The sequence below is a fragment of the Dromiciops gliroides genome, chromosome 1, assembly GCF_019393635.1.
Source record: "Dromiciops gliroides isolate mDroGli1 chromosome 1, mDroGli1.pri, whole genome shotgun sequence".
Lineage (NCBI taxonomy): Eukaryota > Metazoa > Chordata > Mammalia > Microbiotheria > Microbiotheriidae > Dromiciops > Dromiciops gliroides.
The window spans coordinates 68,026,975-68,171,153 of NC_057861.1; the positions used below are offsets into that span (position 1 = coordinate 68,026,975).

General features: G+C 40.6%; 1 protein-coding gene across 7 annotated transcripts; it reads right to left on the reverse strand.

The window, feature by feature from the left end:
* Positions 1-3,391: 3,391 nt before the first annotated feature.
* On the reverse strand, positions 3,392-103,674 carry MLLT1 (MLLT1 super elongation complex subunit). 7 transcript variants are annotated; one of them, XM_044003302.1, is made up of 13 exons: positions 103,534-103,674; positions 97,220-97,400; positions 83,870-83,952; positions 31,799-31,942; positions 31,247-31,255; positions 27,366-27,491; positions 22,094-22,639; positions 14,204-14,291; positions 11,413-11,521; positions 9,487-9,586; positions 8,178-8,249; positions 7,541-7,612; positions 3,392-6,847 (listed from the first exon to the last, which is right to left on the reverse strand). In XM_044003302.1, exons 1-13 carry the CDS (start codon positions 103,543-103,545, stop codon positions 6,719-6,721), a joined length of 1,671 nt encoding a protein of 556 aa, XP_043859237.1. In that variant the 5' UTR covers positions 103,546-103,674; the 3' UTR covers positions 3,392-6,718. The 7 variants fall into 7 exon arrangements, 6 of the variants coding, with proteins under 6 accessions (XP_043859237.1, XP_043859226.1, XP_043859240.1 ...); XM_044003291.1 differs by having other exon boundaries at positions 14,204-14,300; XM_044003305.1 differs by lacking the exon at positions 31,247-31,255.
* Positions 103,675-144,179: the final 40,505 nt, after the last annotated feature.

Here is a 144,179-nt window from a genome sequence, read left to right on the forward strand (position 1 = left end):
CTTGGTGTATATCTTTCCAAAAATCCCATTTAGAGGATCTGCCCTGCTATACTGTATACTTTTCTCTGGGGCTTCAGATATTTGGTGGATTCTAGTGCCTGTTAGCACCTCTCTCCAGACGATCTCCTTTTAGTCATACCTGCCACTTGTCGATGTTTTTGGTGAAAGCATTTTTCCCTGACCTGCTGATCCATTTCACAGATGCAAGACAACATATGAAAACAAACAAAAAGCTGGAGTGAATACCCCCATAGAGCTGACTTTCAAGTGTGGAGACCAAATTCATAAATTCAGGATATTGACAAACCTGAATGACATCTTAATTTTCTTTGTTGCTACCCTCAGCTCTGGGAATAAGCAGGTTTTTTTTGTGGGGCAATGGGGGTTAAGTGACCTGCCCAGGGTCACACAGCTAGTAAGTGTCAAATGTCTGAGGCTGGATTTGAACTCAGGTCTTCCTGAATCCAGGGCTAGTGCTTTAAGCACTGCGCTATCTAGCTGCCCTATAAGTAGGTTTTTTAAAGTCTCACAAACCATAGCCCCCAGACCATGAGAGCAGATGCTCATTTCTGTGCATTTTAATGATAAATTTGCCACAGGGCAATGACTCAGCCATTAAAACTCTTGAGGATGGTCTACCATGTGCTCAAATTAAAGAATTACACAATCCCAGAACCCAAGAGGCCTTCCAGCCCAACCCAAACTTGAATGAGATCCCCTCCACAAATGCCAACAAACGGTCATTCAGCCTATGCCTGAAGACCCCAAGTGAGGGTGAAACCAGGCCCACTTCTCATTAGGAAGTTGTTCCTTAATCTGTAAAGCCAAAATCTACCTCCTTGCAAATTCCAATCACTGTGATGTTTATGGAGAATATTCACACTGACAAAATGACACATCTTGCACGTAAAACATGATTTTAACGCCTTTCCCAGAAGGATCCCCATGAATTAGCAATCTGGGACCCTTCACCTGAGCTGGCATTTCCAAAAATAAAAAACATTTAAAAGGGGGGGGGGGGACACAGAACACCCAAAGGGGCGGACTAAGACAATGGCTAAGAGCTCAAAGCATTAATAATTGACCTCAGCACTCCTCTGCTCAGGTCTGAGACTGGGGTCAGGCCACATGGATAGATTAAACCCAAGGAACTGAGCTCAAATCTCACTGGCTTCCAAACCTCATGGTCTCTGTAAGGGCTTAAGAGTTAGCTCCCATTCTTGGGAATGAAATCAGTATAGAGTAAGTCCCTACTTGTCTCTAGGCCCCAGTTTCCTCATCCGTAAAATAAAGGGGCTGGACTCACATGACCTCTAAGATACCTCCCAATTCCAAATCCATGATGATTTAAGGCACTTATTAGATCTGGTGAGTGATGGGAAAGTTTGGTTTCTTCCAAAGCCGATGAAATTCTCTTAACCCTCATCTCATTATCTTCTTCCTGGGGCTGGATCAGCAGCCCATCCAGGATATTTTAACAGGGTCAGAAGACAGGTAGGTCAGGAAAATTCTGCACAGAACACCTGAGTTTTCCTCAAGCACCTGTCAAAAGTTTCTTATGCTATTCTTTGTGAATGGGATGAAGAGATTTGAGTTAGATGAGACTACAGGGACAGCTAGGTGGTGCAGTGGATAAAGCACTGGCCCTGGAATCAGGAGAACCTGAGTTCAAATCTGGCCTCAGACACTTGACACTTACTAGCTGTGTGACCCTGGGCAAGTCACTTAACCCCAATTACCTCACCAAAAAAAAAAAAAAAAAAAAAAAAAGAGAGAGACTACAGCTAGGTGCACTCAAAAAGTGATAGAGGGGCGGCTAGGTGGCGCAGTGGATAAAGCACCGGCCCTGGATTCAGGAGTACCTGAGTTCAAATCCGGCCTCAGACACTTGACACTTACTAGCTGTGTGACCCTAGGCAAGTCACTTAACCCCCATTGCCCCCCCTCCCCCCAAAAAAGTGATAGAATACCTAGTCCCCAAGAGCAGGAGCTACAGTTGGAAGGCCTACCCACACTAACAAAATCCTAGATCTTTTAAAGTAATGCCATGGGATATGAAGAAAGAACCATATTTCAATATTACACTCAGGTGAAGGTAGAGGGAGTCCATCTCGTCTTTATGGAATCAAGTGATCCTGAGGTTGGTGAGAGCTGGGCTTAGCAAATAGTAGCAACACATTTACACAACACCCTCAATGCTTACCAACATCTTTTTTTCTTTATGGAGAGTGAACAAATGGATGGCCACTGACTGTTAAATTGTAGAGACAGATTTTGCTTGAATGTAAGGAAAAAAATCCCTAACCATGGGAGCTGTGCAAGAGTGCACTGAGAGGTAGTCAAGTCTGCAAGCAGAGGCCAGGTGACAACTTGTCGGGCAGTTTCTTGAGAGGTTTCCCCACTGGGTAGGGAATGGGACTAGTTGCCTTCTGTGCCTTCATCCTGCTGACCTTCCCAATTCCTCGTTACAGCTCTTTTGCTCTTCCTAGTAGTCTGCTCCAGAGTCTCTTTTTAAAGATTGTGAGGGAAAGAGAAGCAAAGTTCGATCCTTCTTCCCAAGGGAAGGTCTGGCTTATGAGCTAAGGTCAGGCCAAACTTCTTGCTCCTTGTCCTGACTGATGACTCTCACACCAGTAACCCAAGATTTGCCTTCTTGCCTTTGGACATTTCCCCAGGTACCCTTTGTTTTTCTCAGAGCTCCTTTGCTGTCTCTTTCAGCCTTGAGTTTTCAATACCAGCAGCTTTCAGTGTTAATGATCTCTTTAGGGAGAGAATTTTCCAATTCAGCCTTCTGTATCTCAGCACAACAGAAATCAGAATCAAACCCCTAGAGATGAAGGCTGACTGACCTAAACACCAGAGGCCAGGAGAACCACAGGAGATCAAATGTCCTTAGGAGTGGGCCAGGCTGGGGCTAATAGCATTTACTTACATTTTATACCCACAGCATTCGGGTTTACTAAGCATCTTCCTTACAAGCACTGTGTGAAGCAGCCAGGGCACTCGGTACATCTTGCATATATATGATGAAACTCAAGCTTAGGGATGTGTAGTGACTTGTCACACGGTTAGAACAGAACGTAGACCAGTTCTATTCAAGGCACTGTCTGTGTGCCCCAGCTCTTTAAGCAGAGAGTGAGTAGCAAGGGAGACAAGCCCCATTCGATCCTGACAGATTTAAAGGGTTTGAGACCCTGGGAGCTTCTGCAATAGTCCTGCAATCATGATGCTATGGAATCTATCCCCACGGGTATGAATTGGTTCCTTTTGTAAAGCACTGAGACTGTTCCTTAAGGGGAATCCCCACCCCATGGCCGTGGTCAACCTCAAGAGTCCAGATGATGAGCCATAATATTTAAACAAAACAAAACTATCAGTCTACAAACTTTTCCCATCTTACTTTATTTCACTGTTTTCTATAAAACTCCTCTGGAATTTCACAATTTAACAAAAAAAGTTTAAAATCCAGGACAGAAACAATCCTGTAACTTATTACAAACATGATTCTCCTCATTTCTTTGATCCAGGAGTCTGTCTCCAGCCAGAAGAACATATTAATTAGTTCAGTGCCAGAGATGTTCTGTTAAAAACCCTCCTGTGATAAGAAGGTATTTAATACCTTTGCTTTCGGCATTTTTTGTTCATTCAAAGACACAGCAGAATACAAGGAATTAACACTCAGTTTGAGGCTTATGTACTTACATACTGTTTGTAAGGAGTGCAAAGGCAAGTCCCTCTCTCCTACTCAAGTCTTGCAGAGTCCTCGCCAATAGGGGCGGGGCCCACAGCAGGTGTGGTGTGTGTGTGTGTGGGGGATGCTCCTGAAACACTTCCAGGGCTTCTGTAGAAACACGAGTGCATGGGGAGGCCCCCACAGCCTGCTGACATCCAAAGGGACACCTGACAAACCTTAACAAGCACAGGGACTTTTTTTTTTCCTTAGGGGGTTGGGGTGGGGTAAGGGAAAAGAATCCAGGACATTATCCAGCAGAGTGAATTAGAACAATCTGGCAGGCATTCCCCTGGCAAGAACAAAGGGGCTGAGGGCTGGGTCCCTGCCCTCACCTCCCTCATTCCTTGTGTCCAAGCCTCCTGGAGGGAAGCCAACTTTTCTGACTAACCAGTGCTTAAGGAATCTGCTTCTGATTCAGGGAATAAACACAGGCTGGGGTCAATGGCCCTTGAACCCCCAAAGGGCCCTTAAAAAAAAAACACGAAATCCTGATGCCACAGATACCTCAGGCCTGTGGCAGTTATAAGGTTGCCACTGGCAACTCAGCTGTTGGCTATGACTGGGCTCCCTGCCTGCACACTTCAGGCCAGCTTATTTTGTCCACTTTTTGGGGGGGAAAGGAAAGGGGGGGGGCAAGTTTCAAGGCAATTGCCAATTAGGGGAATGCTAGGAAATCGGCCTCTCAGACATGTCTACCATGAGTGTGGAGTACAAGAGATGTAGTGTGTCTTTTCTAATACTCCAAAGATATGGCTGTCCCCACCAATCAGGCCAGAGAGTGGGGGTAGGAAACGAGAAGCTTCTCTTTTGAGGTCTGATGCACACAATTGGTGGTTGTGGGGTGATCAGATTGTGAAAAACACCCATTAGAATTCTCCTTGGGAGCCTCCAATGATGGGACTTTCCTACTGAAAGATGCCATCTGGAAGCGCCAGAGGCCACCAAGGAAGGAGAGACGCGAGTGCTGCCCCGAGGGGGCTCCCCGGGGAAGTCCTCTCCCCAGAGGACACGGCTGCGGCTGGATGGAGTGAGGTATGTGGGGAGAGTGGTATCTCAGGTGCTACTGCAGGAAGGGCACCACCATGGGACCCAAATGCTCTGCAACTTCTCCCCAACTGTTCCCAGTACAGAAATTCTAATGCTCTCACAGTTCAAACACAAGTGCAAGGACTGGGGCAGAGCAGGATGAGCTTTGTTCTAAAGCAAGAAGGAAAGGTGTGCATGCGTTCAGGAGAGCTGGGCCAGGGGGCTAATGCTGAGTTGGTAGGGAGATCTGTTGTTCTTATGGGGCTTCTATCTAACCTTGTGCCAGAGCCAGGGGAAGAAATGACCTGGCCAGACCTTGGTATTAAAGAAACAAAGAGGGTTGGGAGCTGGGGCAAGGGAAGGTGGTACACAATGGGACCCTAGTGAACAAGAAGTGGATCCAGGTGGCCCCACGCTAACATGCTCATTATCTATCACCACAGAATAAACAGCTGCGCCAGAGCTGACAGACAAATGGGAGGGCATGGAGAGGGAAGAAACCAGGATGGGCTAGAAGACAAAGAGTCCGGCTACCAGGAGCCCGAGTGTTACCTGGAGCAGAGGAAAGCGCTGAGAAGTGCCCCGACCATCCTGGGGCTCGGTCTGATCCAATCTTTTGCTTTTCTCCCACCTTATTTGGCAAAAGCTCCATTTTCAAAGTTCAAAGAGTACTAAACAAAAGGGAAGAAGAGCTGAATCCAGGAGACAGCTTTAAGCCGTGCTGCATCCTGGCTATCAGAGAGAGTCAGCGCTCAGAAGTCACTGCTAGTTTCACTAGGCAGGCAAGTGTGTGCTTGGGTGTCAGAACGCTCCCTCCCTCAGGTAGAGACCACTGCTTCTTAGTGTTCACCGGGGCTGAGCCGAGAGGCCTTGAGCACGGCTCGAGCAGGGGTGGCGTCCACACCCCAAGGTTCCCTCGTTCTGGTTTCCTAGGGCAGAGCCAAAAAGCTGGTACAGGAAAGGGCCTGGAGGAGTGAGGCAGTGGTGACAGGAAGAAATGGCCCAGGCACCAATGCCCATTTTGGCCAAAGGAGTCTCACCCTGACTGACTTCTGCATACGGCAACTAAAGCAACCCTCCCCACATCATTCCAAAATCCTTTTCCATTTTTAGAGTCAAACCTTAGTAACTGCCTTCTTCCTCCCATGTGCCATTGCGATTCAGAACAAGGACCAGGAACGTACACCCTGAAATCGGAAGCCCGACTTGGCGCTCATACATACATACATACATACATATATAGAATATATAGAGAATATATACAGCATACAGAGGCTTGGAATCCTAGGACAGTTAAAGCAGACTGGAAGGAGGGAGGCTCAGAGCTTGGCCACCCTGCTCATGGCTGAGACACAATGCGTCTTTGCCATAGAGCCTGACTGATGCCTTCCCAAGATCTGGGTGGGCATTTTACTTGTACCAAACTGTTCAGGGAAGGAAAATAGGGCAGGCCCAAAGGGTGGGGGAGGGGATCAGGGTTTCTATTCCACAGGAGCCGGCCCAGACGGCTCAGGAAGTCCCAACTGTCAAATCATGGGCCCCCACCATGAACAACCCCGCCCAGAGCTGGGAAAAGGCAGCTGCTGCTTGGAGGGGCTAGTCACGACGTCAGGTGAAGAAACCGTTTTCTGTGGTGCCAGTCAAGTTCTTCCTGTCTCAAAGGAGAGAGCTGATGTGTTTCTTGACACAAAAGCAGTTTTCAAAGTAAAACCGAATACAACGACTCTCTGTGGGGGAGGGATGCTCGGCTCCTCTTGCTCTGCTCAGACCTGTGCCCAGGCCTTTCCCCGTAGCTAAGGGGAGAGGCCTGTTGAGCTGTGCGTTCAGAGAGCATGGCTGTTCGCTAAGGCAGTGCTGCGGGTGAATTGAGAGAGTAAGGTCTACTTGTGGGGACTGATTTGCTGGGACTGGGAGACTGGCCTGACGGTTTCCCAAGGTGCCTGTCATCTGGACCCAGTGTCATGTGGCCCCGGCCTCGAGGTAACTCTGCAGCTTGCGGACGGTGGTCTCATCCAGAGAGAAAAGGTCAAAGTCAAAGGTGGTGTTGGTGACATTAAAGTGTCCAGTCTCCTCGATGAGGTTGACAATCTAAAAAAGAAGAGGTGGGGGGAGCTTACTTAAGGAAAGCTGGGTGGAGAAGGAAACTAAGGTCACAAGAGGACATTCATTTCTCCAGAGGCATCACCAGAACCAGGAGGGAGGTTTGACACAGGGAGGGAATGGGCAGCCAGGCTTAATGCCAAGAGCCCTCAGGGCTAGGTGACCATTAAGATCCAGCCCAAGAACACAAGGACACAGATCTCGTTCCCACAACGAAGCACATAAATGAGGAAGACCAAGCAGCCAAGGGCAACCCAAGTATGGGGTCATCTTTGGGTCCTAGTTTGGGAACATGGAGAAATCCTCGTTGGCAAGGGCTTCCCCACATTAAGCTCCAGTTCTTCAGGTGCCTCTGGCAGGGTGTAGACCCAGTAGTCTCCTCTATAACTGTCATAAAAACCTACCCTCTGCACATGTACCTGAGGCACCAATATGTGGTGCATAAACCGAGCCTTCAGGGGACTGCTGAAGTTACCCTAAACCTACAGGGCAGAGGAGGGCCCCAGCCTCCTCCTCCTGTGGCACCTAGAAGGCTCTGGTGTCATCCCAGGACCCAACCGTCACTCATAGGAACACTGTCTACCTCTTCTTGATGGCCAGACTCTGGTCCTGCAGGTGAAGTCTCACTGTGCCTAAGGGACCTGGACCAAAGGGACCATAGAGAAAGGTAACGACCAATACCTGCTGCAGCACATTGCGTTCTCGGAGGGCCATGAGTCGCCTGTGAAGCTCCACCAACTCATCCGTGTAGGCCTGCAGTGGGAGACTTGGGTGAACTTGGGCCCTTAGCCAGGCTATCTCCCCTTCTACCATGCAGCTGAATCCCCTACTCCTTCCTTTGGTGAGATGGCTGAGGGGCAGGAGGGATGAAACTAAGGGGAAACTATCTGTAGGACTGTCTCAAGGCAGGAGGTAATTTAGGGTTGGTTTCTGACTCACACCTGAGTATTTCAGGCACAGAGACTATGCTCACTACTCAGCAAGTTCAAATGGAGCCCAGGAGGGGTAGCTTCAACACTACAGAAGCCCAAAGGTTCCAATTATCCAAGGCTTCCCTTCTGGAAATCTGTGAAAGAGTGAATGGGTCAGCTCCATTGGTGACTCTGCTGGTAAAGGAAAGTGAGAAGGCTGGAAGATCCTGGCCCTAACACTAACATCACCTGGGACAGACATTTAAAGCCCAGGGAAATGGAAGGAAAGCCAGAACACTAAATCCTTCTACCATCCTTGCAACCTTCGGATGGAAGATGTCCTTGACCTCTCTGAGTGGCCCTTTTCATGACGTTTTCCCTGTGACCCAGCCCCAATCCCAGGTCACCTTGTCATATGTTCCCTTCTTTAGAATTTTTTCTGGTTTACTGCAGGATTCTGGACTCTTCCTTCCAGATGCCTAGAGGATTTAAAAAAGAAAATTTTGGCTTTATTAAAAGTTTCAGGAAATATATCCAAATATTGGAGAATGCCTTAACACAATTATATTAATGCATTATTAACGTTTTTTGGGAGGAGGTAGCTGGGGGGTTAAATGACTTGTCCACGGTCACATAGCTAGTAAGAGTCTGAGGCCAGATCTGAACCTGAATTCTCCTGACTCCAGAGGCCATTATTAATGTTAATGCATCATAATGACACATATGAAAGCTACAAAGAAATGCTGGGAAGACTGCTGTAGAATGAAGCCAGAAGCAGTAGGACACTAACTAAAGGTATGTAAATCAATCCCCTTAGTTTGCCTTCCTCTGTCTGCCTCATTTCAACTGATCCTCCCCATGGTTACTAAAGTGATTTTCTTAAAGCAAAGTTCTAATGAGGTCACTCTGTCCTCCCCCTGTTCCCCACTGAACCTCTCTGATCACATACAGGTCTTCCCAAAGTCTTGGTGCAATTTTAAGCTTATTCAGTAATAGTTTAAACTTCTTTGGCATTTGGAACTCTTTGCGATTTCTGCCCCCCCGCCCCTCTGGTCAGCCAGACTGGACTCTCTCCCACGTCTCTGTGTCTTGGTGTTGGCCATCATTCACGGCCAGGATCCTTGCCCTCATCACTTCTTCCTCAGAGAACCCTTGGCTTCTGTAGGCTCTCGGGTTAAAGCACCTTGGCAGGAGGCCTTTCACTTCTGAGGTAACCATTCTGGAGGTACATATTTATACCTACGTCTTCCTCATTAGAACATAAGCTCCTGCAGAGCAGAGTACATAGAAACTACTGGCTGCTTATCCTAGGTGCTATGTTTCTATCAGTGCAGCATTACCTTTTTTGAACCCTTCACCCATGGGACTCAAGTGGAGCTTGGAGTCCGCTAAAATCTCCCAACCTTTTTCTTATGAACTGTGGATTACTCGCCACCTCCCAAATTCTGTACTTGGTATCAAAACATTTCCTGAGAACAAATCTTGGTAAGGTACGTCTCCAAGAAGTTAAAGAAGTTAAACTCCTTGACCTCATTACAGCCAGGCAAATGAAGTCCACTAAACTGTGACTAAACTCCCCACTAGGGAGAGCCCTGAGAGTCTGCCTGCTCTGATCACAAGCTTATCTTGGTCCCTAGTATTTAGTGGTTTAGAGACATCTCAGTGAGCTTCCTAATGAGCACATCCACCACAGACCTTTTTCCTCAATGTAAATACCTTGCTGTTGGCTGGAGGCACTTTCTGAGCAGGAGGGGGCTCTCGACTGGGCAGGCAAGAGTCTGCACTGTTGTCGCTGTCACTGTCACTGAAACTCAACCTGAAAATCAGAGAGAAGGGGTGTGTGTGTGCGTGGGTGTGTGCAGGTAAGCCATCTATTTGCACACTCTTGCACCCTGGGCAGTGCCCCAATGTGTCCCACATGGCAGTGTTTCCATGCCGACGGGTAGGTCACTTGTGTGGAGGCAGCTTCTGTGAGCAACTGTTGGCTTGGTACTTCCAGTGAGACCCCTTCCAATCCAGCCAGGCTCGCAGGGTCTGAGAATTACCAGATGTGGGGAATTAAATCCTTCCCAACTGCCAGGGGCACAGTAACTATATAAATTGACAGGCCAGAGTCTGTACCATGAAATACAGAAGGACCTGCTGGGGCTCCAGCCTCATCCCATGGCCTGGAAACAAACTAGAAACCTAGAATGCCCTTCCTTTGCTTCGCCCGTTACTTTCTTACCCATTCTTTCAAGATGCCTTTCCTGATTTGTTCTGGTAGTTGATAATCCTGCTCCAAAGAAGCCTGTTTGTTCTCAGACCTGTCTAATGCACTAATTATGCAATATGGTATCTTATCATTATCTGTGTTTCTAGGTTATCCTTCCTCCCTACTAGGTCATGAAATTAGGGACTTGTGGTTAACTGTTGTCTCTCCCTGGTATCTACTATAGGATTCTGCAGGTGGTAGGTACTTCATACATACTAGTTCTCGTTAGGGAAGGAGGGCAGGGTCTGAAAGGGACTTTGCAAACCAGGGTCCTTCTGCAGACCTCTTGACAAAGGTCACGAAGGCTGGGTGAGCTACCCCACATACAGCTGAGCCGAGCCAGAAAGCCACTTCCACCCAAAGCTTCCAGGGGGCAGTTTAGAGACTGAAGCCAACATTAGAGTCAAGTGACATGTGTAAACAGACAAGCAAACCAAACCACTGGTGTCATGGAACACATTCAGCAGCTGTCAGTATGGAGCCAGGATGTTGCTGGCTCATAATAAAGAGATATGGGCAGGCTGCTGTGGTTCTTAACCAAGCTGAGCAGTGTTCAAAAATAACTTCAGAGAGAGCTCAGTTGTCTGCCCTAAGTACAGATATAGCAGACTGAGGACCTGGGGATTTGCTCCCTGACTATTTAGGATCACAGAACTGGGAGGTGAATTACAGATCATTTAATCATTTACCAGATGAGGAAATTAAGAGGTATAGTAAGTAGCAGAGCCAAGATTCAAATTCAAGCCCTTTGATTCCAAAATCCAGGGCTCTTTCCCTGGTTCAAGCTGCCTTTTTCAATGGTAGATAGTAAAGGTCAGGGAGAAATCACTTGAAAATGCTTTGAAATTTGAGAAGGTTATCTCCTGAATCTTGGGGGCCTCACTGGCCAAATCCTCATATCAAATAAAATCTATTCCAGGGCTAGATGTGTCTTATCTTGGCTCTGGTCTCCATAAAGGAAGTTGGATATACATCCCCCTTCTGATCAAGAGAACTGAGAGCCTCTAGTCCTGGCACTGCAGCTGCTTCACTGAGTGAACAGGAAGAGACCCAACCTCCTGCCCGGACCCCCACCATCAGTCAGTTTCCTATCTAGGAAATAGGGTGGGTGACCTCCAAAGTGTTTCTCAGCTCAGCAGCTGGCTTCTAAGCTATGCTACATTCTATGCTATATGGTACCTTCTGGCGGCACGGATAGTCTGCGTCCCCAGGTCCCTTACAATCATGATATTGTATGTTCTAAGTTCCTAGCCTCAGCATTTTATCTTTTAATCTGACCTGTAGTAATTGTGAGACCAAAGGGAAAGAGTCAGCATTGACACCAGAAGCTGGTTCTAACTCTAGACCACGGACAGGAAGAGGACACTCTCTGAACTCTTGTTTATCACCTGGAATCTCTGCCTGGATTCGTTTTGACAGCTGCTTCCTCACCAGAAGAGGAATCGTCTTCATCTGACTCTTCTGATTGCAGGTCTTCCACCATAGAACGCAGCGGGCCTGAGTTTTCAGGGGGAGATGGGAAAAGACAATAGTAACTACATGGGCCTTACCAGAAATCACTATCACATAGACTTAAGAACTGGAAAGAATCTCTGACGCTGCAAGAGATATTCAAAATCCCGCCCCCCAACACATACACAAAAAACAATACCCCACTTCCAAATGCCCTGACAAGGCAGAGCCTCATATTAGAGAAGGAGATCAGAGGAAACTGTATGGATTTTCACATTCTTTTCTTACTGCATGAAAGTTTGGTAAAAAATGAATCTATTTGGTTGTTATAAGCTCATTTTGAAATTCGGGCCTCCTCAACTCTAGCCCTACCCAAGCATCCCTTCCCAGGTCCATGACAACACAGTGTCTCTACAGTTTGGAAGAATAATAACAAAACACCCTCCTCAGCTGAGTCATTCAGGCCAGAGACACCAATGTGTGCCAGGAGGCTGAGAGAAATGGCAAGGCCCCAAGTAGAGGGAACCTGTCCTGCAGTGTCCTCATTCTGATGTCTCTCCTGGTTTGGGTCACTAGTTAAGATCTCTACTCAGTGATCCCATCTACTCCCAGGAGAGCACTGCCTCTTCTGAGAAGCAAACAGCTCCCTATTCCCTACAAACTGCACCAGGTTTATATCCTTGTAACCATAGAAACAGAGGGACATCAAGCCCTCAGTACTTGAGTCACATGGTCCTGCTTCAGTCTATCAAATAAGGGGGGGGGGGGGAGGAGGAGGAGAAGAGATATCAGATGGTCTCCGAGATTGTTTCCATCTTGAAAATTCTATGACCTGATGTCTTCCTGATAGATAGCAACATATAAAGGAAAAAATCTATCAGGATTCTTAACCTAATGACTAAGTGATAGAATGACAAACTCTGAAAGCCAGGGAAGAGAAATCCTTAGCCAAACACATTAGAAAGAAGAGCTTCTCTATTCAGGTCTGACTTATATCCTGCCTAGCAGGTCAGTCAAGAGGCTGACCAGATAAATGGATTAACTCCCAGCTTTGAAACCCTAAGATGAATGGACTTCTAAGCCACTGTGAACTCCCTTCTCATGATGTAAGGGGGACTGGCAATCAAGAAGTGGGGACATCTCAGGAAGGCAACACCCCATGAAGACCCACGCTACAGGCTCTCCCCCATTACACAGATGTTCATCTCAAGAGAATATTCTAGACAACCCGTCACTTTTTGAACAAACTGCCTAGGAAGTCTGTTCAAAGCTTTGGCTTTGTCATGGGTTATAAGGCACACTCCACATGGAAGGTCTGTTAGAGTATTATCATATTTTAAAAAATAATATTTTATTTTCCCCTCATTACATGTAAGAACCAATTTTTATCATTTAAAAAAAGTTTTCAGTTCCAAATTCTATCCTTCCTTCCCTCTTTCCCTCTCCTTGAGACAATAAATAATCTGATATAGGTTATACATGTGCAATCATGTAAAACATATTTCTCTATTAGTCATTTTGTGGAAGTAATAAGAGTTATTTTCAACTAGCACTTTTTAATGAAAAACTTCCCTTTTTTGTGATCTGAATTTAGTGAGCTTTTGGGGGGAAGGTAGAATCACTAGAAAGTAAATGACAACTATGCCAGCATTATTAAGTAAATGTCTCAAGAGAAGTGAACATTTTCTTCCAAATCACCAACCCATTTAAATAGAAATCTAAATTACTTCATGCTTGAACTACTGTGGTGTGTTTTAGGCAAGCAAGTGGGCAAATGGCTAAATAGTAGGCCAGGGGTGAAAACAGACAAGCCCAAAGAATGCCGTTTGGTATTGGTGGCTCAACAGTAGGGGCACATAGCAGAGCTGACCTTGGACAGGAAAGGAGCCTCTCCTCCCCTCCAGTCAGCTGACAATGAAACGGTACTGACAAAGCAACAGAATTCAGGCTCCCATCTAGTACCCAGCTCTGTCACAACCAGAAGTATCAATTCGACTGGCCTCCATGCATGAGTGCGACTACAGCCCAGGCTGGAGAAAGCCAGCCAGCTGTCCTCCACCCCAGGTGGTTCCTCTACCTTGGGCAGTTCCACCACCCTGACTTGGCAAGCACATGAAATACAAAATCATGCATTTTTAAGTGCTCTGCTATACTTACAGTCATCCCCAGACTGCTGCTTTGGGAGCTCCCCTCTTGCATAATTCTTTTTGCAAAGTTTAATGTGGACACATCAAGTAGAGTACAGTTTAGTGACTGGGGCTTGGCCTTCTTTCTTGAAATTTTGCCCACACTTATATCTGGTACACTAAAAACATTCCCCCAAAACCTTATGGTACTCCTTAGTAGGAGTATTTTTTGCCTTTGAACATCAAATCATTTTTTATATTTGCTGGGGGACTTTTAGTTCATTCAAAGAGAACAGCTATTTTAAAATACACACACAGAATGATAGCTGATCCATCTGAGCAATGTGCAAGGCTGGTGCACCCAACACATGTAATGCTCTGGTAATTAACTTTGTAAGGTACTTTCTGAATAACTTTTGTTTGAGTATCAGAACATGCTCTTTCCTGTCCTTTCCCATCTGGTCCTCCACTGTGGCCAGGATGGGAGGAGAGGGTTTCCCAATGCTCTAAGGCCCAACAAGCTAATTTTGGATTTCAAGAACTCTTAACCAAAAAACCCATTCATAATCATGTCTACTAATATTCCTTTCTTGTAACAGACCTTGACTGTGGTTCTGAGATGGCTCAAAATCCGAATCTGAACTGGAATCCGAACTGGAGCTGGAGTTGGAAGGGCTGGACTGGACAGACTTCACCCCCCATAAAAAGGAAAAAAAAAAAGGAAAAAGAATCTTAATCTTTCAATCCATAGCAGATCAGGGAGACAAATGGAGTATATCTAATAGCACAGGCACCTGGGCAAGATTGCAGCACATTTAATATAGCAGACCTACTGCCCTTAAATTTAAGAAAAGGTAAAGAGACTATGCTCCTCAGAAAGGATGGCAACCCACAGTCCCACCCCACCCTTCTGAAAGCAAGCAACCAAAACACTATGAGCCCTCAGCTCAGAAATCTCTATCCTCTGGGCTTTGGGGCAGTGGGAACATTGATACGATAAACTCAAGCCATGGGCAAGCTGTTTGATCCTAGCCAAGTCACTTCCCCATTCTGGGTCCTGGTTTACTCAATTAAAAAACTATTTATGAAGCTTCTGTTATGTACACACATAGCACCATGATGGGGATACTGGAAGACCACGTTAAAATAAGACAATGTGACTCTGGAATAACTTCTCTGAGCCTCAGTCCTCCTCTGTAAAACGGAGATAATAACTGAACTCATATCACAAGGCTGTTGTGATAATCAGATGAGATAAGGTAAATAAAGTGCTATGCTAATCTTAAAATGATATCTGAATGTGAATTTTTGTCAAGACACAGGCCCTGCTATCAAGAAGCCTGTAGAATATACTACCTACACAAAAGCAGAATGTGACCCAGGAAAGACACAGTGTTGTAAGAGCCCTGAGGGGAGACTGAGACAGCTCTCAGCTTTTCAGCTGGCTCAGAGCCAGAATCGACAAATGACTCATAGGACCATAGACTTAAAGTTAGGAGGGATCTTAGAACCTAGATAGCCCCAATAGCCCAATCCCCTTCATCTAGAGATGAAGAAAGTTAAAGTGGATAGAGCACTAGCCCTGCAGTCAGGAGGCCCTGTGTTTAAATCTGGCCTTAGATACTTGACACTTACTAGCTGTGTTACCCTGGGCAAGTCACTTAACCCCCATTGCAGACAGGTGAGCGGGCAGAAGGAAAGTTAAGTGACTTGGCCAAGGTGACACAGAGAGATTTGGGATCTGAACCTAGCTTGGGGCTCCAAACTTTTTCTGGAAGAGGGTGACAACTGAACTGGGGCTTTCAATGAGAGCAGGAAGACCATTCCCAGGCACGGGGAACATTATACATGTAACGGTACATAAATTGGTGGCAGTAAGTGGGGTCAGGGAATAACTAGTTTGGTTGGAATTTAGAATATGCAAAAGGAAGCAGTGTGGCTTCCACAAGCCCAGTCACTGGGATCCATGCTTCACTTTCTTCTGCCAACTGTGACAAAAGCTTTAGCAATAGATGCCAAGTCTACTGACTAGGACACACACTTGACAACCAACTCATGTTCATGTGCCAAACAACTGACATCTAAAGAGGCCTGAGGCTCTGCCTAGAGCTAGGCCTGGGGTACATCCCTTCCCCCTAAAGCCCACAATGCTTATGACCTTTCTTGACCTCTAGGGAACATACACTAACGTTCACTTTTCATCACTCACTATCTTAGAAAGGCACTGTTTTCTATGTTAGTGAAACAAGCATTTTATCCCAGACAAAAACATGACTATAGTTTTTAATCGCTAATGACCACCAGATGTCAGTAAGCATCTTTCAGAGCTCTTCTTCCAAGAGTAAATTCTGGGGCCTAGAGCAAGAGGTCCCCCCCCTTCCCCTTTGTAAACTGAAAAGCATGATGAGGATCTTCAGGTATAAGGGACCTTTTTCAATTTAGTTACTTCAACCCACAGTATCACAAGGTGGCAGAATAAAATTTAAATAACGAATTATCAAATAATGTTGACTTAGCAGCTACTTTGAGAAGAGCACCTGCCTCTCAGAGTTGTTGTGAGGATGAAGGGAAAGAGTATTTGTAAAGCATCTGTAAACCTCAAGGCACTACATAAATGCTAGCTACTTACTATTTTTTTTTTTAAAGAATAAGATGGTAGTTTATTTAGGGGCAAGGGAAAGGAAGGGAAGGGAAGGGAAACCAAGAGAAATTCTTGGACCTCTCTTAGGGAGAAAGGCACAAAGCACATGGCTCTGAGGTACCAATCTCATTTTTTTTTTTTAAAGTTAGAATAAGATGGTAGTTTATTTAGGGGCAAGGGAAGGGAAAACCAAGAAAGAAATCCTTGGACTTCTCATGGGAAGATAGGTATGGAACAAAGCACGTGGCTCTGAGGTACCAATCTCTGCTACTTACTATTAACATGGTAATTCATTCTGCTTTTGAATACCTGTTATTAACAAGCTGCTTCTTCTTTTCTTTTTTTTTTTGAGGGGGAGGAAAGAGAAAGGAAAAAGGAAGCTGAAATCTGCCTCAATGTAACCTCCCTAAGCCAAATTCATTAATTTGGTCCTACTTCAACAAGCTTTTCTTTCTTTCTTTTTTAGTGAGGCAATTGGGTTAAGTGACTTGCCCAGGGTCACACAGCTAGTAAGTGTTAAGTGTCTGAGGCCGCATTTGAACTCAGGTCCTCCTGACTCCAGGGCACCACGGTACTCTATCCATTGTACCACCTAGCTTTTCTTAAATGCTTGCAATTCTCCAGGTCCTGTATCGAAGTGTTGTGGATAAAAAGACAAGAACAAGATAGTGCTCGTCTTCAAAAAGCTTACAGGAAGGAAACAACATGTATAGTATTATCAGGGAACACAAAATATATAGGAATATTAGACCAAATTCAGTAACACTCAGAGCTGTCCTCCTGTGGAAGAGGCTGCCTCAGGAAGAAAGGAAGGTACTTCTTGTTACCAGAGTCATACGAGCAGGGGTTGGCTGAGCCCCTTCTGATCAGGAAAGTTGTTGAGGGGATTCCTGCAAGGGGTGGCAGTGAGTAACAGATGTCCTCTCAGGTTCCTTCCACTTCAAACACTCTAGGATGGCTGAGCTGTTTTCTTGAATGTTAGGGAAATAATGTCCAAGTGGCTCTTCAGCCACTCTGCAGGGGTTTGGCCAGCATTTTGGCATCTCTCACTTGGCTTTCATCTTTACTTTGCCCAGCATGTACAAGAACCCCAAATGGCCAATGACAAAAGCAAAACCACTAGGGAAGGGAGGTCCTTAGAGTGGCCAGATGTCACCCAAACCCTAACAGATAGGACTATAGGACAAGAATTACAAGAGCTGCCCAGTGAGGGATGTCATGGTGGCCTGCATCACTTCCAGCTCCAGCTCTTGCCTGACATGAAACAACAGCCTTTAAATGATCGCCTACCATCTGGAGAAATCTCAGCTGTAAGTATACAAGGATAAAACCCCAGTCAGTTAGCATCTCTCTGACTCCGCTTGGAGTCAATGGCGCCATCATTGTAGTGATACAAAACCACTTGTGAAGTCGAACTTCTGTGTGACCCTAAGATGTTACCTCCTTTCTTTGAGCCTGGTTAAAGTGAGCGATCCCTGCATTGTTGTGCGAGTACTGGGTACTGGTTGTTGTGAGGAAAAGACTCTGTAAATCTAAAAAGGCTACAGAAATGACCACAAACATTATAACCATTACTTCTTCAGAGTGCCATGATTTTGTTGGTGTGGGTAGTAACCATTCCATAGAAGCACTCGGGCAGCTGGGTGGCGCAGTGGATAGAGCACCGGCCCTCGAGTCAGGAGGACCTGAGTTCAAATCTGGCCTCAGACACTTGACTCTTACTACCCTGTGTGACTCTGGGCAAGTCTCTTAACCCCCACTGCCCTGCAAAAAAAAAACGCCAACCAAACAACCAAACACTGCATGACAGCCTCAAAAGTCAATCAATCCAACTCTCCAATTTTAAAGATGAGGGCTCTGAGGCTCAGAGATGTTAGGTGATCTGTCCAGGATCACAGAGCTAGTGTCATGGGTAGCATATGAACCCAGTTGTTTATGGCTCCAGCACTCTATCCACTATACTGCAATGCCATCCACACCTTGGTAGAGATATTGATCCATTATACAAAAAAGATTAGAACCTCTGTGCTAGAAGGTCCCCCTTCCACTTCTTCCAAACAATGTCTAGATAAAGCAATGATTCTTTTCAACTTGGAAAAGGAAATCTCCAGGTGAGGTCCTTCTATCCCCAACAGCATCCTTGGGAAGATGGTAATAGCAACTAGAGTCTGGCTAGCAATTGAATATAATCCATCCAGTTCTGACCTAGAACCCCACCAAATCTTCATGGTAAAAAGGAATGAAAATCAACATGCCAATACCAAGAGCCATTCAAGAAGCAGTTTTATAACTCTATCTTCCCCAAAGCCTGGGGTTGTCCCCATGGGGCCCTAAGTTAGACTGCACATTCAGCCCTGTCCAGTGTGCTTGCCAGTACAACATCTATCTGTAAGTTGCACCACTTTAAGCCTACGCATGGTAGGCAATGCTCCCAGGGTCCCATCACACATCTTCATTACCATGGCCAAAACTACCAACTTGGCACCCAATTGTGGCATGCTGTGTGTGTAAGGAAGTCAAAGGTCAATAGACAATATAAAGTCATATGGCTCCTACTGCTCCCGCTACACTAGACCTTCACAACATAATGACGAGCACTAATCCCTTCAAAACAGTTAACTTGGGACCGTGCATGATTAGTCCAACAAGGATCCCCACTGCTCAGTGCTTGGCAGGCCTCTCTTAGAAAGGGAATTTGGTATCTGTGAGTAATGCTTTTAACAGCCTCTATGCTGGTAAGATCTTTGCCCTTTCAAAACACAAAAAGGGCAAATTAAGACTTTGGAGACCTGGGGTCTAGTTATGGCGCTGCTGCTCACTTCTCAATGTGAATTTGGACAAGTTACTTCTCCTCTGAGCCGCAATTTCCTCATGTTAAAAATAAGGAGATAATCACATCTTCCTCACCAGGATTTTGTGAAAACCCATTGGGGAAATGTATATAAAACCCCTTTGGACTTTACAGAGTACTAGAATGAAAGGTTTATCAGTATCATCAAGGTAGATAATACTGTTTGGTCATAATTAGGTATTAGTACAACATTGAAAATGGCAAGTGATTGGGGGGGGGGGGGCGCCACGCAATGAAGGTTAAGTGACTTGCCCAGGGTCACACAGCTAGTAAGTGTCAAGTGTCTGAGGCTGGGTTTGAACTCAGGTCCTCCTGAATCCAGGGCTGGTGCTTTATCCACTGTGCCACCCAGCTTGCCCCCTATGTATGACCTCTTTTTTTTTTTTTTAAATTGCAAGTGATTTCAAGGAAATTGGTGAAACCCTGGTTGTTAAGGAAGATGCAAGATATTACCAATATAACTACTTGCATACAAAAAGTAGTACAGGGGGGGCAGCTAGGTGGCGCAGTGGATAGAGCACCAGCCCTGGGTTCAGGAGGACCTGAGTTCAAGTCCAGCCTCAGACACTTAACAATTACTAGCTGTGTGACCCCAGGCAAGTCACTTAACCCCAACTGCCTCACCAAAAAAAAAAAAAAAAATAGTACAGGGAATGTATGAATACATACATTCTGATAATACAAAATCTAATGTATAATTGGGAAAAGGAGGTCAGTCAGACAGTCTTGTAGCAGGAGTGAAGATACAATTGTACCAATCTGCACTAGTGTCCAGTAAATGTCAAAAAGACACAGAAAGGATGATTCCATAATACTAGGATGATCCTTTACAAAAGATTTATAGGAAAATGCATGAATTATAGACTAAGACTTACAAGGGCTCCCCAAGATCAAGGGACTTTTAAACTTTTTTCACTTGCAACCCCTTTTTGCTGGAGAAATTTTTCGTGACCCCAGGTATATATGTATATAAAATAGGTATACAAATCAAAACATTTATTGCTAAATGTTTCCGTACCTCCTCCACATTCAGTTACATGAATGATCCCATTTGGGGATGTGGGGTCTTAAACTATGGGTGGCTACTTCACATGGGGTTGTGTAACAACGCGCGGACTGCAAAAAATTTGGCAGTAAATGTTTGATCTGTATACCTATTTTATACACTTGTATACTCAGGGTCGTGTAAAATTTTTTTGGGCAAACAGGGGTCACGAGTAGAAAAAGTGTAAGAAGCCCTGGTCTAAACCAACCCCCTAATTTTATAGATACAGAAACTGAGGCTAGGAATGGGGAAGTGATTTGTCCAAGGTCATACAGTAAGTATCTAAGTAGCTGAGCCAAGTATTTTTATCCCATTTCCAAATTCAGCAAGTGTGCACTTTCCCACACAGGAAGATGTACACATCTCACATGATAAGGGTGTACATGGCTTGCAGTCAACACCATAGGACAAAGTCTAGACACTGAAGACAGCATGGACTGACTGAAACCCCGAGCAAGGCCTGGCTATCCTTCTAGCTCAAAGGTGGTAGCTCCCAGGGAGGTTCAGGGCAACAGGCCCTCAGTGTACCCACCCCCTGGCAGTTACTTCTCTTTGTATGTGTACATTCTGTCTCCCCCACGTGGTTGGGAGAGCCCCTGCCCTACAGGGTAGGGATGTCTTCATCCTCTTTGAAAGCCCCAGTGCCTGGCCCAGGTTGAGTAATGGCAGTCTTGTTTTAAACAATAGGCACATGCCAGCTAAAGTGTCAGCTCTGAAGGCTGTATGAGTTCTGGTGTTAAGCCATTAGTCACATGACTTTATAGTCCCACCTCATCCAAGATGTATCCAACTATAAGAGTGATGGAGACAAGTATTTTAGATCAACTATCAAGTTCACAAAACACCTGAGAATATCTTGGTTTCCTCCCATCATTAGGAAGGAAATAGTCCTTAGAGATAATCTAGTCTAGGGGCTGGCAAACCATGGCTCGCTTCTTGTTTTTGCACTGATCCCAAGGAATGGCTTTTGCACTTTAAAACAGAGTTTTGCTGTATTTAAAAATGCAAAGACCCCTCAATACAGAGCCCCCTGATCTGGCCTGGCTCCTTTCGTTTTGTAGAGGAGGAAACTAAGTCCAGAGGAGGCAGATGAGTTGCCCTTTGTCACACAGGCTCAAGAGATCCAATATTTGAAGCTAGGTCTTCTAGACTCTAAGTCTGGTGCCTTTTCTACTACACTAGAATCTTGGAAATAGAGAACACAATGTGTAGACGAACTGGAGGCTTTTATCTCATGGGAAGAGAACTACAGAAGTGTTTCCAAGGAGAGGCAGTGGTGCAGTGGAAAGAGCTCTGAATTTGGAGTTAAAGGGTCTGGTTTTAATCTTGGCTCTGCTTCCAACTTGAATGAGCTGACTCAAGTCAATTCTCTCTGGATCTCAGTTTCCTTATCTGTGAAATAAGAGGTCTGGGCTTACCAGGTTCCTCCAAGTATTCAATCTTATGGCAGGTAGCTTCAGAGAGGCTTTTCAGAATAGGATAAAAACACTCAATTAACGCTTCTGCTTATTTCCTTTCCCCCAGAATCACACAAGGTATGATTATGATTATTATTATTATTTTTTTGGTGAGGCAATTGGGGTTAAGTGACCTGCCCAGGGTCACACAGCTAGTAAGTGTTAAGTGTCTGAGGGTGGATTTGAACTCAGGTACTCCTGAATCCAGGGCCAGTGCTTTATCCACTGCACCATCTAGCTGCCCCAAGGTATGATTATTTAATTGAGGTTATGATGTGATTTCATTCTCCTAGCTCCCATTTAATTAGCATTAAGAGTATCTGGACACCCAGAAAACAAATTGGAAGGGATCTGCTTTGCCCAAATTGAAAATTGAAGCGTTTACTCTCCCTTATTCTGTGCCTGTACCCAGTGAAAACACTATGCCCATGGCTCTGGTTTACTGGCAGGCTACTCAGGAGATGACTGGCTAAAGGAAGGAAAGAAGCCATCCTCACCTCGGACTTGAAGGAAGCTTCATCTTCAGAATTAGATTCTTCCAGATCCACAGGTTTTTTGATCTCCTTGGGCTCACTCTCTGATTTTACCTTTTCAGCTTTGGCATTCATCTTCTCCTTAGTCTGCTTCTTGTCTGGATAAGAGGAAGACGAAGTCCGGGGAGAGGTTGCCAAGATGTTCTTTGCCCCTTTGGAGCTGCTTTTTTTTTGTTTTTTGGCGCTGGGCTTTGGTGAGTCCACATTGGCAGGCCGTTTGCTGGAAGGCTTAGGCTCAGGCTGAGGCCCACCCTTTGGAGACATATTTTCCAATTTGGTCTCCTTTACTGCCAGTTTTGGTTCCTTGAAAGCTGCTTTTGGAGGTACCTTCTCCTCCTTAGGCAATTTATTCTCAGGGGGTTTCCGGGAACTGTCCTTCGGTGGCTTAGTCTGTTCACGATCCAGGTCTTTGGAGGAGCCTTTGCTCTCAGAGTCTTTTCTTGGCTTCTCTCGGTGTTCCTTGGTCACTTTATGGGGCTTAGAGGCCTTACCACTTTCCTTATTTGCATCCTGAAATATAGTGGGAAAAACAGAGTCAAATGATGTTCCCTGGAAAGACATTGCCTAAGGAGAAGAGTACTTTTTACCTTTATCACCCTTCCTCCTTCCTAACATTCCCAAGAAAATTATAGCCTGCCCAATTCAGGGTTTATTAGAAAACATTGCCCAGAAAGTATAAAAGTCAGCCAGCAAATTAAATTATAAAGAAGTCTTAGCAGCTCTCAGAAGGCATCTGTAGCTAAGACTTTCATATATACAGAAATTACATTTCCTGAAGACGTCAAGGAGTACAAATGTTATGTCAGATATTTTAAAGGCCTGTTCGATAAAGCCACATACATACCAGTATCCCCCCTTGCTCAAAAACTTTCAGCAGCTTCCCACTGTCCAGAGGAAAAAATGTTGGTGACCCTCCGTGATTTGACCCCAACCTACCTTTCCAGCCTTCTCCCCCACAGCTCCTCCTGCCAAGCCCGGTTTAGTCACTGGCTTCATGCCAAATCATGCACATTTGCACCTTAGCTCACTTATGCTGTGTGACCCACCAGATATTATCCTTCCCCCCAACCCCCCCAATTCTCTTGGCTGATCCAAGTCCTACTCTTATCTCAAAACCATCTTCTACTGAAATCTTTCCCACCAGCCCTCAGGGGATGTAACTCTTCTACTCCATTATGCATTCAATCAACAAAACCTTAAGGAATACCTCAATATAGACAAATGTTCTGGACTTGGTAGTGAGACTGAAGTGAGGGATATACAGAAATCTGTCTCAGTCTTTGACCCACAAGTGTTTAGCTAACTTGGCTCTCAGTTCATTCTCCCTCCAATACTGTTACTTGTCATTCATGTGCTGGTGTCCTTGATCCTCAGTCAGGCTGCCAGCCTCTACAGGGCACAGACTATATATCTTAGCCCTCTCTGTACCCTTAGCAACCAGCACAGTGGCCGTATGCAGCAGGTATTTAATGTATGTTTGAGTTGAGCTGAACTGATGATAATGATGACATTTCCTTATTAACTCTGAAAGTTACAGCCAATCAATTATATCCATGATCAGCACTGTCTGTACTAGATGACAAAAAACCAGAGAAGACAGCGAAGGTCAGAATCTCCTCTAATTAACTTGGGCAGGAAGGTTGGAAGTATTGGGGAAATCATTATTACTATTATGCTGGCTCAAAAAAGGACAGGAGATACTTCAATGATGGTGTCATTCACCAGTTGGGGGAGGGGGTCCTCTGATAAAGAGAAGAAAAAGAAAAGCAGGAAGGTTCATCTGAATAATAAAGCAGCATGACCTCTATACTCACTTAGGGGCCTGGTCAAGCTGATCATCCTTGCAATCAGGAGCAGTCTATTTCTCTCTTGAAGGACTTACGCCTAAACACACACGAGATCTTAACAACTTTTAGTCATTCATGTCCAATATTTGGCCTTCTAAGTGAAACTAGTAAGAAAGGAAGTATTGAGTAGAGTATTGGACTCTGAGTCAGGAAATATGAGTTCAAAATCTGGCTATAAGATCATGAGCAGGTAGATAGTTTAATCATTTCTGTACTTATTCTGTAAAATCGGACTATTATAAACTAAATGTACATGATTTTATTACAAATAATAATAATGATTTATTTTTTAAACTAGGCTTTTTCCCCCTTTTTTCAATCCATAGTCTTTAGAGTTAATAAGGATACTTCTACATGGCTGAGGTTTCCCAAGGTATTTCTACTAAGTCAAAGAATCAATGGAAAGGACGACTAATGCTTTCTGACAATGGGTTGACTGGTCCCAATCCCACAAAAGCAGCCCTGATTCTGAAGGGAAGAGAAAGACCAGCATGCAACAGTATAAACAGTACCTCCATCCTTGGCTCAATCTAGATATACTTCATTTCCCCATAATCTTCTGTTGTGCTAATCTCCCAAAACAACCCTGTACAGGTTAACAACTCTTACGTCACTCAATACAATCCACTGGAATCCGATCAACGAGAGTCTTCACTTGAGAATTCTGAAGACTCATCCATTAACAGCTTGGGCTGCAGTCACCAGGTGGAATTCTTGGCCACAAAGAAGTCAACGAAGAGAGGTCCTGTTGTTGGTTTACCAGGAAGGTTACCAAGCCAGTGGCCAGGAACCATTTGTAACCAGACTAGTGTCTACTTTATACCTTCCATAATGAAAAGAAACAATGGACTATAGAAACAAAGAGCTCTCTACTACCATTGTTTCAGTAAACACTATCAATTGAGCTTCTTTCATCATGATAGAAGCGTAGGGGTTTTTTTGAGCAGAAAGGAGCCTTAGAGGTCATCCAGTACAATCCTTTAATTTTAAGAAGGAGAAAACCAAGGCCCAGTGAGTCATGAAGGTCCAGGATTTGCTGGTGGTGACACAGGGTAACTGCTTACTAACTAGATCAGCCTAAGATAATTATGACAAAATCCTGTAGTCCTCATAGGGTTCAAGTTCACCTCTCAGTCTATCCAAATGAATGGACTACATCAAATTCCTACTTGCTGTGCAGCCTTCTCAAGGTCTGCCTGAGATGGATCTTGAGGGAGACAGAAGCTACCAAGCTAAGCAGGAATTCTAGTCACTGGGTTTCTTCTTCCCCTGCCTACTTATAACTAAAAGAGATAAAGGGAGCTCAGCCACTATCTTCCTGTAGTTGTCCACGGGAATGGAAATAGGAAAGATAAGAAGAGCTATAGAAAGGCATCCTCTAAGCCTTCTCACCCATTATCTTCTGCAATGACCCCTCAATCCTGTTGGGCCCCATTTGTAGGAAAAGAATAAGCACTCCAAGAAACCAGAAGAAATTAAGGTTCTTCTCTTATATGAAGCCTATGGGCTCACAAAGAGACAGACAGTTGAGAAAGAGAGTTCGAAGGCCTAATGGTTCTTGACAAGACAGAGATGGCACTTCTTGGGCCAATCTACTTCTGAGACGGTATCATCAGGGCTTGACTTAAAATGCCTTTACTCAAGAAAGGTAGGCACAGAAGTGCCGAAGGTGAACTTGTTTCATTTCTGAATTTTCCTTCTACTGATTGAGACACCTAAATGGATTTGTATCAAGTGGGCAACTGAGAATTCACTTGGCTCAGGGAGGCTGCAGTTGGAAGCTCAAGTACTTCAAGGCCTTGTCCCTCAAGGGCAAGGGACCCCAGAAAGAGGAATATTATGGTGACATGACACATGGTCATTCTCCTGGACAATGCAGCTTTGGCTAAATGATAATCATATATCTGTGTAGCTTGGCTGTTTCTTCCTGGGTTTGTGACCAGACCCCTTCTCAACACTGAAGTCCTGGGTGACCTCAGAATGATCACTGCATATGTTACAGGAATGTGGGAGCAGACTTTGGTCAGAAAACATAAATGACATAGAGAAAATCCTCAAATGACAAGATCCTTGGTGAGAGAAGAATTCCCCCTCTTCTATAGTTAGGCCATGGGGACAAAGATAAATCACTAGAGTTCACAGTAGAGAAAATTCCAGATATATGCATCCATCCTGCCCACTAATGCTCTATCAAAACATCCCTAAAAGTGTTTAATCCAGAGACATATCCTGTTTTCTTTCATATATTCTCCAGATTGGAAGTGACTTCAGTTATTATGTGCACTGATCTTTATCTGAAGGAGAAATTCCCCGTTACGATGAAAAGTTTATTTCAGAGCCATATGACTGGTATCTCAGGGAAGACACCTAAGACGTTCCCAATGACTCAGCTCAGTGTAGCTCTTTGTGCAAATAAGTCTATTCTGTAGGATAAGGGATCATAACCTCTTTTATGTTGGCTCTTTCATTTTTCTTACTACTCAAAAGGTCAAAGACAAAAGATAGCTAGAAAGAAGTTAAGTAAACTAGCTTGTTAGCTATTGTGACCAGGAGAGAAATAGCTGCTTCAAAGACTGAATGTACCTCAGCCACTAAGATAGTTTAAATGAGGAAAAATGGGGGCACGAGACTCTGAATGACAAATGAACATTAAGAAGTTTGTATTTATATAGTAACAGCCAGTGGCATTTCAAAGGATTGATCCCATGAGCTTGCCTTATATACTTATTCAGACAGAGATGATTTGGGAAGATAGAATGGAATTCAAGTGGACCTGGAACAAGACATGGGACTCATCAACTAAACTCTGTATATCCCCAGGGTAAGGAATTAAGTTGGATATATTATATTCCATTCTCTATCCACCCAATCCCAACAGTCTTTTGTGACAAGTTTTCAGTAATTACTGAAAAAGCAATGCTGCAGAAGCATCCCTAACACCACATGTGAAAACTCCTGGGCTTGGCATTAAAGTACTGATCTAACAACTGTGTTTATGTAGTTCAGGAGATTTGAGAAGTCCTGTAGAGATACTCCAGAAGGAAAAAGAACCCCTGTACACTGAGGATGATGAAAGATGCCAGCCCAAAGTCCATCATGCAGGAACGAGCAGCACCACTGAATTTAAGCTGAGCATAGTAAAAGGAGCATTTACTACTCTGTCCAGTCATTTTTCCAAATACAGGAAAGCCTGTTACTCTGGGTAGAGGAACTACTCAAAGATAAGTACAGCCCAAGCCAGGGAGAGAGCAAAGAGGGAAGATGCCAAGGGGAGGGTATTCCAGAAACTCAGAATCAGACTACACCTGAGGGAATTGCACTTAATACAGGAACCCTCCAGCAGCTGGGCCACAACGCTCCCAAATGACTGTGTCTCCAGCCTCACTAACCTTGGAGCCATGGGATGGTTTGGTCTTCTTGGGATCTGAGAAGGCAGAGAGTGGTATTGTGGGCAACATGGGGTAGTCAGGACTGGGCCTGGATACCGTTTCTGCTCCTTCTGGCATTACCATCACCTAGTAATAAAGAAGAGACAGATATTATCAATGAGCAAGGAGAAGAGTGGAAACCCAAATGGGAGGAGATAGGTGCTGTATCAGCTACAGCTAAAAGCACCTGGAAGTCTCCTTTATAGGCAAGTTTATGGGCTACTTTCCCCTAACAAGTCAGATATCTCTGTTAATGTCATTAACTTAATTCTCAGCACTCAAAATGAAGGGTGATGAGGTGAACTGCAACATGCCAGTCCTACCAGGAAAGAGAGAAGGATTGTAGTGACCAGGGAACAGGCAACATGACCTCTGAGACACACTGAAGTACCATGTGCAGCACATTTTGATACAGATGTTCCAGGAAGAGTGCTATGGGGATTTTGAAGAATTAAGGGTTTCCTTTTTGCCCAAATCTGACTTTTGCTTTGTTTTTGCAACTGGAAACACAATTTGGGAAGACAATGAGAAGCTAGATAAATACTAGCAATAAGCAGTCTTATAATGCCTTCTGTTAAATGTGTACAGATGAATAACAATCTATGAAGTCCCACATATCCCTGATCTAACTTAGGTGGCAAGCAACCTGATTTTTCAGGTAGATGGTGATGATTAAGAAACAAAGAAACTGTTAAGTGACTTGGCCAAGATCATACAACAAGCTTGAGAAAGAATCAGGAGAGGAATCAAGATTCTCAGATTTAAGAAGGACACTTAAGCTCTTCTCTTTGCAAATGCAACTCCTCAGTACAATTGTGGGACAGAAGAGCTCTTCAATGCTCTCTTTGTTGGAAAGGTACAAGAAATTAAAAGAGCCAGGGCAACCACACCAGTGTGAGCTCCCAGGGGATCCATCCCATAAAACACTCTCCAACTGAAAGAAAGTTTGCCAAGACAGCTATTATTGGCAAAGAAAGTCGAACACAGAAGGGGCTAGCTACCTGAATGCTAAAAGATAACATCTGCTGCTCACTCCAGAATCTGGGTCACAGCAAGATGCACAATAAAAAGACTGGAATAAGCCTTTTCAGAACTCAATTCAGCCAAAGCAGCATTAATTACACAGTCTATCACCTTTAATTCCATGGTGAACAAAATTAGTAAATTTAACCTAAGAAGCTAAAGTGAAGAACATTCCTTCACAGCACTTATGAGGAGGGCACCTGCCCAGAGGAATGTTTGGAAAGAAGGCGTGTGTGGCCTCTCATACCAACCACTTTGAAACTGTAAAGCATGAGGCCAAAGTAGGTCATCAGGAAATGTCTTACTGTGAAACTCATAATAGTATCACTAAGAAGGTAACTGAAAGAAATTGATCCATGTGCTATTTCTATCAGAATGAAGACAGTTATCTGGGGAAAAAAATGTGGAGTAAAGTCTCCCACACCTGTAGGCTCCCAGTAAAGAGATTTGGTAAGCAAGCACAGGGAGAGGATGCAAAGGGAGCAAGTGATCTCCCAGTTAAACAGCTGTGGCTTTTGCTTCATCCATAGATTTCCTTGAGGTTCCTGAACTCCTGTGGGTTGTCCATCATAAGTCTTTTCCTTCCACTTAGAGTTGGACTCAGTTCTCTCTTCAAATTGATCACTTTACCCCCTATAGTCTAACATCTTACTAAGGTAAATTGTTTTGTTTTGTATTTTTCATTTTTCTTAACAAAGGTAAAAGCCTTAAAAAAAGAAAGTCAATTGAGTTAATTAATGAAATAAACCCCACAGCTTGAGAAAACATCACTAGTCATGTATTTCAGACTCAGTTAACTAAGTGGGACTTAACAGGACTGATAATATCTCCACCAGAATAGTCACTATTCGGTCTACTTCTACTTTGGACTGAGCCTCATAGCAGCAAGGCTAATAACCAGGCCTGGGGGACATGTGCAAGCAAGTCAATTACTGGCTTAATATTTAGCCTTGTTACTTTTGGCAGAGACTTAAGAGGAAGCAACTAGTCCGCTCAATTCTTACAGGTTCCTGAGAAATAAATGGTCACGCACAATGAGAAATTGCTAAAGGCAAAGCTATCCACTAAGGAAAAAATGAAGTCTTCCTAATAGGTTTCAACAGGATAAGTGCCAACTAGGAGTAAGGTAGTGTGGTAGGTCTGAGGACTCATTCCTCCCAGGCTGTAAGTCTTGAAAGAGGATACAGCTAGACACCCTTTGTAGGATGCGTTCTGATGGAGATAGATTTCAAAGCAGGTAGCACAGCCAATGCCATCACTCCTGGGGCACCAGTGGCTACTCAGCTCGCCTGGCTGGCTTTAGATGAAAAGAGCTGTGTGGAAACCACTGGGTTAGAATCCCATGCCATACCCGGCACCCCCCTACCCCCAACACACACACACACAGTCTGTAGGACTTAAGGGCCTTGTTAGAGTTCATTCAAATCAACTCCTAACACCGCCTTCCTCTCTTTCTCAGCAGCACCCAGGACAAAGACCACTAATACGAATACTCTATATTCTACAGCCCAGTCTCCTTCCTTACTGAGGGAATGATCCCCCTTTAAAGAGTTGGCACACAGATCAGCTAGACTATGGCTTGTTTTTTCCCCTCCCATCTTTCTTCTTTCTCTCTCTTTGTGTACCTATTACTACTTCCTACCTCTTTTTCTCCTATGAGAAGGGGTAGCAAATCAGGACCCTGAAGCTCTTTGGAGAAAAGGTTGTAAACATTTACTGTGAAAACACATCCAGACTCAGTCCTAGACTTTGGCTTTCCTTGCAGAGATCCCCACAGCCAGCAGGAGGAGACTTATTAACTAGTAAACTTGTCCCCTTCCCTTTCCTCCCCCTTTTAAGGTAAAAAAAATTGACAGAGTTGGACAACTATGGACAGAGCACTCTTGCTCCCCACCAACAAATGAATGTGAGCAACTCTCATTCACAAGCCCTGGTGTCTTCTTTGGCACCCCCAAATGGGTAGCTCTCCTGACCAGGGAAGCTAGTTTTAGTTTCTCTTGTAGATGTGAATTCTCAGAGGGCATAGGGCTTGGGCATGATACTAGTCTTTTTATGATTCTTGTTTAATATCTTTTTACAAAAGAAAAAATACAGTTCTCTCAACCCTTTTTTTCTCCATCACTCTATTCTCTACTCTCAGTCTCTTTCCCCCTTGCCCCTCTATAATTTTATCCCTCCCTCTCCACTCATTCCCTCCTCCAGTCTCTCCTCTACCAAAGCTTTTAGTATGTTTGAAATATTTTGCATAATACTCTAGAATTAAATCCCTAAGAAAATGATGACTAAAAAAAAAGCCCAGTGCGAGCAATTCTCTCCAAGTCCAGAGGCTTCATTTCATTCCAATTCCTAGACGTTTACTTTGGGCACTGCTTTTCCATTTTGCCCTTCAATGTTCAAACCCCCCAACATCTTCTGAGACTTCGAGCAAGAGCCAAACAAGGCCTCTAAGACTTTCATCCTTTCATGACTTCTAGGTCAAACGTGTAGCCTAAAAGTCCAAACCCCCTGGAAGCACGGAGCTCCTCTCTTTCCACATTTCCCTTCCCCACAGCAGCATCACCAACTCTTCCATGCAGGGCAGGGGCGTGCAAACCAAGAACAAGCCAAAGCAATCATGACACTTCTCACAGCTCACCAATATAATATAAAACACAGCTGTCACTAGAAGCTTTTGACACAGTCTAAGGACATGGATAACTCAGCAAAACACACAGAGAAGCCACTTGGAACATCCTAAGACTGAACACAGACCCAGGAGCCTGCCTCGCCAGGAACCTCTGAACCAATGGACTTAGGAGAGTGACTGACAGGCCTCTCACCTTCTCTCTCTTCATCCATCCCATTCATGGGCAGTAATTTAACAGCAGGCAGCCAGAAAGGTGAGGGGGAGACAAAGAGCATCAATAATCCACCAATGAGACAATCAGCTCCTAAAAAAATCCAGAGTTGACTAGACTAACATTTGGGCCTGACACCTAGGGACTGTCGTAGGAAAGTCCTGTGTTGTCATCAGGATCTGCCATTACCTCACTAGACTGCCTTGGCAAATAACCTGCTCTTCCCTCAGTCTCCCATTCTCTAGCTATAAAATGGGAAGGGGGGGGAAGGGATCCAACAATGTGATTTTTAAGGCTTTTCTAGCTCTGACAATCTAGTGCCAAGGTTCTGAGAGGAGTCAGCTAGCTAAGAGGAATGTGGATGGCACCATCTGCCAGCCAGGAAGGGCAGAGTATGAATACCGACAGAAAACCACCTATATGATGTAGCATGCATACACTTCAGCCTTAAGAGAGCTTCTATTTCACAGAATACCAGATGCTTCCTCCTTGGCAAAATGAAAAAGTCTCAAAGCCAGCCCCTCGGGCACTCACCCCTCCTGCCCTCAGAAGCTTGGATCTGAATTCCTTGGTGGGGTTGTTGAAAGTCAGTTTCTCACAACGAAGATGATTCACAGGCGGATTTCCCTCCAGATTCAGGAACAGGTCATATGTGAAGCAAACCTTCTTCGGCTCCTCCTTAAACCAAGAAAACACAGGGAAGCAGTTTTAGAGGATCAGACGTGAGACTGCAGAGGCATTAGTGATACATGTTGCATACCCCAAAGAATGTGGAAGCGTGGCTTAATAAACACGGAGCGCCATCAACAGAAGCCTTTTGCTACTGATTTTCTCTACATTCTCAATTCATTTACCTTTTTGACCCGCCCCCCCCCCCATCCCCTTTCCTTCTCAGGAACCCAAACTGCCATAAGCACTGCCTGTGCCCAGTTGTACTTCTTGAGCCAGTGGCTGCCTGGAGCCATGCTTGGACTGCCCCCAACTCAAGTTGCTATGGAAAGTTCACAGTCCAGCTTGAATGGGGTATAATGGAAAGAATGCTAGACCTGAAGTCAGGAGACCCAGGTCCTAATCCTAGTTCTGACACTTAAAAACTGTGAGAACACGGACAATTTCCTCTTCTGTAAATGAAGACAGCATTACTATCTACCTCAGCGGTTGTTGTGAGAATCAAATGTGATGGATGTAAAACACTTTACGTAGTGCTGCAGTCAGCAATCATTCTCAGAGTCCCAGAAATGGCCGGCGGTGGGGGAGGAAGAAAGACACCAAATATCAAAAGGGTTGGAAGAAGTGCCAAAGGGAAAAGGGCAGCCAGCGTAGTCAAGCCCTTAGAGGAGTTCAAAGGATCACTCCTCTCATCTTTTCTCTCTGAGTCTCCAGTCCATACTCATAAAGGGGACTGAATGAAGGAGGAAGATGAGTAGAACAGTTGGTGGTTGGACCAGGGAGTCCAGAAGATTCCTTCTGGCAATCGGGGGTAGAAAACAGCATGGTACAGTGGAGAAGAACACTAGATTTGGAGGAGATCCAAGTTAGGAGCCTCACACTTACCAACTATATGACCTTGGGAAAATCCCTTCCCTTGGTGGGTCCTTACCTCATCTGTAAAATGTAAGAGCAGGATGATTTTGGAGGGCTCTTTCAGCTCTACGATCCTATGAACTCTCTCATAGACAAAAAGTAAAATACCAAGCATAGGAAATAGACAGAAATTAACACCAAGAACAAGAGTTAACATTTATATAGTGTTTTCCATGTTCCAGGCACTGGGCTAAGCATTTTGCATATATTATCTTATTTGATCCTCACAACAACTGTGAAAGGGAGGAGCTACTGTTATCTCCCTTTTACAGATGAGGCAACTGAAGCAGAGGTTAAGTGATTTGTTTGGGGTCACATAGCTAGTAAACGTCTGAGGTCAAATTTGAACTCAGGTCTTTCAGACTCCAGGCCTGGGGCTCTATTCACTGTACTACCTAGCCCTGAAACCTTAAGCCTAGTGGCTCAATTTCTCCCCCAAGTTTCTGAGTTTGGGGTAAGAAAATAAACTGAGTCTATTCATGTTAGCTATGTAAACTCGACCTTAGAATATGGACTCAGATCCATGATTCATTTACTTATGAAAAGTACTGGGAAGTCCAAATATGTAGTGCTAACAATAGCAGCTCAGCAGCCATTTCAGAAGCTCTCAGCCCAGAGCTGGTAAGGGGGTCAGATAACCAGTCAGAAAGAGATTATAGGTGGCACTGACTGGCAATTCTATTGCCCATAAGCAATTCTGGCTTGCAGTTCTAGGATGGAGAGCACTGGTGGTTTGTCAGATGGTAGCAGGAGCCCTAGTCACAGTTCCAAGGCAAAGAAAGCACTAGTGCTTGTGGCTGTAGGAGATCAGTGACACTTCTCGGATAAAGACCAGAGTGCAGAACAGGAGAGCAGACGACATCGACCACACACCTCTCTTAGGAGCATGGCATTTTGGAAACACTCAAAACTTGCAGACCCCCAAGAACTAGCTCTGAAAACAGCAGCACAATAAAGTCTGAAGCTTGGGATGGTGTCTCCCCACCCTCAGGTGGTTTACCATAAAATTAAAAGTCAAGAAACAGGCTGAAAAAATGAGCAAACAACAAAAAAGAATTTAACCATAAAAAGCTAGTACAGTGGCAGGGAAGACCAAGACATAAACTCAGAAGAAGACAAGAGGAGAACTGCTACAAACAAAGCCTCGAAGAAACATGATACTGGACCTAAACTGGACCTAAGCCTAACAAGAATTCCTAGAAGAGTTAAAGAAAGAGATGATAGAGGAAAAAATTGGGAAAAGAAATGAGCGTGATGTAAGAAAATTATGAAAAGAGAATAGCTTGATAAAACAGGTATAAAAAAATACTGAAGAAAATAACACTTTAGAAAACAGAATGGGGGGGGCAACTAGGTGGCGCAGTGGATAGAGCACCGGCCCTGGAGTCAGGAGGACCCGAGTTCAAATCCGGCCTCAGACAATTAACACTTACTAGCTGTGTGACCCTCGGCAAGTCACTTAACCCCAATTGCCTCACTAAAAAAACAACAACAACAAAAACCCAGAATGGGCCTAATGGGGAAAAATGGTACAAAAATTCACTGGAGAAAAGAACTCCTTTAAAATGTGACATCAAGAAACAATAAAACAAAGTCAAAAGAATGAAAATTAGAAGAAAATGTGAAATATTTCATTGGAAAAAACAACTGACCTGAAGAAAAAAATCAAGGAATGGGAATTTAAGAATTATTGAACTACCTGAAAACCATGATCAAAAAGAGAGCCTAGACATCATATTTCAAGTAATAATCAAGGAAAACTCCTCCAATATCTTAGATCCAGGGGGTAAAATAATACTGTTTATCCTTCGTTCTCAAAGAGGACCGTGACATTTGGGAGATGTCATGACTTGCAGTGAATTGGACTTAAGGGACGGAGGACTGTGAAGGGTCACCAACCTTACTCTCTCCTCCAGAGCTATCTGGGTCCAGTGGCAAGATATACATCAGAACAATTGGAGTTGGCCCTGAATGTTTAAGGCAATTGGGGTTAGGTGAACTGCCCAGGGTTACACAGCTAGTAAGTGTCTAAAGTGAAATTTGAACTCAGGTCCTCCCAACTTCAGGGCCAATGCTCTATCCACTGTGCCACCTAGCTGCCCCAGAGGGTAAAACAGAAAAGAATCTCCTGAAAGAAATCCCAAATGAAAACTCCCAGGAGTATTACAGCTAATTCCAGAGCTCCCAGGTCAAAAAGAAAATGCTTCAAGCAGCCCAAAAGAAACAATTTAAATACTGTGGAGCCACACAAGCCTTAACAGCCTTCACATTAAAGGAGTGGATATTCCAGAAGGCAAAGGAACTGGATTACAATCAAGAATCACCTATACATAAAAAAATGAGTCTAATCCTTCAAGGGGAAAAATGGATATTTAATGAAACAGATGATTTTTTCAAGCATTCCTGATGAAAAGACCAAAGCTGAATAGAAAATCTGGCTTTCAAACAGAAGCCTCAAGAGAAGTACAAAAAAGGCTAACATGAAAGATCTTGTAATCATAAAGGTCTCAATTTGTATTCCTATATGGGAAGATGATACCTGTAACTCCTAAGAACTTTATCATTATTAGGGCAGTCAAAAGGAGTTTACATAACCAGAGGGCATGGATGTGAATCAGTTATATTAGAATTCTCTCCCCGCAAAAATGAAGGCATGAGAAAAGAGGGATGCCCTGGAAGAAGGGAAAGGTAAAGATAGAATGGGGGAAATTTTCTCACATAAAAGAGGAGTGCAAGGAAGAACTTTTATAGTGAAGGGGAAATGGGAATTGCTTCAAAGAAGGAAGAATACACACACACACACACACACACACACACACACACACACACACACACACACACACACAGAAATGCAACTTACCTAGTAGGGAAATAGATGGGGAAGGGAAGAAAAGGGGGGATGATGATAAAAGGAGGGGAAAATTAAAAGAGGTAATGATTAGAAGCAAAACAGACTTTTCAGGAGGGACAAGATAAAAAGAGAGAGGTAGAAACAGAAGAAAATGGGATGGAGAGAAATACATAATTAGTCATCATAACTGTGAATATGAATGTGATGAGCTCATCCGTAAAATGGAAGCAAATAGCAGAATGGATTAGAATCAGAATCCAACAACACAATGCTTACGAGACAAACTTGAAACAGAAAGGCAAACAGAGTTAATATAAAGGGCTGGAGCAGACTCTAGTATGTTTCAGCTGAACTAAATAACAACAACAAAAAACAGGTAGGAGTCATCATCTCAGACAAAGCAAAAGCTAAAATAGACCTAATTAAAAGGGATAATCAGGGAAACTACATTTTGTTAAAAGGTACCACAGACAATGAAATACAAAATTTTTTCCTTAAGTTTCTTTAATAAAGGCTTTGTTGCTTGAATATATGCTGAGTATAGCTATGAGTCAAATTTTTGAAAAAAAAAAAAGTCATTCCCCAACTGATAAATGGTCAATGGATATAAACAGGCAGTTTTCAGAATATGATATCAAAGCTATCTGTTGTCATATGAAAAAATGCTCTAAATCAGGGTTTCTTAAACTTTTCCATTTGTGACCCCTTTTTGCCTGATAAATTTTTATGCAACTCCAGACATATAGGTATATAAAAACAGGTATACATAACCGTTTACCACTGACAAATTTTTCATGACCCCCACATTCAGTTAAGCGACCCATGGGTTTGCAACCCACAGTTTAAGCTAGGTTCTAAATCACTATTCATTAGAGAAAGGTTAATTAAAGCAATTCTCAGGTACCAACTCACACCTTCCGGAAAAACAGACATACTAATGAACTGCTGGTGGAGTGGTGAACTGGTCCAACCATTCAGGAAAACAAATTGGAGCTATATCCCAAAGGGATATAAAACTGCAAACCCTTGGATCAGCAATGCCACTACTAGTTCTATTTCCCAAGGAAAAGGACCTCTACAGCATTTACAAAAACATATATAGCAGCTCTTTTTTGTGGTGGCAAAGAACTAAAAATCAAGCACATCAATGGCTGAAAAAGTTGTAGTATATGATCACAATGGAGTACCATTGTACTATAAGAAATGATGAAGGTGGTTTCAGAAAAACATGGCAATACCTATATGAACTGTTGCAAAGTGAAGAGATTATTGTGCAGAGTAACAGCAATGTTGTAATGATGATTAACTGTGAATTACTTGGCTAAACTGATCAATACAATTATTTACAACAATTCCAAAGGACTCATGATGAAAAAATGTTATCTATCTCCAGATAGAACACTGATGAGGTTTGAGTGTAAATTAAAATATGATTTTCTCACTTAATTCTTCTTGCTTTTAAAAACAATATAGCTAATATGGAAATGTTTTGCATGCTTTCACAGGTATAACTGATATATCACCTGCCTTCTCAGGGGGTAGGGGAGGGAGTGGAAGAGAGGGACAGAACTTGGAACTCAAAATTTAAAAAGAAAAGAATGTTAAAATAAATAATAAATTAAAAAAATATTTTTAAAACTGGGAAGTTGAATTTCTAGACTCAGATCATAAACAGGGGCATGTATTCCTGTGATCACACAGTTTATAACGTATGAATTTTGAGTTTCTCCCATCTCTACTATTTTCACCTTGCTTACACTGTTAGCTATTCCATGATGGAAGTTCTTTCTGAAGGCTCCTGACAACCCTGTCTCCTTGTATCTGGTATCTAGTATCTAGATCATTAGTTATAGCTGGTCCAACAAAATTTGACATGTAAGTCTCTCTAATCTCCTCTTATAAGCATCTAGCTACTACAACAAAAGCTCACAGGGGTACCCAAATATTTCTAAAGTTCCTAAATAGGTCAGCTAGTCTCAAACTCAAGTATGCTGGGAAAAAAATAGAGGCTGAATCTAATTTTCTCATAGAAGCAATGCCATAAAAGAAGGGTTACATTCTTGATTTAAGAACTTACACATGACTTTGAGTAAAGGACTATGTTTAGTCAGTCTTCACTGAGTAGTATAAAGCTTTCTATATAAATCAACTAAGACAGAATATACAATACAAACCATACAAAGTATTGTCCTATTTAACAGCACCTCAGCAGGGCATTCAGGCCTCAAGGAAATAGCTAAAACACTACTTACAAGGGGCTAAGTCTGACACCAGGAAGAGGCTTACTTATTAAGGTCTACAACTAGAAAGGATATAGTTACTCATGCATATCAAGAAGGAGGCTGTGGACTCTAGGGCTTGTTCTGTGCTATAGGCACCAAAAATAGTAACACAGTTTTAATATAGTAGAGGGCTGAAATTTCAGAATGGCTTGAATGCCTTTCTGATGGGAAAAAATTCAGACACCTAAAAAGTAACTAATATCACAGGATTTGGAGTGAGGCAATATAATAAATCAGGTGTTAAAAAAATCATTTAATTCAATACCTTAATTTTATAGATGAGAAAACTGAGGTCCAGGGGTGAACTGATTTACCTAGCATTATGAAGGTAATAGCTGTAGTAATAATAGCCTGCTTACACTTATTTATACGGAACTTCAAGGGTTGAAAAGTACTTTATATGAATTACCTTATTTAGTCCTTACAACAATCTTATAAGGTAGGTACTATTATTATCCTCATTATGCAGAGGAAGAAACTGAGGCTCAGAAAGGATATGACTTGCCCAGGGTCCTTGAACCAGTGCCTGGAATCAGGAAGATGTAGGTTTAAATCCAAATCTATCTGCTTAGTCAGTTAAGTAGCAAAGCCAGGGTTCCAGCAAGCACAGCCCTTGTTGTTCAGACATTTCACTTGTTTTTGTCATTTTTGACTCTTCATTACTCCATTTGTGGTCTTCTTGGCAAAGACACTGGAGTGGCTTGCCATTTCCTTCTCCAGCCCATTTTAACAGATGAAGCAACGGAGGCAAATAGGGTTAAGGGACTTGCCCAGAGTCACACATCTAGTGTCTGAGGCCAGACTCCAGGCCTGGTCCTCTATCCACTTGGCCACTCAGCTGCCCCAAGCATAGCTTCTCTGATTCTGCCATCCTCTGCTCTTTTCAGTATATCAGACAAGTGAAGATGAAAGAAGCAATCTCCCAGAGTACAATACAGCACTGCCCAATAAAACTATCAGAAAATAAAACATGGGGATTCCTGTACAATTCATTATATCCATTGGATGATATCGGTAAAATAATAGTATCAGTTGGCAGACACAAGTGTAACAATGACTGGACTCAAATTCTTGATTTCATGTTCCCGGTAATATGCACTTAAGGTTATTATGCCTTCAACTCTAGAACTGCAAATGTTCCACAGAGTTCCACAGCCTCATATAGCAATCTACTCCCCATTATTTCTGGCCACAAGCCAGCTTCTCTCTCACTGTTAAGAGACCAAAACCCTGAGGTTACTAAACAAACCAGTTCAAATTCCCAAAACAATATGTATAAGTGCATGCAAAAATCCAGTCTTGCTCTTCGATTTCTTTCCATTGAACTAGCTAGGAGAGAGAGGCTTTAGCAAGGTGTAGCTCCTCCTGGTGAGTGGACCTGCTGAGGATTAGGCCTTGGGCTGCTCCCAAATCAGACTCAGAACCATAACACTGAAGAAGAGACTATCTAACCTGGATGGTTCCATGACCCCTACTTTCCCAGACCGGGAAGTATGTAGAGAGCTACCTTTATCTTAAGTTCCAAGGAAACTAAGCACAGCTCTGGACTGGAACTGGATTAGCACAGTCTTCGAATGTGCATCCTGGGCTCCTGACAACGCTGTCTCCTTATTTGGTTCCTAGATCACTAGTTAGAGCTGGTCTGACAAACTTTGACATGTAAGTCTCTCTAATCTCCTCTTATAAGCATCTAGCTACCAGAACAAAGGCTCACAGGGGTACCCAAATATTCCTGAAGTTCCTAAATTCATCCTTAACCTTGTAACATCTTCTCCACATCCCACTTACACACTATCATTAACATGATCACCTTCTTATAGAAGTTCTTTGTGTTTGCCTATTGGAATCCAAAGCATTCAGTTAATCAAAAACAAAACTCCTTTTGCAAGAAGTTATATAATTGATGAGGGAAAAAAACCTAATTATGTAGGGGAAAGAACAATGGTATTAGAACTGTGACGTGGGGCAACTAGCCCTGGATTCAGGAGGACCTGAGTTCAAATCCGGCCTCAGACACTTGACACTTACTAGCTGTGTGACCCTGGGTAAGTCACTTAACCCTCATTACCCTGCTTCCCCCCCCCCCCCAAGAACTGATGTGGATTCAAATCCTAGTCTTGCTCAGTTTCTGGTAGCAGTGCCTTGCCCACAGGGAATGCTTTAGGAATGTTTGCTGAATCAATTACTACCTATGTTACTAGAAGAATGTTACCAAAGCTTTAGGTGTTACTTTCCTCCTCTACAAAAGGGGGAAATATATGATTTCTAACATACCTTTTAGTTCTGAATGAAATGAAACCTACAGACCCATGAAATATTTTTTTTTCTAAATGTATGATTCTTTCAGGTTCTCTTTTTATTTCTTGGCATTCTTCTAATCTTCTTATCCAAAGGGTACTTTAGCAACTTGGAATTCAGTGGGAATCCAGGAAAAGTAAAAAAGACCATTAAGTAGCTCCAAACAGATGCAACATACATTTAACATGCGCTTATTAAATGCCTAACTTATAATGATTAAGACAATAACAAAGCACTGCTTGCTTCCAAGGAATTTTACATTCTAGTAGGGAAAACAAAATGTATACATGGAAACAAATACAAAACACATAGGGGGAAAGAGGATGGGATTAAGCATTTATTAAGCACCTACTATGTGCCAGGAACATACCAAACATTTTGCCAATATTTTCCTATTTGATAAAGGAATATCAGAATGAACTTAGTAATAATCAGAGCTGTCCTCCTGTGGAAGAGGCTGCCTCAGGAAGAAAGGAAGGTACTTCTTGTTACCAGAGTCATACGAGCAGGGGTTGGCTGAGCCCCTTCTGATCAGGAAAGTTGTTGAGGGGATTCCTGCAAGGGGTGGCAGTGAGTAACAGATGTCCTCTCAGGTTCCTTCCACTTCAAACACTCTAGGATGGCTGAGCTGTTTTCTTGAATGTTAGGGAAATAATGTCCAAGTGGCTCTTCAGCCACTCTGCAGGGGTTTGGCCAGCATTTTGGCATCTCTCACTTGGCTTTCATCTTTACTTTGCCCAGCATGTACAAGAACCCCAAATGGCCAATGACAAAAGCAAAACCACTAGGGAAGGGAGGTCCTTAGAGTGGCCAGATGTCACCCAAACCCTAACAGATAGGACTACAGGACAAGAATTACAAGAGCTGCCCAGTGAGGGATGTCATGGTAGCCTGCATCACTTCCAGCTCCAGCTCTTGCCTGACATGAAACAACAGCCTTTAAATGATCGCCTACCATCTGGAGAAATCTCAGCTGTAAGTATACAAGGATAAAAACCCAAACCAATCAGTTAGCATCTCTCTCACTCCATTCAGTTTTCTGGTGGCCCCACCAAACAATATAAACTGCTACAAAACCACTCGCAAAGTAGGCAAGTACTTTCTAGGCACATTGCTTTCTTATCTGAGCCTCCTATCACTAAAATTAATGCACTTCATTCATAAAACCACTTTAGAACTAGGAAACTCTTAATCAATATGTAAATAAATGTGATCTATAATTATTTAGGCTTTTTTGTCAACATTAAGTATTAAGCTTAATAGTTTAAATAGTAAGAATTAAGCATGTGATTAAAACTACACTTGGTGCTGGAGGTACAAGTGTAAAAGTGAGAGTTCCTGTGCTCAAGAAATTTACATTCTACTAGGTAGGGGAACAGATTAACTTTCATCAATTAAGTAAATACAGAATATATACACAGTGATTAGTTGGTGGTAAAGGAGGGAAGTGACAACTAGGTGAATCAGGAAAGGTCTTTTGAGGGAGGTAGTACTTGAACTGAGCCTTGAAGGAACCAAAGAGTTCTGTGGTGACATGAGAAGGGAGAACACTCCAGGCACAGAGGACAAATAGTACTAAGGCACAGAGGCAGGAAATGGAGTAGTATATACAAGAAACCGCAAGCAGACCAGTCTGTCTGAATTGTAGCATGTGTGAGGGAAAGAAAGTTTAATCAAAGTGAAAAGATAGGCTGAAGCCAGACTGTGAAGGTCTTTAAATACCAAAGAAAGTAAGTTAATTTTATCCCAGAGGGAATGGGGAATATTAAAGATTCTTGAGCTGAGGAACAACAGGGTTAAATCCGTACTTTTTCAGCTGTGTGGAAAACTGATTGGAAAGGGTCAAGGAATGGATGCAAAGAGACCATTTCTACACAAATAGTTTCAACAAGTTCAGTTACCTGACTTAGCTCATGGAAAATTAGGAGAGGGCTGCTTCAGGAAGGCATACTAACAGCAGCAAGTTAACAGCTGGTAACATAGGAAAAATCCTCCCAAAACCCTATTAAAAATAAACCAAGGGGCAGCTAGGTGGTGCAGTGGATAGAGCACCAGTCCTGGAGTCAGGAGGACCTGAGTTCAAATCTGGCCTCAGACACTTAACACTTACTAGCTGTGTGACCCTGGGCAAGTCACTTAACCCCAATTGCCTCACCAAAACCAAAACCACAAATACCTCACAAATAAACCAAAGAATTAAAAAAAAAAATTCAACAGCATAGGGTTACTTAGTAAAGTCTTATGTAACTCAGTATTCCAGATGACATCACTATGTATTCAGGAGGACCTGAGTTCAAATTCAGCCTCAGATACTTGACACTTACTAGCTGTGTGACCCTGGGCAAGTCACTTAACCCTCATTGCCCTGCAAAAAAAAAATGCATTCCAGATGACATCACTACACAGAACAACAACTGATGACAGAATCACAAAAAGGTAGAGCTAGACTTTTTAGGATCACCAATCAACTGAAAACAATCCCAACCACTGGGGAGTTGTTAAATTGCTGTACGTGGGGGAAAAAAAAAAGAGGAAAAAAATTGGTGGCAGGTAAGGTGGCATAGCAGATAAAAGCCCCGGCCCTGGATTCAGGAGAACCTGAATTCAAATCTGACCTCAGACACTTGACACTTACTGGCTGTGTAACCCTGGGCAAGTCACTTAACCTTGATGATGATGATGATGATGAAGGAAAATTGCTGTACATGAACATAATGTAAAGGGATTTTACTGTACTATAAGAAATCATTGGGCAGCTAGATGGCGCAGTGGATAGAGCACCGGCCCTGGAGTCAGGAGTACCTGAGTTCAAATCTGGCCTCAGACACTTAACACTTACTAGCTGTGTGACCCTGGGCAAGTCACTTAACCCCAATTGCCTCACTAAAAAAAAAAAAAAAACACAAAACAAAAACAAATAAAAAAAAAAAGAAATCATTAAAATGAAGAACACAAAGATACTTGGGAGGATGTCTTACAAGAACTGATGCAATGTTAAAGTAAACGGAATCAGGAAAACAATTTAGACAATGATGAGAACAATGCAAACTGAAAGATAAAAACAGCCACAAAATGAAACAAAACATTTGTGTAATTATGATAACCAATCTTGGCTCCAGAAAAGAGAAGCACCTTTTATAAAGGTGGGGGACTAGAGAATATTACATAAACTGCTCAAATCAACTGTGTGGGCTTATGGGGGCTGCTCAGAAGACAAGGCTCAGGGGAATAGAATGGGATTGGGTATATGATTTAATTGGTGTATGGAACTCCTAATACATTAACCCCTGGGCAATGAATAAAATCACAAGATATCAACAAAAATTAAAGGGAGAAAGAAAATTAGAACTGGAAGAAAATGTAGAGATAATCTACGCCAACCTCCTCATTTTACAAATAGGGAAATTGAGGCCCAGAAATGGGAAGTAACTTGCCCCGGTCTGAGACACAGAATTTCAGATAGAAAGGACTTAAGCAATTTTCTTTTCCAACCCATTATCTTAAAAAAGAATCCTCTATGATATCCAGCAAATGGTAAGTCATCCAACCCTTGCCCAAAGACATCTAATGATGTTTTTTCCTTTCATCAAACTTAAATTTACCTCTTCCCACCTCTAGAATAAAAGAAGAAATCCAATCTCTCTTATAACAACTATGAATATTCTTCCCCTGCCCAAAGTCTTTTCTCCATGCTAAATATTCCCATTTCCCTCAATCTATCCCCATTATGACATGGACTCAAGGCACTTCGCCATTCTGATTTCTCCTGGTGCTCTTCACCTTATAAACGTCCTTTCTAAATTGTGTTGAAATGAACATAATAACCCAGTGTGGTCTGATCAGAATATAGTACTAGTGTATAGTACTACGCTTCTAGTAATGTAGCCCAGTATCATTTTAACTTTTTGAACTGCTGTATCACACTGCTGACTATTCTAATTTGTCTCACAGTCCACAAGAACTCCCAGGTATTTGTCAGAAACATTTTTGCCTCCTCTACCTTAAAATTGTGAAGTTAATTATCTGAACTCAAGTTTAAGACTTTGTAGTCATCCGTTTTAAATTCCATCTAATTAGATTTGCTCCTGTTTTCTGGCTTACCCTGCAAGGCCCACTTACTCCAAAGGTCAGTGCTCTCTTTCACTAAACTAGTTCATAATAAATCCTGAGTAACTAAGAAAAGGACAGCTAGGTGGCAGAGTGGATAGAGTGCCAGGCCTGGAGTTAGGAAAACTCATCCTCATAAATTCATATCTGGCCTCAGATACTTAAAGTGTGACCCTGGGCAAGTCACTTAACTCTGCTTGCCTCTATTCCTCAGCTGTAAAAATTAGCTTGAGAAGAAAATGGCAAACCACTCCAGTAACTGCCAAGAAAACCCCAAATGGGGTCACAAAGAATCAGATATGACTGAAAAATGACTTAACAGCAACAAAAATAAGAAAAGGCTAAATTATATTCATTATACTGCTTAAGACATCAGGAAGTTTCCTCTAAAAACATTCTTGCTCTTAACTCTCCACTCTATTCTTCCACCTATGACTTCATCATGACATGGAGGTGATCCTAGATTCTTGAAAGCTGCACTAGCAGAATGCAAGCTCTAGCATGTCCTATCTAGCTAGAAAACTTCAAGTTTGGGCCCAGGACCAGACTCTCTGTCTGTTCTTTGAAGCCCAGACTAGTTAAATGGAAAGGCTCATCATGAGAAGAAATACTAGGTAGTAATTTTTTTCAGCCACAGTAACTGATACAATATGAGAAAAGGTTGTGATCTGTGTAGGCAGAAGGAAGACCAACCTAAAGCACTTATTTTGCACTTATCTTTTCATGTACTGGTATATATGAAGTAAACTTTAGGTACCTAGAAAATTCTTTTACATGGAATAGGTAACTCACTCCCTGATGAATAGGATCCACACAGGCCTTTTCTTTGGTTCAAACTCACCAAACATTATTAAAGTTCCACTACTCTAGATGCTGGGGAAGCAAAAACAAAAACAAAACACTGCTTGACCTTTCATCAAACAACTCAGACAGTTGGGTGGCACAGTGGATAGAAAGAACACTAGGCTTGGAGTCAGGAAGATCTGAATTCAAATCTGACCTCAGACATATCCTGTGTGGCTTTGGGCAAGTCACCTAATCTCTGCCTCAGTTTCCTCAACTGAAAAATGGGGATGATAATAACAGTACCTACCTCACAGGGTTGTTATGAGGATCAAATGAGGTTATATTTGTAAAAGTAATATTTGTAGAAGCCTGGTGCATAACAGGCACTTGATTCTCCTTATTCTCCATCCCTCTGCCCCCTGTTACTGTTGTTCAGTTGTGTCAGTCTTGTCCGACTCTTTCTGACCTCATTTGAGGTTTTCTTAGCAAAGATTCTGGAGTGGTTTGCAATGTCCTTCTCCAGCTCATTATACAGATGAGGAACTGAGGCAAACAGGGTTAAGTGACCTGCCCAGGATCACACAGCTAGAAGTGTCTGAGGCCAGATTTGAACTCAGGAAAATGAGCATTCCTGGCTTCAGGTCCAGCACTCCACCCACTGTGCCACCTAGCTGCCCCACTCCCCACTTTAGAAGCCTGTATTTTAATGGGGGATACACAACATCAAGTTGTATTGTGCAAGAGAAAAAGAAAAGCATTAACAAAGAAAAGGGTGATTGACAATGAAGGCTACAATGAAGAGGTGGTACCTAAGAAGAGCCTTGAAATAAGACAAGGATCCTCAGGTACCCAAGAGAGGTCTGAGTAAGAAGAAAGAGAGTTGGATTCAGGGGAATTGCTAGTAGCCCGGTTTGCCTAGAATGCAGAATTCATGAAAAGGAATAGTACAAAAATAAGTCTAGGAAGATAATATAGAGGGCTTTAAATGCCAAGCTAAGGAATTTGTATTTTTCCTTTGGTAATGGAGAGCCACCAAAAAGGCCTATTTTTAGGAAGATTATTTTGCTAGCTGTGTGAAGAATGGATCAGAGAGGCAAGAGAATGGAAACAGGGAAACCAATAAGGCTATTTCAGGAGTGCTTGGAAGCAGCAGTAATGCCTGAATGAAGCTAAGGTACAAAACCTGACGCAATATAGTTAAGGTAGAGGGAAGGATGGCTTCAAGGTTGTGAATCTGGGTGAATGGAAGGAGAGTGGTAGCTTTAATAGACATAAGTGTAGAAGGGTAGATTTTGGGGAAAAGTACATGTTCAAAACAGTACTTATTATGAATCTGAGGTGCTTATGGGATGTTCACTAGGAGATAGTCTACAAGAAGCCAATATACACGATTAGAGTTCAGGAGAAAAATCTTAACAATTATGTTGAAATCTGAGCTCTCTGCAATTTAAAATATACTTTCCTGACCTTCTCAAACTGGCTACACTGCCCTCTAAAATACTTTCCCCTACCAAAAATACCAAAAGCAACTGATCAGAAGATTTTTAAAGTTAAAAAACAAAAAACACCACAGGTGGCAACTAAGGACAAATTCATACTACCCTGTCACAACTGTACTGCCCTTTGACCTTTACCCAAGTCTAGTCACACAATATCCCCTCTGTTCTGGTCCATTAGTTAGCTTAAAGAGAAAAAAAAAAAACCCTACTCGAATCTCTGGGTAATGACATTCTTCCTCAGCTACATAAAAACCAGCCAATTGTCCACACATCACATAGCAACCATCAGAAGCCAGCACCCTGGAGGGGATGAGAGGCTGAAAGAGACAGGCCTGCCCGCCTTCTCAACTTCAGAATGCTTTTCAGAGAAGAGTGGGAACATGCCCCAAGTTAGCAATTTGGGAGGCCTTCATCTTCCAAGGATAAGGGAGAAAGAGATAACAGCTAGAGAACTAGTCTAAAACAGAGCCACGTGATAAAATTAATTAGGAGGAACTGGGTTCCCTGTTTAACTAATAAATTTGTTCAAGACCAGTCCTAACTAACTTGCATTTTAAAAAGTCAAGCAAGACCAATCAACTAGGACTAAAGTTTCAGACATTAGCAGAGGAAGCTTTTGACCCTGTTCCATTTCAGCTACAAAATCTACATGCAAAGAAAAGGAATGGAGTATGGATTTTATTCTCTGGGCACTTCTGTCTGATCTTTCAGCCAGGAACTAATTAGCATATCCAAAATTCCAACAACAGAAGGGGTCATTGTGTTCAGGTGGCTGACACTAGCCAGCAAGCTCAGGTCAGCAGAAGAGACCTTAAATATCTGAAGTCTTAGGAAATTCCTGTACTTTTTTTTAAAAATTATTTTTCTAAAATAAAATGTTCAAAATTTATCCAGTAAAATTTACAAGTTCTCCCTTAAAAAGTATAGACAACTGTAACAGAGTAGCCAAGTAGCTACATGGTATGGTACAAAGAACAGGAGATATATGAATGCTCAACATTATTTAAGTTTTCCAATCTAAAAAATGTTTACGGTGAACAAAGAAAAGCAGGTGTCATATGTTCTTTGGCATTGATGTGGTTAATTCTCAGTCAATTAGAAGAAAAGATGTTCCCACCTCATGGACTTTTTCTGTTTGTAGTTCTCACTGTCTCAATACTTAAGCCAGCCTAACTTCAGAAATTGGTCCAATGCTAGACATCAGATCCAACATGAGATTATTCCGTCTGTTATCTCACAGTTCTCATACCCATTTATATTTGACAGAACCTTCATTCCAAAAACTTAATTAAAAAAAAAATCTTGCCTTTTAAAATTATCATTAGTTTTTCATATAATACACATATATTTGTTTGAACACACAGCATGCACACACAGTAATTCACAGATGAAGCTTTATACAGCACCGATGACACGCTAGGCACTGTGCTAAGATACTGTACCAATCTCATTTTTTGTAACAATTGGAATGATGCCACCTGCCAGAGAGTTACTGTAGGAAAGCTCCGCCATGAGGAGAAGGCATCTGAGGGCAAGCCATGTGGTCAAGTTCCTTGGCATCAGGAAGTAACATTTGCTTGTGGGTACTGTCTATCAAAGCTACCAGCCAATCAACTTGAGGAGCCTCCCATTTCTGGGAGGAGAACACGAAGTAGGAAGTAGATGCTGGCAGAGGGCTTCTTCCTTTTTTTGTTCCTGACCTTGTGGCAGGTTGGATGATGGGGTCTCTTAGAAATAGTTAGATTTTGGGGCAGCTAGGTGGCGCAATGGATAAAGCACAGGCCCTGGATTCAGAAGGACCTGAGTTCAAACCCAGCCTCAGACACTTGACACTTACTAGCTGTGTGACCCTGAGCAAGTCACTTAACCCCAACTGCCTCACCAAAACAAACAAAAGAAAGAGATTTTTACTTTTCTCTCTGATCCTAATGCTCTTTAATAAATACTTAAACACTTAAATACTCTTGCTAAAGCTTATAATTTATTGGCGACCACTCATTACATTTTAGATAATATAGCTAGAATTTTAGCCCCTTACAGATTCTCACAATAGCCCTACAAGACAGATACTATTACGATCCCCATTTGACAGCTGAGGAAACTGAAACAAACAGATTAAATGACTTGCTCAGGGTCCCAAAGCCAGTAAGTGTCTGAGGCCATATTTAAACTCAGATCTTCCTGATTCCAGGCCCAGTGATCTAGTCAATGTGCCACCAACTGCCACTAACTCACATGCAGGGTTTTCCACACTACAACACTAGGGGTTATAAATAAGATAAGAATTGTTGTCCCCTCCTCTTCTCTGCCTTCTTCCCTCTTGACAGAAGAGGAAACAGGCTCTGACTTGGCCAGGATCAACCTGAGGCAGAATTAAAACACAAGTTTATTATGGCACATGCACATGTATGCACACGCACTATACTCACCTCACACAAAAGTCCATAGAGATGTATTTCAGCAGAAAAATGAAACATTCCCTATAAATAGCACCTCAGACATCAGCCATTTAGTGCAGGTGCTGCAGTAGCTAACACTCAGACAGACAAAATGCACCTCCCCCTGAAATCCATGCCAAAGCTTAACATCATTATTAGCACAGGACCTGGATCACAGAACAGAGACTCATAAAACGGCATTCAATGGATGCTTAGAAACAATCTAGTCCAGGGATTCTCAACCTGGGGGCTGTGAACTTAAAAAAAAAGTTTGATAAGTGCATTTCAGTATGATTGACTTCCTTTATAATCCTATTTATTTTATGCACTTAAAAAACATTACTTCTCAGGAATGTGTAGGCTTACCCAGGATGCCAAAAGGGCCCATGATACAAAAGGTTAAGAACCCCTCTCTTTTTTTTGTTTTTTTGTGGGGCAATGGGGGTTAAGTGACTTGCCCAGGGTCACACAGCTAGTAAGTGTCAAGTGTCTGAGGCTGGATTTGAACTCAGGTACTCCTGAATCCAGGGCCGGTGCTTTATCCACTGCGCCACCCAGCTGCCCCCAGAACCCCTCTCTTTTGCAGATGGGGAAATTAAGTCTTGGCAAGGGAAGCGATCTGCTCAAGGTCACAGAGGGTATTTATAGCATGCTCAGGACTAAAATCCATTTTGTTTAATTTATTTCACTTTACTCAAAGACATTCCAGCTCTAAGTTAACAGTATTCAAAAAAAGGCCAACTTCAAAGCTGTCCTGAAGTCACCTCCTTTTCCCTTCTGAGCTATTTTGAGTCCAGATGCAAAGAGGACTTCACTTATCATCAACAAGTAACCTCAGGACATGAGCAAGTACTTCCTGTTGGGAACTACAACAGGGTTATTTACTCAAAATATCAAGATAAGGTCTAAAATGTTTTATACTAAAATAATCTTGCCACATAGTGTAGTTTAAAGGACCAACATGAAAGAGGGAGGGTAGACAATAATAGAAAGGAAGTCCCATTCAAAATAACTACCAAACTGCATAAAATATCTGGGAGTCAATCTACCAAAGTACCCTCAAATACAATTACAAAATGTTCTTTAAAGAAATAAATAATAACTTAAAAAAACCTGGAGGAATATTCAAGTGTTTGTGGTGAACTGTCCCAATATAATAAAGACAGCAATATTACCAAAGTTAATTTAGAGATTTAGTACTATGCCAATTAAAAGGAATATTTCACAGACCTAGGCAAAATAACAACAAAACTTATTTAGAAAAACAAAAGAGCTAGAATATCAAAAGAAAAAGGGAGGGAGGAGGGGGAAGGAAGATAAGAATAAAGAATAGCTTTCCCAGACCTCATACTATATGATGGAGCAGAAATCATCCATCAAAACCATTTGGCATTGGTTAAAAACACTAGAACACACTAGACAAGGAAAAAAATCAGAAATAAATGAACTCGATAACTCAGTGTTCAATAAACTCAAAAATATAAATTACCTAGGAAAGAACTTCCTATTTGGCAAGAACTTTTGGGAAAACTGGATAGTAATTTGGCAGAAATTAGGTTCAGATCTCACACCATATTAAACAATAAATTCAAAAGAAATATGTAACCTGAATCATACCATTAAAAAAACTGAGATCATTTACCTTTCACAACTAAGAATAGAAGCTAATTCTTTAAATAATTATTTTATTCTGATCTTAAACACCAAATAAAGTAAGAATTTCCAAATATAAAGCAGAACAGAAAAGAACTGTATGTCAAATGGAAAATTCCTATTATGTATAGCTACCTTTCCCTTTTAAATATAAATTCAACATGAAACCTTCAAAGCTGTCCTCCTTTGTGATACCTTCTGGCTTTTCTTTGGTTCTTTTCTGTATATATATTTTTTAAAAATGCATCAATGATTCTCTTTTCTTTTTGTTTTTTTTTTTTCTCTTGGCAACCTATTACTAATCCTTTTCACCCTTCTACTTCCCTCCTGTGAGGGGAAAAACCTTCCTCTTCTCAATAATTCTCAGGAACTCAACATCGATGTGGCAAAGGTTCTTTATTTTCTTCTCATGAGAAGGAGGCACCCTATTGTGCAGCTAGTGGGTGCAAAGAAAGGGGGCTTGCAGGCCCTGTTTTATACCCTAGTCCCTAATGCGAATGGACCCTCCCCTTTTCCCTCACTGGTCCCATTACTCAAGGATTACAATCTACGTGCAAAAACTAGCTAATCAGAACACAGTATTCCCACCCCTCTTCCTTGGATGGGCATAACTCAGGAATGGACCTTATACTTCCTTATATGGACACAACTCTGGAGTGGACCTTATTGAGACCAGGGCTTCTTGAACCATGTGATTGTGTTAACCTGAGGGGGAAGGAGGGGATCTGAGACCTTTGTCCTACAAACAGGTCATGAGGAGTATGACTGACTGGTATATCCACATTGAGAGGATACAACTATCCATTTTCTCACAATCCTTCCTCTTTATTTTTGACTATTTGGCTCCTCTCATTCCATTTATTGAATATCTCCTCTGCCTTTTGGTCTAAATCTGTGAATATTAGCATTTAAGTGTTTGCCTTTACTTTCCCAAATGGAGTAACTTTTGTGAGAGACATCTCTATTAGCCTCTGATTTGACCCTCCAAGGAAGAGAAGGATACAGCATAAAACTCTTGCCACTATAATGAGAGTGGTGAGGACTGAGGCAGTGAAACCTTTCCATTTCCCAAACCAGGATTCCACCCATCCCATCCAGGTGGTGTCAACCCCTGAATTTTCTGCTGATGCTTCAGCCAGTATACTTAAGCCTTTCAAGGCTCTAGTTATTGAACCATCAGGGGCAGTATTATTTGGGATAAAGGTACAGCACTGGCCGCCCAGCATGACACACACTCCCCCTTTTTCTGCTAACATCATATCAAAGGGCTATTCTGTTTTCCCAAGCCATTTTGCAAGTTGAAAGGTGGTTCAAAGATAAGTGGTTAAAGGATATAAATAAATAGTTATTAAAAGAATTGTAGCTTCTACTTTTAACAAACACCAAATGGCGGACGATGCTGATGCTACAGGAGGAGCTGGAGGCCCCGGAGTCAGAGGCCAAGGGGGCTTCTGTGGTGGCTTTGGCAGTGAGGGGTCGAGGTCAGGACTGAGGCCTCGGGGCCCGAGGAGGAAAGGCTGAGGATAAGGAGTGGGTTCCTGTCACCAAGCTGGGCTGCCTCATCAAGGACATGAAGATCAAGTCTTTGGAGGAGATCTATCTTTTCTCCCTTCCTATTAAGGAATCTAAGATCATAGATTTCTTCCTGGGGTCTTCATTGAAGGATGAAGTTCTGAAGATCGATCATGCCTGTTCAGAAACAAACTAGAGCTGGACAACGTACCAGGTTCAAGGCTTTTGTGGCCATTGGTGACTACAATGGCCATGTTGGCTTGGGTGTCAAGTGCTCCAAGGAAGTAGCCACAGCTATTCGTGGTGCTATCATTCTGGCCAAGCTGTCCATCGTTCCTGTGAGACGTGGCTACCGGGGGAATAAGATTGGCAAGCCTCACACAGTGCCCCGTAAGGTCACTGGGTGCTGTGGATCTGTTTTGGTGCGCCTGATTCCCGCCCCTCGAGGTACTGGCATTGTCTCAGCTCCTGTGCCTAAGAAGTTCCTGATGATGGCTAGAATTGATGACTGCTACATTTCTGCAAGGGGCTATACTGCCACTCTGGGCAACTTTGCTAAAGCTACTTTCGATGCCATCTCCAAAACATACAGCTACCTAACCCCAGAAGGAAACTGTGTTTACTAAGTCTTCCTATCAGGAATTCACCGACTATCTTGTGAAGACTCACACTTGGGTGTCTGCCCAGAGGACCCAGGCAGCTGCTGTGACAACCACATAAGAGGGTGTTTTTTTTAAATAAACAATGAATAAACTGAACTATGCCTGCTTTAAAAGAAAAAAAAAGGCATTGTAAACTATTAGCAACCATATGAAAGAATGCTCCAAATCACTAACAATAAGCTGATCAAAGCTACTCTGAAGTTTCATCTCACACTCAGCACACTGGCAAAGATGTTTAAAAAAAGAGGAATAGTCACTGTTGAGGGAATGTGGAAAGATATCAACACTAATGCCTTGTTAGTAAAAATCAATTTAGAAAGCAACTTGGTATCATACAAACGTCTATACCCTTTAACCCAAAAATTCCTCTTATAAGCATATGTCCCAATGAAGTCACTAATAAAACGAAAGGCAAAATATTCATAGCAGCCATTTTTGTGCTAGCAAAGAATTAGAAACGAAGATGTTCATCGATAAGGAAATGGCAAAACACCATGGTATGTCAATGTAATGGAATATTAACATGCTGCAAGAAATAAAGAATAAATATGATGAATACAGAAAAGTGAAAAATCATTAGTACAGAAAAATATGGAAGACTTACATGAAATAATACAGAATGAATTAAGCAGGACCAAGAAAACAAAATGTACAATGACTACAAGGTAAATGGAACCAATCACAAAGCAAAAATGAATGTTGCAAAAGAATACATGGCCCATAAAAAGAGAAATGTGAAGACAGCTCCTAATCCTTAGCAGAGGTAGGAGGCCCACAGGTATGGAACCACCCACACCCAGTTTCAGATCTTTCTGAAGTTTTGCTGATTTTTTTTTCTTTTCTCTGTTTTGGTTATATGGGATGACTGAGACAACATAAAAACAAAATATACCAATAAAATTGATTTTTATAGATCAATTTTATTTTTATTTTGAACTTACAGAAGGAAAAAAGAGCAATTCCATGTAAACAGCAGAACACAAAAAGAGGATTGTATATAGAACAGTGAATCTTGAATCTCCATTTCATACCATGTACTTTTCTTTTTAAAAGTATACAATGGGGGGGGCGGCTAGATGGCGCAGTGGTTAAAGCACCGGCCCTGGATTCAGGAGTACCTGAGTTCAAATCCGGCCTCAGACACTTGACACTTACTAGCTGTGTGACCCTGGGCAAGTCACTTAACCCCCATTGCCTAAAAAAAAAAAGTATACAATAGGGGCAGCTAGGTGGCGCAGTGGATAGAGCACCGGCCCTGGAGTCAGGAGTACCTGAGTTCAAATCCGGCCTCAGACACTTAACACTTTAGCTGTGTGACCCTGGGCAAGTCACTTAACCCCAATTGCCTCACTAAGGGGGGGGGAAGTATACAATAAATTCCACGTTATTTTTTAGAACTGTCCTCTTTGTACTTTCTTCTGAACTTGCTATCTGCTCAGTTAAAAAATGTTACAACGGACCTTCTTCATTTGAAATACCTCTCTCCTGGCCCTCCAATTAAAGACAGAGAAAGAAGAAAATAATCCTTATAACAAATAAGCATGGTCAAGCAAAACAAATCCATGCAGTGGCCAAGGCCAAAAACTATACTTCACTTTCTGCACCTTGAGTCATGTGGGGAGTGGAAGGTGGAGTGGGGTTGCAGCACACATCACAGAAATTTGGTAGACAAAGTTGGTTGCATTTATCAGTTCTTAAGTCTTTCAATGTCCTTATGTAAAATGTTCACCCTATTCCGTTCATTTCGTTTTGTATCACTGCATGCTACCCAAGATCTTCTGAAATGATCTCCATCATTTCTTGAGTGGGAGGAGCTACCTTGGGAGGCGCTTGGCAAAGAATGGTAAACACTTGTTGAGTAAGGTTGGTTTTTTGTTTTGGTTTTTATTTGGCCAGGAAATGAAGGTTAAGTTACTTGCCCAGGGTCACACAGCTAGTAAGTGTCAAGTGTCTGATGCCGGATTTGAACTCAGGTCCTCCTGAATCTGGGGCTGGTGCTCTATCCACTGTACCACCTACCTGCCCCCCCCCATCATTTCTTTATGGCAAATTAATATCCCACTACATTCATATACACTGTACTGCAATTTGTTCAGCCATTCTCCTACTGATAGGTGTACCCTTAGATTCTATTTTTTTTTTAACTTTTCTTTGAAATCCATCCTTCAGCCAAAAAAAAAGAAAAAGAAAAAAGAAATCCATCCTTCAGGAACAGGAAGTTGGGTGGGAGAGAGATGTATGTTTTTTTACTATTCTATCCCTCTTAATCTGACATCTCCATCCCTGTATTTTTCCATGTTGAGTTTGATATATTTCTACACCAAAGTATGTATATCACCCTCCTTACACAAAAAAGTGAAGTTCATTAGATCATCAGATGCCCTTCTTTCCTAACCCCTTCTTTCCTGTTTGTGTACTTTTTCTCATGCGCCCTAATTATGAGAACGATCAAGTTCTACCTTCTTTCTCCTTTCTAAACTATTACATTTCTTTTACCCTTCCTTCTCCCCCTCTTAAAACCCTCAGAACAAAACCAAGTCACCTCCAAGTTCTGTTTTTCTTAAATCCCTCAATACCCTTTGAAGACATTAAGGTTCTGAAGAGACACTTATTTTTTATTTCCCTATTAGAATATTAGCACTACATCATCAAACAGTCCCTTACAACTGCTTAAATAAATTTGTCTAGGTTTCACCTGTATTTCTGTTCATATTTCAAAGTTTCTACTCAACTCTGGACTTTTCTTTCTTCCCCTTTTACTCCACCCTTGGGAAAATTTAAAGTCCTCTATTGCATCAAAGATCCTGTCTTTCTTCCTGTAGAGATTATACTCAATTTTATATGGTAAATTATTCTTGGTTGTCTCTATCATTTGCCTTGTGGAATATTGTGCTCCAAGATTTCTTAAGAATAGAAGCTGACAAGGTCTTGTGTGATCCTGACTGTGGTTCCTTTCTATTTAAAGTGCTTCTTTCTGGATGTTTGAAATATTATTGCTCTGGGTTTTGACTATGACAATTCTAGGACTTTATTTTTGAGATTTCTTTCAGGAGACTATAAGTAGATCCTTTCTATTTTCACTTTGTCCCTCTGGCTCTAACAGATCTGGGTAGTTTTTATTTATGATTTCTTGAAATACAGTCTTCCAGGCTTTGGGTAATAGTGGTGGTGATGATGGTTTTCAGAAGTCCAAACATTCTTAAATTATCTCATCTTGACGTGTTTTTTAGGTCAGTTGCTTTTGATATAAGAAATCTTACTTATACAAGGACTATCCCAAATGAAAAGAACAACAAAAAAACCCGAGACTGGATGCCATGAAATTATAATGACCACACTTGATCAAAAGAGAAATGAGAAGATACCTCCCATCATTTTTTTTGCAGAGGTGGGAGATCATGGGTTGGAATATTCACTATAACACTGGACTTTTAAAAAACAAAAGATAACAATAAAATTGCTGGGAGAAAAAGAGGAAGGTAATTGGGAATTTAAAATAATTACATGAAAGTTCTGTCTCCCAAGAGCAGCAAAAGTAATCAAAAGGTCAGGTACTATGCCTTGGAGGACTTAAAACAATGGGTTATAACTCTTGATCATTCTGATTTCCCATCTCCAAAGTATTCCAAAGTCAAAAAGACGGTCCAAACTGGCCATATTGAAATTTTGAGTCTATGAACACAGCCAAATTGTCAATGAGGTGCTGAATCAGTGTGTTAGCAATATAAGTAGGACAAAAGTAGTATATATTATCGCTCACGCAACTTAGAAACTCAACCGCAAAGGTTTGGAAAGATTAACAAGTCATTTGACCTATTAGACAAATAAATAGATTGCTATCACCTGTTTCCTTCTACCTTATCAGCTGGCCTTCCTAATGGAGACAGTTTGTCTAATGCATGCCATTTGAATATAAACAATAAAAACATGACTTTTGAGACACTACTGGCCCAAGCCCAAATGACAGAAGATTATGCCCAAGCACCCACTTGACCAGAGAACTATTAATTTCAAAGCACAATAAAAACCTGTGTTCCTTGAATATTGCAGCCAAGAAGTTTGCTAGTTTCTTTAAGGCAAAAAAATTCAAACCAATTGTGAACTGTCCAAAGAACAATATAATTTTTCTAGTCAAGGGAGAGATTCTAAAGATCTCTAGGAAAAGACAAGCCTGAGATTTGTTTCTGACATAAAACACCAATACTACTACTCATTTTTGTAAACAAAGCTCTCCTTTCTTTGAATGCTCTTTCAATTCTAATTACATCAGGGAGAAAAGTCTCAATTTGGTATTAATGTGACTTCAAGGACTAGGGCTGGAGAAGAGGAACTAGAATAACTGAAAAGGAGAGGTATACATCTGCTAATGAGCATGCAAGATTCCTTTCAATTCACCGCCATACAGCCTCGTGTTTCTGCTCTTCTCACCAACTCCTCATTTGGCCTAATGTCTATATAGAGCTTGGCTAAGTCACTTAACCTCTTTAGAATTCAGTTTCCTCATTTGTAAAATGAGGGGATTGGACTAGATGGCCTCTAAAATCCCTTCCAATTCTCAGTGTATAATCTAATGGGCTCTATACACTCTCAATCTTAACACCTCCTTCCCCCCCCCCAACATTTATTTATCACTGTCACCAAAATCAAATCCTTTCTTCATCAGTAGTTTGTTCTTAATTATTGCTCTGCTAGATTTAAGCAGACTTTTGGAGGTATTATGTTCCATTAAGAAATTTCAACCAAAGACTGGTTGACTCCTTGTTGGGATGTTGTAAAGAAGATTTCATGTAAAGGTCAGATGGTCTCAAAATCTCTTCAAACTTGGAATTCTATGGTTTTATCTCCTTCATTGTTAAGAAGCCACTAATGAATCCTACATCTCTTTCTCTATCTCCTGCTGTCTTCTTCCTTCAATATCTAGATCTGCAGACTTAAAATTTAATTTTTTTGGGGGGAGCCTCATCATTTCCATTTGGTAATTCCACAAAATCTTTCAAACTCCTCTCAATACCCTTGACAAAGCTTTTAAACTTATTTGTAGAGCTTGAATCTGTCTGCTTTTTCACTTTTCATCTCTGACATCACTATCAATTCTCCTCTTCATCTAGCTTTTTGTGAACACCTGACTTCCTTAACTCTGACCTTTTCATGAACAGTTTTTTCTTTTTTCTCTTAAAGAAGTGCTTCCTTCCTCTTTGACCTGTCTCACACTGTTTTGTTCCTCTCCCTCAAACTCATCTATTGTTACCTATTTATAAGTCCTACATATCTTCTCAAAGCACTTACTCCATCATTTTATCACAATAAATGAGCAGACTAAAACCCTTTCTCCCACTCACCATCAATTTGAGAAAGTCTGCCAGTGCTGTTTGAGAGTAACATAATAGACTAGGATGGCATTCCTACTTTGGCTTAAGGTTCTACCAAGGCTACTGGCAAAACTGCAGGTACCTGCCAGCATAGGCTTCCCCATGGATACTCTAGGTTCTTGGCCTCTTTCTACTTAACTACTCTACTAGGAAATACATGAAGGTCAAATTATGGAAAGGGCCACCAGCGACCAGGATGATTCCTGATCCCCTTCTCTTATCCTCAGCTCTGTACTAGAAAATCCATTCAAGTAGCTGATATGGAAACTATCAAAAGAGAAGGAATTAGTTTCCAGCATCCAAAAATCAATATAATGAAAATGTCTTAAGTTCAAATGAGTGCCTTAATAAAATATAACAAAAGGATTTCACCAGACTGCCTAAAAATCCAGGGCCCTGGATAACAAAAGTTCTTTGAAACTTTTAACATTTAACAGCTTTTACTTCAAAACACTTTTAGTCCTGAATGGAATTAAAGGATATGTTTCAACAATCACCCTTTCCTTAACTGGGTTAATACTTGTAAGAGTGGCCTATGGATCAATTTGTTTTCTCTTCAAGTGCTGTTCTTTCTTACCAGTAGAAGACAGAAAGTAAGCATAAGAAAGTCTCTCAAATACCAATCTCTGCTTTATTAACCAGGTCCCAACCTAAGCCAAAGTTTATTTTTCAAGGGAATAACTACAAGTCAGGACACACAATGGCATCTAGATTTACAAGCAACATATAACACTATTAACTGGTCAAGAAGGCAATTATATAAATACCACTAGAGTAGTTCATGTTCTTTCAAGTGGGTACAAGAATTGAAGTTTACAAAAATCCTATTTAATTAAGGTGATACTTAAAGAATCCAAAGATGAGGCAACTCTGGTGTACCAGCTGTATGTGAGATGCAGCTGTTTAATTTAAAGACACCTCCTTTCAGAGATCCAAATTGCTTCAACAGCTGAAAATCTTAAATGACTGTTCTTCAAGCCTGCCACTTGAAATAACAACTTCCATCTCTTTAGTTTTAACTTTGCAAAATTTCAGAAACTAATAATGTCCACATTTCATTTTCTCCTCTGTAAAATTAGTACTTTGGCTTAGATCATAGCATTATATTTTTAGCGCTATGAGGAACCTTAAAAGCCATCCAATTCAGGGGGCAGCTAGGTGGCGCAGTGGATAGAGCACCGGCCCTTGATTCAGGAGGACCTGAGTTCAAATCCGACCTCAGACACATAACACTTACTAGCTGTGTGACCCTGGGCAAGTCACTTAACCCCCAATTGCCTCACTTAAAAAAAAAAAGCCATCCAATTCAACGTTCTTCATTTCACCAATGAGGAAACTGAAGACAAGTGGTTAAATGACCTGCCTGAGGTTACACAGGTAAATAAAAGAGGCTAGATTTGAAACCAGATCCTTTGACTCCAAAGTGTGATCTTTCCAATGTACCAAACTACCTCTCAGCTCAAAACTTACTTTCTCTTTTTAAGACTCCAGGACACTGACATGGTCTCTTATTTTTAAGCCATGAAGCAGGGATCACATGGTTTCTCTATGACTTAATTGGCTAAAAAGTTCATCAGAAACATAGAATTTAAGTTAGAAAGGACCTCAGAAATCACCTGGTCCAAGCATAAGAATGGTCCGCATAAATGACCTAACAAGTGGTCACAACTTTTACACTTCTTTCTAGTAAATCTTCAGACCCACTTATTTTCTAAGTCAGCCTATCCCCTAAATCTGTCTTTATTCAACTTCTACTGACTACCCCTCTGTCTGTCCACAGGGGTCAAGCAAATAAAGTCTATGGGATTATCCTTTCCACATGATAGCTCTTCAAATACTTGAACACAATCTATAAGTCTCCCTTCTCTATGCTAAACATTACTAACTAGTTCCTCCAATTAATCCTCATATGGCAGGATTTCCAGGCACTTCAACATCATGATCACAGTCTGGCTAATCAATGTTCTCTAAAAAAAGTGAAATGAGTACAAGATTCTAACCAGGGCAGAGTATAGCAGGATTATAGTAACTGTAATAGTCTTGAACACTATGCACCTCTTATTGCATTCTTTTTTTGTTTTTGTTTTTGCAGGGCAATGAGGGTTAAGTGACTTCTTGCCCAGGGTTACACAGCAAGTTAAGTGTCAAGTGTCTGAGGCTGAATTTGAACTCAGGTCCTCCTGAATCCAAGGCCAGTGCTTTATCCACTGTGTCACCTAGCTGCCCCCCCCCTTATTGCATTCTAAGAAATAATGGCATCTAAATGCAGACTGAAGCATATTATTTTCACTTTTGTTGTTACTTTTTTGTTATTGTTCCTGTTTATTCTTTCTTGTGTTTTTTTTCCTCTTCCGTTCTGATTAATGTGGAAAGGGATTGTAATGTATAACCTATAATCAAATTACTTGCTGGCCTTGGGAGGGGGGAGGGAAGGGAGAAAAATCTGGAATTCAAAAAATATCTTTACATGTAAGTAAGAAAAAATTTTTTAAAAAAGAAGAAATATTAATTCTTTTGGCTGCCATACCATACCAGGGAATAACTTTAAACCTGAAGTTCACTAAAGACCTAAGATCTTTTTCAGATTTTACTAATGTCCAGTTACAACTTTCCTACCTTATATTATATTGATTTTCTGAATTGAAGTATAAGACTTCAAATTTATTCCTCTTCAATTTTATCTTCTTTATGCCCAATGTTCTTGCCTGATGAGTTTTTTTATCCCAATTCTGTCACCCACTATGTTTGCTATTTTTCTGAGCTTTGTGTCACCTATAAATGCAACAAAGCATGCCATCTATAATACACCTTCATCCAAGTCACTGACAATATTAAACAGCATAGGGCCAAAGAGAGGCTTGTTAAAGATCCATTGGAAACCTTCCAAAATGACATGGACCAGGGGCAGATAGGTGGCACAGTGGATAAAGCACTGGACCTGGATTCAGGAGGAGCTGAGTTCAAATCTGGACTCAGGCACTCAACACTTACTAGCTGTGTGACCCTGGGCAAGTCACTTAACCCTCATTGCCCTGCAAAAACAAAAACAAAACAAAACAAAATGACATGGAACCATTAATGACTATTTTGGAACTATGGTCATTTAACCACTTCTGAATTCATCTAACTATACTACTGACCACTCCATTTCTCTTCTCTCTCACCACATCCTCCACAAAAATAGCATAATGGCCTTTGCCAAATACTTTGAGAAAGTCTAGGAAAACTCTATCTACAGTATTCCCCTGACCTACCAATCTAATACTGTCAAAAAGTGACACTACCTGTTCTTCATAAACTCAAGCTGGAAGCGTGGGATGACCAAATCTCTTTCCAGATATTCACTGACCAGGGGCAGCTAGGTGGCGCAGTGGATAGAGCACTCGCCTTGGAGTCAGGAGGACCTGAGTTCAAATCCGGCCTCAGACACTTAACACTTACTAGCTGTGTGACCCTGGGCAAGTCACTTAACCCCAACTGCCTCACTAAAAAACCAAACAAACAAACAAACAAAAAAACAAAAAACAGATATTCACTGACCACTGCCTTTAACAATCCATTACATTTTTTATGGATTTTTTTTTGTTTTTATATCACCTTCACATTTTCAAATGTATCCCTCCTCTTATGTTATCCTTCATAACAAAGATTAAAAAAGAAAGAAAAAAGCAGTTTGGCAAAACTAATTATTATCAATTCAGCCTGACCGTATGAAGCCTCCACCTTTACAAAGAAAGAGAGAGGTGCATTTTCTCCTCTTTTCTTTGGGGCTAAACTAGAAGATTATAAGAATGGAAAACTGAGTTTTGTTTTGGGTTCCACTTACATCTCAATAGTCACTTCACCAGTCCAGATCACATCATGATCTTTCCTTCCAGACAATGTAGCCTTGACCTCTGGTCTTGTCATTATCACTGCCTCTGAACCATAAGGACTACAAGGTCTTTCTACCAGCCTTGCTGCTCACCTCTCCTCTAAGTACTATCTCCCTAATTAAAAGCAAAGACTATCTGGCTTTTTATTTGTATTCCTAGAGCTTGGTACATAGTAAGTAATTAAATGCTTTTCCAACCCATACATTTTCTTCCTGGATCTGCCTGAATCTTCCCATTCTTCTATATAAGCTTCTTAGTCATCATTTCTTATAACACAATAATATTCTATCATATTCATACACCACAATCTGTTAAGCCCTTCCCTTATTGATGGACATTTACTTTCTTAATAATCCATTTTAGAACTTTGCCAAAAATCAAAGTCAAACTCAGTGACCTATAGTTTAAAGGGTCCTTTCTCTTTCTTTTTTCAAAATGAGGACATCTTGTTCACCATAATTTTTTCAAAGATTATAGACAGTACTTCAGCAATTGTATCAACCAGGTATTCCAATACCCTGGGATATATTCTTTTTTTAAAAAGTCTTTGCTGGAGCAGCTAGGTGGCGCAGTGGATAAAGCACCAGCCATGCATTCAGGAGGACCTGAGTTCAAATCCGACCTCAGACACTTGACACTTACTAGCTGTGTGACCTAGGCAAGTCACTTAACCCTCACTGCCCCCCACCCCAAGTCTTTGCTGAGGGACTAACATACACACTCAGTTGGGTATAGTAATCTATCATACCCTGTAGGAAAAGTAAGAGAGGAAGAGGGTATGGGGGAGAGTGAGGGGGGTGATAGAAGGGAGGGCAGACTGAGGGAGGGGGAAATCAGAAGCAAAAGCTTTTTGAGGAGGGACACTGTGAAAGGAAATGAGAATAGAATAAATGTCATCTGGAGGGAATAAGGTGGAGGGTGTAGTAATATTAAGTTTTAGAGAATGTTTCAATTTTTGTCTTTATTATATGTTTCATGCGTAACAACTGGACAATAATTGTAAAATCTCTAAAAGATTCTGAATTTCCTTAGACATGTTTCTGAGAACTCTCATTGTTTGATTTGTTTATTGGCAAAGCTATGTAAAGTTATGTCAAGCTCAATTTTATAGGAAAATTTCCCAGCTGATTACCAGTATCTAAAACACCTGAGAGACTTTACAATCACACCTGAAACTCTACAGCTGAGACTTGCTAGTCTTGATCATCAGCATCCATACCTGAAAGACTTACACCCCACAACTACACCCAGAGGACATCCCAAGAATCATCTGAGAAAAGACTTCCAAAGACTTAAATGGACATTTCCGTTTTCCTTTTCCCCAATGGATTCAATGTTTAAAATGTTCACTTACTAAAGGGAAGTGCCCCCTTTAGTTTTTCTCTGTTTGTAATGACCACCTGCTAAAAGGGGAATGCCCCCTTTAGCCTTAATTAATGTGTCACTCAATTTCTTTTTCTCTCTTTTCATTTAGTTATGAGTATCTGTAATGTTATTGCTTCATGTAAGGAAATGATGTTTCTTCATGAAGCACAAGGGGGAAGTGTGAGAATCAGAGGGCCACCCCCCTTCTGAGAAAGACATTGTTAGAACCAAGGGCAGCGCTGCCCTGAGGAGAAAGCATGTGACTAGTGTCCAGAAGTTACATCTATTCATAGAAATGCCTGTAAGTAATGTCAATCAATGCTACTAGCCAATTAGCTTGGAGCCTTGTGTGGGGACCGTGCCTAGGCAGGCCTGCAGGGAGCTTCCGCTCAGGGAATACGAGGGATCCTTTTTTTTTTTTTTCCGTTAGAGATGGAGGTAGCAATAGCAGGTGCAGGGAGCTAGGGTCTTTCCTTCTGAACTCCACATGTTCTCTTTACTACCCCCTATTATACTTTAAGGCAACCACTCTAGATTTTTAGACATCACAGTTAGATTTTAAACTTCACAAGGGAAATACAGTTAGCAATAGGAACTGTGAAAAAATTTTGAAACAAGTTTTTCTGACAGAGGCTTCATTTCTCAAACACATAGAAAACTGAGTCAAATTTAGTAAAATAAGAGTAATTCCCCAATTGATAAATGATCAAAAAATATTAAGCTTTCAGGTGAAATAATCAAACCTATCCATAGTCATTTTTTAAAAAATGCTCTAACTCACTACTGATTAGAAAGATGCAAGTCAAAACGACTCTGTGGTACTACTTCATACCTACTGGATTAGATAATAGGACAGCAGAGGAAAATGGCAAATGTTGTAGGAGATATGGGGGAAATGAAACATTAATGCACTGCTGGTGGAGTTGCAAATGGATTCAAACAATCTGTAGAGTAATTTGGAACTATGGCCAAAGGGCTATGGAATCATGCATACTCTTTAACCTAGTAATACCACTACTAGGTCACTATCCAAAAAAAAAGATCAAAACCCCAAAATATTAAAGGATCTATATGTACAAAAAATATTCATAGCAGCCCTTTTCCGGTGCACAGAATTTGAAATTGAGGAGATGCCCATTGGGGAATGGCTGAACAAATTGTGGAATGAGATTATGATGAAATACTATTGTGCTATAAGAAATGATGAGCAGGATGCTCTCAGAAAAACCGGGACCCCCTAAAGCTTGGGACAGTGTTTCCTGGAAGAAGTGCTCCACTTTAAGAGGAGTTAAAAGTCAACATATAGGATAGCCATATGAATAGACAGAAAAAAATGTGGACCATAGAAAGTTTCTTTGGTGACAAGGAAGATCAAAATACACCCTCAGAAGAAGATGACAGTGTCAAAGTACCTACATTCAAAACTTCCAAGAAAAATATGAATTGGTCTCAGTCCATAGAAGCCCCAAAAGACTTTGAAGATAAAGTAAGAGAGGTAGAGGAAAAAATGGAAAGAGAAATGTGAGTGATGCAGGAAAGTCATGGGGAAAAAAAAAGTCAACAGCTTGAAAAGCCAAATGGAAAAGCTTTCAAGAATATAATTGCTTAAAAATAAGGATTGGGGGGCAGCTAGGTGGTGCAGTGGATAAAGCACAGGCCCTGGATTCAGGAAGAACTGAATTCAAATCCAGCCTCAGACACTTGACACTTACTAGCTGTGTGACCCTGAGGAAGTCACTTAATCCTCATTGCCCACTCCCCCTACCCCAAAAGAATTAGGATTCAACAAATGGAAGCTAATGACTTTATGAGAAATCAAGACACAATAAAGCAAATCCAAATGAATGAAAAAAGAGGGCAATGTGAACTATCTCCTTGGAAAAACAGCTGACCTGGAAAATAGAGCCAGGAGAAATAATTTGAAAATTATTGGACTACCTGAAAACCAAGATCAAAAAAAGAGCTTAGACATCATCTTCCAAGAGATTGTCTGGGAAAACTGCTCTGATATTCTAGAAGTAGAAGGTAAAATAGAAATTGAAAGAATCCACCAATTACCTCTTTAAAGAGATCCCAAAATGAAAACCTCCAGGAATATTATAGCCAAATTCCAGAGCTCCCAGGTCAAGGAGAAAATATTGCAAGCAGCCAGAAAGAAAAAAATTCAAGTACTGTGGAGTAACAGTCAGGATAACACAAGATATATATAGCAGCTTCTACATTAAAGGGTTGGAGGGAATGGAATATGATATTCTTGAGGGCAAAGGAATTGGGATTACAACCAAGAATCATCAGGAAATAGTTATGATGATTGATTATAATGGCAAAACGTATGGTACCTCTTTTGCTGGGCTATTTGTGAAGAAAATTCTTTGTCAAGTTTAATAAAATTTATGAACAGGATGCTATCAGAAAAACCTGGAAAGGGGAGCAGCTAGGTGGCACAGTGGATAAAGCACTGGACCTGGATTCAGGAGTACCTGGGTTCAAATCTGGCCTCAGACACTTGACACTCACTAGTTGTGTGACCCTGGGCAAGTCATTTAACCCTCATTGCCCCACAAAACAAACAAACAAAAAAACCCCAACAATGACCAAAAGAAAAAAAAGAAAAATGAAAAACCTGGAAAGACCTATGTGAACTGAAGCAGAATGAAATGTACTGTATACAAAATAACAGCAATAGTGTAAGATGATCTGCTGGGAAGCATGTGGTTATTTTCCACAATGCAATAATCCAATATAACTCTGAAGGACATATGAAAATTGCAATCCATCTACAGAGAAAGAACTAATGGTATCTGAAAACAGATTGAAGTATAATTTTTTTTTGACAGTTCCTTAATCTGAAATTTTGTTTTTAATCTGTTTTCTCTCACAACCTAGCTAATGTGGAGATGTTTTCCATGACTACTCATGTATAATTTATACTGAATTGCTTGTGTTCTTGGGGGTGGGAAGGGAGGAAGAGAAGTTGGAACACAAAGTTTTTAAAAATGTATGTCAAAATTTGTTTGCAAATGTAATTTGGAAAATAAAATTCTAAACAGAGAAAATTAAACAATCAAGAATCATCTACCCAGAAAAACTGAGTATAATCTTTCAGGGAGGAAAATGGGATTTTAATGAAAAAGAGGACTTTCAGGATTTCGTGATGAAAAGACCTGAAATGAATAGAAAATCTGATTTTCAAATACAAGACCCTAGAGAAGCATAAAAAGATAAACAGGAAAAAGAAATCATGAGGGATATTAAAAGGCTAAACTGTTTACATCCTACATGGGAAGATGATACTTCTAACTCATAAGAACTTTCTCAGTATTAGCACAGCTGAAAGGAATGAATTTAGACAGAGGGCACAGGTGTGAATTGAATATGAAGGGATGATATCTGTAAAGCATTTATTTTTTATCTCCCCCCCCCCCTCGGGGCAGTCAGGATCGGGTGGCATGCCCAGGGTCCCGCAGCTGGTGAGTGTCTTGTGTCTGAAGCTGGATTTGGGCTGGGATCCTCCTGGGTCCAGGGCAGGTGCTTTGTCTACTATGTCACCTAGCTGCCCCATGATGACATCTTTAAAATAAAATTAAGGGGTTAGAGGATTGCACTGGGAGAAAGGGAAAGGGAGAAGTGGAATGGAGTAAAGTGTCTCACATAAAAAAAGCAAGAAAAGGCTTATGGAGTAGAGGGGAAGATGGGGGAGGTGTTGAGGGAGTAAGTGAGCCTTACTCTCATCAGAACTGGCTCAAAGAGGGAATAACATACATACTCAAGTGGGTATAGTAAGATGTCTTGCCCTGGGGGGAAGTGGGAGGAGAAGGGGAAAAGGGGGGGAAGGGTGAAGGAAGGGAGAGCAGATTAGGGGAGGGACAGTCAGAAGCAAAACACTTTTGAGGAGGGAACGGTTAAAAGAAGAGAAAATAGAGTAAATATCATGGGGAGCAAATAGGATGGAGGGAAACACAGTTAGCAAAAATAACCGAGGAAAAAAATTTGAAGCAGAGGCAAGAGCAATGTAAGATGATGATGATATTATGAAGAAAATTGTCAGATAATAATAGGTAGTTATTATTGTTGTTGCAATAATCAACCTCACAGTGTTCTGTAAGGAAATCTCCCTTTAAAGTACTATATAAATACAGTTTAATATATAAAAATTAAAAAAAAGATGAGCAGGATACTATCAGAAAAACCTGGAAAGACTTACATGAGCTGATGCAAAGTGAAATGTACTGTATACAAAATAATAGCAATATTGTAGGATGATTTACTGCTAATGACTTAGTTATGTTCAGCAATGCAACAATCCAAGACAACTTTGAAGGATTTATGAAAAATGCAATCTATCTACAGAGAAAGAACTGATAGTATCTGAATACAGATAGAAGTATTTTTTTGTTGTTAGTTCCTTTTTCTAAAGTTTTTTTTGTCTACTATGTTTTGAATGACTGCACATGTATAACATACTGAATTGCTTGAATTCTTAATCGGGGGATAGGGAGGAAGGAAGAGAATTTGGAACACAAAGTTTTAAAAATCTATGTTACAATTTCTTTTTACATATAAGGTGGGGGAAAATTCTAAATAAATAAATTTTTAAAAAAAGACTTACATGAGCTGATACAAAGTGAAATGTACTGTATAAAAAGTAACAGCAATATTGTAAGATAAGCTGTGAATGACTTAGCATCCAATGATCCAAGACAATTCTGAAGGACTTATGAAAAATGTGATCCATCTCCAAAGAAAGAACTGATGGTGTCTGAATACAGATTGAAGCATAATTATTTTTAGTTTCTTTTTTATGTTTTTTGGCCTGTTTTCTTTTACAACCTAATATGGAAATGTTTTGCATGACTATACATGTGAAAAAAATCTTAGCCAATAATTTCTTTTTTAAAAAAATTATTTTATTTCATTAAATATTTTCCAATTACAAATAAAAAACCTCTAACAGCCATTAAAAAAAATTTGAGTTCCAAATTCTTCCTCCCTTCCACCCCCCCATTTTGAGAAGACAAACAATTTGACATCAATTTTATGTGTGAAATTATACAAAACATATTTTCACATTAGCTGTGTTGTAAAAGAAAATACAACCAAAATAAAACAAAATAAAGAAGGTGAAAAAAGTTCATAAGTTTTCTCTCTGGAGGTAGATAGCATATTATGTCATGGATACCTTGGAACTGTCTTAGATCATTGTCACGATCTGATTAGATAAGTCTTTCACAGTTGATCAACCTGGAACGTATTTCATTAACACCTGATGTTCAGCATGAGCAGTGAGGTGATATCATATTATCTCCCTATTTACTTAAGTATCAAGTCCCTATTAACCATTTTGTTGTGTTTTCCAGTCTCCTTCGGGGAAAAAACAGAAGCAAAGTAAATTTTAAATGTACTTTCTCTTCATCATCTGTTATCATCTTATCAACTACAGTAGTGGCCATAGCCTTCTCTTCCCACCCTCAGCTAGAAAACACAGGCAAAACCCCCTAGTGCCCCAAACATATTCCTGGGCTAAGTTCCCCAGTAGAATTTTAGTCCAAAAAATTCTACCTATATCTTTACTGAACCCTTTGAAATCTTGCTCTCCAAAAGTTCACAGTACAGGTCAAATCCTAATCAGCCTTCCTTTCCTTCTCTATCACAAATTCTAAGATGGAACAGACATTTCCCAAGGTTCCTATCATTTCCACCCCAGAAATCAGTTCTTCCATGTTACTTTTTCCATCATTTGAAGATTGAAATGATCATTTATATAAATCAATCATTATGGAGCTACTTCGATTTGTCTAAGAGATGGAGACCTCCAAGAAATTATAGCGATGATTGAAGTCCCCTATCATTACTAAATAATGCTTTCTACAATGTCTGTCAGTCTCTTTTTTTCTCTCTCAGAGGCAATCGGAGTTAAGTGACTTGCCCAGGGTCACCCAGTTAGTAAGTGTCTGAGGCTGGATTTGAACTCTGGTTCTCCTGACTCCAGGGCTGATGTTTTATCCACTGTGTCACCTAACTGTCCCATGTGTTTCTCAAACTTGTTTATTTTCCCTTTTTGTCCAGGTGACCAGTAGTATATCTGTTGTTATCACTTTCATTTCTATCTCTGCTGATCTTTACTAAAGGCATTTTCTTAACATATAATTTTTCTCCCCATTTTCCCAAACCCACAATTTTATATATCCTGCTCTTCTTGAATAAGGTATAACATTCAAGAAACATTTCAATCAACAATCTCCATCCTACCAATTGTCAATTATATGAGTACACATTTGCCTGTTAGCATTAGGGTCTCAGATTTACTTTATTACCACTACTCTCTGCAAGGTAGTGATGAGCCTTTCTTTAAAAGATTACAATTCATCACAAGTTTTTGCTCCAGTATAAAAAATAAGAGTCTAGGGTAATCTCAATGTCACTATAAAGATCTGAACTGCAATATAGTACTTATAAATTACAAACTCATACTCATATGGCATAGCAGGGCAAAAATGTTACTTTATGAGTACCCAGCAGTAAATGCTTCTAGGTAATTAAATAAATATGCCGTGATTCTTAGTACATGATGCTCCCCCCCCCCTTTTTATACACTGTCAATCTGGAAAAGGATTGCATAGGACTAAAGCCTCATCATGGTCCATTTCATGTCTAGCTGGACCAAAAAAAAAATCATAAGCTAGTACTAAACCTTTTGGTGATGTCAAATAAATGAATTTATATTACCAGGTGATGTAAACATTCATTCTGACATTCTCATTATAACCAGACATCTATAAGCCAGACAAAAATAAACAGAAGGGGGCAGCTAGGTGGCGCAGTGGATAAAGCACTGGCCCTGGAGTCAGGAGGACCTGAGTTCAAATCCGGCCTCAGACACTTAATACTTAACTAGCTGTGTGACCCTGGGCAAGTCACTTAACCCCAATTGCCTCACTTAAAAAAAACAAAACAGAAAAGGAGGTAGTACATCTCCTCTGCGTATTTGGTTGAAACTAGCATTTCTTTTTTGTTGTCATTGTTGTGTCCAACTCTTTGTAAACTCATTTGAGGTTTTCTTGGCAAAGATAGTGGAGTAGTTTGCCATTTCCTTCTCCAGCTCATTCTACAGATGATGAAACTGAAGCAAACAGGATTAAATCACAGCTTTTCTGAGGCTACATTTGAACTCAGGAAGATGAGTCTTCCTGACTACAGGCCTTTCATTCTATCCACTGTACCACCTAACTGGCCCTACATATTAACAGTACAGCTAATTCTCTTAAGTGTCAAACTAATCCAAATACTAAATAAACCATGAACTGGTTTAAAAAGAATTAAAATAAATAAACCTAGCTGCCTTTACTCATCTTTGTTTTCTTCCATGCCATTTTCATCTCCTCATGTAACACATCTGTGATATCAGAGTACAAATGTAGTAACTCCACTGTTAATAGTGAAAAGAATTATTTATTTGAAAATTTTACACATCTTCTTCATGTCTTATCTGTTTTGCCTTCCAGTTTCATCCTTATAAGTAGCCTGGATGACTTTGCTTAGTTAGTTCCATTGTTAGCTTTCTATAATTTGTTTTTCTTTTCCTTATAATTTGCTTCTTAATTTTTTGATGTAATAACTACTTAAAATTTTCTAACATCATCCACTATTTTACAAATCATTTTATCTTCTAAACTAGTGGTATCCTAACCTTCTATACAGTTAACCTGTGATCCTCCACAAAGTTACCCTAGTGATCTTTACTCAGCAAATTCCATTGGCTCTCTAACATCTCTAAGATGAAATAAATTCCTGTTTAACATTTAAAGCTCTTTACAACCTGGTCCCAGGAGGAATTTCTAAAATATACTGAGCAAAGATGGTACCAGTGGAATAAATGTGCAGCCTCTGATTCTGAAAGATAGCTCTCATTTGAATTTGTAAGTTCTGGTATAGTCTGGTTAATAATAAATTTCATTATTTTATACTCACAACTTGTATTTAGAGACAAATAATGCATTAGCTAAAAAATTCTCAGCAATAATGAGATTTGAAAACCTGAATCTGAAACGATAGTTTGGTAGTTCAAGGAATTGTTTTTTGTTCTCATAACATTTCAGATAGGTTTTTAAATAAAAAGATTAAATATATTCTACTTGATTCTTGTTGATCTGACTTGACTCCGAAGGGTGGGACTAGGACCAATTACATAGTTGTAGGAAAGAAATAATTTCAGTTCACTATAAGAAACAATTAGCAATGTCCCAAAACAAAACAGAGAACAATGCACTTTCCATCATATATTATCTTTGAATTAAGGACTAATTGATGGTATATGAAAAAATGTTTCTATTTACGGACTACAGCTTGAAATATAGGAAGGATAGAATACTGACAAGAGATGGAATATACCTAACAAAGTCTGGTGAAAGTCTATTTGCCTAGTCTTGCAAATTTAACTATATTTAAAAAGGGAAAAGAAAAATGGCATATGTATATTCAATAAGCTAGATATCCTAGGAAGCAAATATGAAGTAAGAATAGCAGTAAAGATGCTCAACAGAAAAAAAAAAACACGAAAGGAGGCAACCATAAACCTCATGACTTTAGATGTCCATATATAAATGACAAAATATGACAAAGAACCAAGGGGAACTAGAGAACCTAATTCACAAATGCAAGAAGACAAGTTCTCCATCCGACCTCACTCTCCATTGTCCCACATATCTAATCAGTTGCCAAATCTTGCTTCGACCTTCATAATGACTCTCACACATACCTCCTCTGCACTCACATGGTCACGACAGACATTCAGACCCTCATTTCTTGACTGGACTATTACAATAGCTTCCTAATTGATCTCCTGCCTCTAGTCTCTCCCCTCTCCAATGCATCCTTCTCACAGCTGCCAAAGTGATACTCTGAAATCCCTTGTTCAAAAAGCTCCAGGGACTTCCTAGGGCTTCTAGGACCCACATACAAGCTCTTGTGGCACTTAAAACCTTTCACCATCTGGTTCTGACCCATCCTTCTAGCCTTCTTGCACATTATTCTTTATGACCTCTATATTCCAGTCAAATTGGTCTTTTTGTACATCACATATGACATTCTCTCTCCCATCTCTATACCTTTTCAAAAGCCATTCTATGCCTAGATATGCTCCCCTCTCATCTCTGCCTCTCTAGTTTCCTTCAAAACTCAGCAGAAAGGCCACTTTTCATATAACGCCTTTCCTAATCTTCCCCACTAACACTCTGAAAAAAATTATAGTCGATTCTTATCATTTGAGTTAGTTCTACTCTATAAAGTCATTGCGAACACTGAATTAAGGAATACTGAACCATTGCTACTAGGGGAAATACAGAGTTGGGCTCCTGTGAGTTTCTGGTCACAACATTCATGTAACACTTTCTGGAGCAGTCTCACATGCAGAGGAGTCAGCTTCCTCTTCCTTTTTCTGGATGTGCTGTATTGTTGATTGATTAACAGAACTCACAGCCAACAGCACTAGCACTCACTCGTGCCTGAATGAAACATATGGCACCTCACAGTCTTTTTGCTTAGGAACACTAGACAGCACTTCAGCACTATGCTTGGGAGTCGTTTTAAACATCAAAATCACCAATAAAAAGCACAAAAATGTGAAAAATGTGACACTAAATAGACTGAGAAACAAGAAGGTTAGAATGTCACCTTGTTCAACCTCAGCTAGGAACATGTCTGAGAAAACATTTTTATGTGTTCAAACTGCTTCTTCCCAAAAGAATATAAGTTCCTTGAGAACTGGGACTTCTTCATTTTTGTCTCTGTATCCCCAGAGCCTAGGCTGGTGCCTGGAACATAACAGGTACTAAATACATGCTTATTTTTTTATTGGTTGTCCTCCTAAGTGTCACTGAGATTTGATAGGATGAGACCCCATGATGAGAATTCATCACTGGAAGGACATACATATTTTGAAATGAGAGAAGTAAAAGGAAGGGTTGGGGGTGACAATAGTAGACTAATGCTTTTTATTAGGAAGACAGATTTTTTTTTGTATTCAAAAGATTTACTGCACTAAATACCACAAAGAACTAGATTAAAATGATACACTTAAAGCATGTGAGGAAATCCAAAAACGAGAGAGGCTGAGAAGAGGTTTGGATGGACAAGAAGAGGTCAAGAGGCAGCTGAGGAGACGGCAAAGATTGGAGACTAGAGAGGGGGCTACAAGGATGCAGGAGAAGACGAGAAGGACTAGGAGCAGAGAAAAGAGAAGCCGAAGGGCAGACTGACGGAACAGACAGACAGAAGGTCGGTGAGAGAGAAACACAGGGGTTCAGCAGTGGCAGTGAGGAGGAGGGGAAAGTTAGAGGGATTCACAAAGTGAAAGGGTACAGGCAGACTTAGAAGAAAGTAGCTGAGCAGGGGAAGTGTAACGTGCCCCGAGGCCGGAGGTGGCCAAGGCCCTTATTGTATTCAAAAAAAGCAGGTGGGAAAGAGACAGTGGAAAGAGACATGCCGCAACGCAGTCAGGTTGTACATTTTATTTCCCTGTATTCTTAATTTTAAATAGTATCTCATAAATAAACTCTGCTTTGATTATTTAGTTAAGAGGCTTCTTAATATTTTGCTTATCAATTTGGGAGTGGAGCAGTGTGGTAGAACTTTATAAACGGCCCATACTAAGTTAATAGCAGTCAGATAGCCAGTGAGTCAAAAGTCCCCAGATTAGTCCTCCAGTCGGCTTTAGCCCCCAAATTAGGCTAGTCATTCAAAATATTTTCACATTTGAATGGCAACTGCAGAAGGACTTACGGCCCAATTATAATTTCTCTAAGATTACAATTTTTTATATAATCATTTTTCATATATCCAATTATATAATTTTTCAAGATTAGATTAGCTAGTAAATAATTATATATTTTTTTACAAAACAAAAATGGCAAATAAAGATTTGATATCTGATAAATAAGGTGATACTAAGACAACACCTATCTGTCCTTGATGAATGCAAGTCACCAGAGTCCAGTAAACTAGATCCCAAAGTACAAGATGTGACAATTGAGACAATTGACCTCTAAAAGACCATGGAGAACACAGAGGTTTGGAAAAGGGCAAATATCCCAATTTTCAAAAAGAAACAGACTTTGGAACCAATGGCCCAATGCAACTGACTTCACTTCCTTTCAACATTCTGGAATTTATTGTTCAAGGGAAAGTTACTGAATATCTAAAATTGGAAATGGTGCCAACTTAGTTTCATCAAGAGCAAGGCATCCCAGATTAGTCTCATTTCCTTTGACAAAGTTATAAAACTGTAGAGTTGAGGAGAATCCTGTAGTTATAGAGATTTAGCAAAGCATTTAACACAACCTCTTATAGCACTTTGAGGGAAAAAGACAGAAAAGTGAGTTACATGATAGTACAGTCAGTTGGATTTAAAGATCTATGTTGGGGCAGCTAGGTGGCACAGTGGGTAGAGCACCAGCCCTGGAGTCAGGAGTACCTGAGTTCAAATCCGACCTCAGACACTTAACACTTACTAGCTGTGTGACCCTGGGCAAGTCACTTAACCCCAATTGCCTCACTAAAAAAAAAAAAAAAAATTAAAAAAAAAAAGATCTATGTCAACTTGGAAGGTATCCACTGGAATACCCTAGGTATTTTATCAATAACATGTTTATCAAATCTGTGGATGACACAAAAAGCAGTTAAATAGGAAAGAGAGCAGTGTCATGAATACCCATAGAAGAGATAGTATACAACAGTACCAAAGTGGTCAATAGTATCAAATGCTATAGGTCAGTTAAGATGAGAACTGAAGAGAGAACATTAGATTCAGCTATTAAGTGATCACTGGTAAACTTGGAAAAAAGTTTCAATTTAGTAATAAGGTGTGAGAAAATTATTAATAACAGGGGTTTGGGGACTTGCCTGGGGCCCCCACTGAGAGATCCAGGGCTGAGGTCAGCCCAGAGTCAGGAAGTTACCTCACTCAAAACCACAACTACCTGAAAGCCTTGTTCCTGCAAGAGTATCTGTTCTCTGGCTCTGAACTCAGAAAACTGCACCCTCAAATCCAATGAACCAACAGATTTGAGTGATGCTAGCCAATTAGCTTTGAAGAATGTGTATGGGTGGGCTCTGCTCCTGCCCACAGCAAGCTTGTTTGGACACTCGCTCTTTTTTGGGCCCAGGAACTTGGTAACAGAAGACTCAGCCCTCTAGGGTTCCCCATTTTCTCTCTTCTCTCTCTTCTATTTCCTAGCTAGGCTTTCTTGTCTTTCAGAGCCATGTGCGCTCTCTTTACTAATATTTAATATACTTTAATAAATGCTTAATGTTCCCAAACTGGTACAGAAGCCTCTAATTTCTAAGTAACAAATATATGATAAACCCCAGCTAATTTTCCCTATGCTTGGGACAGAAATAGGACGACTACATATAGTTTTACTCACCACAAAGGTAAAAAGTCAGAATGCAAAGTAGTCATAAGGGAAAGGAGAGAAAGTAGAAGCAGCTTTTTTAGGTGCTTGGCTGAAAAAAGGAGGAGCAACAAAGGACAACGGCATATGAGCAAAGTAGGGTCAAGTGGAGATCTTTTAAAGGATAGAAATGACCAGGGCACATTTTCAGGCAGCAAGGGCCAATATACAGAGAGAGATTTCAAATGAGAGTGGTTATGATTAAGGGGGACAAGCTACCAGAGGAAGGCAGGATCAGGGGAACAAGTGTAACCGCTAACATAGGCAAGAAGGGCCACCTCTTCATCAGAAATAAGAACAAAGGAGTAGAGCAGAATGAATGATGTCAAAGGGGTTTTGAGATGTAAAACAGGAAATAAAAGGAAACTCAAGGTGGAGATCCTCTTTTTCAGTGAAGTATGAAGTAAGGTTTTGTACTGAGAAGATGGGAAAGGTGTAAGAGATTTAAAAGAGAAGTAAAGTTTCACAACAACTGCTGTGGGAAGTGAGACTTGCTCATTTGAAAAGAGATAACAAATGTGCACAGTTTTATGACTTCTTTTAGCTGCATTCAGCAGCACATGGAGTATGAACACAGAAACAACTGACGGGGATAATAACAGAGTTAGAATTTGGCAAGGCGTTGTCAGGCGTTCTCAGTGGACAAAGCAAGAAATTCAAGCCCAACAGGGGAAGAACGATTAGACATCAATCTGACTAAAAAAAAAAACCTGAATGTTTTGGTGGACTGCAGGCTCAATGAATCAAGAGCATAACAGAGTCAGCCAAAAAAGCTAATGCAACATTAAGAAGAGGGTCACTTGAGGCAGCTAGGTAGCGCAGTGGATAAAGCACCAGCTCTGGATTCAGGAGTACCTGAGGTTCAAATCCAGCCTCAGACACTTGACATTTACTAGCTGTGTGACCCTGGGCAAGTCACTTAACCCTCACTGCCCCACCAAAAACGAAAAAAAAAAAAAAAAAGAAGAGGGTCACTGACCAGGACTAGGGAGATAGTTCTGTTGTGCTCTGGCTTGGTCATATCATATCCAAAGTAGTGAGTTCAATTATGAGTACATTTTAGAAAATCCACCCAAAAGCTTCAGAGCATATAGACAAAGGAAATCAGGATGGCAAAACCCTTCAAATAATCATGCCACAGAACATTATGCTGAAGGAATGTGTAACATAGAGAAGGGGAGACTTAAAAAGCATGTGACAGTAGCCTTCAAGGACTCTGAAGAGGGATTAGACTTGTTTTGCTTTGTCCCAAAAGGCAAAACAAGGTGTAATAACTTGATGCTATAGAAAGGCAGACTTAGGCTTGACATAAAGATAAACTTGCTAAAACCAAAATGGGTCACTGATGAATAGTCAGCCCCTCTCTAACAGAGATCTTAAATCAAAGGTTGGAGGATAATGAATAAGTTACTGTATGACTCACAATTAAGTCTTGATGATGCTCTTGGTATTTTAAAGGACACAGACCTAGGTTCCTGTGTGGGAATGGGTTGGACTATGGTGTCTGTGGCACTTTCCATCAAAATGGAGATTTTATGGATGCTCAGGTGGGGTTGGACTAGATAGTGTCTCCAAGGCTCCAGGATTCTATGCTATGGAGGGGACTTTCTGCTACAGGTAAGGAGTGGAACTCAAGATTCTAGAGGCAGCATGGCCCAGGGGATAAAAGGACAGACTCAGAACTAGGAAGATACTGACTAGCTGGTCAACTCAGGTCAATTAACTTGACTTCTCTCAGCCTGAATTTCCTCATCTGTAAGCACTTTCTCTCAACTTTGTGCTTCCCCCTGTACACAATATAATAAACGGTTTATAATTTTCAGTGTCACATCCTTAATGCTGTGTGAAAATGGTGACAGTAAAGGAGAACCAAAAATGCAAGATTCCTAAAATGGGGCTAAAAGCCAAGCAACTTGTCATGAAAAATCCAAATAGAAATTTTTAAATGAGCCCATACAAGTTCTTATTTCAAACAGCTCCAGCCTGGCACTTGGGCCATCAACTGACACTTTCTACTTCTCTTCCGGAAAGACAGTTGACTGTCAGGAGCAGTTCTCCGAAGCAAGGTAAAATACTCACTATAATAATAATACCTTTAAAATCCTCTGGGACTCACAATTAAGTCTGACTATCCCATCCTGTGTGGAAGGGAAAAAATGCTTAATGATGCTCTTGGTATTTTAAAGGACACAGGCCTAAAATTCCATGTTCTAGCCTTCTGGTCTGCACTCTAGGCAGCAAATACTGTTCTTGGTGCAATGCCTGGACTTCGTTGAAAAATAAAATGATATATGAATTCAAGACACAACTGGAAAAAGCAGTCCAAACACAGAAAAGAACCATGGATTTTCAAAAGACAGTCAGGGATGGACTTGAGGGCACATACAAGCTCTTTAAGAATAAGAATTATTTCATTTTTGTCTTTGTATTCTCAGTTCCTAGTAGTGCCTTCCACACTAGATTCTTCTTTTTTTTTGCAGGGCAATGGGGGTTAAGTGACTTGCCCAGGGTCACACAGCTAGTAAGTGTCAAGTGTCTGAGGCTGGATTTGAACTCAGGTCATCCTGAATTCCGGGCCGGTGCTCTTATCGACTGCACCATCTAGCTGCCCCACACACAATAGATTCTTAATAATTTTTTTTTAATTCTTTTTATTTATTTATTTAGTTTTTTTTTTTTTTAGTGAGGCAATTGGGGTTAAGTGACTTGCCCAGGGTCACACAGCTAGTAAGTGTTAAGTGTCTGAGTCCGGATTTGAACTCAGGTACTCCTGACTCCAGGGCCGGTGTTCTATCCACTGCACCACCTAGCCGCCCCTTTCTTTCTTTCTTTCTTTCTTTTTTTAAAGTGATTGATTCTTAATAATTTTAAAAATTAAATGGACTATGATCTCTGAGAATGAGTGAAAGAAAATAATCATTAATAATGAATTTCTTGGGACCCAGAGACCCAGTTTTAGTTGCTTTCTCCCCCTCACCCCAGAATGTTGAGCCCTAGGATGGGCCCAGGTGAATAAAAGAAATGGAGATAGATTCTTTTGTCAAAGAGCAACTCTGTGCACTGCCCACACAGTAAACACTCATTAAGTGCCTACTACAGGTCAGGTACTGGGGACATGAAGAAAGGCAAAAGGCAGTCCATGGTCTTCGAGGAACTCAGTCTAATGGAGACAATATGAAAATAACTACATGGTCAAACAACTATATTCACAATTATATCTATATATTCACACACACACACACACACGAGTTCTATATAGGATAAACTGGAAATAATTAACAGAGGGAAGACACTAGCACTAAGTGAGATTTGGAAACACTTCCTGTTGAAGGCAAGATTTTAGCTGAAACCAAATAAGGCAAGAGGTGATGAGGAGGGAGAGAATTCCAGGCATGGGAAACAGACATCCAATGAAAATGCCCCAAGTCTGGAGATGGCATGGCTTAGTGAAGGAACAGCAAAAAAGACCAGTGTCACTGGACTGCAAAGTGTGTGTGTGTGTGTGTGTGTGTGTGTGTGTGTGTGTGTGTGTGTGTGAGAGAGAGAGAGAAAGTATAAAAACAACTGAAAAGCGGAGAGGTTAAAAGGACTTTGAATGCCAAACATTTAAATTTCATATATACTTTATATTTGATCCTGGGGGTGGAACCACTGGAGTTTACTGAGTAGATCAGACCTGTACTTAGGAAGATCACTGATGGCTGAATGAAATGTCAAGAAGTGATACCTCTTGTGGGGAGAAAGATGTGGTAGGGAGATCAACCAGTACGCTATTACAATATAGAAAGAACCCTGGCCTAAAGAAATTGAAGGCATGATTCAGCAAGAAACTTTTTATATTTCCATAACACCACAAAGTCCAGCTAATCCTTCAAGTTAAAACCTTTGGGAATTCAAATGAACACAAAGTTGCTGTTGTTGTTTAGTCATTTTTCAGTCCAACTTTTCATGACTTCTTGGCAAAGATACTGGAGAGGTTTGCCACTTCTTTCTTCAGCTCATTTTATAGATGAGGAACAGAAGTAAACAGAGTTAAGTGACTTGCTCAGGGTCACACATCTAGTAAGTGTCTGAGACTAGATTTGAACTCAAGAAGAGGAGTCTTCTTGACTCTAGGCCTAGCACTCCATCCACTGTACCACCTAACTGCCTAAACAAAGATTTACTATGCAACCATTATATGTACTGTACTAGATACTAGGAAGATAAGAAGTTTTGATAAGATATCATCCTTGCTCCCCTTGAGTCTTTCTTTGGGGTATAAGGCACCTAATAAAGATAATTATAATAGCTAAAATCATTCCATTAAGCACTTTAAAATCCCCAAAGATTGGGATCTCACTTAGAAATATTAAATTCAATAAGCACATATTAAGTGCTTACTCTATACACATAACACTATACTAGAGAGCTTGACTTCAGGGAGCTCAACTGCTCAATACAGGTAGTCTCCAATTTTCTTTACTAAGTAACATTTCATCTCACAAAAACTTTCAGCTACTTATCCAATGACTTCTGCCAATGACATCAAGTATGTACAAAAGTAGAAACACAACAGTAAGTGCACTGTTTCACAATCTGCTTCTCTGCATCATTTTTACATCATAAAACTGGTGACCACCAGTACCAGGTACTTCTCTCTAAAGATAAAGAAGGAGTTAACAAACATTTAAGTACTCTGAGTATGCAGGTAGGATGACTCCAAATCGGGCCAGGGCTCAAATGAAGAGAAAGAAAAGGTAGATGGAAATGGTTCCAAAGACAATTTGCTGTCCTCAGTCACTGGATGGAATTGACCTTGGGAGTTCCAAGTTGAGAATCTGGTTCCCAATTTCAAAAGCCTTAAAAATAAGGTTTGCTAGCCATCAGAGTCTGGCCATTCAGTTTCCAAATGAAACTTACATGTCTCTCTTTTCTATCAAGTTCAAAGAGACTGTTAAGGGCTAAAATTCTAGCTAAACTGTCTAAAATATCTACCATTGGGTTTTTTTGTTTGTTTGTTTTTGTTTTTTTTTGCGGGGCAATGGGAGTTAAGTGACTTGCCCAGGGTCACACTGCTAGTAAGTGTCAAGTGTCTGAGGCCGGGTTTGAACTCAGGTACTCCTGAATCCAGGGCTGGCGCTTTATCCACTGCGCCACCTAGCTGCCCCTGTCTAAAATATCTAAGGAGTGGTCGCCAATAAATTATAAACTTTAGCAAGAGTTAGACTTTTAAGCATTTATTAAGGAGAATAAGAATTTGATAAAGAGAGAGAGAGAAAGGCCTAGGTTCCTATCTATTAAAGGGAGAGCGCATTTCTAGCTCCCTTCTCCACCGGAGTCCTCAAGAAAGAGAGCGAGACAGAGTGCCTGGCTCTTCCTTCTTCCTCCCACTAGCAAACGTCACTTCCTGACGCCAAAGAAAAGACGCATGTTCTTGCCCTCAAAGACCTTCCTTTCATGGCAGAACTTTTCTACAGTGTCTCCAGCAGGTGGCGTCATTCCAATCATTACAAGACAACAACATGAGACAGTCTATCAATCGATAAATCAAGTCTGTTTAATATTGTGGTTTCTGAGAAGATAAACAAGGGACTAACAGTTAGCTCTGACAAGTACTCTCAAAGTTAGATCACTTATAAAGGAATAGGCAAAGCAGGTGCATCTTTCCACCATAATTCACACTTTAACCACCAAACTAGTATCTCATATACTTCTAAGGGTAATCTCTCCACATTTTCTGTTATTTGAGGACAGGACTGACAGAATCATTTCTGTCCAGAGGAAGAAAATGCTGCTGCTGCTGCTACTACTACTACTACTACTACCACCACCACCACTACTACTACTTGGAAATTCCAGCAAACAAGGAAAGAGAAGTATAGGGTGGTAACAAGCTTGCAGACTTACTAGGCAAAACTGAGATAGACAGCTAGAACTTGTGGATTCCTGTCTCAGCATGCCATCTGACACCATAAACCAACACATCTATAGAGCAATATTAGTTCCAAAATAAAACACTGGTTGGAAAGGTAGAAGAAAACAAATGTTTATTAAGCACCCAGTATTGTGCCAAGCTACAAATATCTCATTTGAACCTCACAAAACTCCAGAAGCTAGGTAGTATTATTACCCTCATTTTACAATTGAGGAAACTTGAGGAACACAGGGGTAATTTGCCCAGGATTACAATCGATAAGCGCTTGAGGCCAAATCTGAACAGGGGTCTTCCTGATTCCAGGTTCAGTTTCCTATCCACTGTGCCAGACAGTAGCTGACAGTAAAGAAATGATTTAGGAACAAAAATCCAAACGAGTATTAAACACAACTCAAAGAACCTAGTCAACATGACTTAAATCAGTTCCTTCACATAAAATAAACTAATTCAAAGATAGCCACATTTTATTTATCTGGGCAAACATTGTCCCAGCTCCAAATAACAACAATGCCATTCCCTGTGTATCTCTCCTGTTCCCCATCTGCCAACACCAAACAATAGGACTTAAGAAAAAAATATATAAAATAATAACTTTAAAGAACACTGTTAAGACCAATCCTCTTTCCAGAAGACCAATGAATGAATCCTACCCTATGAATGAAAGACTGCTATCTACCCACTGATAGCTAAATGATAATAATAGGCAGACTGAGACACATTTTAACATATCAAAACTAGGAATTTCTTTTTATTTTTTAAAAAATTTAAATTTCATTTTATTAATTTTTAATTTTACTTTTCTTTTGCTTATTTATGCATTTTTGTTACAGAGGGTTTGTTTTTATTTTCTTTCTTTCTTTCTTTTTTTGCACGGCTATGAGGGTTAAGTGACTTGCCCAGGGTCACACAGCTAGTTAAGTGTCAAGTGTCTGAGGCCGGATTTGAACTCAGGTACTCCTGAATCCAGGGCCGGTGCTTTATCCACTGCACCACCTAGCTGCCCCTGTTTTTATTTTCAATCAGGGGCATTGGGAGGGAAAGAAAAATACTTGTTAACTGAAAAAAATATATTAAAAAGAATACCTTTGTGGCTAGCTGGAAAGAGCTATTTCAACCAGGAATTCAATATATGTCCAAAGTCTGAGTGAATGTTCTTTCAGAAACCATTTTCTTGCTTTGTTACACATGAGAACTAATACTACTCAATGATTTAACCCATAATAGTCACTAAGCCTGTTTCCCACCAAAACAGACATGAGTCTTTTCTAAACTCTTAAAAGTGACAATATGAACCTGGCCAGGTTTCCATAAAGCAGGTGTTCTATAATGGAATGGATTCCTGTAGAAATAGCACACAGCTTCTGTTCAGGCCAGCCTCCAGTTGGGTGAAGTACCGGAGCTCTCTTTTCTAAAGTTGATCGATGTTTTGAAAAAATTGTTTTGAGTTCACTCATCCTAAGATATTCACTATGGAAAGTTGCATGAATGACCAAGAAACTCTACTCTTCACCCAACACTAATAGTTAAGTATTAATTCCTTTGAGTTAAGTCCTTCACCAAAACTTTCTTGTGGCATGAAGGTGATCCTGGGTTCCCTCAGGTGAGGCCGCTGGAGTTCAAACTTCAGGAAACCCTACCCAAGCCCAAAAGCAATCAAGCACAGGGCAGGCAATAAGCTGTGTGCTCTGTCATGTGAGAATAGACTTAAGGTCAAAGAAGCTTCACAGAAGAAAACTGACCAGTAGAAGTATGGTTAGGGTACAGCAATTCAGGAAGACACATCTACATGGTATGAAACAAGGGGTTGTGCTGTTTAAGGAAATACCCAAATGGTCAGACTTGGAACTGAGTTCTACTTATCAGAAGAAAGCCAAGCCCCTTCAAAGTCAGGAAAATCAAGACAACTCCAACCCCCTATCTAGCCAAGGAAGAAACAAAGTCAAAGGCAGCAAATTCTTTACCTTGTTCTTGAAGTGAACTTCAATGGGCATGATGAAACCCGCGTAGCCAGACTCCTCCACTTTGTAAGGGGGCTCTTTGCACACTAAGGAGGAAGAATTGGAAAATGTTAAATTCCCAACAATAACTACCTAGCCAGTATCAGCTTTATTTTCCAAGCAACCTTATTTACTGTCTGCTGACTTGATAATTAGCTGCCTTTTCAATGATAAGGGGATTTGTGTGGCTGGGCTTTCATTCAAAAATATCAAATTCCACATCCCCCTTTCCATGCCCCAAAACACTAGTTATCTGTGAAGGGTAAAGTTATAAGAGTCTAAAGGGGTAAAAATAAACACTAGAAAACCGACTCAGCTAGAATCATCTAGAAGTCATCTAGTCCAGGGGTTCTTCACCTGGGTTCTGTGAACTTTTTCTTATAATAATAGTATTTCAGTATGATTAGTTTCCTTCCTAATCTTATGTATTTTACATATAATACATTTAAAGACATTATTCTGAAAGAGTTCATAGACTTCCTCAGACTGCCAAAGGGATCCCATGCCACAAAAAGAGCTAAGAACCCCTATTCTAGTCCGATAACTTCCTCTTAAAGATAGGGAAGGAGAAACCCATGGAGAAGAAGGGACTCGCCCAAGTTCATAGAGTCAGGACGAAGTGCAGAATGCAAGTTTCCTGTCATTCTAGCCCTACTTGGGCCAATGGCCCATTTCACCACACCTTGCAAGTTTTATCTTTGGTATGAAGTATTTTGGGACAAGCTCTCACTTCAAGACTTCGAACATGTGGTAGAGTTGGGAACTGATCCAACCATTCTGGAGAACAATGCCCAACTATGCCCAAAGGGCTTTAAAACTGTGCATACCCTTTGATCCAGCAATACCACAACTAGGTCTATATCCCCAATAGATTTTTAAAAAAGGAGAAAGGACTTATATGTACAAAAATATTTATAGTAGCTCTTTTGGCAAAGAATTGGAAATTGAGGGGATGCCCATCAATTGGGCTGAACAAGCTGTGGTACATGATTGTAATGGAATATTACATATAAGAAATGTTGAACAGGCTAATTATAGAAAAACCTGGAAAGACTTATTATAAACTGATACCAAGTGAACTGAGCAGAACCAGGAGAATAACGTACACAATAACAGTAATACTATGATCAACTGTGAATGACTTAGCTATTCTCCACAATACAATGTTGCAAGACAATTCCAAAGGACTTATGATGAAAAATATTATCTGCCTAAAGACAAAGAACTGATGGTGTCTGAGTGCAGATTTAAGTATTCTATTTTTTACTTTCTGTATTTTTATGCCTTTGGTCTGTCTTCTTTCATAATATGACTAATATGGTAATATATTTTGTAAGATTGAACATGAATAACCTATATCAAATTGCTTACCATCTGGGCGGGTGGAGGGTGAGGGAGGAATAGAGAAAATTTGGAACACAAAATTTTTAAAAAGTGAATGCTTAAAAATTTTTTTTTTAAAAACATTTTTAAATAAAAAAAATTGAATGCTAAAAATTGTTTTTGCATGTAACTGGGGGAAAATAAAATATTACTTAAAAAAAAAAAAGGACTTCCAACATGAAGACTTTCCTGATTCTTCCCGACTACTGGTGCCCTCCTTCCAAAACTACCCTGTATTCATTCTGCATGTTATATTATGTGACTATATATACACATACACACATATGTATGCATATACATCTATGTATATATAAAGTATATGCATGTTTTCTCCATTAGAATGTAAGATCCTTAAAAGGAAAAATTGTTTCATTTTTGTCTTTGCATCCCTAGTGCTTAGTACAGTACCTAGAACATAGTAGGTGCTTGAAAAAAATGCTTGTTGGTTGACTGACTTCTCTGTAAAGCTAAAATTCTTTTTTTTTTTTTAGAGAGGCAATTGGGGTTAAGTGACTTGCCCAGGGTCACACAGCTAGTAAGTGTTAAGTGTCTGAGGCTGGACTTGAACCAGGTACTCCTGACTCCAGGGCTGGTGCTCTATCCACTGCGCCACCCAGCTGCCCCGCTAAAATTCATTCTAACCCCCAATTCTGTAAATGAGACAATTTTGTCCATTTCTCTATATAAAGCAATTCCTAAAAAAGACAGTTATACACTAGGATGAATGCTGTGTGTTCTGGATGTAGAATCTGAAGATAGATCTATATGCAATTCCCCCAGATCCCGATACTAACTAGCTACATTGCCTTCATCAAGTCACTTCACTTCATGGTGCCTCAGTTTCTGTATCCCAAAAATGAGCATAGGGGGCAGCTAGGTGACGCAGTGGATTAAGCACCAGCCCTAGATTCAGGAAGACCTGAGTTCAAATCCAGCCTCAGACACTTGACACTTACTAGCTGTGTGACCCTGGGCAAGTCACTTAACCCCTGCTGCCCCACCAAAAAAAAAAAAAAGAGCATAAAAATACCTGTACCTCTTAGGACTAATGTGGGGAGTTGCAATGAGAGAATATAACATGCTTGATAAACCATTAAACAAAATTCACTGAACTATTATCACTGCTATAAAAAAAAGGTCAAAGTTGAAGTACCAGAGTCTGTGTTTCAATAAAAATGATGATTTCATATACAGCCAAATATTCCTGATTTCTCCTGCAAAGTTTCACTGGTTCTTCTAATTGATCATAGAGGTTATCTAGATTCAACCCCCTCATTTTTACAAAAAAAACTAAGGTCTATAGAGATTAAGTGACTTGCTTAGGTTATATAGATAATAAGAAGCTAAGGTAAGATTTGAACCCAGGCTTACCTGACTGACTCCAGGGAGATAGTATATACTATGCTGCTCCTGAGACAAAATACCACGTAAGTGGGGTAGCACATTCTAGCCCCTTCTTTACTTGAGGAGAGCAATACATTGCTAAAAAGGCCAATTCTCAAGCCCACAGCTGTGCTTAACTGTGCTCCTGACTTCTCCAGAAATTAAGAGAACTAAGACTAAGGTGGTCAATTTCTCTAAGACCTTGGATGGAGGCTTTCCTAAACCAGTCAGCAGAGTAGGTTTTTGGCAGGAGTAGTGAAGGCCTCACTATAATCTATCTCTATTCTCTACTGTATACACTATCTATATTCTAGCACTCAGTCATCCTCTCTGTAAGTAGCAATGTGAAATGTAAATGAGGTCAAAAGCATCAGAATCTGGGGTCTTAGAATAGTTCCTGAATGTCCTCTTCAGCTTCACTTTCTTTTTTGCCTCCTCTCTGTGTAATAAACCATTTCTTATCAACATACTCACACCTGCCATGGAAGCTACTGAAGCAATCTGCTACAAGTCCATTGCTTATTATATATAAAAACTGAACTGGGACACCAGTTCTCATTCAGGTTTTCTTGGAGACTGAGGCTTACCCTAAATCAATCATTGAGTTAATCAACTGTTTTCATTTACTACTTACAATAACAGTTGAAATCTCCAGAGTATGCTAAATTTTATAAACCATGTACCTTACCACAACCCTATAAGGTAGGCAAGATACCCCTGCCTCCCCTGTAGAAGAGGGGCCTGAAACTGCATGTCTAGGTGATGTTCCAAAACAAAGTCAGCAAAACTTGAAGCTAGCTTTCCTGACTCTAATGCCAGTACATTTTCTATTAAGCCACTTTTTCTAAGAGGGGAGGAGGGGAGATACATGTTTGACTAGTAGACATCATAAAATCAGAAAGCAGACAATGAAGAGCTAAATGCTATAAAACCTGAGGAAGTCTTAAATGGCTTATACCTAGTTAATGGCACCTCAAAGTATACAGGAGTGCCCATTAAAATCACAAAGCAAGCAGTGGCTTCACTTCTAGATATAATCACGAAAGGCCTCCAGTACCAGTGCTGGCTCAACCCCACTTACTTGAAGAAATCCATAGCAGCTTACTAAATGTCACCAATGCCACACCTCTTCAGAAGGGCAAAGACCTTGTCTTTTGATTCACTGGCATCCCCCCATGTTATCCACCAAAATGTTCTATACACACAGGATCACAGAACTAAGGAGAAATGAAATCCCTCCTCAATATCCTTGTTGAAGGAAACCATCCAAAGAAAAACTAAGTGAGGAATTAAAAGAAAAAAACTAAGTGAGGAATTAAAAGAAAAAAACTAAGTGAGGAATTAAAAGAAAAAAAATAATAAAAAGCACAAACTGGAATCTAAGGCAGTGCCTATCAATTGAGGAATCACTGAGCAAACAGTGATATATGAAGGCAGTGGATTACTGCACCATAAGAATTTATGAAAGAGATAAATTCAAAGTGTAGTAAGTAGTATGGACTGGTACAGAGTGAAAAGAACAGAACCAAAAGAATAACTTAAGACAGTAGCACTGTAAAGAAAAACAATTTTGAAAGAGTTAAAAACTCTCATCAAAGAAATGATCAAATACGTCTAGAGGACATAGATTGATACTATCCAACTTCTGATAGATAGGTGATGGACTCAAGATGTAGAAAGAGAAATACATTTTTGACCATGGCCACTGTGTGGATTTGTTTTGCCCAACTATGCTTATTGATTACAACTGTTTCTTTTTAAAAAATATCTTGGTTTTTGGGGCAGCTAGGTGGCGCAGTGGATAGAGCACTGACCCTGGAGTCAGGAGGACCTGAGTTCAAATCCGGCCTCAGACACTTGACACTTACTAGCTGTGTGACCCTGGGCAAGTCACTTAACCCCCCATAGCCCCGCCCCCCCATCTTGGTTTTTAATTGGGAAAGTTAAGGGGAGAGGAGTCTTAGATACAGTAATGCATGCCCGCCCCCCCAAAAGTCACTGAAAAAAAATTTTTTAAATGGAGAAAGAAAATGGAAGGAAGCATAGACAAAAAGGACAGTTTTTGAAAGTAGTGTGTAATTTATTATATATTTTTAAGGAAACGGGACTATCCTGCTTGCCTGCATTTTTTGCTTGTAGTTTCCTTATCTATAAAGTGTTCAAAATAACAGCACCTACCTCCCAGGGTGGTTGTGAGGGTCAAATGAGACAATTATAAAGCACTTAGCATAGTGGCAGGCACATAGTATGTACTAAATAAATGTTAGCTATTATTTTTATAGTATGTATAATAATATCGCACAGTATTATTATTGTTGTTATTTGTCCCTCCTTCTTGAAGAGGACCATGACATCAAGTGATGTCATGATTTGCAATGAATTGGATTTAAGTGAGGGAGGGCTGTGCAAGGTCAGGACGACTGGAGATGGCCCTGTATGTTTTTTAAGGCAATTACGGTTAAGTGACTTGCCCAAAGTCACACAGCTAGTAAGTGTGAAGTGAGGTGAGATTTGAACTCAAGTCTTCCTAACTTCAAGGCCAGTGCTCCATCCACTGTACCACCTCTCTCTCTCTCTCTCTCTCTCTCTCTCTCTCTCTCTCTATATATATATATATATATATATGCACACATATACATTTTTTTTTAATTAGCCCCAGCAATTAGTAGAGTGCCTAGCCCATAGCAAGCATTTAATAAATGTTTAATCTGTCCCAAAACAAAAAAGAGCTCAAGTGAAGCAGAACCCACTAAGGTGGAACGATATGCCTCAGGAGTTAAGAGTGAGGCAGATCACTGCACCTTTGCATATGTCTCATTGTTAGAAATGTTTTCTCACATTTAGCTTAAACTGTTCTCCCCAACTTCCACCTGCTGCTAATAGCTCTGTCTGATGGAGTCAAGCAAAATTCATTCATTTATTCATTCAACAAGCATTTGTTAAGCATCTACCATGTGTAGCACACTTTGCTCAACGGGGATGAAACAAAACACAGTCACTTCCCTGAAGGAGCTTATACCCAGATAACTTAAAAAAAAAAAAAGTATACACAAGGGAACTAATGAAAAAAATGCACAGGAGGGTGGGCTAGGTGTCCCAAATCTGAAACTTTACTATAAAGTGGCAGTAGTCAAAACTATTTGGTACTGGACTAATAGAGTGGAGGATCAATGGAATAGGTTAGGCACAGGAGACACAGTAGTAAATGACTTTAGTAATGTACTATTTGATAAACCCAAAGACTCCAGCTTCTGGGATAGGAACTCAGTATTTGACAAAAACTGCTGGGAAAACTGAAGATAGTATGGCAGAAACTAGGCATAGACCAACATCTTACACCTTATACTAAAATAAGGTCAAAATGGGTACATGATTTAGACATAAAAGGTGATACCACAGGTAAATTAGGAGAGGAAGGAATGGTTTACCTCTTAGATTTATGGAAAGGAGAACAGTTTACGACCAAACAAGAGATAGAGAATATTATAAAATGCAAAATGGATGATTTTGATTACATTAAATTAAGAAGTTTTTGTACAAACAGAAGCAATGCATCCAAAATTAGAAGGGAGGCAGAAAGCTGGGAAACAATTTTTATAACCAGTATTTCTGATAAAGGCCTCATTTCTAAAATATATCAGGAACTAAATCAAACTTATAAGAATCCAAGTCATTCACCAATTGAGAAATGATCAAAGGATATGAACAGGCAATTTTCTGATGAAGAAATCAAAGTTATTTATGTTGCCACATGAAAAAATGCTCTAAATCACTATTAATAAGAGAAATGCAAATTAAAACAACTTTGAGGTACTACCCAACACCTATCAGATTGGCTAATATGACAAAAAACAAAAATAATAAATGTTGGAGAACCTGTGGAAAAATTGGAACACTAATGCATTGTTGGTGGAGCTGTGAACTAATCCAACCATTCTGGAGAGCAACTTGGAACTATGCCCAAAGGGATATAAAGCTGTGCATACCCTTTGACCCAGCAATACCACTATTAGGTCTTTTTCCCAAAGAGAGCATAAAAAAGGGAAAAGGACCCAAATGTACAAAAATATTTATAGCTGCTCTTTTTGTGGTGGCAAGGAATTGGAAATTGAGGGGATACTCATCAATTGGGGAATGGCTGAACAAGTAATGGTATATGAATGTAATGGAATACTATTGTACTATAAGAAACGATAAGCAGGCAGATTTCAGAGAAACCTGGAAGGACTTACATGAACTGATGCTGAGTGAGATGAGCAGAACCAGACCATTGGATACAGTATCAACAACATTGTGTGTAGACTTGACTCTTCTCAGCAATACAATGGTCCAAGATAGTTCCAAAGGGCTCATGATGGAAAAAGATCACCAAATCCAGAAAAAAAGAACTATGGAATCTAGACGCAGATTGAAAGATACTATTTCTGGGGGTTTTTTTGTTTTTCTTTTTTGAGATTTTTCCTTTTTGCTCTGATTCTTCTTTCACAGCACGACTAATGCAGAAATATGTTTAATGTGATTGTACATATGTAACCTATATCAGATTGCTTGCTGTCCTGGGGAGGGAGGAGGGAGAAAAATTTGAAACTAGAAATCTTATAAAAACAAATGTTGAGGGCAGCTAGGTGGCGCAGTGGATAAAGCACCAGCCCTGGACTCAGGAGTACCTGAGTTCAAATCCGGCCTCGGACACTTGATACTTACTAACTACCTTGGACAAGTCACTTAACTCCCATTGCCCCGCAAAGAGAAAAAAAAACCAAACAAACAAATGTTGAAAACTATCTCTACATGTAACTGTAAAATAAAAATATTGCTCCTTTCATTAAAAAAAAAGTATACAAAACAATTCCAGGGAGAAAAAAGCACAAGCAACTGGGTTGGGAGTGAAGAGGGTTTCAGGAGAAGAAAGGGCAGAGGAGATCAACAAAGGTCTTGGGTAGGAGGCATTAAAGGGCATTAAAACTGAACCTGAAAAAAAAAAACTGAACCTGGAAAACAACTAGGTATTCCAAAAGGAAGAGTGAAGAGAGAGAGATCACATTCTAGATAGGAGCAAGTCTCTGAAAAGGCATAGAGGTAAGAAATAGAATGCCATCTATAGAGAACAGCAAGGGGCCAGTTTGGCGCCTACAAAGAATACATAAGTAATATGAAATGATTTGGAAAAATAAGTTGGAACCAGATTGTGATGGTTTTTAAAAGGCTATTCTCAGACTATAAGGAGCCAGTGGAGATTCTTAAGCAAGGGAGAGACATGATAAGACCCTATGCTTTAGGAATATCATTTTGGAAGCTATGTATAAGATGGATTAGAGAGGGGAGAAACTGAAAAGAGAGAGATCAATTAAGAGGCTATTGAGGGGGCTAAACAATGGATAAAGTACTGGCCCTGGATTCAGGAGAATCTGAGTTCAAATCTGGTCTCAGACACTTGACACTTACTAGCTGTGTGACCCTGGGCAAGTCACTTAACCCCCATTGCCCCACCAAAAAAAAGAAAAAAAGAGGCTATTGAAATAGACTAGGCAAGGAGTGATAAGGACCCAAACTAGATTAGTGACCAGTGAGATGTGTTGAGGGAAAATCAACAAGACTTGGTAACTGATTGACTAAGGTAAAGAGTTCAGAAAATAAAGTAAAGAGTTCAGAAGGACTTTCCTTATGCTATGAACTCTGTGACTGCACAAATGGGGTATAAGAAAGTGGTGGATTTGGGGGGACAGATAAATTGTTTGAAATACCTTGAATGTGAGGTGCCCATGATCCTTGTGTATACTCTTGTGAACATTCTTGTGTAGTAAGAAATAACAAATGAGAAATTGAGAAAATTTCTTCATGGGAAAAATTGTGTGACTAATGAAGAATGAAAAAGGCAGAAACAAAGGAAGCATATACATGACAACTAAAACAATATAAATGAACGTATCACTTGAAGTAGATGAAACTCTGAATGGATGTTTTCATATCTATTAGGACCCACATTCTAATTTGGATTCAGCCACTTACTACCTGTGTGTCCTGATTCCAAATCCAGCATTCTTTCTATGTCACTATCAACATATGTGTGTCTGTTTATATATATATATATAGTTGCTCAATGACCAATGCAAAGGGAAATTCTAGAAGGTGCAGTGAGAAGCAAGGAGTATGCCTGCTCCTCTTCCTGACCCAATAGGTTGCTAGGTATGAAAGACGGTATATCCAAATCTAGAAGAAGTTAGTGTTCTGAGAATGCCAGAAAAAACACTAAGATGAAGAAAATGTTGTCAGTTATAAAATGGGAGCTTCCAAGAATACAATGGAAAGGGAGAACAGAACTGGAAAAGAATCTGAGGAGGGTAGCACTGAGGTAGACAGGGATGAGAGATGAGGGAAATAGTAGCAAGTCCCCTAGGCAGCCAGGGAGTCTTATTATCACCAGTATTAGAAGAGAAAGAAGTAGAAATATGTTAATCTTAGAATGAGGATATAGCACCTTTTGAATAAGTCTACTCTCTCCTTTTGGGGGGCAGCTAGGTGGTGCAGTGGATAGTGCACTGGCCCTGGAGTCAAGAGGACCTGATTCTCATCTCAGAAACCTAAGTCACTTAACCACAATTGCCTTAAAACATCTGGGGCCACCTCCAGTTGACCTGATACTTATCTTACCACTGGACCCAGATGGCTCTGGAGGACAGAGTGAGGTTGGTGACCTTGCACAGCCCTCCCTCACTTAAATCCAATTGAGTGCAAGTCATGACATCACCTGATGTCATGGTCCTCTTCCAAGAATGAAGGACAAACAACAGGAACCAAATAACAGTACTTTACTTTAAAACAGCTATCATGGGTCTCTAAGTCATCTTTCTCTCGGCTAAACCAGTTCCTTCAACCAACTCTCATATGCTCTAGTCTACTATCTTCTCACTATTTTGGTTGCCCTTCTCTACACAAGTTCCAATATATTTAATGTCCTTCCTATAATGTGGTGCCCACTATATGTCAATCAATAAACATTAAGAATATGTTATATGCCAGGCACTCTTGTAATCACTGGGGATATAAAAAGAGGCAAAAGACAGTTCCTGCCTCCAAATTACTCACAATCTAAGAGGAAACACAACATATGAATGACTATGAAGTGAAGAACTATCCTATACATAGGATAAAAAGGAAATAAAAGAGGGAAGAAACTAAAACTAAGAGGAGTTGGGAAAAGCTTCCTGAGGAAGGTGGGATTTTATGATAATGTTGGAAAAGATGTGGGGAAAATTGGAACACTAATATATTGTTGTTAGCATTGTGAATTGATCTAACCATTCTGTAGCAATTTAGAACTATGCCCAAAGGGCTATAAAACTGTGTATACCCTTTCACCCAGCAATACCACTATTAGGTGTATATCCCCAAGAGATCATAAAAAAAGGTAAAAGGATCCACATGTACAAAAATATTTATAGCAGCTCTGTTTGTGGTGGCAAAGAATTGAACATTGAGCACATGCCCATCAACTGGGGAATAGCTGAACAAGTTGTGGTATATGAATGTGACTGAATACTATTGTGCTGTAAGAAATGATGAGCAGGAGGATTTCAGAAAAACCTGGAAAGACTGACACGAACATATGCTGAATGAAATGAGCAGAACCAGGAGAATGTTGTAGACAATAACAGCAACATTGTGTGATGATAAATTGTGAAAGCCTTCTCTCTTCTCAGCAATACAACGATCCATGGCAATTCCATAAGACTTATGATGGGAAATGCTCTCCACATCCAGAAAAAGAACTATGGAGTCTGAATGCAGATCAAAGTAGACTTTTCACTTTATTTGTTGTTATTTTTTCTTTCTTGTAGTTTCCCCCCTTTGTTTTGATTCTTTTACAACATGACTGATATGGAAATATGTATAACATGATTTTATGTGTGTATGTGTACAAAAATATATCTGACTGCTTGCCATCTTGGGAAGGGGAAAGGGAGGGAGAAAAATTTGGAACTCAAAATCTTACCAAAATGAATGTTAAAAACAATCTTTACATGTAATTGGAAAATAAAATGCTACCAAGAAAAAAAAGAAAAAGAAAGTTAGATAGATAGACAGACAGACAGATAAAAGGAAAATGGGATTTTAGTTGAGATTTAAAGGAAGCCAGGGAAGCTAACAGGCAAAAATGAGGAGGGAGAACATTTCAGAGACAGGAGACAGTCTGAGGGAAAGGAAGGAGAAGAGAGATGGAATGTTTTGTTCATGGAACAGCAAAGAGGCCAGTGTCAACTGAAGAATACATGGTGGGGAGTGAGTAATAAGAAAACTGGAAAGGTGGGGCTTAGGGTAGATTATTAAAGGCTTTGAAAGTCAAACAGAGGATTTTGTATTTGACCCTGGAGTCAACGGAGTTTACTGAGTAAGAGGTGCTGTGGTTGGACCAGCTATTATCACTTTGGAATTTAGTGGTGGAATGAAGTTTAGAGATCACCTGCTCCAACTACCTCATTTTATAGATGAGGGAAGTGAGGGAAAAAAGTCATTAAACAATTTGCCTCGACAGAAAGGTATTAAGTGGTAGACTTAGAATACCTGTATAATTGATTTTTTTGAATACAAGAAGAGAACTTTAGATTTATCTCTATTAGATTTCATCTTATTAACTGACGAATAAATATGTACATAGAACATGATAAAAATCCATTTATAACTGTTGTTGTTACTATAGTTATTAGACAGTTTAGATTTGATGGATCAGGCCCTCTAAAAATGCCATATTACCTCAGCTACACCATTCTTATGACTGCTCTCAAAAATGCTACAACACAGAAGGGCAGGAGCCCTAGAAAAGGAATTAAAGTCACCCTTGATAATCTGGGAACCAGTTTTCCATATTCTAAACCAACCCAGCCTTTCTTTCCCCCTAACCTATTAGGTTACCTCACTTCTCCACAAATAATAACAGTCCCCACGATCACCTATGGAAGGGAACAAGTGCAGAATTCAACCCTGGCAAGCTTCATTTACTGGCAGTTCTTTAACTGATTGCAGTAGGAAAGGAAAGGAAAAACTAGTAATGGGAGTTTTTTTCCAAGTAACTACCATATCCTGCCCCAATTCTTATTGACTCAAGGAGGAGAAAATGAGAGAGGAGAGAAGAAATTGTGGTATATAGGGAAAGTTACTGGATTTGGAAGGGACATGGGTTTAAATTCCAATTTAACTAATTACTATCTGCTTGACCATAGGCAAGTCCCTTTACCTCCCTGAGCTTCATTTTCCTATATATAAATAAACTGACTAGACTAGATGATCCCTCAAAATTCCTTCCACCTGTAATCCCTATGATCCCATAATCCTAATAAGGAGGGAGGTGAGTGAAAATGAAGGTGTCTTCTGTTTTTGTTAGTTTTTAACAGCTGATAACCTGGAACACAGCAGATTCAAGAAAGAGCCCATGCATCTATTGGGTTAGGTCTCTTAGGGGGAAAAAGAAGTGAAAACTGGGAATGGTGGGAAAAGATGAGCAGGGAAAGAATGAAAATGGGTTAGTACTTAGGCCAAAACAATTATTAGTTACCCAGTACATACAAAGCACTATGTCAGGGCAGCCTCTGCCCTCAAGGTAAAATTTAATATATGAGATACCGTAGGAAAAAAGAGGAAAAGGTTATCTGGCCACCACAAATCTATTCTAAACTATGCCTAGTGCTTTTCTCATCCCTAAATACTACCTATTGCTACCCCCTATTCTTGCTCAATTATTCAGGGATTATCCACATTACTTTCATCTCTTTGTTGACATTACCACCTGTTCCATTTACTTCATTATTGACATATCTGTTTACTCTTAGAATTCAATCAGCAGCTTAAGCTCAAAAGGAAGGTTAGAGGTTCTCCCCTCACACTCAGGCTTAGCTATCAAGAAAGAGCATTACATTAAAAAATAATTACCATTACTGTCTCTGTATATCCAGTGAAAATGAGTCACACAGCAAGTTGAATAAAAAGATCAACATTTGCTGAAGTTTGACATCATTCTGAGAGGTAATGCTTTCCATTTTGTAACAGTGAAGCTGAACACAAGAAAGCAAGCAGAGTTAAAATGAGCTTTCATTTTTCATTTTATGTGCTTGTTTTCATTATTTTGTCTAGTCTCAAAATAACCATCCTGAATTATAAAATTATATAAGCAAATAGAAATGAATTTGGACCATCATGTTACTCTTCACTTGTGCTAAAAAACTAAGGAACAATTTCATTCATCAGTCACTGTGTCCTTTTCCTTTTTCCTAGAATTTAAATGTTAAAGAATGTATGCTCTAATGGTCCAAATAAGAAAAAGAAAAAGCATTTATTCTTCAATCAAAGGTCATATCCTGTCTAATCTCCTTCTAAACAAGAGTGCCCAGAGATAAGCCCTCTAAAATGAATGTATTTTATATATATATATATATATATTTTTTTTTTTCTGTTCCCTTGGAAAAAGTTGGAACAAAATTGAAAATATCTGAAGACTAAGGAGTTTGATGTTACATCCATTCCAGGCAAGATTATGAGAACCTGGACAGCACTCACCCCGTTTGGGTTTTGGAAAGCTATCATGTAGCCGAAACACCACTCTTTCCACGAAGTGTTGGATGTCACATTGCTCTGGACCTCGAACAAACACCATCCAGTCATGAGTGAATCCCTCAGTGGTGGGCTTCTTCCTCAGCTGGGCTCGGTGTCCCAGCTCTAGCTTCACCTGTACAGTGCACTAAAAAGGGGGGAAAAAAGTTTGACTGGGGCCAACACAAAACAACCAACAGAAGAATGTGGTAGGGAAGGGTTAACAAGCTGGGACTCTAAAATGTCACACATGGTCTTCTAAAAAACAGAGAGGTTAGCAAAGAAACTATACAAAAAGCTTCCTACATAATTCCAATATACCTTCAAGCCATCTATGTTCTTGGATTAACTTATGCCTTTACACTCTCCTTCACCCCAAATAGAGAACAAAGAGTTACTTTTCAGGCATGCATATTATGAACAAAAACATCAGCTGTAAGTTTTCAAAGCAAAATTTTGATTACCCAAGAGGATGTAAAGGCAAAAATGAACCAACTCATTTTCACATTATAGCTGCAATCAGCAGCATAGCTCACTTAACTACAGAGACCGGATTTATCACTTAAATATGAAGAAACCAAGTGCTTTTACAGTTATACTTAAAATTCCTATTTGAAAGGGTCATCACCACATCAGCCAATCAGCACCATTTATTAAAAGCCCACTGTATGCAAATCACTCCATTAAAAAAAACAAAAACAGAAACAAATATCCCCACAGCTCCTAAAAAGCTAACACCACAGTTGTAGAGCAAGCTGTAAGTACATCCATGGAGGAAAAGCATAAAGCAACACAAAAACAAGTACAATGGGTAATTTAAGTGCAGGGAAGACAGACAGGATAATCAGTCAGTCAGCTTAATTCATTCACTGAACTGAAGTTTACTAAGCACCTACTATTCCACAATGCCCTGGGTGCTAAATGTTGTGGGAAACACAAAGATAAATAAGTCCAAGTCCTTGCCCTCATGGAGCTTAGTAATAGAGCTAAAACATGGACACAAACAAAAATAATATAAAGCAGAATGTGGTAAGTACATGAATGTGATAAGTCATCAGGAAACTGTTCCTAGAGGGAGGAGACTGGGACAGTGTTGGAAAAGACAGTCCGTCTTCCTTATGACAGAGGAAAGGATCTACTATGACAAAATGTTGTAAACCATGGTCAGACAGATGCAGTCACTATACTTACTAGATGTTTTTGCTTGGTTGTTTTTCTTTACCACGGGGAAGGGTATTTTTCTTTTGGCCCTTTCCCCAGAAAATATAGGTGTGCGGAAGGCATCCATCTATCTATCTATCCATCTATTTCTCTATCTTTCTATTTATCATCTTTTAAGATGGTAAGAAAGCTGACTGGCAGAAAAGTATAGGAGCAGTCCACGTGTGGAAAAGCACTTGTAAGGTTTGGAGCTGGGGAGAATAGAAAGAAGAGTCCTACTGAGAAATAAAAAATGAGGGGAATAAGCTACAGAGAAGATTATAATTGGTAGAGGGCATCAAATTTTATGCTTTTAGGCCTGATCTTGTAGAAATGGCTACTGAAGTAAGTTCCTGAATGATATAATGGAAACAATAATCTAACTATATATTCTTGTAGTTCCATGTAAAATATTATCAAGGAAGAGCTGTGGGTTCGGAACTGGTAGAGAAAGTCAAATAGAACTATGTCATATTTGGAAGACTGAAAGAATCAAGATGGTGGTGCTAGGGAGAGGATAAGATTGGTTTACACACGTTAAGTTCCAGGTGTTGGTGGATATCCAAGTATAATGCTAAACAGTCAATATGGAATGAAAGAAAAGGTATGGATGGACAGGTAAATTTGAGAATCATCCATCACTATGTATCTGTAGTAAACAAAAATCTTATCCACTGATTACAATAGCAAATAAGTCTGTACCTGGGTATGAGCCATAATGATTACAAAGCTACTTTCCCTACTTTTTTTTCTCAACTAAGCTGCTAGAAAGATTAGAGGCAAAAATATGTATCTGCAAAATGCTTTGAACTCTTTGTAGACTGTTTGATATTCTAAGTATTAAGATTCTCAGAAAATCTCCTTGAGGATAGGGACCACATTTTACTAATCTTTGTATTGCCCACAGGGTTTTGCTTCAGGGCCTTGCACATACTAGGCACTTAATAAATGTTTCTAGAATTCACTCATTCAACACACAGTATTCAAACATCATACCACTGTTAGTATCCTTTGTTCACCCATTCACAACGCTTAACAAATTACCCATTGGCTTTCTGGTATTTGTGATTAAATTTGGGGTCCTCTACAGGACATACATGTTGCGATACAGTTACTGGAAAAGAATGGGAGAAAGCAATTTAATCAGGGGGGAAAACGTAAGAGCCAAAATAAGCCTCCCCAGCCAAAGTCAACAGGCAGCTTGGAGGCAGCGGCAGGCTATTATTTCAATTCATGTGCCAGAATGAAGGCATGGCATAAATGCCAGTCTCCTTTGCAACAGCAACCTAGTCCAACCCAGTCAATGTTGTCCAAAGGCTGGACATCAGATTCTGGCCAGAAATAATTTGGCTTTTAATTGCTTCTTGACCTGACCATGTTAGGAAGTAACACTGCCTCAGCCTGCAATATATGTGTCACTTATTCACCAAAGGGTAGGTGAGAAGAATTGCACTGATAACTGTACCATAAAATAAAAGAATGTGAGCCCAAAGACACTTCATCTCTTTCCTGCCATACAGAAGAAGGAATTAAGCAATGATGAAGCATTTAGTTGTTCAAGGCACAAAATGATAGGTTAAGATGAGAAATTTGTCATTTGTCAACCTAGTTAATTACAATTCATTTTCTAATTATAATGTGTTGCTGGCTTGTGGCCAGATCATATGTTGGGGGTGGGGAATCAATTCCATATCCAGGATGGTAGAATAGTATTTATATTCCACCCAATCTTTATTCCACCTCCTGATCTTTTGATCATTTCTTTGAATGTTAGAACAAAAAAGCAACATTACATAGTATACTCAGTGCTGGACTTGGAGCCAAGAGACTTGGGTTCTAATCCCACTTCACACACTAGCAGTGTGATCACAGCCATCCAATCTCTTTGAGTTTCAGTTTCCTTATCGATAAAGAGGATAATGCTTGCACTACCTATATCACATGGTTGTTGTAAGGAAAATACTTTGGAACCTCACATATATTTGTGATTTGGGTTATTGTTCAATCCATTTAGTTATTTCCTTATACAGTTCTTATAAAGGGTAGATAGCAGAAGCAAACAAATGGTTAAGTCAGCTTGGAAGGTCTGAGAATTTAATTTGCTCCTTAATATAGGAGTGGTTAAGGGAACGATGGTGAAATTCTTTACAGGTATCAACACCATCTGATAGAAAGTACCATGCAAGGCCCTCACAATCATTAGCTGAAAATTACTTCCTATTTACTACCATCCCTCAGCTTTTGTGAGGATCCCCTTTCCCTCAAAAGAACAAAAGAAAATAAATCAAACAGCTTTTTGGGCCATTTCCAAACACTCCTGGTTCTCCCACACCAATGCCAACAGATACTTCAAGAGTGGAACTCTGAAAGCAACAAGGGAGATGGAAATTATCAGATCCTTTTTGCTTCAACATTATAAATGCTGTATCCCCTAATCCTGAGCCCCACAGGAAGGTCTTTATCCACTAGTTTATATACAACACTTCCCATGAATTTCTAGTGGGAATTCTTTTTAACAGATGTACTTTCCTTTGGGAATTCACACATTACCAAGTGATATAATTATCTTTTAAGTTTTGTTATTGCATCTAATTCCCTAGAATAAAACAATCCCATTCCCTTGTAAGAGAAAGGACTGCATTACTTCCCTTTTGATTCTGCTAAATCCTATTGGATCTATAAATTGGGAGCAATAATACCCTCAATAAGCTACCCCTATGTGGATAATAAAGATGGGGAAAGTAATGCTTCAGTGACCCTTTAATGTCAGCACAAACCAAACTTCTCCAAATTACCCCCTCAGTACTTTGGACCTTTGGATAGTTAGGGGACCATACAGAAGAGTCACTTGATTACACGTACAAAGACAACATCATTTACTCTTCTCGGCCAAATATGTAATACTAAGGAATGTTGGCTCAGGGGCAGGAACAATGCAAAGGGTCAGAAACCTTTTGCTGACTGCCATAGATGGCAGATAAATGCCCAAATCATGGGTTTGGGGACCACTGGTGGCCAGCACCCCCACTAAACTCTGGCTGTCTCATGCCATTTTCTACTCAATGGTGGACAGTTGAAGGGATTAACAATCCCAAGAGTTGTAATACATTATTTCATACTCACAATCTCAGAGTTGGGATGCTACAGACTATCTGATCCAACCCATATCTGAACAAGAATCCTCTTTATATCAACCAGGGTTTGCTTAAAGACCTCAAGATAGAGAGAATACCCACTTCCCAGAGAGGCCATTCCACTTTTGGATGGCTCTAATTGTTAGGATGTTCCTCCTTGCAACCAACCTGGTGTCTTACAACTCAGTTCACTGAGGTGAGATACATAAAAAGCATTCTGGAGAATACAAATGTGGTTTTTTCCAGGATATTAGCTGAATGGATAAAAGTGTGTAGTTCCTTCAAGATGGGTAAGAATTTCTGAAGTAATAGAGAGAGCATAATCCCAAAGGTTGCAAACATCATCAGGATTGTGCCAATTATCAGGTAGGTACTGGGCTGCAGTTCAGGATATTTTGCAGGGGGGAAAAAACAACCAACAACTCTCAATATAGGTCAGAGGTGTAGCAAGCCGTTACTTCTGCAGGAGTTTGCAAGCTCACAAAGCTTTCTGTTGAAAACATCAATGAACTGCTATAAATTCTTACTTTCCCAAAATAAACTCCACACTACCTTTCACGTGGAACCCTTGAGTCCTTCAACCTGGCACATTTCACCAGTGAGGAAAAGAATACATACCCCCTCTTAAGCTAAAAAGGCAATGGTCAATCAGCAGCAAACCCACACATTTTGATCTTTCTACAGTGACTAAAAAAATGCTTGTATAAGTTAATTAACCTGAAACACCAATGCCTTGAAACAACACTACTGTTCCCTGCCCCCCCCCCCAAAAAGTTACCATCAATCATTTCCTCAACACTGTGACCTTGTCTTACTTAACAGCATGGATATTCCAACCTAACTTCCCCATCAAATTCCCCCACCCCCTAGGACAACCCAAGGGAGAGGGGATTGGGAAGAACGACCGAGTTTAGAGGGACAAGGGAGAAAGATGAGCCCAGTTTTCTGAGACAAAGAGGATGAGGGGGGCATTAAGAAGTGGTCTCAAATTTGGGGAGTAAGCCAGGCTTGAGTGTTTGAAAAGGGGAGCTGGGTTTTAGAAGAGGAAAGGGTGAAGGTGGGAAAAAGATGACACTGGGAAGGTTCTATAGATTGGCTGAGTCAGGAGTGGAGGGGGGAATGATCCCGGGGGGGGGGGGGGGGGTTTGAAAGTGGAGGAGAAAAGATCATAGGATAATATATCAAGAGCTTGGAAGGGAAGGGACCTCTGAAGCCATCTGATCCCATTCCCTAATTCTATGGATGACCCCGGGTTTTGAAGGTATACGGGAGAGGTGACCCCTGAGGTTTTGAAGGAGAGTGGGGAGACAAGGGTAAAAAGTAGGAAAATACGGGAGAGTGGGCGTGAAGGTGGAAGGTGTGGAAAACGACCCCCGTGTTTTTGAAGAAAGAAGCCGGGAGATTTTTTTTTTAATTTAATTGTTGGGAATAAGGGGAGGAAGAGGTCCTAGTTTTAAGGGAGGGTGGAGTGAGTGAGTGTGTGCGTGCGTGCGTGAGTGTGTGTGAGTGTGTGTGTGTGTGTGTGTGTGTGTGTGTGTGTGTAAGAGACAAGCGAGGACCACTGGATTTGGGTTGGGGGGATGGGTAATCGTAAAGGTTTGGGCTTTTTTTTTTTTTTTTGAGAGGAGATGGCCCCGATTTGGGAGGGAGGCGCCAAGGCGGGGTGCCTAATGAAAGCGAAGCACACCCTCCCCACAAGGGCGGGAGGTGGAGGGAAGACTGGGGCATAGAACGACCGGGCCAGCACCGGGAAGGGGAGGGGGAGGGGACGGGCTCCGGGGAGGAGGGGGCTCCGTGGCCCAGGAACTGGGGCAGTCTGGAGGGAGGGGGAGAAGGGCTGGGGACCCGGAGCTCCGAGGAAGGGAAGTGCGGACAGGGAGCCGGGGACCGGGCCAGGGCGGGGGGCGTGCGGGGTAAGGGACTCCGGGCCCGGTGGCACCTCCTCACCTGATTGTCCATGGCTGGCGCCCCGCCCCCGCCCCCCGGGCCCCGCGTCGTCCGCCTCCTCCTGTTCCTTCTCGCAGCCGCAGCCGCCGCCTCAGCTCACGGCCGGCCCGCCGCCCTCATTGTCTGTCAGGCGCCGCCGCCGCCGCCGCTCCCCGGCCGCCCGCCCGCCGCCCGCCCCGCGGAACCGGAAACCGACACGACCCGGGTCGCGAACCGACCGCGGCCCCCGCCGCCTCCTCGGGCCCCGGCCGACCGAACTGACGGCAGCAGCGGCCACTGAGCAGCCGGGGCTGGCGTTTGGGGGGCGGGTCTTCCGGCCATCCTGGGGGAACCCGACTGCGGTCGGAGGGACGAGGCCGGCAGCCAATAGGAGACAGGTTTCAGGAGGGGCGGGGCGAGGGGGCCGATAGAGGCGAGGGACTGAGGGGAGGGAGAGGCTCTGGGGATTAAGAGGTGTGCGGCGCACGTGGAGGGAGGGAGGCAGAGAGAGGGAGAGGAAGGCGGGAGGAGGGGCGGGTGCAGCCCACAGCCCGCAGCCGGCAGGGGGTGCCGCCTCTCCCGGGTTTCTGGGCTCCGTACGGGCCGTCAGCTCCGCCCAGGAGAATGCAAGGGCCACGAGGTTCAGCCCCGCGTGGACCGGTTGAGGGGGAGGGTTTGGGAAGCGTGGAGGAAAACCTTCCTCTTCCTATGAACCTTAACCTTCTGAAGGCCACCTTGCGGAGTGGGAATAAATGCCTGAGTACAGCCCTTTCTCCACAATGGATGAAAACCCAGAACCCCGGAATTTAGATCCCCGCTTTCCCACCTCCTCGCCCTACAGATGCGGGGAAAGCGGAGCCTAGAGAGGGCATGTTCTTTTATGCACATCTACCTCCCCAAGGGACTCACCTCCAGGCTCTCCTCAATCCACAGCCAGGATTCTTTCCAGCATGCCACACCCAGAGTCCAAGGGGACCACCCGCCATCCCAGTGGATTCCAAAATGACCCTGACTACTGACCACCATACCTCTTCCTCCTGAACTCCAGCTAATGGTTTTCACCCCATTTCAACCACACACCGATACGAGCTAACGTGAGACTTCCCTACCCCAAATTTGAAGACCTCACTCATTACAATGGGGTTAAGCATTTGCAAAATTGTCTACATGGACAATTCTGTGCCCTTTCATATATCACCAGTCTACTACTGCAGAAAGGGAAGACGCCCTGGGGCAGTGGATAGCCTGCCAGTGTCAGGAAGACCTTCGTTCAAACCTAACTTTAGCCACTTGATAGTTGTGTAACTCTGGGCAGGGGCAAATCACTTAACTGCTATCTGTCTCAGTTTCCTCAGCTGTACAATGAAGATAATAATAGCACCTCTCTCCTAGGGTTAGTGCTGTATAAGTTAGAGCAATGGTGATGCTGATGAAGAAGAAACAGGTCCAAAAGATTCCATAGCATACTTCAAATTAAATCAATGTATTTTTTAAAAATGTATTAATATCTAGTTTTGGCACAACAGATACCCGACAACAAAATCCTTTACAAAGTGGATCAAGAAATCATTTTCTGGATTGTCAAAAGAAAGGAGCATCCTTTAACTTGGGCAGAGTAGTAATTATTAATAATAATAACTCGCACTGATACGGCACTTTAAAATTTGCTTATCCCATATAATCTTTACAACAACTCTATGAGAAAGGTGCTATGATTATCCCCATTTTCCAGATAGGGAAACTTAGGGTGAGAGAGGTTAAGTGACTTGCCCAGGATCATGCAGCTGTGGTTTCAGACTGCACTTGAACTCTAGTGTTGCTGACTCTGAAGTGCACCACCTTGCTGCCTGTGCAACTAATATTAACAACTGGGTTTCACCAGCAACTTTATTGCCTCTCCATATCGACTTTATTTTTAATTTTTTTTAATTTTCAGAAATAATAAACATTTTTATTTATAGTTTTGAGTTAAAGATTTTATCCCTTCTTCTTTTCCTCCCCTCCCTCCAGGCGATAAGCAATCAGATACGGGTTATACATGTGTAATTATGTAAAACATTACCATATTAGTCATTTTGTACAAAAAAACTTGAATAAAAAAATGAAAGAGTGAAAAATAGCATGTTTCAGTCTGTTCAATCATCAGTTCTTTCTTTGGAAGTGAATAGTATGTTTCATCATTAGACCTCTTGACAATGTTGCTGGGGTTTGATATTTTGTTGTTGTTATTGAGTAGTTTCCATCCCCATTGGGGAGTGGTTTACCATTTACTTCTCCAGCTCATTTTACAGATGAGGAAATGGGGGCAAACAAGGTTAAGTGACTTGCCCAAGGTCACAGTAGTAATTGTCTGAGGTCAGATTTGAATTCAGGAAGATGAGTCTTCCAGACTTCAGGCACTCTACTGATTGTGCCACCTACCTCTGCTTTGAATGTGATTCTTACTAACAAGGAGCTGGTGGTTGTGAGGTGGGAGTATTGGTTGGGGGGAGTTGGAAGTGACTGGAATCCTGGAATTACTGCCAGTGTTTGAGATTGAGAAGGAAAAATACTTACAAGGTGTGATTTGTGCCCTAAATGTTGGGGAACACATTTCAAAAGATTCAAAGGAAGGCAAATGGAATCCCATGACCTAAAACTCTATAGGGGAAGTCAGCCCAGGGTGGAAGTAGGGGTGGGAATGGGAATGGGAGGCACTAAAGAATGAAGATATGAGGGAAGACAATTCTAGAGAGAAGGAAAAATGGGAGTTGTCTGAAGAATTGTTGATCCAATGAGAACCCATAAACTAACACACAAGGACAAATACATGCAAAAATGTACAGAAAACTGAAGTAAAAGTCAAGTAATAGCGGGCAGCTGGTGGAGCAGTGGATAAAGTACCAGCCCTGGATTCAGGAGGATGGTGAGTTCAAATCCTGCCTCAGACCCTTGACACTTACTAGCTGTGTGACCTTGGGCAAGTCACTTAACCCTCAATGCCCTACCAAAAAAAAAGGCAAGTAAAAGAGGATGGATTTAAATGTGTTTAAGTCCTATACAATAAGATTAGGCTTGCTAGAGCTCCAAATGAGCTGATATTAGCAAGAACATTAGAAAGAACTTCAGAAAGAAGTTTTTAAAAAGTTCTATTTGAAGAAAAAAGGAAGATCAAAGAAGGGGTGGGATATCTGCTTGAGGTGGATGGAGTGATGATAAATGACAAGAGAGAGAAGACAGAACTCAATTTGGTTCTGTTTTCTCTGCTAAAGAGAATGACTGGGGCAGCTAGGTGGCACAGTGGATGGAGCACCGACCCTGGATTCAGGAGGGCCTGGGTTCAGATCCAGCCTCAGACCCTTGACACACTTACTGGCTGTGTGACCCTGGGCAAGTCACTTAACCCCAATTGCCTCATCAAAAAAAAAAAGGTAAAGAGAATGACCTCTGCGCTAGAAAGGACAGGACAAAAAAAAAGAAGAAATGTCTAACAAGAGAGAGGAGATAGTAAAAGAGCAAGTAGCTGCCTTTGATTAATTCAAATTATCTAACCCAGATGAAAAATATCTTTGGTCCTGAAATCCACCTCCCAACTTCTAACAGGTAGTACCTGCTATCTGTTATTTGTTTCCAATTTATCCTACATTTATGTTTGTGCATAGTTTTCCAGGGTAGCTGGGTGGTGCAAGGGCAGCTAGATGGTACAGTGGATAGAACATTGGGCCTGGAGTCAGGAAGACCCGAGTTCAAATCTGGACTCAGACACAGACTAGCTGTGTGACCATAAACAAGTCACTTAACCATGTTTTCTCATTTGTCAAATGAGCTGGAGAAAAAAATGGTAAACCCCTCTAGTAACATCGCCAAGAAAACCCCAGACAGGGCCATGAATAGTTGGATACAACTGAAATGACTAAACAACAACAAAATGTGCCAGACTCTGTGCTAAGTGTTGAGGATAACAAAGAAAGGTAAAAGAGTCTTTATGAAGAAACAAGCTATATACAAGATAAATAGACTTAAATAAATAGGCACTAGACTTAAGAAGGATTAGGAAAGGCTTTGGGTAAAAGTTGGAACTTTAGCTGGGACTTGAAAGAAGCCAGGAGGCATACATGAGGAGGGATGAGGAATAACCAGAGAAAATGCCTGGAGCTGAGAGATGGAGTACCAACAAAGAAGCCCAATGTCTGTCACTGGATCAAATACTGGAGGTTGGAGATGTAAGGTGTAAGAAGCCAGGAAAGGTATAGGGGAGGGTGGGTATGAAGGTCTTTGGATGAGAAACAGAGGAGTTTGTATTTGTTCCTGGAGGCAATAAAGGGGAGCCACTGAAGTTTGTTGAGTATGTGGGTGTACGTATGTGTGTGAGAGACATGCTCTGACCTTTGCTTTAGGAATATCACTTTGGTGGCTAAATGGAGGCTAGACTGGAGTTTGAGAGATTTGTGGCAGGCAGAACAACAAAGAGGCTATTGCAATAGTTCAGATGTGAAAAGATAAGAGCCTACATAAAGGTGGTGGCAGTGTTAGAGGGGAAAAGGGGGCATATTTGAGAGATGTTGCCTTGGCAATAGGAATTGAGTTTATGAGCCTGGGCAAATGTGAAGACAATGGTGCCCTTGACAGTCGCAGAGAAGTTTAGAAGGAGGGAAGATTTTGGAGGAAAAATAACAAGTTCTGTTTTGGACATGTTGAGTTCAAGATATCTCCTGGACATCCGATTCAAAATGTCTGAAAGGAGCTGATGTGAGACTAGAGGTCAGCAGGGAGATTAGGGCTACATTAGTAAGTAGATTTGAGAGTTATCAGCATAGGATAAAGCACCAGTCCTGAATTCCAGAGGACCTGAGTTCAAATCCGACCTCAGACACTTGAGCTGTGTGTGACTCTGGGCAAGTCACTTAACCCTCATTGCCCTGCAAAAAGAGAGAGAGAGAATTATCAGCATAGGGGTTATAATTAAATCCATGGGAGCTGAGGAGATCACCAAATGAAGTGGTATAGAGGAAGATGAGAAGAGGGCCCAGAGCAGAGACCTGTGAGACACTCATGGTTAGTAGGCAAGACTTGGGTAAAGATCCAATGAAAGAGACAGAGAAGGAGTGGTCAGATGGGTAGGAGGAAAGTGGAGTCCTGAAAATCTAGGGAGAAGAGAGTATCAAGGGGAAGAGCACCTCCTTTTTTGACATCAACAATGTCAAAAGCTGTCAAGAGGTCAACAAGGATGAGGGCTGGGGAAAGGCAGTTGGATCTGGCAAGAAGGAGATCATTGGTAACTTTGGAGAGAGCAGTTGAATGATGAAGTTGGAAGCGAGAATGTAAAGAGTTAAGAAAAGGGGGAGAGAGGGGCAGCTAGATGGCACAGTGGATAGAGCACCGGCCCTGGAGTCAGGAGTACCTGAGTTCAAATCCGGCCTCAGACACTTAATACTTAACTAGCTGTGTGACCCTGGGCAAGTCACTTAACCCCAATTGCCTCACTAAAAAAAAAAAAAAAGAAAAGGGGGAGAGGAAGTAGAGGCATCTATTGTAGATGGCCTTCTCAGGGAGTTTAGCCACAAAAGATAAAAGAGATATTGGCTATTGGGAATGGAAAGTTCAGGCAAAGGTTCTTTGAGGATTGAGGAGACATAGGTATGTTTTCAGTAAACACTGCAAATTACAGGCTTGATTTATTGCTTCGTTTTCCCTCTGGAGAGCCCATTGTTAAACATTTGCTGACATACCCCTGCCTATTGCAGTGAAATCCCTAACTCTACTAAACTGATATATGATAGAAATGCTGTAACTATAATTTACCTAGATTTTGGAGAAGATAAAAAGGATTCATGTTGTCTTTTGGTTTCTTCCCTGCTATCCACAAAATTCATCTTCTCTTCCCTTAAAACAAACTAAGGGGACAGCTAGGTGGCACAGTGGATAAAGCACCAGCCCTGGATTCAGGAGGACCTGAGTTCAAATTCGGCCTCAGACACTTGACACTTACTAGCTGTGTGACCCTGGGCAAGTCACTTAACCCTCACTGCCCCACCAAAAAAAAACAAACAACAAACTAACAAATTCACTAGATCCTACTGTTCCTCACAAACTATTGTCCTTTATTTCTCCTCCCTTTCTTGGCCAAACTTCTTGAAAAAGTACACTCGCTCCCTTTACTTTCTCTCCTCTCAAACTCTCCTAAAACCCTCTGTAATTTGTCTTAACCTTACTGCTCAACTAAAACTGCCCTTTCTGAAGTCACCACTGATGGTACCTTAATGACCAGATCTGATGGCCTTTTCTCAATCTTCACCCTTCTTGACCTCTCTGCAGCCTTTAATAATAACTGACTAGTCGGGGGCAGCTAGGTGGCACAGTGGATAGAGCACCAGCCCCGGATTCAGGAGGACCTGAGTTCAAATCTGGCCTCAGACACTTAACACTTACTAGCTGTGTGACCCTGGGCAAGTCACTTAACCCCAATTGCCTCACACACACAAAAAAATTTTTTAATTACTGACTAGTCTATCCTCCTGGACACTCTCTCTTCTCCATTGCTTCTCCTCCCTGTCTGACTGTTCTTTCTCAGTCCCTTATTCTGGACAATCATTGGGAACAAGCTTCCCTGACCGTGGGTGTCCTCTGAGCACTTGTGGTGGGTTTCACTTCTTTTTCTTTGTATCCCCAGTGGATTATCTAGACAATAATGCTGGTTGAATAGCTACACTTGAAGAGTAGTTTTAATGGGTCACTGTCTGTGTAACAGGAGGCCTTCAGTAAAGTGCCTTGGGGAATTTGTTTGACCTGAAGTTGTTTAACATTTTTATCAGTTATGTGAATCTAGGAGTAGATTGCATGATCATGGATGTACAATGGAAACAAAACTCAGAGGGAGAACTAACACATTGGATGATAGAAGCTGAAAAAATTTTTGACAAGATAAAACACTGGGCTAAATCTTATAAGGTAGATTTCAATAAGGAGAAATGTAAAGTCCTACACTTGGGTTAAAAAAAAAAAAGATCAACCTCCCAGGTACAGGAAAGTAGGATATAGTTAGACAGCAGTTTGTGTAAAAAAAAAAAAAGGATCTGAAAATTTTGGTGTACTGTAAACTCAATATAAGTCAGCAATATGACATGGTGGTCAAGAAAATTAATGTGATCTTGGGCTATATTAAAAGAAGCATCACTTCCAAAAATGAGGAGGTGATAATCCTTCCAGACTCTGCCCTCAGTGGACTATATGTGAAGTATTATATTCAGCTGTGGATATGAATAAGCTAGAAAGTGGAGGTCAACAAATACAGTGAAAGACTTGTCATATGTTGAAGAAACCAATGATAGTAGAGAGAAGACTCATGGAGGTAAGATATTACTCTTCAAGCTTTTGAAATATTATCATGTATGAACAGGAGGAGTTCAGAGAAACCTGGAAGGACTTGCATGAACTGATGATGAGTGAGATGAGCAGCACCAGAAGAACATTGTACACAATATCATCAACATTACGTTTTGATCAACTGTGATAGACTAGATTCTTCTCACCAATACAATGGTACAAGAAAGTTCCAAAGGACTCATGATGGAAAAGGCTCTTCAAATCCAGAAGAAAAAAAAAAGAGCTGTGGAATATGGATGCTGATTGAACCATACTATTTCTTTTGTTTTTGGTGCTGTTTTTCTTTTTTGAGATTTTTCCTTTTTGCTCTGATTCTTCTCTTATAACATGACTATACATACATACATACATACATATATATATATATATATATATATATATATATATATATATATATAAACTATATCAGATTACCTGTTGTCTAGGGGAGGGAGGGAGAAAAATTTGAAATTTGAAATCTTATAAAAATAAATGTTGAAAACATATAACTGGAAAATAATAAAATACTTTTATTAAAAATAGACAAACAAATAAATAAATGAGATTGTACTTGTGGGAAAACTTGGCAGTTTTAGTTGGTAGATGATTTATGGAACTTATTATGGTTATTTTGTTTTCACCTGCAACTGTCTGTTTTTGTATCCTCAGCACCTTAGCACAATGCCTGACACATAGCAGGTGTTTAATAAATGCTTATTGATCGATTGTTAAAATTTTTTAAAAAAGAAATATTATCATGTAGAAAGGCATTAAACATTTTCTGTTTAGTCCCAGAGGGCACAACCAGTGGTAATGAGTACAAGTTTCAAAGAGGCAAATTTAGACTTGATATTTGGATCACTTCTGAACAATTGGAGCTGTCCAAAGGAGAGCTGTCCAAATGGGCTGCTTTGGAAGGTGGAGGGCTCCCCATCCTTGGAAGACTTTAAAGCAGAGGCTGGATGACTATGATTCTCTTCTAGTATGTGCTGGACACCTTAAAATCTGATTGAGGGATTCTGGGGGCTTTGTTTACCTCACTCTGCATCAGATCATATAAGTCTCACATAGTTCTTTGAATTTTCAATATTTGTCATTCCATATAGTATAATGATATTCTATTACATTTATTATGCCTTAATTTGTTCATATGCCCCCAAAATTGTGCACATACTTGCTTTCTAGCTTTTTATTATCATAAGTAATAATAATAATGGTTAGCATTTATATGGCACTTAATATGTGTGAAGCACTGTGCTAAGAGCTTTACAAATATTATCTCATTTGATCCTCACAAAAAAACCTGGTTTATAGGTCTTATTACTATCTACATTTGATAGTTGAGAAAACTAGAGATTAAATGACTTGCTCAAGGTCACACAGCTAGTAAGAATGTGTGGTCAAATTTGAACTCAGCTCTTCCTAATTCCAGGCCCAGCACTCTATTCACTATGCCATCTGGTTGCTCTGTTCCATAGTCCAAGAATCTTTAAGGACTCTGGTCTCCCAAAGACCAGGTTCAATCCAAGGGTTTGACCTTGAAGGGTCAAACTTTTACCCCCATCATAGAATTTTACTCTGGGTAAAATTCCAAATTAAGTTAATTAAGATGTTGTGAGAAAATTATTAATAATAGGGGTTTGAGGACTTGCCAGGGGCCCCTGCTGAGAGAGCCAGGCCTAACCTTTCTTAAGGTCAGCTCAGAGTCAGGAAGTTACCTCACTCAAAACCACACCTACCTGAAAGCCTTGTTCCCACCAGGGAGTGTGCTCTCTGAATTCTGACCTCAGCACGTTCTACTCAAGGACTGCTCTCAAATCCAGCGAACCAATAGATTTGAGTGATGCTGGGCAATTAGCTTTGAACAATGTGTATGGGCAGGCTCTGCTCCTGCCCTCAGCCAGCTTGCACAGATACTGCTTTTTTTGGCCTGGGAACATGGAAGGGGAGCCATGTGACCAAGTTCTCTCTCTCTCACCCCTAGATCCTAGCTAGGCTTTCTATCCTTCAGAGCCATGTATACTCTCTTTACTAATACTTAATATGCTTTAATAAATGCTTAATGGCCAAAACTGATGTTAAAGCTTCTAATTTATAAGTAACAAATATTTTAGAAACCCCATCCTAAACTTGGGACAGAAATAAGGCAACCACATATAGTTTTACTTGCCACAGTTTGGCTAGGCAGCTAGGTGGTACAGTGGATAGAATACTAGACCTAGAACCAGGAAGATCCATCTTCTTGAATTCAAATCCAACCTCATACACTTACTGGCTATGTGACCTTGGGCAAGTCACTTAACCCCATTTGCCTGAGTATCCTTATTTGTAAAATAAGCTGGAGAAGGAATTGGCAAACCACCCCAATATCTCTACCAATAAAACCCCAAATGAGGTTGGAAGAGTTGGACATAACTAAAACAACTGAACAAAAACAACATGATCCATATCTAGGTTTTCCCAAGTCCTCACACTCCAAACAGAGCCCTCAACTTCTTCACAGATATTTAGTGTACAATATGGACATCTGAGGAAGAGACAGCCTTTCTTTTCTTTTCTTTTTTTGGTGGGGCAATGTGGGTTAAGTGAGTTGCCCAGGGTCACACAGCTAGTAAGTGTCAAGTGTCTGAGGCCAGATTTGAACTCAGGTCCTCCTGAATCCAGGACTGGTGTTTTATCCACTGCACCACGTGGCTGCCCCAAGACAGCCTTTATTTTACTCACCATATAATGTGCAGAAGACATTAACAACTCACAGGAGTCCATGAACAAATACAAAAACACAAGTTACTCACACAGACTATGACACTCCTTTGGAAAGTAAACACCCATTGAGGGCCTGATGAGCAAATAGTTGTATTTCACATGGAACCTGAATGTCCCAGGAAATCAGAAGAGCAAGGTTGACAAGGTCCATATTTCTTGCCCCATCATGGCATGACTTTCATGTGTAACGATTGGAATGACACCACCTGCTGGAGACTTACTGTAGAAGAGTTCCGCCCATGAAGCGAAGGTCTTTGAGGGCAAGACCAGGAGTCTTTTCTTTGGCGTCAGGAAGTGACGCGGGCTAGTGGGAGGAAGAAGGAAGAGACTGGCGGCTTGGTCTCACTCTCTGGCCTTTGGACTCTGGTGGAGAAGGGAGCTAGAAATGTGCTCTCCCTTTAATAGATAGGAATCTAGGCCTTTCTCTCTCTTTACCAAATTCTTATTCTCCTTAATAAATGCTTAAAAGTCTAACTCTTGCTAAAGCTTATAATTTATTGGCGACCACTCATTAGATATTTTAGACAGACTAGCTAGAATTTTAGCCCTTAACACATGCTTCAGTTACACAGTAGTCAGTCTACCATGGGTCATCCCCTTCCTTCTCCAAGAAGCATGGTGTTGAGGGAAACTTCTCCCTCTAGGATGCTGTGCTCAAATGATGGCCTTTGGGAGCTCTCTATCTCTTGGACATTTTTGAGTTTGGGATTGCTCATGAGGTAACCTCCAGGCTCTCTAGTCTCTGACTGATGCTCAGAAAAGGAAATAGAAGACAGAAGGCAGTCAGGAGGTCCTGACTTACCCCCTTTTCTATTCACAATGGGTATCTTCTCTAAGTCACCATTTTCTGCTCCCTCAGATTTTTTCTGCCATTATCTCCTCCTCTACTCTCCTCACACAAAAAAGGTGACCGTTCTTGATATTGCAAATACTTCACCCATACAAATCAACTATCCTGTCTCTTCCAGAAGACTCCTCCTATCACCACCCTCACTTATCTTCAATCTTTTCCTGTCTATTGGCTGCTTCCCTCCTGCCTAAAAGAAGCCCACGTCTCCCCCATCCTCATAAAATTCTCACTTGATCCTTCCAAACTTGCTAAGTCTCTTGCCCTTTGTGGTTAATGTCTTTAAGGAGACCATCTACATGTAGGTGTCTTTACTTCCTCTCCTCCTACCAAAACGGCTCCCTCCAAAGTTATTGAAGATTGCCAGATCCAATTGCCATACTCCCTGGCACATATTCTTCAATCCAGTGACACAGGCCTCCTTACGGTTCCCTGAGCAAGACACTCCTCAGCTCAAGGCATTTTCTCTTGTCATGTCCTGAGCCTGAGAATGCCTGGTTATCTCTACTTCCATCCCAACTTCTAAAGGAAGCCTTCCCAATCCCTCTTAATTGTAGTGCCTTCTTTCTGTTAAGTATTTTCTATTGATCTTATACATAGCTTGTTTGTACATAATTCTTTGCATGTTGTCTCCTCTTAGATTGTGAGATCTTTGGAGAGCAGGGACTGTCTTGCTTTTCTTTGTATCTTTAGCATTTAGCACAGTGCCTGGCACATAGTAGGTGCTTAATAAGTATTTATTGATTGACTAACCCTTTGTTGAACTCTGGTCTGAAGTCCAAGGAAGAGAAAACAGTGTTTTTCCATTCTTCTCTGGTTCTCCCTTGACTCTTATATCCCTAAACATCTGAGAGGAAGCCTGAGTCCCCCCAGAAACAATAAGAGGAGTTCCCAATGGTCTCAGCCAGTTGTTGTAGGGTAAATGACTATCCCCAAGGGAGATGCCCTCCAAATAAAGGTTCATAGCCCCAGTAGTTTGGGTGGGAAACTCATCAAATTCATTAGGAGCTGTCATTTATCAATGGCACACCTCTACACTTCTAACATTTTTATATATGTAGGTCTTTTCTCACTGTCAAGAAGCTCCTTAGAGCATAGTCCCACTAGTGAGATCTCTAGGTTATAGAATATAAACAATTTAGTAACTTTTCTTGCATAATCTTAAATTGTTTTGGAGAACAATTGAATCAATTCAGAGCTCCAACAATGAATTAGCATGCCTTTCTTCCCACAACCCTTCTAGCAGTGAATTTTCCTAACTATCTGAATCTTTCCTAATTTAATGAGTAGCTACATGCCTTTCTCAGGTTGTTAGTGATTTTGAACATTTTGGAGTTATTAATAGTGTAAGGGGGCTTGTCAGTACATACCCAGATGTCCTAACCTGGAGGCACTTTACTTTCCCTGATTTTTCCTACCACATTGGTGGGAGTAGCCTCGTTTGACTGTCTCCATAGCTAAGTGGAGACTTCTTTGAATATTACGAGGTCTGAGACAGTGTCTTTCTCATTCTCTCTCATAGGAAGTTGGAGCCATGGTGAGTGTGAAACTGGGACTGCAGCTGGGAGGATGCAGCCAGATAGCAGGGAGGGGAGGACTTGAGAAGCCAGGGTGACTACAATTGGAGCCTTAGGGGATCTGGGATTTGGAGCCTAAACTATGTTCTATAGGAACAGAGTTAAATTGTTTATATCTATTGTTATGGGAATTTTACATTTCCTTTTATTATTTGGGACTCAGGGCTATTCCTCCTACAAATTTTATTTAATTAAGTTTGTCTTAATGTTAACCTCATCTAACCAAAACTTGACTCATGGAATAATAATGTTAAGGAAGGTCAGGTCTATTTCTCCTCCTTGAGAGGTTGTTGAGTTGACCAAAACCTGTCCCATGGGATGAGAAAAGGTATTTAAAGACTTAAACATTCCTTAGAGGAAGAATCTCAACTGTCCTTGATTTCTTGGAGACATGTAAATCTTCCATCTCAATTAGCCTATTTGTGAACCCTCTAAATGTAATTTAATCTGTAACCTGACTTAATTTATCCATAGAATTTGTTTGACTAGGTTTGTTTTCTTAGGGGATGTAGGAAACTATGACTCTGTTTGTTCAACTTTTATGACATTGAAGGAAGCATGGGATTATGGATCTATATTCTGTTTAACTTTTATGGCTTAAGACAGGCAGCTAGATAGCATGGTGGAAAGAGCACTGGCCCTGAAGTTGGGAGGATCTAAATTCAAATCTGACCTCAGACACTTACTAGCTGTGTGACCTTGGGCAAGTTACTTAACCCTAATTGCCTTAAACATCTGGGGCCATCTCCAGCCATCCTGATATCTATCTTGCCACTGGACCCAGATGGCTCTGGAGGAGAGGGTTGAGGTTGGTGACCTTGCACAGCCCTTCCTCACTTAAATCCAATTCACTGGAAGTCATGACTTCACCCTGAGATCATGGTCCTCTTTGAGAACAAAGGACAAACACAACAACAACAACAACATTCAATGACTAATCTATAACTAATGATCTTAAATAATTGCCTAGGGTATTGAGAAGTGAAGCAGGTTGATCATATTTGCTCATGCAGTATGTGTCAGAGGCACTTCCTGATTTTCTCTACTCCCCTTTATTGTCTTTCTCTAAAAGATTTATCCATTTACACTTGATTGTTGTATAAGATGTTGATCTAGACTTAATTTTTTCTAAGCTTCTTTTCCCTCTTCCCCAGTAGCTCTTCTCTAATAGTTTGTGTACTTGATTTCTGTCCCCATGTAGTTTCTAGGGTTTACCTAGTTCATTATATGTATCCACGTTCCAATTTTTCCATCAGTCTAAGTAGGCTTGATAATTACTGCATCACCTAGTATAATTTGAGATAATGACATTGTCTTCTTCCTACTTTTCTTCATTACGCACACCTATAATCTTTTTGTTCCTCTAACTCACTTTTGCTTTTATTTTATCCAATTCTATAACATTCTTACTTGACACCTCCCCTTTCTCAAAAGTCCCCAGAAAATGCACCCCGGATTCAAGGTATTTTGTGGGTTTGAATCTATCTGAAACTACAGCTCACAAAGCCCTATTAATCATCTAGAGTGAGATTTCTTAAACTTTTTCCACTCTGGACCCCTTTTCACCCAAGAAATTTTTACACAACCCTGGTTACATAGGTATATAAAATAGGCATGCATAACCTTTTACTGCTACCAAATTTTTTGCCATCCCCATTCAGTTACCCATATGGGGTCATGAACCACAGTTTAAGAAGCTTTGATCTAGAGAATGCAGTTAGTTCAAAGCAAAGGTATTTAATGAAGCGTAGTACAAAAAAAAAGTAGCAATAGAACATTCTCATCACTCACCTGGGACATATTATTCTATAAATACATACATTAACAATGGAGAGAGGAGACATGTAGGGATCAGGAGGGAGTTGTTATTTTGAGATATGGGGAACAGGAGGGGAACTGAGTGTCAGTCAGGTGGTACAGTGGTGCTGCATAGAAACAGGAGAACTTGAGTCTGAACTCTGCCTCAAACAGGAGCTTTGTGACCTTTGATAATTCATTTACCCTCTCTGGACCTCAGTTTCCTCATTTGTATAATTAAAAGGTTGGACTTGATGCCTTTCAAGGTCCCTTCTAGCTTTAAATCTATGGTCCTGTGAGGAAGGGAGCTTGTGTTAGATGACCTCACTTTCTATCCTCTAAGAGGATAGAAGAAAAATTTTGCCATACTCCTCATAGGATTTGAAGAGATTGACCTGTAAGAGTGAGAACTTGGTTGAGTTTATGTAGTCTGAATTACTTCTTGCTTGTTCTTCTTTCTCCTTACTTGCTGTCTCTCCTCCCTTTAATCCATCCTGTACACTAATAAAGTTTTGAATTCATAATGATATTACATTTGAAGTTGTTTTCTTGTGTCTTCTCTGCAGCCAGATTGATGCAAGGAAGGAAGGGTAGGTGGGATATTTCTTTACACTTTTGATACTATCTAAGAAGAATTAAGTTTTTCTCTCTATTGTAGAAAACTCTGCAGACATGCTAAACCAGGATGAGGATAACTGACAGGCCTCAAACCTGTTGTTGAGTTACAGTGATATCTACCCCAAGCATGTGCAAGGGATTGTGTGTGTATGTATGTGTGTGTGTGGGGGGGGGAGACACACTAGGAATGTCTGTGGGGAAGATGTGATCAAAACATATGGCCAATGTCTTTGCATAGAGGGGCAACCCATGCATCTGATGCAGTAGGGTCATTGTACTACTCTGTACTGAGTCTGCTTTCTATTCTGGATATGGAGTCACCACTGGACTATTTTTGTTTGTTTTTTCGGGGCAACAGGGATTAGGTGACTTGCCCAGGGTCACACAGCTAGTAAGTGTCAAGTATCTGAGGTTGGATTTGAACTCAGGTCCTCCTGAATCCAGGGCTAGTGTTTTATCTACTGCACCACCTAGCTGCCCCACCACTGGACTATTTTCAATGCTACCAACTACTGGGTCTCAGCTGTAGTTTTCAACTGAGGTGTTACCATTTCCACATAAGAGAAGTTGGTTCTGTCCTCTCTGTCTCTCTGTCTTTTCCTTTCTCTCAGGTTTTAGTCAAAAGGTTGATCTTCAATTTTTTTTTTTAATGAGGAAGGAGGGCCTTTGCAAACTTATTCATCAAACCTGGGAAAACACAATTTCTCTCCATAATGAGAGAAGTTTGTCAGCTTCATGATTCTTAGGCCTAGGGTTTAAGCTCTTTGGGTACACACACCAAACAGCCAGCTAATTCTAATCCTTTATTAGTCTGTCTTTGAATTTACTTCCTTCTACTAATAGGATCAAAGTCCTTGTGCTAAGCCCATATCTGACTTTGAGTTAGAAAGTACCCTTTAACTAACTATCAATCTTCACTACCCTTTGAGTCATTTCACATAGAAACAGAGAGGGACAGAGAAGGCTACATTCCAACAAACTGTGAAGAATTTTGTGGCTGTGAGTTCCCAGTTCCCCTTAGATCCTCAAGTTCTCCTGAGTCTACCTCCAAATGATTAGGTCAGAAAAGTCAAGAAAAAAATGGTGAGGTGGAAAAAGTAAAAGGCTGTCATTCTCTTCCTCCAACCCTTTGCTCTGTATAGAATTAATTGTTATTTGAGGTTTTTATGACCCCATCTTTTAGCTAAAATTTTTAAAAATTCTGCAAACAGCACGATGCTCCATCCACTGGTTGTAGCCATTGCCATGGTACTAGCACCTCATGTCATCACCACTTGCTGACACCTACATGGGCCTGGCAAAATTTTAATGACTGGAAGCCCAGTGAGGGCAGTCATATGACTGTCAGTCAGAGCTGCCAGCCAATTGGTTTGGCACTGTGTGTGGTCAGCCTGGGGTCTGCTGGGAAGAAGGGAGGTTTTTCACCATTCTAGCTTGAAGCTGGAAGGCGACAGGATGCTGCTGTGTGTTCTCAGCTGATTCCTGGGCAGTGGTGTTATTAAGGTTGTATTATTTCCCTTTCCCCCTTTTATTTCCTTTCCCTTAATCCTACTGATCCTGTTTGTGCTTTTTCTTTTGTTTTTTTTTTGTTGTTTTTTTTTAGTGAGGCAATCGGGGTTAAGTGACTTGCCCAGGGTCACACAGCTAGTAAGTGTTAAGTGTCTGAGGCCAGATTTGAACTCAGGTACTCCTGACTCCAGGGCTGGTGCTCTATCCACTGCACCACCTAGCTGCCCTGTGTTTGTGTTTTTTAAAGTTTTTATTTTTTTTTAATTTTAATTTTTTATTTTTTTTTAAGTGAGGCAATTGGGGTTAAGTGATTTGCCCAGGGTCACACAGCTGGTAAGTGTTAAGTGTCTGAGGCCAGATTTGAACTCAGGCACTCCTGACTCCAGGGCCGGTGCTCTATCCACTGCGCCATCTAGCTAAAGTTTGTTTTTGTTAAATAAATCCTGCTCTGTTTTGAGGGAGGTTATCGGTCTCCTTCCTTGCCCCAATATTGTGGTGAGCAGCCTGGCTAACACTCCCCAATTAAAAATTGGTCCCTACAGCTCTAAATTCTTGCCTTTCACATGCAATATTAGTGACAAAATAACCTTCTAGGCTTTGAGCTGCCCTTTATATTCTAAGTCCAGTACAGAATTTGTAGTCATAGCAAATTATATGGCATATACAAGAGTATTGGTAGATATACTACATACACACACACACACACACACACACACACACATATATATATACACATAGCTTTCAGAAATTAGCATATAATCTGATTCCTAGTAATCATTCTAACTATACTGCATGGGCAGGTAACCCAATATAGGAAATACACATTAGACTTTCATAAAGTTAGTCATATTACATGCAATAAACACAATACATTGTACCCAATCAGAGCATAATGACAAGATTGTATGTATAAGATCAAGAATATGCTAAAGCAACACATGACAAATAGTATATATAACAAGAGTTATATGCAGTAATAGTTCAGCCTCAGGGCAGGATTTCCTAAGTGGAAACTCCTCTAAGACCTGGGAACTTGATTTGTGGAGGTCCAGTCTGAAGAGTGCTATTCTAAATGGAGAGAAGTGGGATGACTACAGAGGGATGGCAAAGTGGCCCTGGGGAAGAAGAAGACTGGGCAAATCATTCTAGCTCTCTGAGCTTCAGGTACCTCTTTAAAATTATTACATTGGAATAGAAAATCCCTTCCAGGTCTAAAACTGATCCTACAAACATCATGGGCCTGCTTTCTTATTTGTCATTATTTCACTAGATGTTCTTGACTTTCAAGTCTTCCAAATGGATTTTGTTATTATTTTGTCTCTCAGACATGCAAATGGATTTCTAATCTCATCAAAAGTTGGACATTGTCTCTGATGATGCTGATTAAAACCCATTCATGCCAGCCAGGGTGATGCTGGTAAGTGTTTAATAATCATCTCTGGATGGGCAAGGAGCCAATGTAAAACACAATTAAAGTTTAATTGACATTATTAAAATTTTCTCCATAATTTTCTGGACAATCAACAAAACAATACATCAAGTCTCCATTTATAGCATTTGCTGATTTCTAAGGTATAAATTCTCACCTCCCATTTTTTTTTAACAATTGGCTGTCATAGGGGCAGCTAGATGGCGCAGTGGATAGAGCACCGGCCCTGGAGTCAGGAGTACCTGAGTTCAAATCCGGCCTCAGACACTTAACACTTACTAGCTGTGTGACCCTGGGCAAGTCACTTAACCCCAAGTGCCTCACTTAAAAAAAAAAAACAAAAAACAATTGGCTGTCAGGAATCAGTATGAGCTGGCTCCAGCACACCCCTGATACTAACCCACTTTCTTTTCCCACTCATCTATTTCTTTGATGCCATCTTTACACCATTTTCCTTTGTAATTTCTTCTTTTAAAAGTGTTACAGTCTGTTCTCACCCACCATGTGTCTCTCCATTGCCCTTTGCTTAGCTTCAGTTTTTTGGAGACTATAGTGTTGTATGACTCATGATCACAGAACAACACTGGAAGAATATTGGCATTAAAAAGATGGACATTTACATAGCCTGTAACAATACCAGGTACAATGGAATCTCATATTTGTTATATCATTCAGTTAACTGTGTGGTGGTATAGATGTGGCTTAGAATGTAATATAACTTGTAAAATTTTGCCCATTCTTTTCTAATACCCTCATCAAGTATGCCCAACACATATGTGTAAATTACCCTCATTAAAAACTTTGTATAGATAGGAAAACGGGCATATGGACCAGTAGTAATTGTTGTTCTCTCAGATACCTTCCCCTCGACCCCCAGTAATAGGGTCCGAATTTTGTTAATGACTTTTCCTGGATTCAGGTCTCCAGATCACTTTCCCCAGCCATATCCAAACCATGCCCCTCATTCCTACCCCTGCCTCTCACTCCCTAGCTTCCCATGAGACAGCTAGGTGGTGCAGCAAAGTGTTGAAGCTGCAATTAGAAGACTTGAAGTGAGATTGAAACTTGCCTCAGACACTTACTAGCAATGCAACAGCTGCCTTAACTTAACTGCTGCCTTTACTGCTGTCTGCCTCAGTTTCTTCTACTATCTTTGATAATCGACCCCTCAATGCCTTCAGAAGTATGGCACCTCCAATGTAGACCTTTTGTGTATATATTTGCTCCACTTCCTCTACAAGTACATCTGTAACTGTGATATTAAAGTCCAAATATGAAGAAGAAGAAGAAGCAACAACATTTATTAAACACTCACTGTATCGCAGGAAGTGTACCAAATACTGGGGATACAAATACAAGCAAGTGGGATAGTCTCTGCCTTTAAGGAGCTGACATTCTAATGGGACGAGATAATACACAATGATAATAATAGCTAGCATTTATATAGTGTCTTAAGGTGTGCCAAACACTTTTCTTTCCATATGTTATCCATTTGAATCCTCAACTCTAACAACAACCCTAAGAAGTAGCTGCCATTATTATAAGGAAACTGAGGCAAGCAGAGGTTAAGTGATTTGCCCAGGGTCTCACAGCTAGTAAATGTTTGAGGCCAGTTTTTATCTCAATTCAGGCCTTCCTAATTGCAGGTTCAATACTCTATCTACTGTGACTCCTAGATGCCTTTCAGGGAGCTAGCTAGGAAGTGAGAGGCAAGTAAGTGTATAAAGGAAGGGCATGGTATGAAAATGGTTGGGAGAAGTGATATAGGGACCTGGTTCCAGGATATGAACAGGCAGTTTTCAGACAAAGAAATCAAAGCTATCTATAATTATATGAAAAAATGCTCTAGGTCATTATTGATCAGAGAAATGCAAATTAAAACAATTCTGAGGTATCACCTCACACTTATCAGAGTGGTAAATATAACAAAAATGGAAAATATTGGATTTTGGAGAGGATGTGGGAAAGCTGGGACACTAATTCACTGTTGGTAGAGTTGTGAAAAGATTCAACCATTCTGGAGAGCAATTTGGAACTATGCCCAAAGGGCTAAAGAACTGTGCATACCCTTTGATCCAGCAATACCACTGCTAGGTTTATATCCCAAAGACATCCCAAAAAAGAGAAAAAGACCTATTTGTACAAAAATATTTATAGCAACTCTTTTTGAGGTGGCCAAGAATTGGAAATCAGGGGCAGCTAGGTGGCATAGTGGATAAAGCACCAGCCCTGGATTCGGGAGGACCTGAGTTTAAAACCGGCCTCAGACACTTGACACTTACTAGCTGTGTGACCCTGGGCAAGTCACTTAACCCTCATTGCCCCGCAAAAAAAAAAAAAAAAAGAATTGGAAATCAAAGGAAAGCCTATCAGTTGGGGAATGGCTAAACAAACTTTGGTATATGATGGTAATGGAATATTATTGTGCTATAAGAAATGATGAGGGGGGCAGCTAGATGGCGCAGTGGTTAAAGCACCGGCCCTGGATTCAGGAGTACCTGAGTTCAAATCCGGCCTCAGACACTTGACACTTACTAGCTGTGTGACCCTGGGCAAGTCACTTAACTCCCTATTGCCTGCAAAAAAAGAAGAAAAAAAAAGAAAAGAAATGATGAGCAGGATGACTTCAGAATGGCCTGGAAAGACATGTATGAAATGATGTATAGTGAAGTAAGCAGAACCAAGAGAACATTGTACACAGACAGCAATATTGTTTGCTGAAGAACTGTGAATGACTTGACTATTCACAACAATACAATGATCCAAGACAATCCCAAAGGACTATATGATGAAGCATACTATCCACCTCCAAAGAAAGAACTGATATTGATGGAACAGACTGAAGCATGCTATTTTTCATTCTCTTTCATTTTTTTCCTTTTACAAAATGACAAATATGGTAACGTTTTGCATACTCATACATGTATAACCCATATCTGATTGTTTGCCACCTCAGGGAGGGAGGAAGGGAAGGAGAGAAAGAAGGATTAAAAACTGGAACCCAAAACTATAAGTAAAAATGTTATTATTATTAAAAAATAAAATTAAAGAAATAAAGGTGAAAAGCTCACCTTCAGAACAATAGTGGCTCTGCTGTCCTTGATAGTGGCAAGAGCTTAATAAAATATCAGACCTTTTTCATTTTTTAATCTGCTTATTTTTTTCCTGCCAGTTTCATCTGTAAATGCCCATAATCCTCCATCATCTTTCTCCACCAGATATTACAAGTGAGTTTGTATTCTAATTTTATAGAACAAAGTATTTTAAATTGGTATATGCTGAGCTACAATATCTCTCTGCTTGGCAAGTAAGTCAAGCATTTGCTGACTAAAGTGGGGGTTTTTTTAGCCTCCTTTGGTCTCCATGTTATAACAATTGATTTACATTGTTTGAACTTCTTTGTGAAATTTTTTTAAGTGCAGTTGATGTCCTTTTTTGCATTTTTCAGTGAAAAGTGTCAATAACTTTTAAAAAATAACTAATGTTGGAGTTTTAATTATACTGTATCGTTCTCCTTTTTAATTCTAGCTTCACATTAATCTTTATCTTTTTTTCTAATATGTTAATGGTCTTACTATACATAGAGAGTTGATTAAGGAATGGGCTCCTGATGAATAATAATAGTGTTTATATAGCTCTTTAAGGTTTGTAAAACCCTTTATAAACATTATCTCATTTTGCCCTCAAAACAACCTGCTATTGTTAACACCTTTTTACAGATGAAGAAACTGAAGCTACAGACTTTAAGGGACTTGTTGAGGATTATACAGCTAGAAAATATCTAAGTCCAAATTCGAACTCAAGTCTTCCTCACTTTGGAAAGCTCTATCCACTGTAGCATTTAGCTACCAATAGTAATTGCTACTTAATGAGTCATTTCCTATCTGTTAAAATGTAATCAATTTCATGTCTTCATGACTTTATTACATGATCACCAGTGTCTAGTACTCTGATTCCTTTCTTGAAGACAGTATGAATCATGTTATAGGTATGAAGCTCCCGTGCAGCTTAAAGGTTTCTGGTCTCTCTCATTCCTTATTGCTTGTAATGATTGGAGTGATGCCACCTGCTGGAGAGTTACTGTAGGAAAGCTCAACCATGAGGAGAAGGCATCTGAGGGCAAGCCTTTTGAAGGCATCTTGAGGGCTTTTCCTTGGCATCAGGAAGTGACATTTGCTCATGGATAGTAGTAGTAGGCTTCCGCCAGTCACGGACAACCATGGATCAGTGCCTTGAAGAGCCACAAGCCACAGTGTGGCTGTGCAGTCTGATACGGGAGCTGCAGCTCCTGCCACAACGAGGACATCAGAAAACTGTGCTCTCTGTCTCTCTGTTGCCCGTTGGTTCTTGTGTCTCATTCGTTTTTCTTCCTCCAGAGCTTGGAGGCCCATCTCAGCTGCGCGCAAGCTGCTCCTGAGTACTGAACTCCATCGGGCGTGGTCCTTGGCCATCTCTGTCCAGTCTATTCCCAGAACCCTCAAGTCTTGTTTGCATACATCTCTGTAGCAAAGCTAGGGGCATCCAGCAGGTCTTTGGCCTGAGGTTAACTCGCCACAGAGTAGGTCTTTAGGAATGCGCCGGTCTTGTATGCGGTGCGCATATTGTCCCTTTATGGTTCATCTTCCTCACTGGGTGCATGGGGATTAAGGTTATGGCCCTACAGGTGAACTGAAGCATTGGCACCAGCAAACAATAAAGTTAACTCACATTCCAAGCCACCTGCCCTAAAGTTGGGCAGTTGGAACATCCGGACTATGATGACTGGACTCTCAAACGACCTACAAGCAGTCAGAGACTTTCGGAAAACAGCGGTGATAAACAATAAGCTATGGAGACTAAACGCTGACATTGCAGCTTTGCAGGAAATGTGAATTGCAGACTCTAGAAGGCTGAAGGAAAAGGATTACACATTCTTCTGGAAGGGCAAAACCTTGGCAGAACCACGGGAACATGGTGTAGGCTTTGCTGTGAAAAACACATTGCTGAAAATGATTGAATTGATTGGCGATGGTACTGAGAGACTGCTCACACTTCGTCTGAACACAATCGAAGGTCCCGTGAACTTTATCAGCATATATGTATAGGCTCCAACATTAACAGCTTCTCAACAGACCAAAGATGAGTTCTACAATAAGCTGAAAGCAATGCTAGGAGCTATCCCCAGATATGAATTCATCATTCTTCTGGGTGATTTTAATGCAAGAGTTGGCTCTGACCATGCGTCCTGGCCAACACGCCTCAGGCCATATGGCGTTGGAAAGATTAATGAAAATGGGCAAAGACTGTCAGAATTTTGCACTTACCACGATTTGTGTGTATCCAACTTATTTTATAAGTCCAAGCCACAGCACAAAGTATCATGGAGACATCCCAGATCACAACATTGGCACCAATTGGACTTAATAATAACCAGGTAGTCTACTCTCAAGTGCATTCTTAACACTCGGTCATACCACAGTGCCAACTGTGACACTGATCACTCGTTAGTTTGTTGTAAAGTGCGACTCTGGCCCAAAATATTTCATCACCTTAAACCAACAGGGTGATCTTGTATTGACACTAGCAAAACCATGAATCTCAGCAAGGTGGATCAGTTTTTGAAATCTCTCAAGAATGCATTGATTGCATCTTCTGCTACATCAGCTGCTGAAAAATGGAAACAGATACATGAGAGTGTCCACAGACTTGCTCGCGGGTATTGTCTATCAAAGCTACCAGCCAATTAGCTTAGAACTGTGTGTGCATGCAGATGGATAGGATGTTCCTAGTTCCAAGGGAGGTTTGCAGGAGGAAGAAAGGGCGAGGCTGGCTCTCTCGCGCTCTCTCGTCAGAACTCTTGCGGAGATTGGAGCAGAAATGTGGGCTTCCTGAGATAGACAGCTGAATCTAGGCCATCTTTCTCTCTCTCTTCACCAAGTTCTTATTCTCCTTAATAAATGCTTAAAGGGGCAGCTAGGTGGAGCAGTGGATAGAGCACCAGCCCTGGATTCAGGAGTACCTGAGTTCAAATCTGGCCTCAGACACTTGACACTTACTAGCTGTGTGACCCTGGGCAAGTCACTTAACCTTCATTACCCCACCCCAAAAAAATAAAAATAAATGCTTAAAAGTCTAACTCTTGCTAAAGCTTATAATTTATTGGTGAACACTCATTAGATATTGTAGACAGACTAGCTAGAATTTTAGCCCCTTACATGCTGGACTTTATTTTCCAACATATTTTTCACCAATCTCACCTATTTCTACCCTTGCATTGAAATCACTGAGTATCAAGGTACTCACAGTGCCATTATATGGCTCAAGGCCCCTTCAAATCTCTGAGTTCCCATGGAACAAATTTGATCTTCGGGTCTCAGTCCCAAAGGTCAGTTTCTCACTTTGGCTTATTGTCCTACCCCAGAATAAAACTAGAGGGAAATCTCTAAAACAAAGTTTTGGTATACCTCATGACAAGGATTTCCCCATATCTACTTCTAAAAAGATGACTTTCAGATCTGTATATCCAGCTCCAGTTGCTCTCCTGAGCTCTAGTCCCAGTCACCAATAGCCTATTGGGCATTTCTAATAAAACTTCCTTTGCCATCTCAAGTTCAACAAATTAAAAACAGAACTCATTGGTTTTCTATTCAAAATTACCTTTATCTCTTACTTCCCTATTTCTATTGAGAGCACCATTAACTTTCCAGTCATTTAGGTCCACAAATTTGGTGTCATCATCAATTCTTCACTCCCCTTCACCCCACAAACAGTAGATAAATTGTATCCATTCCACTTCAACAGTATCTTTCACTACTATTTCCTTAGTATTCATATGCTCCTGATTGGCTTCCTGCCTTAATTCTCTTCCTTCTCTAATCCATTCTTCACCAAAGTGATATTCTCTTTGGAACATACATGCACACATACACACATATACATATACATATATATATATATATACACATACACATACACACACGCACACACACACACATATATATTCTATAGGGGTATAGCCATCAAAGAGATTTTCCTAAAGCAAAAGTCTGACAGCAACACTCCTCTATTCAATGAACTCCACTAATGTCTTATTGCCTCTATAAAATTTCCTATTTGGTATTTAAAGACCTTCACAACCTGCTTTCAACCTACCCTTTTAACCTTATCCGTGCTTCCTCTTCATGAATTCTACAGTCTAGTCAAACTGGAATTCTTGCTGTTTTCAAGGTTACCCTCACACTGAAATGAGACATTGGATAAGGATTTTATAGAAGTATTTTGTCTGATTCTATGAAATATTCACTTGGTTACCTTATTGATAGAGAACTAAATCTAACAGATTTAATATTTTAATACTTAGTGATTATAAAGGTGGTCACAGCAGAAAATGGAGAAAAATATTTTGGGAAAATAAGTAGAATAGTTGTTTTAAGAAGTGGTGGGCTCTTCTTCCCTAGAGACCTTCAAGAAAAATATGGATGAACCCAGTTGGCATATGTCATAGAGGGGATTCTTGTGCAGCTAAGGATGGACTGTTATCCTAGAATCAGAGGGTAAAATAGAAAATGAAAGAATCCATCAATCACCTCCTGATATCTCTATCCCAAAATGAAAATTCCCAGGAATATTCTAGTCAAATTCTAGAGTTCACAGGTCAAGGAGAAAATATTGCAAGCAGCCAGAAGGAAGCAATTCAAATATTGTGAAGCCATATTCAAGATAATCCAAGATTTAGTAGCTACTTTTTTAAAGAAGTGGTAAACTTGGAATATGATATTCTGGAGGGCAAAGGAGCTGGTAGTACAACCCAGAATAACCTGCCTAGCAAAAACTGAGTATAATCCTTCATTGAAAAAGAAGAAGAAAAAGATTCCTAAGAATTCCTGATGAAAAGACCTAAGCTGAATAGAAAACTTGACATTTAAACAGAAGACTCAAGAGAAGCATAAAAGGTTAAACATGAAAAAGTAATCATCACTCAATGAAGTCGAACTATTTACATTACTATGTTGTAAAGATGATGTATGTAACTCCTAAGAACTTTGTCATTATTAGGATAGTTAGAAAAGTCTGCATAGATAAGAGGGCATGAGTGTGAATTGATTATGTTGGGATGATCTCTAAAAAAAAAAGACTATAGGGGTGAGGAAGAGGGATGCACTGGGAGAAGGGGTAAGAGAGAGGCAGAATAGGACAAATTTTCTTACATATAGGAGGTGAGCAAGGAAGAGCTTTTATAGTGGAGAAGAAAATGGAGTGGGAGAAACTGTGGTGGCAGGTAATGATTGAACCTTATTCAACAGAATTGGTTCAAAGAGGGAAGAATATATATATATATATATATACATATATATATATGTATATATATATATATATATACACACACACACACTCAGTTGGGTATAGAAATCTATCTTACTCAATGGAGAGATAGGAAGGGAAGGGGATAAGAGGTAAGTAGAGGATGGGAATATTAAGGAGGATGTTGGATTGGGAGAGGCAGTGGTTGGAAGCAAGATAAACTTTTGAGGAGGGACAGGATAAAAAGAGAGAAAGAAGGATAAACAAAGGAAAATGGAATGGAGGGAAATGCAGTTAGTGATCATAACTGTGAATGTGAATAGGATAAGCTAACATATAGAATGGAAGTAGATAGCAGAATGGATTGGAAATCAGAATTCAGGATGACAAAATGCCATCCTTCTCCAGAAAGAGAAATGATGCACTAAGTATAATTGTTTTTCTTTTTATTGGTGATATGGCTAATATGTAAACATGCTTTGCATTATTTCATATGTATAATTGATATCATAGTGTTTGCCTTCTTAAAACAAAGATCAAAATCCACAGCAAATTGGAAGAAAGAACACAAATGAGAAGATATGGCATACAATTGAAACTGCTCCATCCTGACTTATCTAAACAACTGACAGCTCTCTGAGTGGAAAAGAGACTCCTTTTACCAAGGAGTTTTAACCTATATTAATCGATGCCACAAGTACACCAAAAGAGACTAAAAATCAATCAACTGGCAAGTATCTATTAAGTGCTTACTATATGCTAGGTTCTATGCTAAACATTAGACATAAAAAGTAAAAGTGAAAACAGTCCTTAACCCTTAGAAACTACCCCAGACAGTAAATATTTTATCTTCTTCTCAAAAGAAGAAATATAGCAGTCATGGACAATATGAGTTTAGAATATAAAATCATTTGTAAAATCCGTGAAAGGTTATGGGTAGTGTTAAGTTAGAAAACAGCAAAAAGTAGTGAAGTGAAAAACAAATTTACTGAAAGTTTACAAGGTTCCCAAATAAGCCTGGGGGCATATAAGGATGAAACCAAGAGAACATTGAATGAAAAATGGAAAAGATCTGTAAAGCATTATATAACAAACTATTTTCTGGATCAATTACAATCAAGTTACCATATTCAGGCTTTAACATCATAGTACCAGATGTGTTGCATGAAGAAGTAGAAATGGCCCTTTAGAAAACAAAAGATGAGAAGAAAAGCTGGACTACACAAAGTAAACAGCAAATCTGTGTTAGATGCCACATAATTTTTAAGGGCATTAAAGGTACGTTTTCTTTTTTTAAGTTATTTTTCAAATAAATTTTAATTGGTTGTGTTTAATTTTATACCACCATAGTTTCCTCCAGTACTTCCAGTATCCCTCCTCCTCCCCTTTCTAGAATTATCCCATGTAACAAAGAATTTTTTAAAAGTAAAAAAAAAAAAACAGAAAAAATAATTCTCTTTCTTTCTATGTATGTATGTATTTATACACATACACACACTCACATACATATATACATATATCTTAATTGTTTTATATTTTGGATATAAAACTCTTCTCAGAGAAATTTGATACAAAGATTTTTTTTCCCGTTTTACCCCTTCCCTTCTTATCCTAGGGCAGCTAGGTAGTACAGTGGATAGAGCTCTGGACCTGGAGTCAGGAAAATGTGAATTAAAATCCAGCCTCAGACACTTACTAGCTGTATGACCTGAGCAAGACACTTAATCCAGTTTGCCTCAGTTTCCTCATCTGTAAAATGTCAAACCATTCCAATATCTTTGCCAAGAAGATCCCAAATGGGCTCACAAAGAGTCAGACATGACTGAAACAACTGAACTACAACTTCTTATCCTAGGTGCATTAACTTTGTTAAATAAACTCTGAAGCATACCCTCTATATAATATATAGAAAGTAAAAATTATGAAGTTAAAAAAGTATCATTAAAGCATTTAAAAATTTTGCAGAAGACAAAAGACAGAAATTAAGAAGCAATCATAGACAAGCAGGACAACTTTGAAAATAATATATTCAATTTATTTCACATATTTATATGTAAGCAAATTGTACAGTCTAGATTCTCACGTTTACATATAATTCTTTTTCTATTCTACTTTGTATGTGGAAATGTTCTCTTTTGGGGGATGTTCATTATGTTCTGAATAAACTTTTTTTTTTTTTTTAGTGAGGCAATTGGGGTTAAGTGACTTGCCCAGGGTCACACAACTAGTAAGTGTTAAGTGTCTGAGACCAGATTTGAACTCAGGTACTCCTGAATCCAGGGCCGGTGCTCTATCCACTGCGCCATCTAGCTGCCCCCCTGAATAAACTTTTTAAAAAGATAAATATTTCCAAAGAAATGTCCATCAATTGGGAAATGGCTAAACAAACTGTGGTATATCATGGTGATGGAATATTATTGTGCTATGAAAAATGACAAGCAGGATGATTTCAAAAAGGTCTGGAAAGACTTGTATGGACTGATGTATAGTGAAGAGAGCAGAACCTAGAGAACATTGTGCATAGAGACAGCAATATTATTTGATGAAGAACTGTGAATGACTTAACTATTCTCAACAATACAATGATCCAAGACAATCCCAAAGGACTATTTATGAAACATACTATCCACCTCCAAAGAAAGAACTGATGTTGGTTAAACACAGACTGAAGCATGCTATTTTTCACTCTTTCATTTTTTTCTTTTATTTGTTTTCTTACATAAAATGACTAATATGGTAATGTTTTACATAATCATACATATATAAACATTATCTGATTATTTACCACCTCAGAGAAGGGGCAGGGGAAGGAGGGAAGAAGGGATAAAAATTGGAACCCTAAACTATAAATAAGAAAATAAAAGCTTATCAAAGACAAAGCAAAAGATAAGAATTTTCCCAGATATAGGGTATGTGGGTAGAGTCAAAAAACTTTGTCTAATATATTTGGGAGTAATATCGGGTATCAGCTTCTAGTCTAGAATTCAGAAGCTGATCCATAAGAATTGTTTTCTTGCTTAGTCATTTGAAGCAGTGCAGTTTGCAGTGCAGACATGTTAAGGCCACAAACCAGGATGGGCTGCTACTATTAATATTGCACTTCAAGTGCTTGTTGTTATTCAGTCATTTCAGTTGTGTCTGACTCTTCATGACCCCATTTGGGGTTTTCTTGGCAAAGATACTGGAGTGGTTGGCCATTTCCTTCTCCAGTTCATTTTACAGATGACAAAACTGAGGCAAATAGGATTAAGTGACTTGCCCAAGGTCACAGGGTTAGGAAGTTTCTGAGACTGGATTTGAACTGAGGAAGATGAGTCTTCCTAAATCCAGTCCTGGCACTTTAATCATTTTGCCACCTAGCTGCCAGTGCCAGATGAGATTTCCACTAAATGTATACATAGCCCATGTTGGTGGCACTCAAGGTAAGAATCATATACCCATTGTCTGAATTTTCAGATATTTTGAGAGAGACAGTTTTAAGAAACCCATCAAGCAAGTGTCAAGCAGATTTTTGTATGAAATAAATGTAAAATTTTACAATTGTGTTTTTAAGCCAACTTGACAAGTACAAGATGGCAAAGGCCTGGCTAGATCGTGATTCATTTGGAAAAAAACAAAAGCTCTGGGTTTCAATGGACCATAAAATCCAGATGAGCCAGCATTGTAATATGGTGGCCAGGAAAACTAAGACAATCTTACTCTTCATTAGGAGAAGGACTAGGCCAGTGATTCTGCCCTGGTCAGATACATTTGGAATATTTTGTTCAATTCTGAGAACCACATATTAATTGGTGACATTGATAAGCTAGAGAGAATCCAGAGGAAGGCATTAAGGATGCTGGAGGTCCTTACATTCATGCTATCTGAGAAAAGTTGAAAGAACTGGGGATATTTGATTTGGAGGGAAAAAAAAGACTGGAAAGAAAAGGGAAAAGAAGGAAGGGAAGGGAAGGCAGTTCTTTTTTCTGGATATGGAGAGCATTTTCCATCATGAGTCCTTTGGAATTGTCTTGGGTCATTGCTGAGAAGAGCTAAGTCTATCACAGTTGATCATCGAATAATGTTGCTGTTATTGTGTACAATGTTCTTGTTCTCTTCACTTCACTCAGCATCAGTCCACTTAAGTCTTTCCAGGTTTTTCTGAAATTTGCCTGCTCATCATTTCTTACAATTCAATAGTATTCCATTACATGCATATACTACAACTTCTTTAGCCATTCCCCAATTGATGGGCATTCCTTCAATTTCCAATTCTGTGCCACCACAAAGAGAACTGTGATTAAACATTTTTTACAAATATTATCTAACTCAGAGGGACATTATTCCTGTTTTCAAATATTGAATGACTGTCATATGAAAAGAGAGATTAGATTTGTTTTTCTTGGCTCTCAAGGACAGAAGCAGAAGTAATGGAGTAGTGTGGAGGTTATAAGGTTCTATTATTCTGGTAGATTCTATAGGCATTGGTAAATTCTATTATTCTGGAAAGATTTCAAATAGGGTTCCAACAACAGCCTGTGTCTATTTTCTTTCTTTTTTTTTTTTTTACGGGGCAATGGGGTCAAGTGACTTGCCCAGGGTCACACAGCTAGTAAGTGTCAAGTGTCTGAGGCCGGATTTGAACTCAGGAACTCCTGAATCCAGGGCCGGTGCTTTATCCACTGCGCCACCTAGCCGCCCCCTGTGTCTATTTTCTAACAGTTGTTTAGCCTGATTAAGTTCCAAGAGCTCGTATCCAATAAAATGGTGTCTTAGTGATGAATTCTTTGACCATGGCAACCCATGAGACAAAGAAAAGTATGAAATGGCCCCTGGTACTGTGGGGCCCCTTTCTATTCCTATGGTGGCAAAGTGTAGGAAGCTGGACAAAGTATGCTGAAAAAAATCACTGTTATCTTAAAATAAATTTTTATTTCTATTTTTTGTCTTTACATCGCCTAAAATTCCCTCTGTATCAGAGAACCATTTTCTATTTTTTTTTTTTTTTGGCCAGGCAATGAGGGTTAAGTGACTTGCCCAGGGCCACACAGTTAGTATGTGTCAAGTGTCTGAGGCCACATTTGAACTCAGGTCCTCCTGAATCCAGGGCCAGTGCTCTATCCACTGGGCCACCTAGCTGTCCCTCATTTTCTATTTTTTTAAACAAGAAGAAGAAGAGGGGGAAATCAGTAAAACTGGTGATACATTTAAAAATCTGAAAATATGATGTTCCATAACATTGGATCTCCTGCCTCAGCAGAGGAATGGGAGGAGGTTCTCACAACTCTTCTTTGAGGCTTATTCTTCATAATTATGTAACACTTTAGATTGTTTTGTGGTTTTTCTTTCTATTTACATTGTTATAATTGTGTGTATTGTTCCTTGGCTCTGCCTACTTCCCTTTGTGTCAGCTCATATATAACTTCCCATGCTTCTCTGTATTCATCATATTTGTTGATTCTTATAGCACATTACGTTCATGTACCATAATTAAGCCAGTTGATGGGTATCTACTTTGTTTCCAAGTCTCTGCTACCACACACACACACACACACACAAATGCTGCTATAAATATCTTGGAGTCCATGGGGACTTATCAGTAAGCACCTTGGGATATGAGCCTAGTAGGAAGCACTAAGTATTTTGTTCTTTTTTTTTATTTAACTGTCTCCAAATCTTTTTTTTTTTTTTTTGGTGAGGCAATTGGGGTTAAGTAAGTTGCCCAAGGTCACACAGCTAGTAAATGTAAAGTGTCTGAGGCCAGATTTGAACTCAGGTCCTCCTTACTCCAGGGCTGGTGCTTTATCCACTGCGCCACCTAGCTGCCCCCAACTGTCTCTAAATCTTAACAGCCAGTGGCACTTCAAATATGAAATCCCTACCTAGTATTTTATTTATCACCTATCAAGTGCAAACCCTACACTAAGTGCTGGAGGTACAAATACAATGAATGAACATTTTTATTTAAAATTTTGAGTTCCAAATTCCATCCCTCCTTCTCTCCTTTCCTTCCCTCTTCCCTAAGGCAGTAAGCAATCATGTGAAATTATGTAAAACATTACCATATTAGTTACTTTGTATAAGAAAACTTGAATAAAAGGAAAAAATGAAAGAAATGAAATGAAAAATATGCTTCAGTCTGTGTTCAATCCATATCAGTTCTTTCTTTGGAGGTGGATAGTATGCTTCATTGTTAGTCTTTTGGGATTGTCTTGGATCATTGTATTACTGAGAATAGTCATTCACAGTTCTTCATTAAATAATACTGCTGTCACTGTGCACAATGTTCTCCTGGTCCTGCTCACTTCACTATATATCAGTTCATATGTCTTTCCAGGCCTATCTGAAATCATCTTGCTTGTCGTTTCTTATAGCACAATAATATTCCACTATAATCATATACCACAGCTTGCTCACCCATTCCCCAATTGATAGGCATTCCTTTGAATTCCAATTCTTAGCCACCACCACACACAAAAAAGCTGATATAAATATTTTTGTGCAAATAGGTCTTTTTCTCTTTTGGGGGGATATCTTTGGGATATAAACCTAGCAGTGGTATTTCCGGATAAAAGGTTATGCACAGTTTTATAGCCCTTTGGGCATAGCTCCAAATTGCTCTCCAGAATGGTTGAATCAGTTCTCAACTCCATCAGCAGTGGATTAGTGTCCCAGTTTTCCCACATCCCCTCCAACATCCAACATTTTCTTTCTTTCTTTCTTTCTTTTTTTTTTGGTGGGGCAATGAGGGTTAAGTGTGCCCAGGGTCACACAGGTAGTGTCAAGTGTCTGAGGCTGGATTTGAACTCAGGTCCTCCTGAATCCAGGGCCAGTGCTTTATCCACTGTGCCACCTAGCTGCCCCCAGAAATAACATTCTAACAGGAAAGACATTAAGGGAATAGATAAATATGCACAAAATAAAAGAAAATGCATATAAAGAGACCTACAAGTAGATACACAACTAGAAAAATTTAAGTGTATCATTCTCCATATAAAAATAAATCAGGGAAGGAAGTTGCAGCTAATGGTAAGACAGCTATCATAAATACTCTAATCACAGAAGCAAATAAAGGATTTGGAAGAACTGGCTTTATTGTGTATCCAAAGTCAACAAGAAACATAATTTCATGGGAAATTAGCTATTTTATAATTCAATGATTGGTGAACTTAGCTGCTCCCATGGATTCAATTGTCATCTCTATCCTGATGATTCTTAAATCTACTAATCCAGCCCTAACCTCTCTCCTAATCTCCAGACTCACATCTCCAACTGCCTACTGGATAGCTTGAACTGGATGTTCAAATGCAACATTTCCAAAAACTGAACTCATTATTTTTTCTAAAAAACTTCCCTCCTTCCTTACTTTCTTATTATGATTAGTACCACTGTCTTCCCACTCACCTAGATTCACAACATAGGTGTCATCTTTGACTCCTCATTGTTAACCATGTTGCAAAAAAATAATAAAAAGAAACACAAATCAAGTGAAAAATATACTTCAATCTAAATTCAGAGTTCATCAGTTCTCTCCCTGGGGATGGATACCATTGTTTATCAGGGGTGTTTTTGAACTGTCTTGGATCATTATATTGATCAGAGCAACTAAATCTTTCACATTTGATTATTACAATATTGCTGTTACCGTGTACAATGTTTTCCTGCTTCTGCTTACTTCACCACGGATTTTCCTAAAGCACAGGTCTGATCATGTCACACACCTCCCTCCCACCCCTCAATAAATTCCAATGCCTCCTGTTACCTCTAGGATCAAATATAAAATCCTGTTTGGCTTTTAAAGCCTTTTATAATCTGACCCCTTCTTGTCTTTCCAGTCTTTTTTTTTTTTTTTTTTGGTGAGGCAATTGCCCAGGGTCACACAGCCAGTAAATGTTAAGTGTCTGAGGCCGGATTTGAACTCAGGTACTCCTGACTCCAGGGCTGGTGCTCTATCCACTGCACCACCTAGCTGCCCCCTTTCCAGTCTTTTTATACCTTACTTCCCTTTGTGCAATTTGCAACTCAGGGGCATTGGCCGTCTTGCTGTTCCTAGAATGATAGTCCATTTCCTGACTCTGGATATTTTATCTGGCTGTCCCTCATGCCTGGAATGCTTTCCCTCCTCACCTCTGCTATTGGCTTCCCTGGTTTCTTTCAAGATAAAATCATCACTCTTCAAAAGGGATTTGCTTCTGTATAAAAAAGAAAAAAAAAGATAAAATCAACCAAATTCACCTAAAATCCTTCCTTCAACAGCCTTTTCTGATCCCCCTTAATTCTAGTGCCTTTCTTTTGTTGATTATCTGTGATTTATCCTGTCTATAGCTTATTTGTACATAGTAGTTTGCATGTTGTCTCTTCCATTAGACTGAAAACTCCTTGAGAGCAGGGACTAGTTTTTGTCTTTCTTTGTTTATCCCATAGCTTAGTACAATGATCAGCACATTGTAAGTGCTTAATAAATGCTTGTTGACTTAACAGTGGCAGAGCTAGGCTTCCAACTCAGACATTCTTTCTCCAAATCTAGCACCCTTTCCACTGCACCAAGTTGTTCCTCAACTTTCCCACCACCACCACCAAAAAATAAACAAATAAGAAGAATGAAAAGTCTTGGAAAGATCAATTTCATTTTTTGTTGGTCTTGCATCTCCAGTATCTGGAAAATAGTAGGCACTTAATAAATGCTTATTGTGTATTATAGTGCTTGTAACTTTTATCTCCAATAGATTGTGAGCTCCATGAGGGCAGGAGTCCTATCTTATTTATACTTTGTTTCTCCTCCATTGTTAGCACAGCATCCTCTACACAGTAATGTACTAATAAATGTTTCACATTGCCAACAGAGACATTGGGGGGAGGGCAGCAGGGGAGGCAGGACACAGGAGGTGATACAAAGCACCAGTTTCCTGACTTTTTTTTTTCTGAAGAAAAACAGCTCTTGTGGTTTCTCTGAGGCTGCCCTGGGAGGGAAATTCTACCCAGACAGCTGTGTATGGCAAGAAGTCCAAATATTTCCTTTCTGGAGGTACCCAGCTATCCCCAGGGAAGGGCCCAACTGTGTCAAGCTCAGAGTTGGGGGGGGGCAAAGCACTGGCAAGGGGCCAGCATGGGACCGTTGGCCCCAGCTATTCGTCCTGATGAAAAATATTGCCAGATGTGGTAGTTCTGAGGTTTCTTTGGTTTTGTGTTTTTCTGCAGACACTTCAGGCCTCTCACCTCACCCCAAAGGCAGAAGAAAAATCCATTTCTATTCACCCACCCAGCCCAGAGACAAGTGCACAATCCTCTTGGACTGGTCATCTGCAGGCTCAGGATGGTGGTTCAGCAGAAGGACCACAGGGTCTGATTCCCTCCTGCCTCTATTTTTTTTTAAGAGAAAGTCAATCACCTTTGTCTATCGGAATCCTCTGTACACATCTCAAGCACACCTCTCTCCAGCCCTGTCCCAAGTGTATTCAGCTTTCTACTGCTGATGAGAGTAGAAGAAGGAGCTCCCAGTCTGGGGAAAAGACAAAGGAGGAACACCCAGGCTCTGACTTGACATCAGCTGGTCTGGCTGGGGAAACATGACTCCTGTGTGTAAATGGGTGATGATTATGAGAAAGTTATAAATTGTGTACCACAAGTAGCAAGTGGTAGGATTTAAAAGAAGGGAGCTGAGGTAACCAGAGAAAGGGAACATTTAGCTAGATCTTAAAGAATGCCATGAGCCAGAGTGGGAATTAACGAGTTATGTCCCGGAGAAAGGGGGTTGGGGGGAAGAAGAGGTGGAAGAGCCCACGAAACCCCTGAGGCACAAAGAACATCGGCACATGTGTTTCAAACAGAATTACATGATTACTCTGCTTCTTTAGAATCTGGGGTAGAGAAGATGGTAGAAGGAGTTGTGAAAGAGACTTGGAACAGAGCCCATGTAAACAGTCTCTAGTCTCTGAATACAAGCAGAATCTCAGAATGTCAGAGCTGGAAGGGATGGGGAGAGTTTCTAATAGAATCAAACTCCTTGTAGGCAGATACTGTTTCATTTTCTTCCCCTGTCTTTGTATCCCTAGCATCTATTACAGCAGCACACAGGAGGCAACTAGTCAATGTTCAGTTGAATTGAACCTAGCCCAAACCCTTCATTTTATAGAAGAGTTACCTAAATACAAAGAAGGGAAGAAGCTTGCCCAAATCCACACAATTGATAAGTGTCAGAGCAGAGACTCCAATTGGGGCATCCTGACCATCTCAAAACTTTGATTCAATTAGAAATAGCAGTTATTTCATCCACTTAAGCATTACATATAAAAAATAATACCAGGATATTTACTTGTCCAAAGACTTTTTCTATCTGGACCCCATAGAAAAAAAGATGAGAGCAAGATGAATAATAATAAAAGAACAGGGGCAGCTAGGTGGCGCAGTGGATAGAGCACCAGCCCTGGATTCAGGAAGACCTGAGTTCAAATCCGGCCTCAGACACTTAACACTTACTAGCTGTGTGACCCTGGGCAAATCACTTAACCCCAATTGCCCCCCCCCAAATAATAAAAGAACAGACAAGAAATGTCCATACTACAGATTCAGATCTCCAAATATCCATGATAATTGAACACTACCAACTGTATTAGAACAGAAGAATAATCCCAAACAAAGCTGTGGCCCTCAGTCAGTCATCCAGATGGAACATTGATGGGGGCGGCTAGATAACACAATGGATAAAGCACCGGCCCTGGATTCAGGAGTACCTGAGTTCAAATCCAGCCTCAGACACTTGACACTTACTAGCTGTGTGATCCTGGGCAAGTCACTTAACCCCCATTGCCCCGCAAAAAAAAAAACAAAAAACAAAAAACAAAAAACAAAACAAAAAAAACACCAGATGGAACATTGATGCATAAACATTTTAGACTAGGGGCAGCTAGGTGGCACAGTGGATAGAGCACCGGCCCTGGAGTCAGGAGGACCTGAGTTCAAATCCGAACCTCGGACACTTAACACTTACTAACTGACCCTGGGCAAGTCACTTAACCCCAATTGCCTCACCAAAAACAAACAAACATTTTAGATTAACATTTTAATTGTTTTTGCCAAACTAAATACTTATAATCACCAACCTACGGGAAATGAAAAGCTTTCAAAATAGAGACAAGGATCAAGGATCAAGGATCAAGGTGCATATCACTCTTGTCATCCTATCTGCTCCTGGAGTTGTCCCACACATCCTCTCTGCAGAAGAGTCCCAATACCTTTATTCAATTACAAAAAGCAGCTACTTTCTCCTTCTCTGCAAATCTGAAGATCATTTAATATAAAAGAATATTGTTGTTGTTCAGTCGTGTCTGACTCTCCATGATCCCATCTGGGGTTTTCTTGGCAAAGATATTAGAGTGTTTTTGCCATTTCTTTCTCCAGCTAATTTTACAAAAGAGGAAACCAAGGCAAACAGGGTTAAATGATTTGCCCAGGGTCACAGCTAGTAAATGCCTGAGGCCAGATTTGAACTCAGAAAAATGCATCTTCCGGACTCTACTTTCCCAGCACTCTACCCACCATGCCACTTAGCTGCCCTTTAGAGAATAAGACAAGATTTTAAAATTGAGGAAATAACCACAGGCAAAACAAAAACAAAGTTGTTACTTTTTGCTGGTGATGTGTTTTATTGAGATAACCTTAAAGATTCAGCTAAAATTCATTGAAACAGTTAATTACTTTAGTAAAGTATAAGCATATAAACAAAACCCTTAAAATTGTCAGCTTTTTTATATATCACCAACAAAATCAACTGACAAACACCTGAAAAAGAAATTCTTTAAAAAATAACTATGGGGGCGGCTAGGTGGCGCAGTGGATGGGGCACCGGCCCTGGATTCAGGAGTACCTGAGTTCAAGTCCGGCCTCAGACACTTGACACTTACTAGCTGTGTGACCCTGGGCAAGTCACTTAACCCCCATTGCCCCGCAAAAACAAAAACAAAAACAAAAAATAACTATGGAACATAAAATACAATAAAGACCTAAAAAGAAAAAAAATAACTATGGAATCGATAATATATTTTTCTCTCTACCAAGAAACACACAAGAATTGTATGAGCACAGTTACAAAACATTCTTTACAGAAATCAAGTCAGAGCTAAATAACTGGAGATATATTAATTATTCATCCTTAGGCTATGCTAACATAAAAATTATGATCTGAAATTAATTTACTTATTCAGTGCTTTAGCAATCCAACTACTCAATAGTTACTCCATAGAAGAAGAAAAAATTATAACAAAACTTATCCAGAGGAACAAATGGTCAAAGAATATGGTCGTATACAAATATTCCTTGGGTATCCTTATTCCAGGTCTCACTGATGAGCTGAGTCCCTAGAGGGGCTAACTAGAGCTTACTTAGGTTTTAGGGGTACTCCCTGAGGGATAGTGGGGTGTCTTTCTAAAGCAGTCAGCTTGAGCCTCCATTCTGGTATACTAATGATCTTTTCCATTAAACTCTCCCCTTCCCCTAATCTTTCTTATTACTGTAGAGGACATCATCCTCCCATTCCCTCGGGCTCACAATTTAGGCTCACTATCTCTCTCTCACCCCTCCCCCACATTCAATCTGTTGTAAAGGCCTATTGATTTCACCTTTGAAACATCTCTTAAATATATCCCCTTCTCTCCTCTGACACTGCCACTACTCTAGGGCAGGCACCTCAAGCCTGGGTTATTGCAATAGCCTACTGGTGGATCTGCCTGCCCCAAACCTCTCCCCGCTCCAATCCAACCTTTATTCAGACTAAAATGATTTTCCTAAAGTTTGGGTCTGATATTGTCACTCCCCTACTCAATAAACCCCAGTAGCTCCCTATTGCCTCTAGGATCAAACAACAACAACAACAAAAACAACAACAAAACTTTGTTTGGAATTCAAAACCCTTCATAACCTAGAACCCTCCTGCCTTTCCAACCTTCTTACACCTTACTCCCAACACATACTTTTCCATACAGTGATACAGGCCTCCAGGCTATTGCACAAACAAAACACTCCATCTCTAAGCTCCAAAGCCCTTCACAATCTAGTACCCCTCCTACCTTTCCAGTCTCTTATCCCTTATTCCTTGACTTGTACTCTTCCATCCAGTGACCCTGGCTTCTAGGTATTCTAGGAATAAGGCACTCCATCTCTTGGCTGGGGGGGGGGGGGGGGCGGGGTCTGGCTGTTTCCCATGCCTGGAATGGTCTCCCTCTGCTCAGACTACTAACCGCTATGGCTTCCTTTAAGTCCCAACTAAAATCCCACCTTCTATAGGAAGCCTTCCTCAATCTGTCTTAATTCTTCCTAGTGCCTTCCCTCTGTTAATTAATTCCTATGAATCCTGTATGCACATAATTTGCTTTGTATATGTCTGTTTGCATGTTGTCTCACCTCTTGGATTGTAAGAGGACAAGTATTATCTTTTGCCTCTTTTTGCATTCCTAGTACCTAGCATATAGTATTTGCATAATAAATAGTGATTGATCGGTGTGTTCCCCCACAATATCAATCACCTGTATTTCTCATATCATTAATTGATTCAATGATTAGTTTCCCCACTATTAAAATAACCAGTTAACAACAATTATCTTTTATACAGGGATATTTGCTGAAAAGATATAGCAAAAACAGAAGTTATAAAGGACTTCCTCCAACATCAGGACTCCACTATCCTCTCTACCATCTTGGTCCCTGGTGGGGGTGGCTACTAGAAAGAATTCATCCCCCAAAGTTCTCCTTCAGATGTGGCATAGGTTCTAGGTGAGTTGTTTCCTTGTGGTAAGACACAGTGCCTTGTCTATTACTGGGCTAATCCTGAAGGTTGATCCTTAGGCCTATGTGGGCACCTTATTTGCCTTGGTCTTGTTATGGGCTTCTAGCCATTCTGGATCTCACTAGGTCCTGTACCAAAGGAAGAAGGCAAAAATAGGAGTAACCTCATTACAGACAAGGGCTTACCTAAAAAGCCATGTATTTCCCAGCTTCCAGGATGCTCTGAGAGAGAATGGTCCAAAATCCCCTCCACCACCTCAAGACCCACAGCATTTCATCTTCCTCACTTAAACACAACTAAGGGAAGAAAAAAAGCCAGTTTTCTCCTTCGGAGTCTTTTGTATGCATTCTCAGTTGAAGCTTAGCAACCAACAAAAAAGACTCCTCTTCACACAGAAAGCAGATTGGAAACGGTCATAGTACAGGCAGAGCCCTCCATTACACATGCCCGGATGTCAGCTCATCAAACATCTATAGAGATTGCCTGTGCATGCTCCCATGGCTGGGCTCTCATTGGTCTTTTCAAGGTCCCCATTGCAAGAATAGCTGGGCAGTGCATGACTCATCCCAGGACTATTTTTTGTTGTGTTTTTTTTTCTTCTTTCTGAACTCCACCAAACAAAATGAGACCAGAATACAATAATACCAGTTTATATTTATATAGCACTTTAAAATTGACAAAGCACACCACCAGACATATGTGTGTTCTTGAATTTGAGTGTAAATGATGCTGTGAGTGGACACTGAT

Bases quoted from the DNA above. Each gene is read 5' to 3' on its own strand.
- MLLT1 (XM_044003291.1), bottom strand. The intron at 83,953-97,219 runs GTGAGTGCTGTC...CTTCCTCCTTAG, and splicing joins CTTTCCAAAACCCAAACGGG to TGTGCAAAGAGCCCCCTTAC. The intron at 9,587-11,412 runs GTGATAAACAAG...TCTGATTTTCAG, and splicing joins AATCCAGGCAGAGATTCCAG to GTTGAGTTTCAGTGACAGTG.